This window comes from Rana temporaria, chromosome 5 (assembly GCF_905171775.1).
Source record: "Rana temporaria chromosome 5, aRanTem1.1, whole genome shotgun sequence".
Lineage (NCBI taxonomy): Eukaryota > Metazoa > Chordata > Amphibia > Anura > Ranidae > Rana > Rana temporaria.
The window spans coordinates 37,688,573-37,832,751 of record NC_053493.1 but is presented as its reverse complement, the minus strand read 5'-3'; positions in this window follow the sequence as shown (position 1 = coordinate 37,832,751).

The following is a 144,179-nucleotide window of genomic DNA, read 5'->3' as shown; positions in this document are numbered from 1 at the left end:
TTAGCTGTCCACTATTGCCTACCAACAAGCATATTACTGCGGCTGAGGGAGAGCTGATCAGGTTTTTATACTGCCAAAAGATTCAGAATCCAGATTAAAAAATTAAAAGGGCTTTTGGATCCCCAAAGAAGGGTGCTAAAAATATATCTAAATCCAACAGCAAAAATGTTATATATTAAAACTTCCCAGTCTTCAGGACCATGGCAGATGGGTGATTTTATAGCAGCGGTCAACTGGAGCTACAAATCACTAATGCCATCAAGTAACAGCAATTGGTAGCTATTGATGTAATCGCTATAGTCACTGGCAATTTCTCACTAAGAAGGGACTTTTAAGAGCTACAGGTCAAACTTGTGCTAGATCAATACGCCAGTGTTCCCTTCTACAAATCACTCTCCTTCAGCTATTTGTTACTAAGACACAGAGGTGAATGTGGAGCGAATGTTGTTCGGATTCTTGACATGAAAGTCAGTCATCAAAACCAGTCACTGCACACGTGAGTTACAAACTACTGCAAAATTTGTGAGAGCGATTCTATCATTAGTGAGAAAAAAATAATTACCTTTTGTACCCATTTTTTTTTCAGGTAACCCAAATATCTTTATTTTTTTGCAGGAAAACCCTAGTCTAGGGGTGCCCAAACTTTTGAAGAGCGAGGGCCACGTAAGCGAATTGGTAGCTGATCGCAGGCCACAATGAGCAGCGCATGGATGTAGCCCACTCTACTCTATGGACCCTCTGGTCCAATCCGATTCACCCAGATGGAAGGGGGCAGATCCCTTTCTATTTTTTTCTATTATATCCTGCAGATGTGGCGCACTTTCTGAAAGCGCAACATAACCGCAGATAATAACAGAAGTCTATGGCTCAGTGCAGGTAACCCGCAGCTGCACTGCACCTGTGGATCAGTTTGAAAGAAGCCCAGTAATCACAGATATACCCGAATATCTGATCAGAACAGATATACCCATATATATTGTGAATTTAGTAGTAAACTTCTCTTTCATAACCGTCTTCCATTCAGGTATCGGCGGCTGTTGCGAATTTGGAATTTTTCAATTTTCGGAAATACGAAAATTCGGAAATACGAAAATTCGAAAATTGAAAAATTCGAAAATTGAAAAATTCCAAATTTCTGAAAAATTCGAAATTGGAAAAGTGAAAAATTCTAAAATTTGAAAATTGAAAAATTCGAAATTTGAAAAATTTGAAAAATTCTAAAATTCTAATTTTTCAATTTTCGCATTTTTCAGTTTTCGAAATACGAAAATTCAGAAATACGAAAATTCGGATATACGAAAATTCGAAAATTCGGAAATTGAAAAATTCGAAATTTTCGATTTTTTCAATTTTCGAATTTGGAATTTTTCAATTTTCGGAAATTCGATTTTCGAATTTTTAAACTTTCAAATTTTGAACTTCGATTTCTTACATTTTCAAATTTCGAATTTTTCAAATTTCGAATTTTTCAAATTTCGAATTTTTCAAATTTCGAATTTTCGTATTTACGAATTTCGAAAATTCGAAATTTCGAAAATTGAAAAATTCGAAGTTCGAAAATTGAAAAATGTTTCAAATTTCAAATTCTTCAATTTTCGAATTTCGAATTTTTCAATTTTCGAATTTTCGAAATTCGTAAATACGAAAATTCGAAATTCGGAAATTGAAAAATTCGAAATTTGAAACATTTTTCAATTTTCGAAATTTCGAATTTTCGAAATTCGGAAATGCGAAAATTAAAAAATTCGGAAATCTAAATTTGCAGGAGGTCGAGAGCCACATCAGAGGGCTCTGCTGGCCACATGTGGCTCCCGGGCCACTGGTCTCTATACCCAAGGCGTTTTTTAATAACATAGGTAATGCCGTCTTGTCATTCATCTGAGCAGGTAAGGCCCCTAAATTTTTTTAAATTACACTGCAGCTGTCTCTGTCTAGAACACCCCTACTTTCAAAAATATTATTTAAAAATTCTTCTGGTCATCTTCCTCGGCGTGGCCTGGCTGAGATACCAACGCCTCCTTCTAAGGTAAGAATTTCATAATGAAAATCCAGCGGTGACCCTCAAAGGCAGCGATCCTGGGACTCTGAGCCCAGTAGTGCACTTTCTGAGGTCCACGATCCATCCTTAACATTACCACTTCTCTGGTTACGAAAGAAGTAAGGAAAAAGTATGCTGTCGCTAACACTCGCCACATCATCCCTCCTTTGGGGCAACCCTTGCCTCCCTCCTTTACAAACTCTTCCAGATCCCCAAGTGTCAGCCAGATTTGGTATGAAAGCAATAATTCCAGAGGACACATTATTGGAGTCAGTAGGCTCAAAATTACATTCCAACTGCCTGTTCTTTGCAGTTAAGGCATGCAATTCAGGCCCAATTTCCCCTGCCAAAAACATTGGCATCTGCTTGACTGCTTCCATTGAAAACTTCCTAATCAACAAACCACTTGTTTTTTTTTTTTTTTTATTTGAGCTTACCATGTAAGAACACTCCAAAGCTGACCCACCTCTTCCATAAATGGAAGGAGGATATTCCTAAACTAGAGGTAGGAGACTGGAATGAGGGCCTCCAAAAATACCACCCCCTCTCCACCCCCACCCCACCTTGTGATATCCACTAATGACAGGTTTATACAACTTGACCTCATACACGGGACTTATATTTTCTGCCATCTATCCAAATGTTGGCAATGTATAATAGCTGCAATATCGTATTAAGCTCCCTCATCCACAAAGTGTGGACCTGTCCTCAACTGCAGATCCTCTGGAGGTGAATTAATATTGTGGGAGACGTTACATTGTAAATAAACCCTTCAATCATATTGTTAGCTATCACCAATATCATTGACACTACTCGGTTTTCTTTTTTTTCACTGCAGTTTATGCTTGGCGAGAGATAATTCCTAGATAGTAACTTCCCACTCTTCTTATCGTAAAGGTGTCGCAAACTGCAAATAATAATGTTTTCCCCCCTTACAAGCTTAATTGAATGGATGGGAATAGCCCCCCAAAAAATTGACAAGATTGGATCCTTTGAAATAACTTTCTGGTCTCAGGGAACCCCTAAAATAAAAATGACTATATCTACAACTCAAGATACATTAGTGTGATGTCAGTGCGAAGAATGCTTCTGATGCCTCAGGCCCCATACACACCATAGAATCTATCCGCAGATAAATCCCATCAAATGGGTTTCTGCGGATAGATTCTATGGTGTGTACACTCCGTCGGATATTTATCCTCGGATAAATCTCCCCTGGGATGGATTTTCAGCAGATGAATATTTGCTGACATGCTCAACAAATCCATCTGCTGAAGTCCATCCCAAAGGATGGATCCGCTCGTCTGTACAGACTCACCGGATCCATCCGTCCAAAGGGATTCCCCGCACGCATCGTAATGATTTGACGCATGCGTGGAATTCCTTATATGACAGCGTCGCGCCCGTCGCCGCGTCATAATAGCGGCGACGGCGCGACACGTCATCGCCAGAGGATTTCAGCGCGGATTTCAATGCGATGGTGTGTACACGCCATCGCATAGAAATCTTCTGAAATCCTCGAGAGGATTTATCCGCAGATACGGTCCGCTGGACCGTATCTGCGGATAAATCCTCTCGTGTGTATGGGGCCTCATACACACGTACAGGGTTCTCCGGCTGACTTTTTACCGCAGGGAAACCTGAGGGGAAAGCCGAGAACCGACTCGGCAGCTTTTTCCCCCTACACACGGCCAGTTTTCCTGGCAGGAAAACTGCCATGAGAGCTTTGGCCGGGAAACCCAGCCGTGTGTATTTTCCACTGCAGTGTTTCCCCATAGGGAAACTGCCTGGAAAAGACCGCCGGGAATCGCGGCAGGAAAAAAGAGAACATGTCGGGAAAACTGCCATGGAGGATACATACACATGGCCAGTTTTCCTGGCCAAAAGCTGTCATGGCCCGATGGGAAAACTGGACGTGTGTACGAGACATTACACTTGCTGTTTGGAAGATATACCCCCTTACAGATAGCTAAAAAATCAATGGTGTTAGTGGGAACTTATCTGAAAGGCAGAAATTGCCCTATTGCTCAAGGAATCTCTAACATCCTCTGGGCAAACCCTAGGGTTTCACGGAACCCTGGTTAAGAAACTCTGGTATAGACCGATCTCTGTATAGCTCTGTAACCTACATTCCAATGGTTCCCAGGATGTGCATAAGGTCATACCAATTCCCCCAGCCCTCTCTATTCATTCTTTCTCCTCTTTTTCCTTCACCCTCAATCTTCCCCATCCTAAAGGACCTGATTAGACATTTGCCTATCATGCATTTTCCTAGGCTGTGGCCATGGGCATCCACTAGCCACTAGCGGGGGTTAAAAGCGCCTCCACACGTTAAAATGTAAAAACACCCCACTGTGCCCCCTGCATCTTTCAATATCTCTTTGTCACTACTGTGTACGCCCTTTTCACAACTACACCTCTGGACCCTTTTACATTAAACAGCACCTCACAGCTCTGGACCCCTTTACATTACACAGCACCCCACAGCTCTGGACCCATTTACATTACACAGCACCCCACAGCTCTGGACCCCTTTACATTACACACAACCCTGCATCACTGGCCCCCTTTACATTACACTGCATCCTGCACCACTGGACCCCTTTACATTACACAGCACCCTACACCACTGGACCCCTTTACATTACAAAGCACCCTGCATCACTGGACCCCTTTACATTACACAGCACCCCTTTCCCTTGACTGAAACATTACACTATATTGACAGTATATTTATTTCAGGTCTAAAAGAGGAACCCTTTGGAATGAGGGACAAATGGATTTGATTCCAGAAGAGGGACAGGCACTCTAAATAAGGGACAACTAGAAACTATGCCGTAAACTACAACTCTGTGTTTGCTCTGCGTTTCCAGACTTGCTAAAAACACATCAGAAAATAGTCTAGTGTTACCTGTGGCAACAGATGTTGGAATAAACAAAGCACAGGCCTTGTAAACAATATCAAACGGTGTTCCCCTCCCTCTGTCCTCTGGCGCTCGTATCGTATGTCACGGAGTTAGGTCTGTGTGCAAGGTCCCGCCCCCCTAGTTCGGCTCGTGTGATAGGCGGAACACTAGAAGACTATCAGACGAGCCGAACTAGGGGGGCGGGACCTTGCACACAGACCCAGCTCCATGACATACGATACGAGCGCCGGAGGACAGAAGGAGGGGAGCGCTGCAGTCAACACTTAAAGCGCCCCCAGGGCCAGTTCAGCCCTGCTCCTGGTTTATCCCTGGCGATTCCAGGGGGGGGGGCAAATGACCCCCCTTGCCCTATGGAGCGGACGCCCATGGCTGTGGCATAATTGTATGTTACTTATTTTATAGGCTGACTCACCAAATAATACCCATTTTGCAATTATGCTGTCTTCATCGAGTAAACAGCTGTATCCATTTAAATGTATGGTGTACCATTCTAGATTTTTATTTTCCTATATTATTAAATGTATAATTGTCGACTGTCATATTCTTTTTTTTTTTTAACAATTAAAATCAATAAATGTAATCCATAAACAACAGAAGTTTAAAAAAGGTCTGTAAAAAACAATGACTAATTAAGGCAAAAAGTGTCTATTAAAAAACATCTTGTTTTCCTGCATCGGAAGGTCAGCCAGGTTCAGCATTAATTTCACAGCTAAACATAACAAAAAAATGAAGATGTGTTCTCTTGCCACCTGACAAGTAAAATGTGCTCTTAATTTGTCTCACAATACAATTCAGTACAATGCCAACTTACCTAGGTTTTGTTACACATACCAGTTACACATTGTAATATATTTACTCAAGGGTTACTAATAAAGGGTCACTGCCAAAAATGAGAACATAGCATTACAATGGTCAGTTTAATGCTGTTATGCCTCGTTCACACAATCATAATTTCCGATGGAAAAAGTCAGACGGAAAAAGTCAGACGGACCGTGTGTATGCCCATCTGAGTTTTCCCATTGGATATTCCGATGAATTCCATCAGAGTTTAGATAGAGAACATGTTCTCTTTTACTCCGATGGAATTCCGATGTGAGTTTGGTCGGACAAATGTCCAATCGTGTGTACGAGGCATTATGAAGATTTTTTTTGGTTTGGTATCTCTGAACAGTTTGTCTCCACCTTCAAAATAGCCAAAATAGTCTGTATCGCTAAGTGTTTCTCCATTCCTCCAGTTTTTCAACCAGATTGAATAAACAGACCTCACTCTCAACCAGCATGGGGCAGTATTCCTGTAAAACCTTGAAGTTCATCCTGCAGTATGCCATACAGACCTGAGATATGACCAGTTCAGTTTAATCTAAAGAAACCCACCCTTGACACCCACTATTCGTGTATAAAAACATTTCATAGTGTCAGTTGAAAATGAAATACTCTGTGAAATCTTTCAGGAACCTGCATGGTGGGTTAGTTTGTCTGGGTGGTCAGCTGTGGTCTGCTACTTCATCTCTGAATGAATGAATGAATGAAAACTTATATAGCGCAGCACATGCAAACTTAATCTCTGGTGCAGTCAACCATTTTATTGGTGGTGTGGTCTGTTCACTGTCCTTAATTTGAGGATTATTTTACCTTCTGTAGTGCTTTTGGTCTTCCTTGGGTCCTGTTGTTCTATCTCTGTTTGCTCTCTTTCCTATGGTCCTTTCTCACTTGCCCTGTCCTCTAGGCCTCTTTCCTGTGTCTTGGTGCAAACTAATAGAAAATGTGCTAAACCTGCGCTAATGGTGAAAAATTGTCTAAACAGCAGCTGTACACCATGTCCTGATATCTGGCACTTAGCAATTAAACAAGTCCAACAGTGCAGTGCTCTAATAAATAATTTGTTACTATGATTAAAAAAATTATCAATATTATAGTGCATGAAAATAAGAAATGTGTGACTACAGTAAAGTAAAATAAGAGGCTGGAAGTCCAAAGAAGATGAATCAAGATTTGTTGCTCCAGAAGCCGTGATGAAGACAGGGATCCTCAGGATAGCCAAGGTGACACCATGGTGGATCTTCACGGCTTGTGGAACTACACGTCTTGGTTCATCTTTCTCTTTCTTTGAACTGTTTCAACGGGTAATGATTAAGCACAAGATGTTTGTATGAAACGCGTCTACGTGACCTCGTGTTGGTGTCTTTGGTGTTATCACTTTGAACAATAAAAGGCAATCGGAATTCCTGGATGTGCAGCCATTTCCTTTCTTACAAGTTTAATTTTCTTTAGTTACACATTTCTTGGTGCAAGCTACCTGTTATTTATCTGTTTAAGTGGGCCGTGAATATAAACAACATGGCCAAGTGCACATTTCCTGATGGGTCCATACTCCTTTAGAAGGACACCAAAGTCTTGGTTTTGCAGTTTATTGGAGCATTTATAATCTCCTTGCTACTGTGTGTCTGATTGTGGTTTTCTGTAATATTGTTATTTTTTTTTTTTCCTGTTACTCTTATTATCTTGTCTTTGTCTTATACCGGTTGGCGACTAACAGTTACTGTCTGTTGTTATGCCGCGTATACACGATCAAAATTTCCAATGGAAAAAGTCAGACAGAATTTTTTCATCGGATATTCCGACCATGTGTATGCCCCATCGGACTTTTTACTTTCGGAAATTAGGACGGACTTAGAAAGAGAACATCTCTTTTTTCCCAACAGAAATTTGTTAATTACCTTCGTCTGTATGGAATTCCGATGGAGAAAAAAACACACATGCCCGGAAACAATTCGACGCATTCTCGGGAGCATTGAACTTCATTATTCTAGACTTGTCATAGTGTTGTACGTCACCGCGTTTTCGACGGTCTGAATTTGGTGTGTCCTTGTGTATGCAAGTCAGTGGAATTCCATCGGAAAAACACATCAGAGTTTATTCCTACGGGAAATCCGATCGTGTGTACGGGGCATTAGTCTTTCTAAACCCTGTTGCCCCCCTAGCTTGATATCTTTTACCCTACTATATAATATCTCTGACCTGTTGGACTTTCTGGTTTTGACAGCTTGCTTGACTTGACCTCGCTAGCACTCAATCTGTTTTTTCTATGTTTTTGGCTGACTATGTCGCAGCTGGTTTTGATGCTTTGCTCTTATTACTCTTGACACCAACCTTTAAGTACTCAACTTGACAGCTCAATGGTTCCTAGGTCACCCTTGTGCGGGAACCACCTCCTGTTATGACCAGATGATCATCACCTAAGTTCCTGGGGACACCCAAGTACCAGTGCTGAAATATAAAGCTTCCCGAAAAGGTGGCTGCTAAATGGGAAACAGACCATAAAAAAGGGTCATTTGGTCCTACAAAACCTATAATATTTTATAGGCTATTCAATTTCATTAGTATGTTTCATGTCCTCCATCTCTTGAATATTGCCAGTTGAAAGTAGCATAAAGCACTTAATAAGAACAGAAGGGCATCTGGCCCAGCAGACCATGTCCATCCCACTCTAACAAAGACCTAAAAATAGATGACACCAACCTATTGACAAGAATTAATCTGTTTTACAGAATGGAGTCAGCGCTAATTTAAATAATGATTACGCATGTAAATTGCTTCCTAATTTAAAGGTAATACCTCAGAAAAGTAAGGATCTTTTCATTTTCAGCTCATCAATTTTAATGTATAAAGTCGCAAGTCATTAAAATTCGCTTGGCTTGATGCGGTTCTCTACAAGCGCTGAAGCCCATAATTGCTTGTTATATTTCTGTTACCTATCATTGTAAATCATATGTAAGACCTATGCTGAATAAATAAAGAGACACAAGGAAAATGTTAATGGTGAAAAAATCCGCAGCGCTGTATGTCCTATTGTCATAGCTTCTAAAATTTATCTTGAATTATACCTGCTTTCCCTTCCTGAGAAACTTTATAGACTTTCACAATAAGTAATGGAATGAGAATGGAGAGTTCATTATAATTCACATCACTCGTTGGGGCCAGCCGTGAAACTTTAGTGTATACTACAGAGGAAAGCTGGCATTTATTGTTCAGGACTTTAGAATGTTAGAGAACAACTCCAAAAAAATGTAAAAGCTTTGATTTTGTCTACATGAATTAACTAGAAAATGGCCTTGTGAATAAGGACACATTCACTACTAATTTTGGCCCAGGCAAAGCAAGCAAGTTTGCAATTATAGCCTTTCATATTTTCCTTTGCTCCTGCTGTTCTTTGAGAACTATACTCAAGAATCCTGACAGTTATTGTATATATGATGAAGTATAAAGTTTGCATTTATAGGGCGCTTTACATTCAGACTTATATGAAATAAGCTTGGTCGTTAGAACGCTGTAGTTCTCAGTCCTGGATCTGATGCATATAAGAGGCTATTTAACCACTTGCTTACTGGGCACTTAAATCCCCCTCCTGCCCAGACCAATTTTCAGCTTTCAGCATTGATGCACTTTGAATGACAATTGAGCGGTCATACAACACTGTACCCAAATTACATTTTTATAATTTTTTCACACAAATAGAGCTTTCTTTTGATAGTATTTAATTACCACTGGGGTTTTTATTTTTTGCTAAACAAACAAAGAAAGATGGAAAATGTTGTATAAAATTTTGCAAACAGGAAATTTTTTTCCTTCACTGATATGCGCTGATGAGGCAACACTGATGGGCACTAATAGACGGCACTGGTGAGCGCTGATAGGCTGCACTGATGGGCACTGATAGGCACAGATAAAGCAGCACTGATGGGGACAGATAAGGCAGTACTGATGGGCACAGATAAGGCGGCACTGATGGGCACTGGTTGGTGGCACTGATGGACACTGGTAGGTGACACTGATGGGCACTGGTAGGTGACAATGATGAGCACTAATAGGTGACAATGATGGGCACTGGTAGGTGACAATGATGAACACTGGTAGGTGACAATGATGAGCACTGGTAGGTGACAATGATGGGCAGCACTGTTGATGAGGCACTGATTAGTGACTTTGATAGTTGGCACTGTGGGCACTGATGGGTGGTACTGTGGGCACTGGTAGGAGGCGCTGGTGGGCACTGGTAGGCAGCACTGTTGTGCACTGGTAGGTGGCACTGATAGGTGGCACACATGGGCACAGATGAGCTGGGCAGCTCTCCCTGACCAATGTCCCTCTGTCACCTGCCAGTGATCTGCTTTTTTTTTTCTCCTCATGCTATCAGCGTGAGGAGAACAAATAGCCGATTACCGACTCTGTTTACGTCACATGATCAGCTGTCATTGGCTGACAGCTGATCACATGATAAAGTGTTGGGATCGACCCTTTACTCCGTGATCCAGTGAGTCTCATAGACTCGCTGATCACAAAGCAAGCCGCGCATGCCCTGCAGGGGGCGCGCAGGCCGCTCGAGCATGGGAGAATGTCTATTGATGGCTTCCTGGCAAAGTAGGTCCGTGATGTAGTCGTCATTCGGCTATAGCATGGACGCAAAGTGGTTAAAAGATATACACTAACTGGCCACTGTTCATTTGATTGGTAACACAAATTGCTAATCGGCCAATCACATGGCAGCAACTCAATGCATTAAGGGATCTAGACATGGCAAAGACGACTTTCTGAAGTTCAAACTGAGCATCAGAATGGGAAAGACAGGGGATTTTTTTTTTTTTTTTTTTTTTTCCATAAAGATTTTTATTAAGCGTAAAAAGGTATGGACAATGTTGCATATACAACCTTTACATCAACAAACATAACATGTCCTCACAAGAGGATTCACAGTAACATGTTCACATGAGGGGGGAACGGTACAAATTAAGCAAGTGGGACAAGTATCCTAAAACATTGACATATTCCATGTGAATTACCTCATTCACATATACTTCGTAGGGGAAGTGCATAGTAAATCGATCTAGAGGCAATATTTCTACTTGCAGCTATTCAGTAGGCCTCTATGTCCTCCTAAGGACAACAGCTAACCCATAACCCTTGTCTACTTGTCTTACGTCCCTCATTCACTACGTGGATCCTCTCGGTATAGGTGGGATGGGTGTGGGGATCGACTCGAGGTCACCTCGTTCGATCCCAACGTCCAACCCCAGCATACAGGCAAAAGAGCAGAGCGAAAAAATAAGAGAGAAGAGGGAGGGGAGAAGGGAGAAGGCGAGAAGAAAAGAAAGAAAGAAGATAGAAGAGAGGAATAGAGAGAGAGAGGGGGAAAAAAAAAAAGGGGGGGGGGTTGGGGGGAGGGATGGAAGTGGACTCATCACAGGGGAGGAGAGGGGGAGCATATCACCGGGCCAAAAATTCTTTAGGAGGTAAGTGGGGAGGCCCACCACCCCCGCCGTCTACCGTACAGCGGAAGCTCCACATGTTAGCTATGTCACACATCAGTCGTCAGTTGAACATGTCCTTCAGGATCTCAATTAAGGGCTCAATTAAGGGCTTGGTACTCTGTTGAGTCGCGGAAATCGAACCACACAGTCCAGATGGAAGTGAAGTCAGAAATTCTATCGTGTGCAGTGCTTATCAGCTCCTCCATCGATGCGATGCGGTCAATGCGTGCCATCCATTCCTTGATAGTGGGAGGTGTCGTGGCTCTCCAGTGTACAGGAACACATAGCCTGGCTGCGTTTACCATATGTATTGCTACTGAGTTGCGATATCGCTTTTGGGCAATTTTTGAGAGATGAAGAAGGTATTGTGCTGGTGAAAACTCCAGGGGAAGCGTAGAGACCGCTGTCGTCACTTCATGCACTTTTTGCCAATACGGCTGAATCAGGGAGCATTCCCACCAAATGTGGATGAAGGTACCTAAGGCCTGTCCACACCTCCAGCACCTATCTGTTACGGCTGGGGCAAACTTGTGTACAACATCCGGTGTCCTGTACCACCGCGTCCTAATCTTATATCCATTTTCCTGAATGCTCACACTTATTGAGCCTTTAAAGATAAACCAATTGATCTTCTCCCATTCCTTCGTCTCAATTGTTCTGCCCAGCCGGGTTTCCCAGGAGGCTTGTTCCACCTGCACAGACACAAAGGGCGCTTTGTACAAGGAGGCGTACAGCATCGAAATGATATGTCTCTGAGGTGACTTACTAGCGCACAATGACTCAAGTACCGTGGGCGGTGTTGTAAAACTGCCCCTGGTCTTTGGATCATCTAGAAAGTGTCTCAGTTGGAGATACGCAAACATAGGAAATTTCTTCGTTAGGGACATCTTTTCAAGGTCTTTCAGAGAAAGGAACCTATCTCCTGAAAAGAAATGTTTGGCCAGCATATCAGTATGTGGCCATTCGGCCACCAGGTAGCCATCATCTTGTCCCGGGACAAAATCTGGGTTACCCCTAAGAGGGGTCAGTCTACATTCTGTTTTTGATACTTCAAACTTATCACAAGCTTTCGTGAACGCCGATAAGGTTGCTCCAACCATTGGATGAGACAGGACGTCAGGCGTCCAATGCCTCTTGGAGATCCAAGGTGTTTTCTCGAGTTGGGCTCCCGTGATCTGAGTTTCCAAACGTACCCAATCCTTACAGCGTGTGTGTATTCGCCAATCCACTACACGTGTTAGGTGTGTAGCCCAATAGTATCGTTGCAAATCCGGGAGACCAATACCCCCCTCTACTTTGGGCAATACTAACTTCGCCCAGCTAATTCTGGGTGTTTTAGATCCCCACAGAAACTTCCTGCATATTCTTTTGTAAGTTGCGAAGAAGGAAGGCGGGAGTGCAATCGGGATCGTCTGTAGTTTATAGAGCATGCGGGGAAGTATCGTCATTTTCAAGATAGCAGCTCGCCCAAACCAGGAGATCACAGGTGACTCCCATTGTAACATATCCTGTTGTATAACCTTCAGTTCAGGCAAAAAGTTCTTTTCATACAGGTCAGAAAGTTTACCTGGGAGCCGAATGCCCAAATAAGTTATATCGTCAGATTTTCAGCGGAAAGGGAAATTCTCCTGGCAGCGGAGCACTAGCGATGGAGGCAGAGAGACATTTAGCGCAAACGATTTGGAATAATTAATTTTCAGGTGCGAGATGCATCGAAAGTGTTTAAACACTTCTAGTAGATTAGGTAAGGCTATCAGGGGGGAGGACAGGAAAAGCAAAATATCATCGGCAAAGGCCGCTAGTTTGTATTCCTTTTGGCGAATTTTAATTCCTGTTATATCGGGATGGGCCCGAATACAGCGAAGTAAGGGTTCCAGTGTGAGGATATACAGTATAGGAGAGAGGGGGCACCCCTGTCTGGTGCCGTTGTGGATGGAGAAGGCCTCCGACAGGTGGCCATTGACTCGGACCCTGGCTCGTGGGGTTGTGTAGAGCGCTCCAATAAGGGCCCTCAGTCTGGTCCCAAGACCAAGTGATTCCAGGGTCGAGTGCATATAGTCCCAGGCCACCCTGTCAAAGGCCTTCTCCGCATCCAGTGACAGAAAGAACCCCTCAGTTTTTGTGGAAGTAAGCCAGTGATGTAAATTAATGGCCTTGATGGTGTTGTCCCTGGCCTCCCTGCCAGGGACAAAACCCACCTGGTCAAGACCTACCCACACTGGAACATAAAAGGCCAACCGCGTCGCTAAGATTTTTGAGAAGATTTTTACGTCGACGTTTAGGAGCGAAATCGGCCTATAGTTCGCCACGTCCGAGGGATCCTTGCCCTCTTTCGGTATTACTGCAATATAGGCTTCCAACAAGGTGTTAGAATTAGGTGGGGAGCTCGCCAAAGAATTGAAGGCTTTGAGGAAGCCCGGCATTAAAAGTTCAGAAAAGCATTTATAATATTGTGCTGTTAGGCCATCTGGGCCTGGGCTCTTGCCCGGTTTGGTGGCCTTCAGGGCTTCTACCCATTTTTCAGAGGTCAACGGTGATTCTAAGGTTTGCTGATCTTCTATGGACAATGCCAGAGGACAATATTTGCTTAAAAAGTCTTTGATCAGGAATTCCCTAGTATCTGCTGGGCCCACCCCTTTCTCCTTTGTTCCAATATTATACAACGTGCTGTAGTACTCCCGAAATTGACGAGCAATGTCTTCTGTCTTAGTATGGATCTTACCTAACTTATCTCTCACGTGATGAATAGTGGAGGCAAGCACACGTTTCTGCGTGAACCTCGCTAATAGTCTACCCGGTTTGTTTCCATGCTCATAGAACAGTTTTTGTGATAGCATCATACGTTTGCGTGCCTTTTTGTACAGTTCTTCTTGTAAGCGTGATCTAGTCTCCGCTAGTTCCACCGCTACCTCCACGGCCTTGGAGCCCTTGTGTTGCACCTCTAGTCTAGTTATTTTATCAGTAAGCTCCTGGATAAGAGCCATGTATTCTCTTTTCCTCCTCGCTTCTATGGATAGTAGATGACCTCTCACAACACACTTATGTGCTTCCCATTGGGTCATGGGCGACACATCAGGTGTATCATTATGTAGGAAGTATTCTCCGATTGCCTGTTTAAGAGTGGCTACGTCTGCAATATCTGTAAGTAAGGAGGCGTCAAGCCGCCAGACCTTCGTGAAGGGCTCCCTCTGCGGGAATCGTAGGGTTAAGGTCACCGGATGATGATCTGATAATACTGAAGTTTCGATTGTCGCATCGTGTAGGTATGCAAGGTCTTTTTGGGAAAGAAAAATATAGTCTAACCTCGAATATCGTTGGTGAGGGGACGAGAAAAATGTGTAATCCCTTCCCTTGGGATTCAAGGTGCGCCACGTATCGTGAAGGGCCGAAGAGGCCAGTCCTATTTTCGCTTGCCTCAATGCTGAGAAGGGGAGGGATGAGTGGCCTGTAGATGTATCGAGAGTCGGATCTAGAGCCATGTTAAAATCCCCTCCGAGAATCAGAAGACCCGATCTGAAAGCGGTAAGTTTCGTAAGCGTATCCTTCAGAAAAGCCACCTGTTTGGAATTAGGGCAGTATATGTTAGCAAAGGTCATCAGTTTATCTTTCCAAAGCCCTTTAAGAAAGATGAATCTGCCCTCCGGGTCAGCCATCTGGTCAGTGAGACGGAATGCAAGAGATTTTGCGAACAGAATTGCTACCCCCTTCGTTTTAGACTCAGCACAGGTCGCGTGGAAGACCTCAGAGTAGCGCTTGTTGGTAAGACGCTGTATACTGTTTGATTTGAAATGCGTCTCTTGAAAAAAGACGATATGCGCCTTCTGTCTATGTGCTTCTGCGAGAAGGCTTGAACGCTTCTCGGGAATGTTCAGGCCCCTGGCATTTACCGAGAGAACCTTGAGCGATAGAGGAGCTGAAGACTGCGTTATGGAAGCCATGAGCTTTAGGTAGGGAATTTAATACCTACTTTTCAAAGTGGTAGACGGAGAGGGTAGTAGGTAAGTGGGGGAAGAGGAGAGAAAAGAAAAAAAAAGAAAAAAAAAAAGGGGGGGGAGATAGAGAGGGAGGGTGGATAGAGAAGAAAAATTAGAAGAGAAAAAAGAAATGGGCGGCACTCCCCAAAGATGGGGGGAGACAGAGATTATCTGTGTCTTATGTGAAATATGATAAGTACAGAGCACTAGGGTGTCCACTCAGAGGAAAGAAGCAGTTATAGAGAGACGGACAGAAGAGGAAAGAAAAAGAGACAGAAAGAGACCCCTATCGTGGGGCAGAGAGAGAACAAAAAAAGGGGGAACAAACCGGAGGTAGTCTAAGGCCTGCTGAGCTACCTATAAAAAGTAAAGGGTAATCCCAAAAAAGAAAGACCCTGATCCTATACCGGAAAGGAACAAGAGGGATCCAGCCCCACTTGAGGTGGAGAGGTGAACCTGTACCCGAACTGTCCGAACAGTCCCACCGTCCAGACCTCCCAGACCCCAGTAAAGTCGTGCCTGACCTAAGAAACCCTCCTGCTACTGCCAAGGTAGGGGGGTTGGATCATGAGAACACCCACCCCTAAGAGTGATGGGTTCCCCATAACTCCCCCCCCCCATTTACCTATGTGGCCCGCTAAACCCATCCTAGGAGGAACGGTTAAGTTTAAGTTTCCCTGTTTTCCAAAGCAATCTGGAAAAACCACCTGAAGTCAACATGTGTTGCCTGACACTGGATTGCGTGTCGACCCAACCCTTAAGAAAGTAGCTACTGTATGGAATTCTCGAATGCAAGTTCCATTTCCAAAATGCTTCCCACTGAGGAGGCCTAACCGGTTTCTCGGACTCGCATAAAGTGGACAGCACACATAACAGCAGTGCACTATAAATCAATTGTCTAACAAAACATTATAAACAACCTCATTTAGTACTAGCTTCTACATTCAGCCCCCATAGGGGCGTTGCCGCAGACATGGGTCCCCATTAGTACGTTCATGTCTAAGTGGCCCTGGAGGACCTTATATAACTGTACATTCTGCTAATACATAGTTACCTTTTAGGGACTCCCCCCCCCCCCCCCCGGGACCCCCCAACTCCACCCAGGCGGAGCCCGAGCGGTCACAGCAGGTGTACCTCTCAGTAACCATAAAAACACAAATATTCAAATACAATATCAACAGACTGATCCCTTCAGCCTCCCCCTTTATCCCCCATATACCATAAGCAAAAACATGAAGGCCCCATTAGCATAGGCAGGACACGGTCACTATATAAGGGGGGTGGGGAAAAAGGGGAAGGGTGAAATGGGAGGGGGAAAAGGAGGGGGGAAGGAATATAGGAAGGAGAAGGGTGGGAAGTATCAGGGAGACGTAGAGGGAGGGGGGATAAGGTAAGGGTGGGGGGGAGGGGAACCCAGAGAACTCCCCTATAAGCTATTCAGTACTGCAGTATGGCAGCTATGTACAATTATGTACCCAAGTTGGCCTATGCGCTAGTGATGAAGGCGTGCGGTGGTTATCTAGGTGTGAAGACGTTCTTCATGTTGACACAACGGCGGTGCTGGGGGAGAAAACAGTCACACAATATGCCTCCAGGAAGCTTTTGTTTCAAGCACCCAAATAGCACCACATTGCAGCAAGAGGGGGCTAAGAGTACGGAAGGTGTTAGCTTACCTCCCTGTTACTGGGCTATATTGTACATGAAGAAGGGGGAAAAGTCATTCCTGCAACCAGTCTGTGCCCCAGAGCTCGGGGTAAGTCCATCAGTCGTTCCCCAAAAGTTCCGCCCGCCCGCATAGGCGGCAACCCAGGCCATACCATCAAGGCAAGAAGATCAGGAGTATACTGGAGTTCAATGTGAAACAGAGCTGGGGTGACCATGTGTTCAGTCAGTGCAGTAAGGCCCCAGTGTGCACAGGGGGGGGGGCTAGTAAATGGCAGGTGGAAGAAGTCAGCTTACCATAGTCCGCAAGGCGTTCCTAGTTCTCCGTCCGTCGCCGTACGGAGGATGGCGACGCCCGGGGGCTCTCCTCAGTCTCCATGTCTCCTCGGACTCTAGGTGGAGAAGCATCAGAAGGTCTGCGTCGTCTTTGCCTGCTCCTCTGTGATCTCGGGGTGTCATCCATCCTGGTGGGAATCCATGGTTCAGGTTGGAAGAATGTACTGTACCAATCAGGAACGTTGGCTACCGGGATGCCTAGTGTATCACAGAACTGTTGTAAGTCTGCAGGTGTTCTCAGCGAGGCTGTTCTGTTTCCAGCTGTGGCTTGAAGGCAGAATGGAAACTTCCATTTATATAGAATGTGCCTGTCACGTAACAGTTGCAATAAGGGGCGCAGGTCTCTCCTATGTTGCAATGTAATAGCCGACAAATCTTGATACAGTTGTATGCGAGCCCCTTCGTATTCCAAGTTAGCCTGGTTGCGTGCTAGGCGTAGTATGTCCTCCTTTTGAACAAAGTTCACCAAACAACATACTACATCCCTGGGTGGGTCTGTGTCTCTGCCTTTGGGTCTAAGCGCCCTGTGACACCTCTCCATCTCTACAGGGGCATCAGGTGGCCTACCCAGTAAAGTGTTGAAAATGGCCCAAACCGCTTGTTGTACACGTTGGGGTCCCTCCACCGACTCCGGGAGCCCCCGGACACGTAGGTTCCGCCTGCGACCCCTATTGTCTAAGTCCTCAAGGTGTCTATGCATGTCCATGAGGTGTTGAGCATGGGAGTTGGAGGCCCTCTGTACTTGTTGTATGGCTGCTCCATGTGTCATGGCGGCTGACTCCACGTGCTCCACTCGTGTTGCGATTGATCTGATCTCCCCTTTCAGGTCAGCCATCGCTGCAAACATGGCATTTTTAATGTCCATGGCTACCTGCTGCAAGTCTGCCATACATAGCGGGCGTGGTGTATGTGGGGGAGCCATACCTTGTGTCAGGCCCGAGGCGGCGGTAGCGGAGGACGGGGTCAGCTCCAAACTCAAGTCCGCGGCTTGAGATGCGGCCTGCGCGTCCGGCGGCGCTGTGCGGAACATCGCCGGAATGGTCTTGCTGAGCTGCGTGGAGGGATCCATCTGCGAGCGGGTCGGTGCCTGGTTCTTGCCCGCCATTGTGGTAGTTGAGAGGGAATCAGCTAATTGTAAGCAAGTCTGAGGGTCTGGACAGCGGAGCTCTCACACTAGGCTGCCATCTCGCTCCGGTGCCAGGCCACGCCCCCCCTGAAAGGGGATTTAAGTGACTTTGAGGCCTCATACACACTGGACATTTAAATAGACATCCAGTCCTTCAGGAGATGTTTTTAAGGCTTGTGTAGACAGACAAATGCTTTCAGGTGCATTCAGCTTGCATTTGAACTACTTCTGTCTTCCTTCTGAGCCGCTGAGAATTGCTCTACATTCGTATCAACTTGGATGGGAAGAACAAATGCCCTTAGATTTTTAGCAATATCTGATAGTGGTATCTTAGGACAGGGGTCTCCAAACTTTCCAAAAAAAAAAGGCCAGTTTACTGTCCTTCTGACTTTAGGTGGGAGGGGACCAGACTGGCCAGTGTGAGTAGAAAATGCCTTGGGAATGAACAATGCTTCCTCATTGGTATCAGTGAGAGGAATAGTGTCCCATTGTTGGTATCAGGGTAAGGAATAACGCCCCATTATTGGAAAAAGGGGAAAGAATTGTGCCCCATTGTTGCTGTTGGTGGGACCAATAGTACCCCACTGTTGGGGTCAGTGGGGATAATGGTGACCAATTGTTGGTGTCAGTGGCAGATATAGTGCCCCAAGGGCCGTATAAAGGCAAGCAAAGGGCCACAATTTGGGGACCACTGTCTTAGGGGTTCAAATGTCCAGTCTGTAGCTGGGAAATTGTAGGTCAGGAAGAACAAAGCGGACATTTTTATATCACCTCATCTCTTATGGGTAGTGAAAAAAGTGGTCTTCTGCCATTACGCTTAAAAATGAAGCCCCTAAGCCTATGCAAACGTTTTTCAAATTGCAGGCCAGGCCGCATTTTACCTCCGACATGGAAAAAATAAAGAAAACAAAATAAATATCATTACCAAATGTTAGGAACATTAGCGAAACAAAGGAAATTAAGTGAAACAAAGAGCGATTCTCTAATCGCCAAGAGTGCTGACATTAGATGAAGTTTACTTCCTCTCTCTCTGTATTTACTGACGCCTCGGTTCGCCTGGAGACTGCAACTGGAAGATTTCTCATAAGCTCGGCAAAAAGTGATCTTCCAGCCATATGTTTGGGTCATTACAGCAATCCATCTTCCCTTCTTCTCTCTGGGATTTATAAGAGCCAGTGTGAGGCCATAACATACATCTGTGTCTCTGGAAGACATTACTGCACAAAATGAAGTAAACAACAGCATTAAATACAATAAATTAATAAAGAGATAAAAAAAAAGAAAAAGAAAATACATTTGGAGAAGTTCAAGGAAACACACAAGCTGTAACAGCTCAATAGCTAAAAAAAGCTTCATAAAAAAAATCACTTTTACTCTTGTTTTCTAATTATAAATATTTTTCTGAATGCAATAGCCAAGTCTGGCCAGGATTGTGCAAAGGTTATGGCAGGAGAATTCCAAATGTTCCTTTCCCTTTGTACAGAAACAGCTCCAGCCTCATGCAGAGATATTTTATTCAGAATTAAACAATAAACTTTGAAAAACATTTAGGAAATGCAACCTAGCTGCTCAGTTTTGGTCCAGTCCACCCCTCTCTTGTTAGTCGGTAATCTGTTCATCAAGGAACCCATTTTTTTTCTTGCCTGTCTGTCAGGCTGGGTTCACACTACTACACTACTTTCATCCTACTTTGCTCTGCTACAGTGGTCCTACATTTATCCTACATTGGTCCTACATCCATCCTACTTTCATGAACAGGATACTACTTTGGTCCGACTTCAATGATATTCAATGGGCCTCAAGTAGGATCAATGTAGGACCAAAAGTAGTACAGGGAGCATTTTCAAAGTCGGACCAACTTGTGTAGGACGCTACAAGACGCTCTCATAGGGAAACATTGAACACAGAGCAAAGTAGGATGAAAGTAGTGTAGTAGTGTGAACCCAGCCTAAGGCTGGGTTCACACTACAACACTACTTTCATCCTACTTTGCTCTGTGTTCAATGTTTCCCTATGAGGCTGGGTTCACACTACTACACTACTTTCATCCTACTTTGCTCTGTGTTCAATGTTTCCCTATGAGAGCGTCTTGTAGTGTCCTACACAAGTCGGTCCGACTTTGAAAATGCTCCCTGTACTACTTTTGGTCCTACATTGATCCTACTTCAGGCCCATTGAATATCATTGAAGTCGGACCAAAGTAGTATCCTGTTCATGAAAGTAGGATGGATGTAGGACCAATGTAGGATAAATGTAGGACCAATGTAGCAGAGCAAAGTAGGATGAAAGTAGTGTAGTAGTGTGAACCCAGCCTTACACTTACACTTGGTCCTACATTTATCCTACATTGGTCCTACATCCATCCGACTTTCATGAACAGGATACTACTTTGATCCGACTTTGCCCTGGACTTAAAGTCCGACTTTCAATGAGCAGGGATCCGACTTGGATCCCTGCCAATATCAGGCACTGTGTTTGATATGAATCTTGAGGGGGAACTCCACGCCAAATTTTAACAAATTTGTTAAAGGGGGCTCCCAGATTCCGATAAGCCCCCCGCCCACAGACCCTGAAACCAACGGTCAGGGTTGTCGGGAAGAGGCCCTGTCCTCATCAACATGGGGGCAGGGTAATGTGGGGTGGGGGGGCCGCAGGGCGCCCCCCTGCCCCAGAGCACCTACCTCCCCATGTTGAGGGCATGCGGCCTGGCACGGCAAAGGAGGGGGGGTGCTCGCCCTTCCCCACCCCCTTTCCTAACCGGCCAGGCTGCTGCTCAGATACGGGTCTGGTATGGATTTTGGGGGGACCCCCACACTGTTTTTTCAGCGTAGGGGGGTTCCCCTTTAAATCCGCACCAGACCCATGGGCCTGGTATGCTCTTGGAGGGGAACCCATGCTGTTTTTTTGCTTAAAATTTGGCGTGGAGTTCCCCCTCAAGATCAGTAGAATACAATTCGCATGCCAAAGTTGGAGCGTGCAAGACTGCGTTCCGACTTTGATCCTACTTCAATGATGTTCAATGGAGTGAAGTAGGATCAAAGTCGGACCAAAGTAGTACAGGGAGCGTTTGCAATTCGGACCGACATGTGTCGGACCAGTTAAGACGGCTCCCATAGGGAAACATTGCTTTTCACACGTCATGCGACATGAGCTCCCAATGTCAGAGCATATGTCGGACTAGTGTGAACCCGGCCTCATGCAGGAAAGGCACACCTTGCTGTGTTCTGCACATAGAAGCACTGATTTATCAAGCTGTCACTATTAAAGCAGAACTCTAATGTATTCATGCACCACACACTGAAAATGCTATTTAATATTCAAAGCAAACTCACCCATCCATCCGTGTCTCCATGTTTTTTTTTGTTGAGAACTCACTTTAACCCCCCCCCCCTCCAGCATTTCTAGCTGTGGGCTGTGGTCATCTTGAGAAAAAGTGGTTGATTCATGTAGCTTTTGCTTTCTGGAATCCATCTGCCCTTAGCTCAGGCAGAGGGTGGGCTTGGCTGAAGTAGCCCCTCCTCCCTTCCTCCAGATGAAGGAAAATAATGTCCCTGGGATGCATGACATCATTTTGGCCTAGGACAGCAACCAGGAAGTAACTTAAGAAATGTGAAAAAAAAATAAAAATAAAGTTTTAAACAAGTAAATTAAAAAATAAGTGAACCGTATGTGTTCCTTCGGATCTTTCTTGACTTACCATTCCCACCACAGGATACTGCTGGAAAACACAGCCAGATCCAATCTTCACCCATCACGGCAGGCCATGTCATGATGGAACTTCAAGGACCGGGTCCCCCTTGCATACTGGTGTCCACACCCTTGGACCCTTACAGCACCCTGCCAGGACAACCTTTCGTTTAGGTATGTGACCAAGGAGCCGGATCCCAGGGTCCAGCCCTCAACAGAGGAGCATTACAGGCAAGTGATCTTGCTTTTTCTCATTTTGGCCATTGCTTTGGTATCTTGAATGGATCCGACTGCATAGCCCCTTGATACTGCTTAAGGATTTCCGCAACAGGGCTTCTTCTTTAGCATAGCACTTCATCAACCGCGACCAACACCTTGAGACACTGGCGAAAAAAAACTGAGGTACTTCCAGTACTTCCAGTAGCTACGACGGCCAGCACTCAGAGATACGACGGCGTATCTCCTTTCTGTATCTAGCCCAACGTGTCTAAAAAATGTATGTATAGGCTCTCCTCACTTAATGACTAGGTTCCGTTCCAATGACCAAGTCTTTAAACAAATTGGTCGTTAAATGAGGAGCCACTAGTAACTTAACTTAACTACTGTGCTGTATTGTGAAAAAAAGGTCTAAACACAAAACTCCAGATCAATAACTCTATTTTAATTTGCATAAGTTCAGAACAAAAACAAAAATCCTGTACTGTACTGTAATATACCGTTTGGGTGGGGAGAGCTGGTCGTACTTGGGGGCCTTTAGAGGCAAATGTCCAAGTGGTTGTTAAACAGGTAAGTAGTTAACCACTTCACCCCCTTTCTGCCCAGGCCAATTTTTAGCTTTCAGCGCTGTCGCACTTTGAATGACAATTGCGCGGTCATGCAACACTGTACCCAGGTGGGAGAATGGATGGACAGCCGCACTCCAAAAAGTCTTGTTGAAAAAAGACGTGCTCTTTATTGTAAAAAGGAAAAAATGCACAGCACACAACAGCATACAGTGGGATAGACAGCTGACGCGTTTCGCATTAACAACTAATGCTTAGTCATAGCTGGTAACACTGTACCCAAATGAAATAATTTGCGATTTTTTTCCCCCACAAATAGAGCTTTTTTTTGTAGTATTTGATTACCTCTGCGGTTATTATTTGTTGCGCTATAAACAAAAGAAGAGTGATAAGTTTGAAAAAAACATAATATTTTTAACTTTTTGCTTAATAAATATCCCAAATAAACATTGTATGTTCGATCAGTTTTTAAAACTTTTTTTTCCATTGATACATGTCCCCTGGGGCAAGACCCGGGTCCCCAACCTCGTTTTCCAACAATAACTTGCATATTAGCCTTTAAAATGAGCACTTTTGATTTTTCCGGCCGCTAGACCGTCGGGAAGCCCAGGATGTCAAATGACCAGCGCTGTATCTTGGCCCAGGCCTAGGGCAGCACTTTACAGGGGGGCAGCATGGAAAGAGTCCCCGCCGACTTGCGCTACACTGTTAGTGTAGCGCCAGTCTTATGGGGTGGACTGGGCTGAGAGGCAAATTAGTCTAGCGCCCCATAAAGTGTCCGCACTGCTTTTGGTATGCGGGCAGCCAGCATTCCGCAACTGTGGGGGGGGGGTGCTGCTTCTAATTTTGACTGTCCTATCATCCTGGACCACAAACCTTCTTCACTGTAATATATGTATTCTGCTGCACCATTGACATGGCTATATCTTCTTAGTCCTCTCCATAAAATTATCAGAGATTTGTGCTTAAAGTAGAACTATAGGCAACACATTTTTTTTTTTTTCATTTTGGATAGAGTAAGGGAGGTTTATAGCCCCTGTCAGTTTATTTTTTACCATCCCTGTCCCATTGCAGAGATTTCCTTTCACTTCCTGCCTCATAGTCAAACAGGAAGTGAGAGGAAATCTACGCAAATTAAGGGAATCCATTGTCTCCCCCCCCCCCCCCCGGCCCTCAGAACTAGAGTCCCCACTCAAAAATGTCAGGGTGGGGTGTGGCCTTTACAGGAAGGGGTGGGTCATATTTAAATTAGGGGGTGCACAAGTTTAGTCAGGCCTAGGGCAGCACAAATCCTAAATACACTACTGCATATGACGCCCGCCCAGGATGGGAGATCCCTCCTGCGGATGTCATATGACTATGGCTGGGATGGGAAGTGGTTACACAGATAAGTCGTTAAACAGGTAAGTTGTTAAACGAGGAGTATCTGTGATGAATATGGAAAGGTTTTATTACACATGTCATTATCACGTTGATCTTGGGGGGGGGGGGAGAAGGAATCAGAGAAAACAAAAAATATGCAGATAAAATTTATATGAAATTTTCCGCACACCTAGACTAAATCTCCCTATGGGCTACAATGCAGTTACTCTTTAACTGCTTGCCGACCAGCCGCCGCAGTTATATGGCGGCAGGTCGACTCTGCTGGGTGAGATCACGTAGGTATACGTGATCTTGCAGTTCAGCCAATAGGGGGGCTCGCACCTGGTCCCGACGCGCGTGCCCGCCGGGCGGGATCACCGCCGGGCACACAGCTCCCGGTCCTGTCAGGGGGAGAAATTACTTATCGTTTGTTCATACAATCAGTCATTTCCCCTAGTCAGTCCCACCCCCCCTTCAGTTATAACACACCCAGGGAACATAATTAACCCCTTCCTCGCCCCCTAGTGTTAACCCCTTCCCTGCCAGTGGCATTTTTATAGTAATCAATGCATTTTTATAGCACTGATCGCTATAAAATGGTCCCAAAAATGTGTCAAAAGTGTCCGAAGTGTCCGCCATAATGTCGCAGTACCGATAAAAATCGCTGATCGCCGCCATTACTAGTAAAAAAAAAATATTAATGAAAATGCCATAAAACTATCCCCTATTTTGTAAACGCTATAACTTTTGCGCAAACCAATCAATAAACGCTTATTGCGATTTTTTTAACAAAAAATATGTAGAAGAATACGTATCGGCCTAAACTGAGGAAAAAAATCGTTTTTTTATATATTTTTGGGGGATATTTATTATAGCAAAAAGTTAAAAATATTTTTTTTTTTTCAAAATTGTCGCTCTATTTTTGTTTATAGTGCAAAAACTAAAAAACGCAGAGGTGATCAAATACCACCAAAGGAAAGCTCTATTTGTGGGAAAAAAAGGACGCCAATTTTGTTTGGGAGCCATTTTGCAATACCGCGCAATTGTCAGTTAAAGCGACACAGTGCCGAATCGCAAAAAGTGGCCCGGTCATTGACCAGCAATATGGTCCGGGGCTTAAGTGGTTAAATAAAAAATTATAAAATACACAGCATGTTCTGGATTAGAATATTGTTCTGTAAACAGCAAAAGAGCTGGTGTAATATCCCCGTTAGAGCTGCTAGAACTTGAAAGAAAGAACAGAGACAGGACTGGGTGACACACATCATTTTTACCATACTGTCACCTTAGATCTGCCAAACTGGATGGAATTTGTTATTCAAATTTGACCTAAATCTTTTAGCCGGTGGGTTGGCGTCGCTTCCTATATAACTCATTTTGGATTTGAAGCAGTGACAGCGGAATGATAAGCGTCTTGACATATTGCATCCTCAAATACTGCCAGCAACCATTTCTGTTGTCTCCAAATTATCACTGACAATATCAGTCACTAAGGTGTAAGAAAGAGATGGATTCAATCATCAAACCCGCTAATAGACAAAAATCACAAACATCTGCTCATGATCCTATTAATAGCTGTACTGCTTAATAAAGAGATGAAATATGAAATAACATTAGAGATAAATCCTTTGGTATCCCTTTTGCCATTAACCACTTCACTGCCGCAAAGTTTTACCCCCTTCATGAAGAGGCCATGTTTTGCTATTTAGCACTGCGCAACTTTAACTGGTAATTGCACGGTCATGCAACACTGTACCCAAATGAAATGTACATCATTTGTTTACACTAATAAAGCTTTGTTGTGGTGGTATTTGAATTTGATCACCACTGTATTTTTTTCCTGTATATTTTTATTGTACATTTTTTATAAACATTATGCATTTAAGTAAAAATTAGGACATATACAACAGTCTCATAGCATAACTATCAAAGTTAAATAGTAAAACGTTCTACACTTCCGTAAGTCAAGTGCAAAAAAAAAAAGAGGGGGGGGGCTACCTGTTTCACAGCAGAAGCAATATTCGAAATACTAACTACAACATACCAGGGGTGGCCCTTCCATCCATGCCACCCCCTATATGGTTAATGGATAGATTAATGCATAGGATGAATCTATCCCCCTTTTCATGCATCCGGGCTCCCTTTAATGACGCCGGGCGCCTGAATTACAGCGACGTGGGTGTTTTTTTTAAGCACCTGATTAAAGCCATTGCCTCTAAGGCAATCAGGAAGCACGGATCAGTTACCCGTTTCCTGATTGGCTGAAAGGTCAGGCGATTTTATTGGACACCTAGGAGGAGGGTAGGAGACCCACACGGAAGCCGCCATGATTTCAGAAGAGAAGAGGAGATGCTGCCAGATGCCTGCCGCAGCCTGATCCCCTAACTGATGTGTCCGCCGATCCCTGCAACTGTGTGCTCGCCGATCGCCGATGTGCCCACCGATCCCTGCCGCCGATGGGGTAAGTGCCGGTGGACCGGCAGACAGTGGGGGTTTTTTAAGGTGCCGTGAGGGGGGGTGGTTGTTTTCCGCCCCCCCGAACAAAAAAACACCAGCTGCCACTGCAACATGCAAAGCCATGCACAACTCAGCCCTAGCTACATCACCAATCTTGTCTTCAAATATCATCCAAACTGTCCTCTCGGCTCCTCTGAAAACCTCCTACTCTCAAGCCCCCTTGACTCCTCCCCCCCATACCAATCTCCAGGATTTCTCCAGAGCCTCTCCCATCCTCTGGATCTCTCTACCTCAATCTCTACCTCAATCTGACCGGCTATCTCCTATTCTAGCTGTCTTCAGGCGATCCCTGAAAACTCATCTCTTCAGGGAAGCCTATCACGTCTCCAACTATTTTTTTACCACTCCCATCAGCTCATTCCCCACAGTTACAACCTTTTTGTACCATTTGCCGCACCCTATTAAATTGTAAAAAAACACAATAATGAGCGCACTGTGGTGTAAAGCGAATGGGCAATCACAGTTTTTCACATGGAAATACATAAAATTAAAGTTCATAAAGATGAATATGAGCGTTCATAAAGGGCAATTGTCTCTGGGGGTGAAGTGCTGCTTTAAGACGACTGCAGGCTCTAGCAAGAGCTAGAAGGGACTCTGTAGAAATGCAAAAAAGGAGAGCAGCGCCATCTAAGTGCAGCAATGCTGTAACCCTTAATAGCAAGGATAAAAGTAACAACTCACAAGATAAAGATAAATAAAGTACATGTTGTGTTAACTCGATTCATCCACTCCTGGGGAGGATGGGCAGCTGGCAAGGGATGAGGTAGCCACTGGTTGTGGCTGCGCTGGTGGCTCCCATTGCTTCCAGGGACTCGGGTGCACTTATTCTCTGAGAAAAAAACCCTGACTGTAAATATAAAAGAGATTACCTTGATTTATGCAAATAGTTATGCAAATATCGAAATGCCTTGATGGATGATGTCAGTCTGGAGGAGTGGGTGTCATTTCTATATTGACCACCCTAGATAACACCCATATGTGATGTTAAGCCTCCATGTTTGAAAGAACTACATATAACCAATGAATGAAAGGGGTAGCCAAATGTGCAATTTGTTTAGTTCCGAATTTGTTTTTTAACCAATTTCAACAAATGTGTTAATTTGGAAATATCCGAACTAACAACGCGTTTAACAAATTTTCTGAATATTCGTAATTTCAAATATTCTAAAAAATTCGAAAATTCGAAAATTCGAAAATTCAAAGATTCTAAAATTTCTAAATCTGGAGCAATAACTAACTAATAATAACTTAACTATTACTAAGTATTAAATTATAGGTATTGTAATTTCCTTTCAAATTTGGCTGTTAGTGAAAGTAACGCATACAAATTTATCCGAAGTTACGAATTATCCGAAGACAAATGGAACTTAACGAATTAATAATAATAAATAATAATAATAAAAATGTTTTATTATTAATTTGTTTCGTTCCATTTGTTTAGATGCGACATTTGTTATTTCGGGTAATTCGTAACTTCAGATAAATTCGTATTCGTTACGTTCACTAACAGCCAAATTTGAAAAGAATTTCCAATACCTATGATTTAATAGTTGGTTATATTATGAGTTAGTTATTCTTTAGAATTTTTGGATTTTCAAATTTACAAATTTGTGAATTTTCGAATTTACAAATTTACAAAGTGCGATAATGAATGACCAACAAAACAAATGAAACAAAAACAAACACATTTTTCGGCAGTGCACATGTCTAGAAAGCGGCAGGCTAGGGAGTGGTGTGTGTGTGTGTGTGTGGGTGCTTCTAATTTTGACTGTTCTATCATCCTGGACCGCAAACCTTCCTCACTATGCTATATGTTTCCTGTTGCACCATTGGCATGGTTATATCTTCTTAGTCGTCTCCATAAAATTGTCAGAAATGTGTGCTTAAAGCAGAACTATAGGCAACACTTGTTTTCATTTTGGATATATTAAGGAAGGGTTATAGCCCCTGTCCGTTTATTTTTTACCATCCCTGTCCCATTGCAGAGATTTCCCTTCACTTCCTGCCCCATAGCCAAACAGGAAGTGAGAGGAAATCTATGCAAATTAAGGGATACACTCCCCCAGGCCCTCAGAACTAGTATCCCCACTCAAACATTTTAGGGTCTTGAACAAAAAGGGGTGTGGCCTTGACAGGAAGGGGTGGGTCATATTTAAATTAGGGCCTGCACCTGTTTAGTCAGGCCTATGTCAGCACAAAACCTAAATACTCTACTGGTGAAATCAGAGTTAGCTGTTTCAATACAGGAGAAGAGCCTATAAAACTGTACAAGTCTGAACAGAAAGGCTGCAGTTCAGCTTTAATTTAAAGTCCAACTTTCTTTGCTGTTCTCCTGCATTGAGAGGATTAACAGCCACCCATAGGTGTGTGCAGCCTGTTGCATTAGGGTGTGCACTCCGAAGTTAAAACACACATGCGTATATATATATATATATATATATATATATATATATATATATATATATATATATATATATATATATATATATATATATAGCAGAAGGGCAATAGAGCAGTGGACAGTGTCAGTAGGGCAGAGATTGATGTCAGTAGTTTATCTTTATTATTTTTTTTATTATTATTACAGTAATACCTTGGATTATGAGCATAATTAGTTACAGAAGAATGCTTGTAATTCAAGGCACTCCTATAGCAAAGCGAGTTTCCCCATAGGGAAACTTAGATAATCCGTTCCACAGCCACTGCTTGACTATGCAGTACCACATGTGGCCAGAGGTGGGGCACCAGAGACACTTGGAGACACTTCCAAGTGTTTCCGTGTGTCTCTGAGCATCACCGGAGACCCCGCACCTCTGGCCAAATGCTGAGGTTCCACTGTACTTACCATTGTTATTTTTCATTTTTTACCATATTTTTTTTACAATCATTTTTTATTTTATTTTTTAAGTTTTTTTTGGAGCCACATTGGGGGAAATATTTGGGGTCTAAACAGACCACTGATGTCTCACTTTTGAGAAAGAGAAATGGAACTGAGGACAGAGATTTCCCAATCCCTTTCTCTGCAGCTAAGCAGCAGGGGGAATCTGCTCAGAACAGGGTGATTATGGTGTGCGCATGCCTATGCAGCCACCATAATGCATGGCCCATATTGGTACGCACAGCAATGTAAGGCTGTCAGGAACTGAGAAGCAGATAAGCAGTTATAAATGTGTAATACTTATAGAAATGCAAAAATAATTACCTTAAAAAAAATGTCTTACACCTGGTGATTTCAACTGATCTGATCTTTAACTACCTTTCCTCTTTTGATCAGGCTTCAGTTATCCTTTACAGAACAAAGAAAACTCAGGTAGAAACAGAACTTTTTCTAAAGTCACTAATAGTAGACCCGCTTAGATCTCTAAATATAACTATTAGCTATTTTGTCTCCTGATCTAAAGCCGGGAAGAGCTGCCAAAAAGTGGATTATTATCATCACAACCAAATGTCAAAAATCATTTTGTTCTTACCCTGGTACATGAAACTCGTGATGGAAGAGTAGCTTTCTTTATATATAGTTATTTATATGGATCCTTACAGATGTTGAAGCAAAGTTTATTTGCAGGACATCTTGAGGATGATCACAATATCCATCTTAGTGGAGACCTGCAGACAAGATCAGCAATTATGGGGAAATCCTCAAGTCGTCGTCCATCCAGCCTGGAACACAGCTTCTTACCAGCAGGAACCATGGTGTGGCACCTGAAGTTAGAGTCATCCTATCTTTGCTGTGTCTTAAGGCCCATACACACGATCAGACTTTTCAACAACAACGGTCCGACGGCTGTGTTTTATCGGACAATCCGACCGTCTGTATGCTCCATCGGACAATTGTTGTCGGAATTTCCACGGACAAATGTTCACTGTGCATGCTCTCAAACTTTCCGAAAACAAATGTGTTACGTTGGATCATCTGATTGTGTGTACACAAGTCTATCTGATTAAAATCCAAAGTACAAACACGCATGCTCAGATCCAATGCTAAACATCAGACAACAATAGCAGAAGTTGCCAAAGGGGTGGCGGTAAAGAGCTGAAAAACCACGTGATTTGGTGGATTTTGGCTGAAAATTTTCTGCCGTGTGTATGCATACCAAGTTCACAGCCAACGCCCCTTTGGACAAAAATCCATGGAAAAGTCAGATGTAAGTCCAATCATATATATGAGGCTTTAGACCTTAGTAACTTCTAATCTGCCATGCAAACAGACCTCTACCTACCAAGTAGCTGTCAGATGCCTTACTTGGCCCTAGCTTATGCAAATTATTTAGCCCTGAGCTAAATGTAGTTACAGTACAATGGGCATGGAAATGAATCACCCCCTTTAAAATAATCAAATTTTGTTGCTTTGCAGCCTGAAATGAGACAGTCACAGTTTTTGTTTTTGTTTTTGTTTTTGTTTTATCCAGCTGTATTTATTCAGTGCAATTAATAACATTCAAGTAAAAGATAAAACATGTCAGAAAAATCAAATCAAAATCAAAAACAGAATCACTGCGTTGGAAAAAGGATCACCCCCCTTAATCAGGTGTAGCTAATCACCTTCTCAATGGCACACAAAGACAATCGACTTTCAGCTGGAATAAGCTGTGGTCATTTTGATTAGCTCAGCATGAAAAGAGCTCTCCTGGAGCATTCCATTCCATAGTAGTGCAACTGAAGAACACAATTACCTATGGGTGACAAGTAGGGATGAGTCCGATGTTCGACTCGAACATGAGTTTGACTCGAACATCGGCAAGGAACACCCTTTAAAAGTCTATAGGAGAAATCCAAAGTGCTAATGTTAAAGTTATTGTCACAAAAAGTGTTTGGGGAACTGCGTCCTGCCCCAGGGGACATGTATCAATGCAAAACAAGTTTTAATAGCTGATGTTTTTTCGGGAGCAGTGATTTTAATAATGCTTAATGCTTAAAATAATGCTTAAAATAAAAAAATGGTGTGGGCTTCCCCAGAAAATCCATACCAGACCCTTATCCGAGCACACAACCTGGCAGGCTGCAGGACAAGAGAGGGCGACGAGAGAGCGCCCCTCCCCTCCTGAACCGTACCAGGCCACATGCCCTCAACATGGGGAGGATGTCCCCATGTTGATGGGGACAAGGGCCTCATCTCCACAACCCTTGCCCGGTGGTTGTGGGGGTCTGCGGGCGGGGGGCTTATCAGGATCTGGAATTGGTAACCCCTACCATTTCACAAAAAAAGTGTAAAAAAAATAAAAAATTTAAAAACCACAGTAGACAGCTTGGGACAAGTCCTTTATTAAAAGTAAAAAAAAAATTAAAAAAAATTCCAGCGATATAATCCATTCTCGAGCGAGGATACGGAGAAAAAAAAAACGCTGACTCGATAGTGCCTCCATGGGAGGCACTCGCTGTATGATGCTCTTCCACCATGACAGCTCTTATAAAGCTGAGGGCAGAGCCACCCGTCACGTGCGCGAGTGACCCTGCCCCCTCTGACGCAATGGGGAAACATCGGGGTTACCCAGTGACATGTACGGGTGACCCCGCCCCCCTCTGGTGCAATGTGGGTTTCAAGCATAAAGTGGTTCGACAAAATACTGACACAAGGGGGTGATCCTTTTTCCAACTCAGTAATTATGTTTTTGATTTTTTTTTCTGACATGTTGGAGTTATATCTTTCACTTGGATGTTATTAGTTGTAAATATGTCTGGATAAAACAAAAAATTATCGGTCTTCTTTTCAAGCTGCAAGCCAACAAAATTTGATTATTTTAAAGGGGGTGATTTTTTTCCAAACAGACTGTATATACTGTAATCCCAGTGATAAGAAGAAGGGCATTCTGGATAACAGGACTAAGCAGAGATAAGAGTCTGCAGGGATGGTGGTGTGGATCAGGCGAACAGGTGACTTGGGTGACTCTTGAGCAACACTCCAAGGGGAAAGCAAATCTCTTACTGCTATATAAACCCTTATGTTTTTACTCATCATTGTTGGTATTAAGAAGGCGGCTATTGGACCTTTTTCATTGTTTCCGGATACCTTGTGGCTCCCCTCTACTGGTCGGCTGGTATCCATTTTAAATGGCTGCATACACCGGACCACTCTCAGGAGTGCCTATTGCTGGACTTTACACTTCCTTTACCACGATGGATATGATGAGCCTTCCCCTTTCTTACTTATAGTAAGTGTGTTTTTATCCTTGGGTAATAACATTGTCTTGTGTTGCTGCACTTAGTTTGTTTTGTTTTTTATACTGTAATCCCAGACCAGAAAGGACAGGGTTAACTAAAATAAAAGAAACTGCATATAAACTCTATTAAAATAAACAGGTTCACCCACTAACATACAGAAAGGTGACCACTTCACATGCACACTGTACCACAGACTTAGTTATCTGGTATAGTGCGTGTAAGATAACAACAAGGGCACAGATATACTTCTCCCACCAGTCTTATATATAAGTATATACATGCAGAAGCTATGGGTAACAACAGTAAACTAGTAAACTATTAAACATAGGAGCACTTACCTAATAACACAGGCTTCTGGTCTGCATTTTCCTACTTCTGGGGTTTCCAAACCAACCACACTGAGCCAGAAATTGATGTACCAAAATAACTCTCTGACATTAGGCAGCGTAGCCACTTACAAATACAGACAGTAGAGGGCAGCAAAACCCTACAGAAGCTTTATTGGTTTTTGGAGAACATCTTTTTACTCTCCAGTTTCAGATGTGATGAGCTGACAAGGAGGTGTGGTAACACCAATGAGTCACATGACATCTGGAAGGGAAAATGTCTAAATGGGCCCCAATTTGGACTTTTTCACTTAGGGGTGTACTCACTTTTGTTGCCAGCGGTTTAGACATTAATGGCTGTGTGTTGAGTTATTTTGAGGGGACAGCAAATTTACACTGTTATACAAGCTGTACACTCACTACTTTACATTGTAGCAAAGTGTCATTTCTTCAGTGTTGTCACATGAAAAGATAGAATAAAATATCTACAAAAATGTGAGGGGTGTACTCACTTTTGTGAGATACTATATATATATATATATATATATATATAGATACTTTTATAGATGATTTTTGTTGTCCCTCTTTCAATTATCTCCAAAAAGACAGAAAAGCGAAGAAAAAAAAAAAGAGAGGAAAAGCTAATTAAATATAACTAATAAAAAATAATGACAGAAACTACACGAAAGGTGAACTTTAAAGCCTAAAGCTGCCGTTGATCAGAACGGGCACCACCATTATTTTCTAATCTGAATTTACTGAGCCTGCTGAAGGAGATGGCAAGCTTTGCAGATGGGAATCCTATCAATTAATGATTAATTGGATGAAGTGGACATGAATTCCCCTCAAGGTTAGGATAAAATCTCAGCTTGGCTTTACGGCAATAAAAGATGATCAACTATGACAATTCAAGATCTATGCAATTAATATAGCCATCAATTATCCATAGTTAGTGTGCTAGTACTCATGTCTGTTATTGGCACAGAAGACTGAAGCCTAAAGTTGCATTGCCAGTTGTGGGCAAATTGTATTGTCTATTTTTGATAATTTTTATCCATTGTTTACCACTTTTCATTGGCCATGCTCCAGAAAATTCGACGCTGTCCCAACGTCCATACTTAACATTGCATACGCCTCATAGACCCAGGGGTAACATTATGCCGAAAAAAGCCTTACGTAAATGACGTAAAAAATGCGCCAGACGGACGTACGTTTGAGGATCGGCGTATCTAGCTACTTTGCATACTCTACACGGAAATCAATGGAAGCGCCACCTAGCGGCCATCGTAAATATGCACCTAAGATCCGACGGCGTACTAAGACGTACATCAGTCGGATCGAGCCCACATTCAGTCGTATCTTGTTTTGTGGATACAAAACAAAGATACGACGGGGCATCTTAGAACTTACGCGGCGTATCAATAGATATGCCGGCGTAAGTTCTTTGTGGATCTGGGCCATTGTCTGCAAGGCAGACAGACAGAATAGTGTAATGATTCTGTTAAAAAACGAGTAAATACCTATTAAATTCCTTCATCTATATCACCTCCGGCGTTCTAGTTTCTGTTCTCTCATTCACTTCTGGGTTTGCGGCACTCGTTCATGTAAGAACTACATTTCCCAGTATGAATTGCGGCATGCCCAGTAATTCACACCTCCTTGAAGTCTCTAACATGTAGAGAGCGTCCTGCCGCACAGATGTACTTCCCAGGAGGGGGTGAGCACATCACTGACCACCGCAGTAAAGCCTCCCTTCACGGTTGTGAGTAACAATCAGACAAGCAGGAAGTGAACAGAACAGAGAAGAAATAGAGAAACTTCTGAGCAAAAACGAACAATGAGGAAGTGAAAAGAGGAATGTCTGCAGGTAAAGGATGCTTATTATGAAAACATTTATTTTCCTTTACAACCCCTTTAAGGAAGGGTTATAGCCCCTGTCAGTTTATTTTTTACCATCCCTGTCCCATTGCAGAGATTTCCCTTCACTTCCTGCCCCATAGCCAAACAGGAAGTGAGAGGAAATCTATGCAAATTAAGGGATCCACTCCCCCCCAGGCCCTCAGAACTAGTGTCCACACTCCAAAATGTCAGGGCGGGTCTTGAACAAAAAGGGGTGTGACCTTGACAGGAAGGGGTGGGTCATATTTAAATCAGGGCGTGCACGAGTTTAGTCAGGCCTAGGGCAGCACAAAACATAAATACACTACTGGATAGACCCTTTTAGTAATGTAACAAGTAGGCCCGAATAAATCCCTGACATGCAATCCATGAGTTCAAGGCAAGAGACTTTGCTTTATGCTGTCACTAGTTTGTTGCAGGCAGGAAAACGCATTATATATATATATATATACTTTTTCCAATAAATTTAATATCCCATATACAGTACAGGTAGTGAGGTTTTGGAATTGGGAACAGAACAAGCTTTAAAAGTGTCAGTGTAATAGCGATAATAATCATAAAAACAGACTTACTGTATTTTAGTGTTTGTTAACCTCTTCCTGCCTTCCCTGGGCCTATGTGGGCCCAAGACGGTCACCCGATCGGTTGTCACAGTGGTCACATGATCGAGATCTGGCCCCGCTAGTTCCCAATCATCAGTACAGACTAAGAGCTGTTTTTGAAAGCTCAGCCCTCTGTGCTGGGAGTGCTCAGTGAGCGCACTCTCAGCACAGAAACCTATGCCGCCCATAGATACATATGTGCAGAATGTGGCTGTTAAAGCCCATCCCCTCTGCTGCTGCAATATGCATTATATGGGCAGCAAGAGGTTAAAGTATAGTTAACCACTTCAGCCCCGGAAGGATTTACCCACTTCCTGACCAGGTAATTTTTTGCGATACGGCAGTGCGTTACTTTAACTGACAATTGCATGTGCGTGCGACATTGTACTCAAATAAATATTATATCCCTTTTTCCCCATACATTGAGCTTTCTTGTGGTGGTATTTGATCACCTCTGTGGTTTTATTTATTTTCGCTAAAAACAAAAAAAACACAATTTTGAAAAAAAAATTAAAAAAATGTAATTGTGTTGCTTTCTGCTATAAAACACATCCAATAACATTTTTAAAAAAATCAAATTTCTTCATCAATTTAGGCCAATATGTATTCTGCTACATATTTTTGGTAAAAAAAACAAAAAAAAACAATAAGCGTATATTCATTGGTTTGCGCAAAAGTTATAGCACCTACAAACTATGGGATAGATTTATGGCATTTTTTTTTTTTTTTTTTGTACTAGTAATGGCAGTGATCAGCGATTTTTAGCTGGACTACGATAGTGCTGCGGACAGATGGAACACCTAACTTACATTTTTGACACTTTTTTTGGGAAAATAAAGCAATATTTTTTACTTTTTGCTATAACAAATATCCCCAAAAAATATATTAAAAAAAATTAAAAATGTTCCTCAGTTTAGGCCGATATGTATTCTTCTACATATTTTTGGTAAAAAATGTCAATAAACGTATATTGATTGGTTTGCGCAAAAGTTATAGCGTCTACAAAATAGGGGGTAGTTTTATGGCATTTTTATTATTTTTTTACTACTAATGGCGACGATCTGCGATTTTTATCGTGACTGCGATATTGCGGCGGACACATCGGACACTTTTGAAGCAATTTTGGGACCACTGTCATTTATACAGCGATCAGTGTTATAAAAATGCACCTGGTCTTCTGGGTTCCCTTGGCGGCTGTCTCGGCTCCTCCCCGCATCAACTAACCACCTTCATGCAAGCGAGCAGGCATGGTGGTTAGTTCTTGCGGGCGCGCTCCCGTGATACAGCCGGCGGCTATAGCCGCTCACTGTATCACTCGGCCCCGCCCCCCTGGCGCGCCGCGTCATTGGATGTGATTGACAGCAGCGCGAGCCAATGGCTGCGCTGCTTTCAATCAACCAATGAATGAGCAGAGAAGCCGGGCCGAGAAGCCAGCGCGTTCACGGCGCAGGATTTTCGAGGGGTCAGGGGGGCCGCTAATCCCCAGATGTTTTTTCACCTTAATGCATAGAATGCATTAAGGTGAAAAAACATGTATCTTTACAACCCCTTTAAGTGTGTCCTAGGGAGTGATTCTAACTGTGGGGGGATGGGCTACCAGTAACACGACACTGATCACTGCTCCCAATGACAGGGAGCAGACAATCAGTGTCCTGTCACTAGGCAGAACAAGGAAATGCCTTGTTTACAAAGGCATCTCCCCATTCTGCCGCTCTGTGACACGATCGTGGGATACCTGGGGACATCAAGTCCGCAGGTGCTGCGGGCATGGTAACGGAGCTCGTGGCACGCATGCTCCCGCACGGTGGGATTTTCAAAGCAACGTACAGGTACTTTGTTTTGCCCAGCCAAGCCATTCTGCCGACGTATATGTTCGTTAGGCAGTGGGCAAGTGGTTAAATGCCATTAAATTACAATATAAATGTCTCATGTTAGAGTGACATTGAGCCGCACTGCTATTTTTTACACACCTTTTTATTATTACCTTAGTTATTATACTTATGCAAATCTTCTATTGTTTGCTGCAAACTAAACATTTTGGGCCAGAGCCACAGACGAAGTACGCCGGCGTATCTACTGATACGCCGGCGTACTTTCAAATTTCCCACCTCAAACCAAGATACGACGGCTTCTGGGTTCGATCCGACAGGCGTACAGCTTCGTACGCCTTCGGATCGTAGGTGCAATACTTCGGCGCCCGCTGGGTGGAGTTTGCGTCGTTTTCCGCGTCGGGTATGCAAATTAGCGAATTATGACGATCCACGAACGTACGCGCGGCTGTCGCATTTTCTAACGTCGTCTGTAGTCGGCTTTTTCCGGCGTATAGTTAAAGCTGGTATTTTGTGGCGTATAGATAGAATTGACATGTTAAGTATGGCCGTCGTTCCCGCGTCAAAATTTTAATATTTTTTTTTTTTGCGTAAGTCGTCCGTGAATAGGGATGGACGTAACTCACGTCTAAGTTAAAAAAATTACGTCCTAGCGACGTCATTTAGCGCAATGCACGTCGGGAAATTTCGGGACGGCACATGCGCAGTTCATTCGGCGTGGGGGCGCGCTTAATTTAAATGAAACCCGCCCCCAACCCGCCCAATTTGAAATCCGCCGCCAGGAATACACTACGCCGCCATAACTTACGGCGCAAAATCTTTGTGGATTTGAATATACGCCAGGTAAGGTACGGCGGCGTAGTGTATCTCTGATACGCTGCGCCGATCTACATGTATGTGGATCTGGCCCTTTTTTGTTTGTGATTGTCCGTGCCACAGACGTGTTTAACACCCCCACCAACGTGGATTGGAAGTCATACAGGGACTTTTTTGTCTGCATCAGAAGATCAACCTTTTTTTTTTGTGTGTGTGATTTACATAAAAAGTTTTGGCAGAAACAATGACAAAATATACAGCGTGCGGTGAATAATGCCTGTAGGAGTGCTTTAGTCACAAAGAGACAATGCCACGGAATAAAGGCAAGCAAACTTTATTCACTTCGTAATAATAAAAAATAATAATATGCATAAAAATACAGTTTATTCCAATAGTGCGTATAAAAAAATCCTGTTCTTTAGTGTCAGAACAATGCGCGTCTGCCATAGAGCTTTCAGAAACTGATGTGAATTGCGGTTCTCCTTTAGAGATTTTAAAATTGCTATCTGGGATCTCGCTGTTCTTTGTGGTGACTGTGGGTAAGGGGGCCCTTCAGTCCTTCCAGCACTTCATTTTTTTGTCAATTTCAAGTCGTTCAACTTTATCAACTAAATTGCAGGGAGTCACCTTGTTGTGAAAGTGGAACTACACCGCATCTGAGCTCTACAAACTGAGAATTATATTTATTAATTTGTAACCCCTTAGCGCCTAATTGTAAAACAAATCTTAAAGAGGAAGTAAACCCTGATGGGTTTTACTTCCTCTTTGTTTTCCTGCAAAGGTAAAGCATAATGGGCTACTATACATCGCATAGTAGCCCATTATGTATCACTTACCTGAAACCGAAGCCTGTGATGTCCCCGATTTCCTCGTCTCCACGAAGCGTCCATCTTTCACCTTCTTTCTTCTGGGTATCGCGGCTCCGACACTGTGATTGGTCGGAGCCGCGATGACGTCACTCCCGCGCATTTGCATGGAAGCCGCCAGTCACGGCACGATCTCCTTTAGAAATGGCATGATCGCCGCTTCTTGGGTCTCGTACACACGACCGGGTTTCTCTTAAAAAAACAGCAAGAAAACTGATTCTTGCCAAGATCCCCGTTCGTGTGTACGAGGCATTCAGATTTCTCGTCAGGAAATCTGGCCAGAATGTCGACGAGAAAAAAAAGAGAACCTGCTCTCTTTTTTCTCGTCGAGATTCTTGCCGGCCTGTTTCCCGGCGAGAAACCCGAGCGCGTGTATACTTACCTGTCGCCGTGGAAACCCGCGCATTCTCGAAATGACTTTGACGCATGCGCGGAAGCTTCCACAGGATAGGTAGGGTGAAGCCAGATGGTGGCTATGGCATCGAATGTGTATTTTTTTTTATATATATTTTTTGGGGATATTTATTATAGCAAAAAGTAAAAAATATTGCATTTTTTTTAAATTGTCGCTCTATTTTTGTATAAAAAAGGTGAGGTGATCAAATACCCCAAAAAGAAAGCTCTATTTGTGGGAAAAAAAGGACGTCAATTTTGTTTGGGAGCCACGTCGCACGACCGCGCAAAAAGTGGTCCGGTCATTGACCACCAATATTGTAAATTTAAAAAAACATTGTTATGTATATGAATGAAAAAAATGAAAAGTAATTTACTGTATAGAGAAACGATCTCATCCTTGGGTCAACAGCGCTGGAGGTCTATTAATCCTTTGAGGAGACTAGTTACATTTTGCTGCTCTGTAGTACACCTATACTATGATTGGTAAGTATCACACATGCCACTTCCTTGTACCTCCAGGCCTTTGATGCACACACGTACATGGCTCTCCCTTCACATCTACTGTATAGAAAAACTCTTTGCAAGCTTCAAATAGCTGAACTAAAATATTCTTTTGATCTATCCACAATCAATGGTTGAGTCTTTGACTAGATGTGTGATCTTTCAGCTGGTGATAAAGACACAATCGGTTGCCTTCTCTCACCTACCACATCTATAACATTGAATGAGATCTTAGGAAAAAATTATTGATTTGGTCATCAAAATACAATTATGGATATTGTGTGTCCCTGATTTACAGGGATATTATTTTATTGTTTTTTCAAGTGAAAGTAAAGTTTTTTTTTTTTTTTAACTTAAAGTGATTGTAAAGGAAAAAATGTATTTAAAAAATAATAATAAACATGTCGTCATACTTACCTGCTCTGTGTAGTGGTTTTGCACAGAGCAGCCCCGATCTTCCTCTTTTCAGGTCCCCTGCTGGCGCTCTGGACCCCTCTGCCTTGCCAGGTGCCCCCATAGCAAGTCACTTGCTTGCTCCCGAGCTGACTCTCGGCATCCAAAAAACACAGAGAGCACGGCTTAGCCCTCCACCCCATCCCCCTTCATCACTGTGATTAACAGCAGTGGAAGCCAATGCTACTGCATCTCAGCCAATCAGGAGGAAGAGATCTGGGAGAGTCTCAGGTCTCGTGCATTTCACTATATCGGGATTGGGCAAAAGTATTAGGGGGGCTGCATACATTCTCTGCATTTGGGTAAAAAAAACTTGTGTATGCATTTACCCCAGCCCCCTCCCCCATACTTACTTGAGCCTGATCTTGATCCAGGGGTGTGCATGAAAGCAGCGGCTCTCTCAGCTCAATCCCTCCTCATTGGCTCAGACACAGCAGTGGGAGGGAGCATGAGACACAGAGCGGGGCCCAGAAGTGAGCATGAATGGGGGCGAGGGGGGCGGGGGGGAAGGATTGCCGACATAGGACCCAAGAAGAAGAGGATTGGGCTGCTCTGTTCAAAACCATTGTACAGAGCAGGTAAGTAGAAGGGCTAGAATCAGGTAGGGGCGCGCATTGTTACGGCGGCGCAGCGTATCGTATTTACGCTACGCCGCCGTAAGTTAGAGAGGCAAGTGCTGTATTCACAAAGCACTTGCCTCCTAAGTTACGGCGGCGTAGCGTAAATGGGGCTGGCGTAAGCGCGCGTAATTCAAATGAGGATGAGGGGGCGTGTTTTATGTTAATTCTTGGTGACCCGACGTAATGGACAGTTTTTACGAACGGCGCATGCGCCGTCCGTGTACATATCCCAGTGTGCATTGCTCCAAAGTACGCCACAAGGGCATATTGGTTTTGATGTGAACGTAAATTACGTCCAGCCCTGTTCGCGAATGACTTACACAAACGACGTAAAAAATTCAAAATTCGGCGCGGGAACGACGTCCATACTTAACATTGCGTACGCCTCATAGAAGCAGGAGCAACGTTACGCCGGAAAAGCCTTACGCAAACGGCGTAAAAAAATTCCGCCGGGCGCACGTACGTTTGTGAATCGGCGTATCTAGGTCATTTGCATATTCTACGCTGAAATCTACGGAAGCGCCCCTAGCGGCCAGCGTAAAATTGCACACAATTATACACCGGCGTATTCAAGTTACGTCGGCGAAGGAAGCCTATTTTTTCAACGTATCTGCCTTTGAGAATCGGCGTAAAGATACGACGGCGCAGATTTGAAATTACGGCGGCGTATCTGGAGATACGCCGCCCTATGTTGTTGCTGAATCTAACCCAAGATATATTAATGTTTATTACCGGTATGTTGTTTTTAAGAAAAAAATGAGCATTTACAAGTAGTGTAGAGTGAGCAGATGTCCCCAATTTCTGAGGGACAGTCACTGATTTTAGGGGGCTGTCCCCGGGGAAAAATTAATTCTCAGATTTTGTTTCTGGTTAAGAGAAAGTATCTTTGGTTTATTTCCAAATTTAAAATTGACATCCCTGGCTCAGGCAGTTGCAGAGTGATCCTGGAGCAGGAGGAGGGAAGGGAAGGGTTTGTCTGCTCCGGACTGTGTCTGGGGTTACTGTTGATGTCATATTATGCCGATATTACATGGCGTTCCCAGTCCCACCCCTCTCGGCTTGTGCAGACTTCACTGCAGTGAGGTAAGAATGAGGATTATCCACTGCCTTGCCCTTGCTTGTGATGGTAAGGTGTCCCTGGATTTAATTTTGAAAAGTGGCCGATAAAAGCACGGCAAGGAATTTGTTGGAGCCTGGCCATCAAGTCGAGGAAGTCAAGCTCCAGTAACAAAGTGAAACGAATTCAGAAAGGAGCACAGAAGGACCTTTTTGACTAATAAAATAATATATTGTGTGGCCTTCTCTTAGGCAGGACATTTACTTTTAAAAGTTTAAACTTGAATAAGGTTCAGCTGAAGTTTTGTCCATGAGTTTTTTGTTTTAAGATATGTTTTGACCAAGTGCACTGTTGTTTAAAAAAAATGTAATGCAGATAGATTCTCTTGTAACTTTGTTATATTCAACCTTCCCACATCTGCAAGTGGCGTCCTTAAAGGGGTGGTTCACCCTAAAAACTACTTTTTCTTATTACACTGCCCCCCCACATTACAATACGATTAAGGCTCTTATTATTTTTTTGATGCTGTACATACCTTTGTACAGCATATTCACCCGTGCATCCGGGTTGCGAGTCCCGCGGGAGTGGGCGTTCTTAACATGTGTGTGATTGACGTTTTGCCCAAAAACGAGCTCCCCCCGTCGCGTAAGCCGCGTCACGGTTGGCGAAAGGAGCCGAACGGCGAGTTGGCGCTATACTGCGCATGCGCATCGCCGTTCGGCTCCTTTCGCCAATCGTGACGCGGCTTACGCGACGGGGGGAGCTCGTTTTTGGGCAAAACGTCAATCACACACATGTTAGGAACGCCCACTCCCGCGGGACTCGCAACCCGGATGCCACGGGTGAATATGCTGTACAAAGGTATGTACAGCATCAAAAAATGCCTATGCTAGTAGGCACGGCGGAGCAGGGGTGTGTAATTCATTTTTTTTTTTATTTTAATTCTGCACTGATTGTCTTTGAAATTGCCCCTGCCCCCTATTAAATCCAATCTGGGTACAAAAGCAGGGACAGACTTGGTCCAGGGACAGTGGCCTAGATTCAAGAAGCAATTGCGCCTGTGTAATCATAGGTTACACAGCGCAATTACTTACTTGCCCCGGCGTAACGAATGCTCCTGATTCAGGAACCTCGTTACGCCGACTGCAGCCTAAGATATGCGCGACATAAGGCTCTTATGCCCGCATATCTTAGGCTGCATTCTTGCGATGGCCGCTAGGTGGCGTTCCCGTTGTGCTCAGCGTATAGTATGCAAATTGCATACTAACGCAGATTCACAACGCTGCGCGAGCCCTGCGTACGCAATTTACGTCGTTTCCATACAGCGGTTTTTGCGTAAGGCTGCCCCTGCTATTAGCAGGGACAGCCAATGTTACGTATACCCGTCGTTCCCACGTCGCAAAATTAGAAATTTACGTAGTTTGCGTAAGTGAATCGTGAATGGCGCTGGACGCCATTCACGTTCACTTTGAAGCAAATGACGTCCTTGCGACGTCATTTGCCGCAATGCACGTCGGGAAAGTTTCCCGACGGAGCATGCGCTCTACGATCGGCGCGGGAACGTGCCTAATTTAAATGATTCCCGTCCCCTACGGGATCATTTAAATTGCGCGCGCTTGCGCCGGGCATTTTGCCGGCGCGCCCACGCAATTTACGGAGCTTCTGCTCCGTGAATCGAGGGCAGCGCAAAAAAATTGCGGGGGCGCAGGGCAAAAACGTTTCCCTGCGCCTCCGTAAAAATAGCGCAATTCTACCTGAATCCGGGCCAGTGTCCTCAATCAGGGGACTGTCCCCTGAAACTGGGGATGTCTGGTCACCCTAACTTAAGGGGGACCAATGGACAGAAGGGAGAGGAGGCACTCCTCTGATTCATTCAGCTGTGTGTGTAATTTATACATATACTTAATTATCTCTGTAGAGAACTTTTTTTTTTTTTTCGACAAAACAGTTAAGCTTAGCCTGGTAAACGTGAATAAATGGTTCAGAAATTACAAATATTAAATATTGATATTTGCAACCAATAGACTAACAGGACAGGCAGGTTGAAGAGTGTGACAGCAGTAGGGTTTTCTCTGGTGCATTAAATGCTGGGACTTGTGAGTAAAGGATTATATTTCCTGTCTGTACTCAGTTGTCCATAGAAGCCTAGATGGTCATGTAAGCGGCCACTATTTTGGGTGGTTCAGTTCATGTTACTAAATCCTTATGCTGCGTACACACGACCGTTTTTCATGCCGAGAAAAATGCAATTTTTTAAATTGGTCATTAACTACTTGCCGTCGCCGCACCGTCATTTTACGTCCACAAGGTGGCTCTCCTAGGCGAGACCACGTAAATGGACGTCCTACCCTTTAGCCGCCACTAGGGGCGCACGCGCGCCGCCGGAGGCGCGCGCGCGCGCCCCCCGCTCGCCCCCGACTCCCGTGCGTGTGCCCGGCGGGCGCGATCGCCGCCGGGCACACGCGATCGCTCGGTACAGAGCGGGGAACGGGAGCTGTGTGTGTAAACACACAGCTCTCGTTCCTGTCAGCAGGGGAAATGCTGATTTTCTGTTCATACAATGTATGAACAGAAAATCAGTGTTTCCCCTAGTGAGGCCACCCCCCCCCCCCCACAGTAAGAACACACCCAGGCATACTTAACCCCTTCCCCGCCCCCTAGTGTTAACCCCTTCACTGCCAGTGGCATTTTTATAGTAATCTAATGCATTTTTATAGCACTGATAGCTATAAAAATGCCAATGGTCCCAAAAATGTGTCAAAAATGTCCGAAGTGTCCGCCATAATGTCGCAATACCGAAAAAAAAATCGCCGATCGCCGCCATTACTAGTAAAAAAAATATTAATAAAAATGCCATAAAAATACCCCCTATTTTGTAAACGCTATAACTTTTGCGCAAACCAATCAATAAACGCTTATTGCGATTTTTTTTACGAAAAATATGTAGAAGAATACGTATCGGCCTAAACTGAGGAAAAAAAATGTTTTTTTATATATTTTTGGGGGATATTTATTACAGCAAAAAGTAAAAAATATTCATTTTTTTCAAAATTGTCGTTCTATTTTTGTTTATAGCGCAAAAAAAAAAAAAACGCAGAGGTGATCAAATACCACCAAAAGAAAGCTCTATTTGTGGGAAAAAAAGGACGCCAATTTTGTTTGGGAGCCACGTCGCACGACCGCGCAATTGTCTGTTAAAGCGACGCAGTCCCGAATCGCAAAAAGTACTCTAGTCTTTGGGCAGCAATATGGTCCGGGGGGTAAGTGGTTAAAAACGATCGTGTGTAGCCTCCAGAGCATTTTTTTCTACGTGAAAAATGGGCATTTAAAATTTAGAACATGTTCTATTTTTCCTTGTCGTTTTTCACGTCGTGAAAAACAGTCGTGTGTAGGCTTTAAAAACGTGCATGCTCAGAAGCAGGTTATGAGAAGGGAAATTTGCATAATCAGCCCAAAGGGTGTCGCCAATCGAATGGAACTTCCCTTTTATAGTGTCGTTGTACGTGTTGTACGTCACTGCACTTTGCGCGAGCATTTTTTTTTTACGATCGTGTGTATGCAAGGCAGGCTTGACAACAATCACGTCGAGAAAAACGTCTTATTTTTTCCATGACATGAAAAATGGTTGTGTGTACGTGGCTTTACACATTACTATACTATTAGAGGTGTATTTAGGTTTTTAGGTTTTGTGCTGCCCTAGGCCTGACTAAACTCATGCACCCCTAACTTAAATATGACCCACCCCTTCCTGTATCATCTGTAAACCACACCCCTTCCACTTTAGGCCCCACCTTTTCCTGTTAGAGCTCCGCCTCTTCCTCTCTGTACATTAGCACACTCACGCACCATTCACTCCATACTTACATCAATCCAGTTTCAGTTGGCTCCTGTCTAAATTGTTGCCCTTACCATGTGTATGTATACAGGCGAGTTAGGGACTTTAAATGGTAAGCTCCTTGAGGGCAGGGACTGATGTGACCTATGTACCCTCCCCGCACCTCTGTACCCTCCTCATACCTCTGTACCCTCCCCACGCCTCTGTACCCTCCCCACACCTCTGTACCCTCCTCATACCTCTGTACCCTCCCCGAACCTCTGTACCCTCCCCGCACCTCTGTACCCTCCTCACACCTCTGTACCCTCCCCACACCTCTGTACCCTCCTCATACCTCTGTACCCTCCCCGAACCTCTGTACCCTCCCCGCACCTCTGTACCCTCCTCACACCTTTGTACACTCCCCGCACCTCTGTACCCTGCCCATACCTCTGTACCCTCCTCATACCTCTGTACCCTCCCCGTACCTCTGTACCCTCCCCGCACCTCTGTACCCTCCTCATCACTCTGTACCCTCCCCGCACCTCTGTACCCTCCCCATACCTCTGTACCCTCCCCGCACCTCTGTACCCTCCCCACACCTCTGTACTCTCCCCACACCTCTGTTTATGTCTGTACCCTCCCAGTACCGCTGTACCCTCCCCGTACCTCTGTTTATCTCTGTACCCCCCCGCCTCTGGTATGACATGCACCCGGTCTGGCCAATCACCGGCCATTTAATGCGGGCGTCAGTCGCTTCCTTCCCTTTTTTTTGTGCGTGGGGGTGGCTTTGGTGCCTGTGCCGCCCCCCGCAAAGTGCCGCCCTAGGCCTAGGCCTTGTTGGCCTAGGCCAAGATACATTCCTGTATACTATGAGGCCGCGTACACACGGTCGGACAAAACCGATGAGAATGGACCGAGGTTCAGTTTCATCGGTCCAAACCGACCGTGTGTATAGCCCATCGGTCTGTTGTCCTTCGGTCCAAAATTTTAAAACATGCGCCAAAAACAAACCGATGGCCCGCTGCCTGATCGGTCCAAACCGATGGTTAGTACAGAAAGCATTGGTTCAAAACCCACGCATGCTCGGAATTAAGTCGACGCATGCTTGGAAGCATTGAACTTTGTTTTATTCAGCACATCGTGTGTTTGACGTCACCGCGTTCTGACCTGATCGGTTTTTGGAACGATGGTGTGTACGCACATCAGACCATCAGGCCACTTCAGCGGTGATCCGATGGAAATGGCCCGTCAGACCAATCTCATCGGTTTTGTCCGTCCGTGTGTACGCGGCCTGACTGTTTTATCACTCACACTGATGATAGGGTCCTGCGTGGCTTGGAAACATTGCTATTTTAACCATAATGAGATTTCTGACTGTTTTGGAGATCCTGGTATGCTGGTGACACACTTCTCACTTTGAATGTTCCAGCTGGTGGTCACTACAGCAACTGCTTACAACAGATTTTAGTGGTTGGATTTACATTTGCTTTAACTCATCCATTATTAAAACCACCTCACACCCCCAACCCCCACCCATTACTAATAAAAATAAACTCTTGGCCCTTAATGTACCCCCTACCACTAAATTAAAACCTAAAGCCCATACTTGCCATATAATTTTCGTTAACAATATATACACTGATAGCACACCATACTATGCTGAGATATAAGGTGCTGAGATGGAGATAATAACATTTAATGCTCACTTTTTGTATGCTCACCATGGTGTTCATGTACTACAACGTACCGTAGCATCAAATGGACAGCGCGCTTTCCTCCTCCTTCAAGTACCTTCCTAAGACGCATGGCCATTTAACCTGCCTAAGAGCTAAAGAGCCTCTTGCTACATTGGTTTTTGTTAGCGTTGCTATTCTTTTGTGGGAAAATGGCTGTAGTGCAGGCAACAGCATTAATATTTAATAGGAAAAACTCCCTGCTTGACTACAAATTGGGTCAAATGATTTCACTCAGTCAGCTTGGTGTTATTTTTATTGCCGTCTATGCCTCATTTCAGAAGAATGTTCCCTGCTGGAAGCCTCAGTAATTTTTTAAAAATCAACAATAACACATTTTCCATTTTTTAAAGTGCTTATTTTTTCAAATTTAGAATAAATTGTTATTTTGTATTAGTAGCAGATTAGGCTTTAAAACAGCCGACTTTAAAACAGTCGACTCAAATGTTCTTAAAGGGAGCTTCCAGTGGCAATGCTCTATGTCTGTGACTCAGTTTGGTTCATAATTTGGGGAAGAAAGTACCAAAAGTAGAGTTTCTTCTTCTCAGGACCTGGTTTCTCCACTAGGGAAGCTGTAGGTGTTACATGAAATTGCATCCCCTGATTCAAGCAAAAGTATAGGGAATAGCCCTGGGCCAGTCATCCAAAAAGAAATTTGAAAAACAAAGTTCAGTATTTTATAGTCAGAATTCTGTGATTTATAGTCTGAATTTTCCCAAGATTCAAAGCCAGAAATCTAAGAATAAAAGTCAGAATTCTGGGATTAAAAATAATAATTCTGAGTTTTAAACTCATAATTCTGACTTTGAATCTCCGAATTCTGCTTTTAAATCTCATAATTCTGTTTTTTAATCTCAGAATTCTGGCTTTGAATCTTGGAATAATTCTGAATTTTAATCACCGAATTTTGACTTTTTAAGCACAGAATTCCAATTTTTAATCTCAAAATTCCAACTTTAAAATTCAGAATCTTGTTAAAGGGGAGTTCCAGGCATTTTTTATGTTTATTAAAAGTCAGCAGCTACAAAAAGTGTAGCTGCTGGCTTTTAATAAACATACACTTACCTGTTTCACGGTCCAGCGCCGTGCCGCCCGGAGCTTCGCACCTCTCCCCCCGTTCTCCACCGGCGCCTCCATTGTAACTGTGGGCAGCTGGCCGTGACAGCTTTCGGCTTCACGGTTGGGCACTCACTGCGCATGCGCGAACGGCTGAATTATTGTAACGTGTATTTTGCAGGCAACATTATTGTACGTAGGAGCCCCAGATGTGTGTGTTTCCGTACATATGTACATATTCCTGGGGCAAGACAGGCTATAAAAAATTTGATAGTTTTTTTATGTGCTTGGGTGTAAATTTATTTTGGACACCTTTTTTTCACTAAAACTTTATATCACATGTGACATACACTATTTGTGACAGGTTCTCTTAAACTAGACATCAGGGGTGTTTTAGACAAGTGACAGAAACCAGAAGTGATGTTTTACATGCAGTAAAGTACGCTGTATTTTGGCCTAGGCTGACAAGGCCCAGGCCTAGGGCAGCACTTTGCAGGGGGGGGCAGCACGGAAAAAGTCTCCGCCGGCTTGCGATACACTGTTAGTGTAGTGCCAGTCTTATGGGGAGGACTGGGCTGAGAGGAAAATTAGTCTAGCGCCCCCATAAAGTGGCCGCACTGCTTCCGGTATGAGGGTGGCCGGCATGAGGGTGGCCGGCATTCCGCAACTCCGAAAGGGGGGGGAGGCGCCGCTTCTAATTTTTCACTGTCCTGTCATCCCTGACCACAACCCTTCCTCAATGTGCTATGTTTCTGCTGCACCATTGGCATGGTTATATCTTCTTAGTTCCTCTCCATAAAATTATCAGAAATGTGTTCCCCCTCCCAGGGCCTCAGAACTAGTGTCCCCATTTGAACATTTCAGGGCAGGTCTTAAACAGCAAGAGGTGTGGCCTTGACAGGAAGGGGTGGGTTATATTGAAATTAGTCAGGCATGGGCAGCACAAAACCTAAATACACTACTGTTTACTCGTTACACTACTCGTTGTTGATCCCACAGCGCCCCTTCAATTATGTCATCCACCTACTATTGATATATTTCCCTAGGTCCGACCTCTTTACACTGCACTTTCACATTGCAGTTAGTCCATCCATGGCACGTCCCCCCCAGGTCTGCTGCGGGGGACCTCCCTTTGTGGTGCTCCAGTGTCCCGGGTCTATTGGGGGCTTTAGACATTCTCCCGACGAAGCGGTTCACACCGCAAAACTAGTAGAGATGCCCTTCGCGACCCATGTCCCATTGGGATTTTTCCCCCACTTGATCAATAGAATTGATCGTACCATCATCCAGAAAATTTAGTGTATAAAGATTGGAGGATTGATCCCCAAATCAAAACTCCAAAATATAAGGGGGTTGCGGGCAGTTGGACTATCACGGTACAGATAAACAGATAAAGTAAGGTATAAATGCACATATGTAGAAAAATAACTAAATGTTATTAATAAAAAATTAATAAAAGACAATAACATTCATATATAATTAAAAAAAATTGGTGGCAGACCACACATATAATAGAAGAACTATTGGTTATATGTGTGGTCTGCCACCAAAAGGCTATTCTTTCACACTACTGTTTACATGTCACTTCTGGGTTCTTTAGAGCTAGGGTAAATAAAAAAACAGAATTTTGTTGTTTTTCCTCCACTTGACCCAGCGACACTTACCATGTGGGTCGGGATGCATGGTAGTGAGGATGAGAAAGGCTGACAGTTGGCTTGTAGAGGGTGTGTAAAACTCCCTGCTACCACCAATGTATAACATACAGTGAAAGTAAAATGGTTAAAAAGCCCCATCTCTGGTAAGCAGTTGGGGGTGTGCAGTTGCACATGGCAGATGTTTGAATTTGACATCCATATGCATGAGGCCTTAATTAAAATATTGTGAAAAGCCACAGTGCATGCAGCTTTAGCTGTTTCAGCTAACATTTTAACAAAGAGGAGCATGGAATGTTGCAAAATTATTCTGGATAACAGCAATACAGATTTTTTGCCAAGTAATTACCTTGGGCCTCATTGTCTGCTTGTTTACCAAGTTTAAGTTCTGCTTCCGCAGTTGCCAAAGAATAGACTTCTAAATAATCCTAATGCCTCCCAAGAGTTTGTGTTCTAGATTGAGAAGCGAAATGTGTTAATACTGTATTTTCCGCTCTGCAAATTTAATATATTTTGTAAGCCATCCTTTAACAGACAATGCTATACATCTGGGGTTATTTAAAGAAGAACTCTGGTCTAATTAAACCACAGGATATTCATTTAAAAGGAAGAACTGATGAAATTACTAGGAAAAGCAATAAAGTTTGATAGGCGATTAGATGTATTGTTGAATTTGGCTTAACGTAGAATTCCAGGTTTTATATAAGCTTAAGTAGTTTGTCTGGAGCAAGCTGGCCCAAATTAAATATTTCCATTATAGAATGATACGACTGTTGAGTGTGTGCTGTAATATAGTGTAGTAGCATTAGCTACGTTCCAGGGCCAGATCTTGCCTTTCTGACTGGTTGGTGTAGTAAAAAAGTGTGACAGAGATACAAGGGAACCAGTATTCACCTCTGTCCCATGAGATACAACCTGGAAATTACATTAGATATCCATATCAGAGTGTCCTCTCGTATCCTAGTGTACCGCCATACATCAGATGTTGGTATCAGAGTTCCCCTTTACATCAACTGTCTCCATCAGAGTCCCCCTTACATAAACTGTCCTCATCAGCGTGCCCCTGACATTAATTGTTCCTATCATAGGAATCCCTAGGAGTCCTCCCTCCATCAAATGTCCTAATCAAAGTTCCCCTTACATCAACTGTCCCCATCAGAGTGCCTCTTACATCAACTTCCCCCCTTACATAACCTGTTCTCATCAGCGTGCCCCTGACTTCAATTGTCCCTATCATAGTCCTCCTTACATTTTGTGTCACCATCAGAGTTGCCCTTCACATCACCTTTTCCCATCAGAGTGCTCCTTCCATCAAATGACCCCATCAAAGTCCCCCTTACATCAAATGTCCCCATCAGAGTCCCCCTTCCACCAACTTTCCCCATCAGAGTACCCCCTTACATCAACTGTCCTCATCAGAGTCCCCCTTCCACCAACTGTACTCATCAGAGTACTTTTTACATCAACTTTCCCCATCAGAGTACCCCCTTACATCAACTATCCCCATCAGAGTGATCCTTACCTCAACTTTCCCCATCAGAGTACCCCCTTACATCAACTGTCGCCATCAGAGTGCTCCTTACATCAACTGTCCTTATCAGAGTACTCACCTTACATCAACTATGCCCATCAGAGTGCCCCCTTACATCAACTGTCCCTATCAGAGTATCCATCAACTGTCCTCATAAGAGTGCTCCTTACATCAATTACCCCCATCACGTTGCTCCTTACATCAATTGTCCCCATTGTACTTACCTCAACTGTCCCCATCAGAGTACACCTTATATCAACTGTCCCCATCAAAGCCCCACTTATATTTTTTGGCCCCCTCAGAGTCCCCCTTATGTCAACTCTCCCTATCAGAGTACTCCTTACATAAACTTTCCCCATCAGAGTGCCCCCTTACATCAACTGTCACTATATAGCCCCGTACACACGACCAGTTTCCTCGGCAGAATTCAGCTTCCGACCGAGTTTCTGTCTGAATTCTGCCGAGAAACCCAGCCGTGTGTACAATTTCGCCGAGGAAGCCAACGAGGAGCTCGACGAGGAAATAGAGAACATGTTCTCTATTTCCTCGTTGTTCTATGGGAGCTCTCGGCCCGCCGAGCTCCTCGGCGGCTTCAGGGCTGAACTGGCCGAGGAACTCGATGTGTTTGGCACGTCGAGTTCCTCGGCCGTGTGTACGGGGCCTGAGAGTGTCCATCAACTGTGCTCCTTACATCAATGTCCCCATTACAGTTGCCCCTTACATCAACTGTCCCCATCAGACTGCACCTGACATCAATTATCCCATTCAGAGTACCTTGTGGATCAGTGGATGTACTCTTAAAGACTTGGGGGGCATAACTAAAATCTTGGGGGGCACAGCACCCTCCAGCACCTCTCTAGATCCATGCCTGCTACATACAGTATGCTGCCGGAAGTAAATAGAAAGAGGCTAAGTGCTTCTCGCCATTCAGGAGAAGCCCAGTACTTTTATTGGTGGATGGAAGGCTCCCTCTGATTGGCCTAGGTGGAAATCATGATGTCAACCACCCCACTCTCCTGAGAAGCACCCAGACCGACTCTATTTAGTTCAAACAGCAGACGGATAGTCGTCCTCTACTTTAAAGGTGACATTTAATTTTCTTATATTTTGACTTCCCTAGGATTGGGCGTTCCTAGCCAGGCTAGAATTGTATGCAGGCCATCGTAGGTAATGACCACATATAATGCTGAGGCTTGATGATTGAAAGAACTGTAATCCAATGAATGAAAGACAGTCAGGCTTAGGCCTCGTACACACGGACGGACTGTCCGATGAAAACGGTCCGCCGGACCAATTTCATAGGACATGTCCGCTGCCGGATTTTGGTCTAATGGTTGTACACACCATCAAACCAAAATCCCGCGGACAGGAGCAGCGACGATGACGCGGCGACGTGCGCGACCCTGGAAGGTCAATGCTTCCACATATGCGTTGAATCAAAGCGAGGGCTTTCGGCCGAGCGGACATGTCCGGTAAGTCGTACAGACGACTGAACATGTCCGACGGACAGGCTTCCAGTGGACATGTTTCTTAGCATGCTAAGAAACATTTGTCCGCTGGAAACCTGTCCGATCCGCCGGAAAATTGTCCGGTCGGACGTACAGACGACCGAACATGTCCGCTAAAACTGGTCTGCGGACCAGTTTCAGCAGACATGTTCGGTCGTGTGTACGAGGCCTAAGGGAATAAAGAGCTAGACGATGCTCCAGCCTGGAAATGATGTGGACTTTATTTGACTTGCTGCAGGTTCCATTGTACTCTGCAGTGCAATCAGGGCCAGATTAAGAACATCATGGGCCTGGAGCTTGGTGGTCCTCAAAGGCTGTGCATCTGCGTGTTCCCTGAGGTCAAAGAACACAGTCACAATGCTCCTGAAGTCAGTCAAAACCAAATGCCAGGGTTCCATAAGGGCCGTGCATTGGCGTGCTCCCTGAGGTGAAAGTAGGGTTGCCACCTCATCCCTTTAAAACCAAACACATATTAATTATACAGTCTCTGTGGCTGATTAGGGTGGTAATTAAACTCGCTTAGTGCCGTCTCTGCATTAAATTAGCCTCATTAGGGATGATGTGGCAACCCTAGGTGAAAGGGTGCAGCAAGCCTAACATTATGGAAGCTCCAGGCTTCCATATGAACCCTGCATTGGTGTGTGTGGTGAACCCTGAGGTGAGGTGGAAGGGCGCAGGTCTAACACAACACTACCAAAACCGAATACCAGGCTTCCATTAGGACTGGCCACCTGGCACCCATTATTAATCCCATTACCCTACCCATGCGGTACGTGTGGAATGCAGGGTCGGGGAGGACTGCTGTTAGAAATCACTGGGTCACATACAGCCTACCAGAAGCCCCCCCCCCCCCCCGAAAATATGAAAACTATATTTTTTACTAAAAATACACTAAAATCATTATTAGTGGTCACAAACATATCATAACTTACAAAATTCCTGCTAGATCTAAAAGATAAAATTATATTGAGTTAATAAATAAAATTCTGTGTGTAAATGAGGTTTTGGGGCTCATTCATATAGGTGCTGTGGCCTGTAAAGTGTGAATCCTTTTTTTTTGTATTTATTTTTACTGCAATTGTGGCTATTGCTATGTGAATGTAGCCTATTTTTTTTAATTTTTTTTAAATGTTTTAAATTACAATTTTTTTTTAAACTTTTTTTTTCAATGTTGTTGGGGGGGATGGGTTGGGTGAAATATTAGGCATCTATAAACGCCCATGAAAGCAATCCAATTCCTTGGTCTTTTAATCACCTGAGTTCATGTCTGTGAGTTGCATGGAAGCAGGACAACCAGTGGGTGATATCCAGACAGGCAAATATACTCCTACAGCGAGTTTGATCTCTGTAATAGGGGTCCACCATATCTGGTAAGAGGCCAACTTTTACCTTATGAGACATCATATCTTTAAACATATGTGATTGTTTTCAAGCGGAACATATCAGACATCTTGCAATGCTCAGTGATTGAAAGCAAAGGAGACATATGCAGGAGATTGCCTGAATGACATTCCACATATGCTGCATCTATTCACTATATGAACTTTGTGTGTTACAAATAAGAGTCACAAAAGGCACTTATTATTTATAATACGTTTATTTAATGTTTATTAATTTTGCACTTTTCTGAGCACTGTTTTTATATTGTGGTTTATGCATTAGTCACTTTATTCATTTTCATTATATTAAAAAAAATATTGTAAATATATTGCGCTAATCTGAAAACAGCAAAATTTAGGCAGACAACACAACAAAGGATAATTGTAAAAGAAGTGAAGAAACAAGTGCAGCGCCAATTTGAAGACCACCTGGGTGGCGGAATTCACGTATAAATCAAAAATAAACCAAATGCATAAATACTATAGAGGTATCCAATGGTACAAGTGGTCAGGAGAAAAATACTCCTCCAAACATATATCAACAAAATTCATAGTCAGTGAAAATGTTTACATAAAATTAAAAAAAAAACATATGGAATTTAAGGTGAAAACCACAAAGACAGTGTTTACATACAATTAATAAACGTTCATGTGAGGTTCAAAGTGAAACCCCCAAGTGCAATCCAATTCAAATGGAAAAATGTCCATACACCGTGAAGAGTGACAAAAAAGCAATCCCCATAAGGTAGGCGTCAGGCCCGGATTGGCTAATCGGGAGAACCGGGATAATTCCCGGTGGGCTGGTCGGGTTATGGGCCGGTTCGATCCGTCCTTTTATTTATATTAGCTTCCGCGGCCGCCTTCTGGCTCCCTTATAAATTTAGCCCCCGGCGCGGCGGCCTACTATAGCGTGGGACTTGCGCTACATACGGGGCGTACTTGGCCAGGGGGAGGGAGCGACCGACGCCCGCATTAAACAGCCGGTGATTGGCTCCCTGCTGAGCCAGTCACAGCTCACAGACATGATGATGTCACTGTCCCCGCGCGGGCGGCGCGGCTGCACGCTCCCCTCGTCTCCCCTCCAGCTGCCGACTGGCGCCCGGAACGGATGTGAGTGCTGGAACAGGTAGGGGGAGGGAAGGGAAGGGTGACAGATTGCGAGGGGGTGTCTATCGCCAGCCTGAGCCGAGCCGAGCCGAGGTGTGGTGTAATAGGTGGGGGCCTCCCCTCCTTGGCTTTTTACACAGAGGTAATACACTGCTGTGTATGCCGAGCTATGGTCTTTAATGTACTCTTTCCTAGATGGAGGAGGGGCACAAAGTGTGGACTGAGTGAAGGAGGGGTGTCTGTACTGTACTTAGTGTAGGGTTTCTGGGCTGGCCGGGGAGACTATACTTAGTGTAAGGGGGAGGGGGGTCTATACTGAAGGGGGTGACTGTACTTAGTGTAAGGGGGGTATAGACTGGGGGAGGGGGGTCTATACTGAAGGGGGTGACTGTACTTAGTGTAAGGGGGGGTATAGACTGGGGGAGGGGGGTCTATACTGAAGGGGGTGACTGTACTTAGTGTAAGGGGGGGTATAGACTGGGGGAGGGGGGTCTATACTGAAGGGGGTGACTGTACTTAGTGTAAGGGGGGGTATAGACTGGGGGAGGGGGGGTCTATACTGAAGGGGGTGACTGTACTTAGTGTAAGGGGGGTATAGACTGGGGGAGTGGGGGTCTATACTGAAGGGGGTGACTGTACTTAGTGTAAGGGGGGTATAGACTGGGGGAGGGGGGGTCTATACTGAAGGGGGTGACTGTACTTAGTGTAAGGGGGGTATAGACTGGGGGAGGGGGGGTCTATACTGAAGGGGGTGACTGTACTTAGTGTAAGGGGGGGTATGGACTGGGGGAGGGGGGGGGTCTATACTGAAGGGGGTGACTGTACTTAGTGTAAGGGGGGGTATGGACTGGGGGAGGGGGGGTCTATACTGAAGGGGGTGACTGTACTTAGTGTAAGGGGGGTATAGACTGGGGGAGGGGGGGGTCTATACTGAAGGGGGTGACTGTACTTAGTGTAGGGGGGTATGGACTGGGGGAGGGGGGTCTATACTGAAGGGGGTGACTGTACTTAGTGTAAGGGGGGGTATAGACTGGGGGAGGGGTGGTCTATACTGAAGGGGGTGACTGTACTTAGTGTAGGGGGAGTATGGACTGGGGGAGGGGGGGTCTATACTGAAGGGGGTGACTGTACTTAGTGGAGAGGGGGGTCTATAGTGAGGGAGTGTGGTCTGTACTGAGGGAATGGGGGTCTGTACTGAGGGAATGGGGTCTGTACTGAGGGAATGGGGGTCTGTACTGAGGGAATGGCGGTCTGTACTGAGGGAATGGGGGTCTGTACTGAGGGAATGGGGTCTGTACTGTACTTTACTGAGGGAAGGGGGTGTCTGTACTGAGGGATGGGGGCTCTGTACTGAGGGAAGGGGTGTCTGTACTGAGGGAAGGGGGCTCTGTACTGAGGGAATGGGGTCTGTACTGTACTGAGGGATGGGGGCTCTGTACTGAGGGAAGGGGGCTCTGTACTGAGGGAAGGGGCTCTGTACTGAGGGAATGGGGTGTCTGTACTGAGGGAAGGGGGCTCTGTACTGAGGGATGGGGGCTCTGTATTGAGGAAAGGGGGCTCTGTACTGAGGGAATGGGGGCTCTGTACTGAGGAAAGGGGGCTCTGTACTGAGGAAAGGGGGCTCTGTACTGAGGGAATGGGGTCTGTACTGTACTGTACTGAGGGAAGGGGGCTCTGTACTGAGGGATGGGGGCTCTGTACTGAGGAAAGGGGGCTCTGTACTGAGGGAATGGGGGCTCTGTACTGAGGAAAGGGGGCTCTGTACTGAGGGAATGGGGGCTCTGTACTGAGGGAATGGGGGCTCTGTACTGAGGAATGGGGGCGTCTGTACTGAGGGAATGGGGGCGTCTTTACTGAGGGAATGGGGTGTCTGTACTGAGGGAATGGGGTGTCTGTACTGAGGGAATGGGGTGTCTGTACTGAGGGAATGGGGTGTCTGTACTGAGGGAAGGGGGCTCTGTACTGAGGGATGGGGGCTCTGTACTGAGGGATGGGGGCTCTGTACTGAGGGAAGGGGGCTCTGTACTGAGGGAAGGGGGCTCTGTACTGAGGGAAGGGGGCTCTGTACTGAGGGAAGGGGGCTCTGTACTGAGGGAAGGGGTGTCTGTACTGAGGGAAGGGGGCTCTGTACTGAGGGAATGGGGTGTCTGTACTGAGGGAATGGGGGCTCTGTACTGAGGGAATGGGGTCTGTACTGTACTGTACTGAGGGAAGGGGGCTCTGTACTGAGGGATGGGGGCTCTGTACTGAGGAAAGGGGGCTCTGTACTGAGGGAATGGGGGCTCTGTACTGAGGGAATGGGGGCTCTGTACTGAGGAAAGGGGGCTCTGTACTGAGGAAAGGGGGCTCTGTACTGAGGGAAGGGGTGTCTGTACTGAGGAAAGGGGGCTCTGTACTGAGGAAAGGGGGCTCTGTACTGAGGGAAGAGGGCTCTGTACTGAGGGATGGGGGCTCTGTACTGAGGGAAGGGGGCTCTGTACTGAGGAAAGGGGGCTCTGTACTGAGGGAAGGGGGCTCTGTACTGAGGGATGGTGGCTCTGTACTGAGAAAAGGGGGCTCTGTACTGAGGGAATGGGGGCTCTGTACTGAGGAAAGGGGGCTCTGTACTGAGGGAATGGGGGCTCTGTACTGAGGGATGGGGGCTCTGTACTGAGGGATGGGGGCTCTGTACTGAGGGAATGGGGTGTCTGTACTGAGGGAAGGGGGGTCTGTACTGAGGAAAGGGGGGTCTGTACTGAGGAAAGGGGGCTCTGTACTGAGGGAATGGGGTGTCTGTACTGAGGGAGTGGGGGTCTGTACTCAGTCTCTACAGGCTGTAGAGAACAGTGCGCCATTGCAAACTTATGTTTTGAGGTTTTAATTACACTATTTTAATAGTCGTGAACTAAAGTGGGCTGGTCTGAGGCATGAAACTCCAGGGCTGAAAATGAGTCCCACTCCGGCCCTGGTAGGCGTAGAAAGGTTTTTCCCTCAAAGATACATGGGTTGGGGGATGGGTTGGGTGAAATATTAGGCATCTATAAACGCCCATGAAAGCAATCCAATTCCTTGGTCTTTTAATCACCTGTGTTCAAGTCTGTAGCCTCGTACACACGGCCGAGGAACTCGACGTGCCAAACACATCGAGTTCCTCGGCCAGTTCAGCCCTGAAGCCGCCGAGGAGCTCGGCGGGACGAGAGCTCCCATAGAACAACGAGGAAATAGAGAACATGTTCTCTATTTCCTCGCCGAGCTCCTCGTCGGCTTCCTCGGCCGAAAGTGTACACACGGCCGGGTTTCTCGGCAGAATTCAGCCAGAAACTCGGTCGGAAGCTGAATTCTGCCGAGGAAACTGGTCGTGTGTACGGGGCCTGTGAGTTGCATGGAAGCAGGACAACCAGTGGGTGATATCCAGACAGGCAAATATACTCCTACAGCGAGTTTGATCTCTGTAATAGGGGTCCACCATATCTGGTAAGAGGCCAACTTTTACCTTATGAGACATCATATCTTCAAACATATGTGATTGTTTTCAAGCGGAACATATCAGACATCTTGCAATGCTCAGTGATTGAAAGCAAAGGAGACATATGCAGGAGATTGCCTGAATGACATTCCACATATGCTGCATCTATTCACTATATGAACTTTGTGTGTTACAATCAAGAGTCACAAAAGGCACTTATTATTTATAATACGTTTATTTAATGTTTATTAATTTTGCACTTTTCTGAGCACTGTTTTTATATTGTGGTTTATGCATTAGTCACTTTATTCATTTTCATTATATTAAAAAAAATATTGTAAATATATTGCGCTAATCTGAAAACAGCAAAATTTAGGCAGCCAACACAACAAAGGATAATTGTGAAAGAAGTGAAGAAATAAGCGCAGCGCCAATTTGAAGACCACCTGGGTGGCGGAATTCACGTATAAATCAAAAATAAACCAAATGCATAAATACTATAGAGGTATTCAATGGTGAAAGTGGTCAGGAGAAAAATACTCCTCCAAACATATATCACCAAAATTCATAGTCAGTGAAAATGTTTACATAAAAATGAAAAAAAATTCATATGGAATTTAGGTGAAAACCACAAAGACAGTGTTTACATACAATTAATAAACGTTCATGTGAGGTTCAAAATGAAACCCCCAAGTGCAATCCAATTCAAATGGAAAAATGTCCATATACCGTGAAGAGTGACAAAGAAGCAATCCCTATAAGGTAGGCGTAGAAAGGTTTTTCCCTCAAAGATACAGTCCCCGGAACTTAGAAAAGATGAAATACCCTTACCGAATGGAGTGGACCCACAACACACCGTACGGCGGGGGGTCACAAAGGCTATATGGGCCGATTGCCCTCACTGGTCACCGTCTCGGTCCACTTCCCTGTTTGCACCAGACGTGGTTCACACACGATTCTGTCAGGATGGGTTTGCGGGCATGCCCCCGTAGAAGTCTTTTTGAGACGAAACCGGTCGGGTACACTGGTCCTTACCATTTCCTCACTGCGTAATTTGTATGACATCTTTATTCATGCAACTTTATGGGTGGTTGTTTGCCCTTTTTTTTTGCTGATGTGGATTTGGATGTGAATTTTGTGGGATTTCAGTGTCAATTTTTGGAATTTTATGATTAAATGTTATACATTTTTACACTATGAGGAGATTTTTTCCTTTTTTCCCCTGATTGGAACATATTGGTGAATTACCGTTCTTCACGGAATCCGGATTGGAGCTTGATATCTGGCCGCAAACCCATCCTGACGGAATCGGGTGTGAACCATGTCTGGTGCAAACAGGGATATGGACCGGTGACCAGTGAGGGCAATCGGCCCATATAGCCTTTGTGACCCCCCCGCCGTACGGTGTGTTGTGGGTCCACTCCATCCGGTAAGGGCATTTCATCTTTTCTAATTTCCGGGGACTGTATCTTTGAGGGAAAAACCTTTCTACGCCTACCTTTAGGGGATTGCTTATGTGTCACCCTTCACGGTGTATGGACATTTTACCATTTGAAGTAGCTGCTCTATTGCCCTCTGAAAAGCAATCCACTGTGAATCACTTTTCAGTGAGCAGTAAGCATTACCCCAGAGCTGAAAGAGCCCTAAAAAAACTAAAACTCTCAATCATATTCCTTACCAAAGAAAACAAAAATGTGGCTCTAGAAAATCAACCGTGAAAACCATAAATCATAAAGCTGAAAAACATACATGGCGTTTCAATCACATAAACACTTGTTCTGATATACATCCCCCTTTTTTATTTTCACCTTCCTCCATCCCTCAGTCTCATCTTTTTCTTCACTTCACTACAGAGATGCCCGTGTTTTCATGCAGACTCTAGGTGCTGCCTGTATGGGTCTTCTCTGTCGAGATGTCTGCCTCGGCTCCCAGTTGGAGGTGTTCCCGGAAGCTCGAGACACCCCATTATAACATTACATGTCAATTGTAACCCCCAACTAGTAAGTGTCAATCTTGTTGTTAGGGGTTCTTTACCCTAGCCTGTCCATGCCTTTATACATATTCCTTATTTATTTTCATTTTAAACATACCATGTGCATGCTCCTGATGAGTGGCGTTCAGCCACAAAACGTGTAGAGCTTTCTTGATGTTGTGTCTTTACCTATACAGATCATGACTTTCGAGTTACTATGCTACATCCATCCACTCAGGCTCAGTGAAGCAGTACTTTTAATTACTTTTTTATGCAATTGCCTTTGGTGAACCACAGAACTTTATTTTTAGTCTCCAATGAGACATGATTGTTATCATTATGCTTATGTTTATTACCTTTCTTATCAAATCAACCAATATTACCAGTGGTTCTACCATGAGACATTTTTTTTTACCTTCATGTGTATTGCCAGCATTATGTATATCCCTGTATTTGATTTTTGCAACTGTATGTTTATACCTACAACATCCATTAACCACTTGCTTACTGGGCACATATACCCCGTTCCTGCCCAGGCAACATTTCAGCTTTTGGCACTGTTTGAATGAAAATTGCGCGGTCGTGCGACATTGCTCCAAAACACAATTGACGTCCTTTCCCCACAAATAGAGCTTTCTTTTGGTGGTATTTGATCACCTCTGCGTATAGTGATTGGTTTGCGCAAAAGTTATAGCGCCTACAAAATAGGGGATAGAATTATTTTATTTTTATTTTTTTTACGTGTAATGGCAGCTATCTGCGATATTATGGTGGACACGTCGAACACTTTTGACAAATTTTTGGGACTATTCACATTTATACAGCGAACAGTGCTATAAATATGCACTGATTACTGTAAAAAATGTGACTGGCAGGGAAGGGGGTTAACACTAGGGGGCGAGGAAGGGGTTAAATGTTTTCCCTATGAGTGATTTTTACTGTGGGGGGAGGGGACTGACTGGTGGAGGTGACCGATCTGTGTCCCTATGTACAAGGGACAAAGCTTCGGTCTCCTCTCCCTGACAGGAGTCGGATCTCTGTGTTTACACACAGAGATCCACGTCCTTGGCTGTGTAACGGCCGATCGCGGGTACCTAGCAGACATCGCTGCCACCAGGCACGCGCATCGGCACCTCAGTGACGCGGTGGGCAAGCACGCACGCTGCCAGCAGCGCTTGCGCCCCCCCCCAGTGGCCGGAAGAGCCGAGGACATCAATAGACGTCCTCCCGGACCTGAAGAGCCACCTTATGGCCGTCAATTGACAATGGCCTGGGTCTCAAGAAGTTAAATCTCTGCTGTTCACCTACTATTCGTTTGCTGCCATATACAGTATTTCATTTAAAGTCCCACCCCCTTTGCTCCCTTTTCCTGATATGCATAAATATATTTCTTAGCAAAAAAATATACAGCACTGTGCCAACATGCATAAAACAGATTAAGTGCAAACAAATCAAGCAAAATTCATTACTGCAATTCAAAAAAAAAGTCCATAAATGAGTTACCTGATCAGTGTTGCCCAAATGTGTCCCCCTTTTCTGGTGAGAGTCTCAGTCCTGTGCCCACCTGGCCTTCTAGAGAAGGGGGCGCAGCTCCCCTACTTAAATCTCCCGCCTCTCCAATTTCACCAGCTGCACAAAGGGTGACGTTTGCCTGGAAGTCCTGCCCATCATCTTCTTCACCATTCCCGGATTCTTAGCGACTGCCCGCCCTGCCTATGCTGTTGGAAGAAGAGAAGAAAACCCTTACAAAGCCGTGCTCTTCCCTGGACGCACATGGGGCTCACGCATTCTTTGATGCCATTCTGTTGAACGTCATTGCTCTACTTGGGAAGACATCAGTGTGGAGCGGAGTAGTGTGAAGACACAAGTAGTTACCTAGGGTTAGAGAGGTTTAACCACTTCAGCCCCGGAAGATTTTACCCCCTTCCTGACCAGAGCACTTTTTACAATTTGGCACTGCGTCACTTTAACTCAGTGTTTCCCAAATCCAGTCCTCAAGGCACACCAACAGGTCATGTTTTCAGGATTTCCCTCAGATGAAACGGCTGTGGTAATTACTAAGGCAGTGAAACTGATCAAATCACCTGTGCAAAATAATAGAAAGACTGAAAACATGAACTGTTGGTGTGCCTTGAGGACTGGAGTTGGGAAACACTGCTTTAACTGACAATTGCGCGGACGTGCGACGCTGTTCCCAAACAAAATGTGCGTATTTTTTTCCCACAAATTGAGCTTTCTTTTGGTGGTATTTGATCACCTCTGAGGTTTTTATTTTTTGCGCTATAAACAAAAGAACAGTGACAATTTAGAAAAAAAAAATATCTTTTACTTTTTGCTATAATAAATATCCCAATTTTTATTTTTTAATAAATATCCCAATTTTTTATTAAATAAACACATTTTTTCCCCAGTTTAGGCTGATACGTATTCTTCTACATATTTTTGGTAAAAAAAATGCAATAAGCGTATATTGATTTGTTTGCGCAAAAGTTATAGCATCTACAAAATAGGGGATAGCATTATGGAATTTGTTTTACTACTTTTTTACTAGTAATGGCGGCGATCTGCGATTTTTATCGGGACTGCGACATTATGGCAGACAGATCGGACACTTTTGACAAATTTTTGGAACTATTGACAATTTTATAGCCATAGGTGCAATAAAAATGCACTGATTACTATAAAAATGTCACTGGCAGGGAAGGGGTTATCACTAGGGGGCGATTAAGGGGTTAACTGTGTTCTCTCTCTGTGTTCTAACTGAAGGGGGAATGGGACTTACTAGGGGAAATAACAGATCGCTGTTCATACATTGTATTAACACACGATCAGTCAGTTTTCTGAAAGAACCGGGATCTTTACACACACAGATCCCGGTTCTCACTGTGTCACGAGCGATCGTGGGTGACCGGCGGTAATCGCGCACGCAGAGCAGCAGGCGCGTGCGCCTCCAGCGGCGTGCGCACCCCTAGTGGCCACAGAGACGTAACATAATGTCGTTTCGCCATGCGGCGGCTGGTCGGCAAGTTGTTAACAAGCAGCCTATACCTGCTGTAGGTGGAATGGCCTCTACTCTAGTAGTGTGGGAGATGCTGTCGGCAAGGGGTTCCCATCCTGTACAGAGGTTCAAGAGTTAAAGTGATATTAAAGTATTTAAAAATAACAATTGTGCCATACTTACGTGCTCTTTGAAGTGGTTTTGCATAAAGCAGCCCAGATCCTTTTTTTTTCTTGGGTACCTCGCCGGCCCTCCTGGCCCCTTCCTCCTGTCAAAAGCCCCCACAGCAAGCAGCTTGCTATGGGGGCACTCAAGCTGAGCCACAGCTCTGTGTGTTCATTCAGACATGGAACCGTGGCCCGTCCTGCCCCTCTCTCTCCTGATTGACTAACTGACTTTGATTGACAGCAGCGGGAGCCAATGGCGCCGCTTCTGTGTCTCAGCTAATCAAGAGGGAGAGTCCCGGACAGCCGAGGGACTCATAGACATCGCTGGATAGAGATGGGCTCAGGTAAGTATACAGGGGGCTGAGGGGGGCTGCTGCACACAGAAGGTTTTTAATCTTCATGCAAAAAATGAAGATAAAAAACCTTCTGTCTTTACAACCACTTTAGGTGCACTCGTGGAGTCCACGCAGAGTGCATAGCGGAGCCCACTCTGCTACTGGTGTATAGTAGTGGAAAACGCTGGGCAGGTGGATGTGGACATGGTTCAGCGTGTCCTGCCTAAATGCAGATTAGAGAGAAGGTTAACTAGAGGACAGTTATAATACAAGTGTGCAATGTGTACATTCATCTCTAATTGCAGAGCCCACCATAAGTTTGAGTATTCGCCCATGGCAGCCTCGGATTTGTCCCAGGGCATTGATGAAGATGGCACAAAGCAAAGGAAGGAGGGCGCACCGACCTTGTGCATTACCACTTAAAATTTGTAATTAAAAACAGAATAAAAAGCAATGGTCCTACTCACAAACGATTTATAAATAAGCGCTTTTCAGACAGCTAGACTGGACCTCACGGCACCTGCCAGTAGAACAGACATCTAAACGGCTGACGCGTTTCTGGGGCGTACCCACTTCTTCAAAGCCTAGATGGTCCGTGATACCTCTCTCCTGCTGCATGTCCTCCTTAATATAGGTATATGTGTGTATACATGTGCAAGGGCGGCCCCCAACGCTAATGGCCACTGATTGGCAGGCCCCACCCCTTTCCTCAGAACCCCACCCATCCAGACTGCCATCCCAAAAAGGTGTGCACAAGTGCGGCACAGAGAGGCACATTGTGTCAAGGTGATCCCTGCACCGCTGCAGACCCAAAAAGCCTCCCTGCTCCATGTTTGACAACGGGGGTCACCAGAAAAAAATAAAAAGGAGTGAGCATGATCTAAAAAATGGGGCAGTGCCCAGATGGACAGATAGGAGTCCTTACCTGCTCCCCCTTGTGTTGCAGGACAGGGGCCATGATCGGTCACCTCCCCCAGTCTGTCCCCTCCCCCCACAGTAAAAATCACTCATAGGGAACACATTTAACCCCTTCCTTGCCCCCTAATGTTAACCCCCTTCCCTGCCAGGAACCAGAAGTGTGGGGTGGAACGCAAGGGGTCCCCGGACTTCCTGGTTGTATGATTGTATGAGTTCCAGTGCACACACGCACTGACCGGGAACACTCAGGCTATTGAGAAGATGGCAGCAAACGGCCCCATCATGGCCCCTGTCCTGCAACACAAGGTGGAGCAGGTAAGGACTCCTTCTATTTGACCATCTGGGCACTGCCCCGTTTTTTAGATCATGCTCACTCCTTTTTTTTCCTGGTGACCCCTGTTGTCAAACATGGAGGGTGGGGTTCCGAGGAAAGGGGTGGGGCCTGACACTCAGTGGCCATTAGCATTGGGGGCCGCCATTGCACATGTGCATGCATACACACATATACCTATATTAAGGAGGACATGCAGCAGGAGAGAGGTATCACGGACCATCTAGGCTTTGAAGAAGGGGGTACGCCCCAGAAACGCGTCAGCCGTTTAGATGTCTGAAGTTCTACTGGCAGGTGCCGTGAGGTCCAGTCCAGCTGTCTGAAAATCGCTTATTTATAAATCTTTTGTGAGTAGGACCCTTTTTATTCTGTTTTTAATTAAAAATTTTAAGTGGTAATGCACAAGGTCGGTCCGCCCTCCTTTCTTTTCTTTTTGTTTTAGCCTTATGAACATCCTTTGTTCTGTGGAGGGCTGCAAGACTTCAGACTTTGCCATTAGACTATACTGCTGTACCCGGTTTGGCGAAACACCAGAGCGCAGGAGGTTTTGTTGTGACAAAGCAAAGGAACCCCATGTGCAACAAAGTGACCCAGTACAAGGTACCTAGTGTAGCCCAGAAGAACCCACCCCAGGGTAGGCCTCTCATGTGACCCTTAGCACCCAATGAGAAGGGAAACATGAAGAACGTGACGACCACCCTGTCATCCTGACCTGCCCCCAACCTTTCATACATGTAGAAGGGGGGACACCTATATATGTAGTAATAACTACTTTGAGAAAGTGTGTATTTGCATAGCAGCTTTGATGGACAGACAGATAATAAAACAAACAATATGGGCTGTCAGCTGTCTGTTATCTAGTTTCTAGACTCTAGTTTGATTAATTAATTTTGCCTGTAGGTTCACCTTAAAGGGCTGTTTTACCCAGATTTAATTATTTCCATAATCTGGTGGATGTAAAAGAGGTTTTACCAGCTGCCATGGATAAACATGTAAACATTTCAGGAGATAATCAGAACAGAATATATTTTAAACCAAGTGGGAATAGCAGGGAGGGTTATCGTACACAGCTGACTGCCAGTCCAGTAATCCAACAGCCGAAAACTTCCATCTGTCTCCAGCAGCAGCTTATAGAGAACTTAGAGAAATGCCATAGATCTCAGATCCAGCTGTCAAAATAGTTACGTACATTGCTAGAAATTAAAGTATTGGCCCTGCCACATGTGGGGTTGGTTTACTAAAGGCAAAAAGACTTCACTTTGTAAGGGGAAGATGCACTTTGCAAGAGAAATTTCCCTCAGAGCTTAGTGATTAGGGTGGAATTTCACTTTGCAAAAAAAAAAGAACTATCATGTGCAAGGAAAATTGAAAGAAAATCATTTTTGATTGCACAGGATTGGATTATGGAGGTCAGCAGAACTTCATCTCATTCATTAAGCTCTGGGGGAAAACTCCTATGCACAGTACAACTTCCTTCGCAAATTGAGCTGTGTATTTGCCTGTAAACCAACAAAAATTTGTATAATGTAACACTCTGGATTTAAGGTATAATGTTCCTTTAATGAAATGGTAGCTTGGACTTACCAACAGAGCTAGATCATCCACACGGCAACCCTTGTGGCCCCATGGATGTCTCGGAGGTCAAGCATACAACCTTCATGCTCTTGCAGTCAGGGCCGGTGCTACCACTAGGCCAGTGATGGGGAACCTTGGCACTCCAGATGTTTTGGAACTACATTTCCCATGATGCTCAACTACACTGCAGAGTGCATCAGCATCATGGGAAATGTAGTTCCAAAACATCTGGGGTGCCAAGGTTCGCCATCACTGCGCATTGCTGCCTAGGGCGCCCGGTCACTGGTGTTCCTACTCTCTTCTCTCTGCAGCAAGCAACAGACTTCTCCCCGTGATGAACACCAAAGGCAATGGGTAACCTTACCAGTTGGGATGGACCTTCACCAGTGGCAAGGTCAACAGCGACTGCCGATACAACCCTCTGTGGGGTCTTGGGTCCGTCCTAGAACGTCACAGTATCAGGGCTTGGTCTCTCTCCTTGCTGTGCCGAACACTTTTTGTTCTATTGCCATATTATTTATTTATACAACTACGACACATTTGTGTATATGTATATTTGTGTGAATTTTTGGATTTTCAGGGTCTAGTTTATTTTATTTTTTTACATATACATAGCTTTCACTATTGGTATATATATGTGATTTCAATGCACTGCTTACTTACTTTTTTTCACAGGTATTTTGCTTTACACTGTTTATCTTGTGGCATAATTGATTTTTAGTCACTTATACATTGAGTATTCGAATACCATCTAATTCACAGTTCATATAGCGCGACTTTTTTCTATTTACAATTCTTGTTGTATGGTTTCACGTGTTTATTGTGTCGCAGCTCAGCTCTCACTAGCACTTTGTTCACTTTTTCATTATCGCAGTATTTACCTTACCACTTACAACTTCGTTTTAGCCTCAGCAGGCAGCCCCTGCTCCGTTCGCACATAGTTTATTTTTTAAATATTTTCTTTTTATTCAAGTTTTCCAAAAATATAACATAATACATAAACAATGTAAAAACAGTATCAAGGAGAGATATAATCCCAGATTACAATGCCATTGGCACACTTCAGATCCTCTGATCCAGTTAAACAACATAAATGCATTCCTTAATTCTAACCAATTATCCATCTGGTTACCTCATAATCAGTTAGGGACTTTATTGCCCTTTACCTGTTAGGATAGAAGAAACAAAGAAACAATACAAAAAGGAGAAAAGGCGCTGGTAGGCTGAATTAATGGGTGTTGGTAGGCTGCATTCATGGGCACTAGTGAGGCTGCAATTGATGGGCGCTGGTGGGCTGCATTTGACGGGCGATTCATTAGAGAGGTTGGGTATACATGGGCAGGGCAAAGGGGTTGGAGCCAAGGGGAGCGGCAAAATGAGGTTTCGCCTAGGGTGCCAAAAATCCTTGCACCAGCCCTGCTTGCAGTCAACCAGAGAGTTAAATCTGTGCACCTGCCTGCCACTTAATAAGGGAGGGTGCACTTGTAGGCAGTTGGGGGTTGATTTACAAAAAGCAAATAGGCTGTTCACTTTGCAAGGTAAGTTGCACTTTACGATTTTTCCTAGATTTTACAGAATGTGGCAAAAATTCACTTTGCAAAGAATACCCAATCACATGCAAGAGGAAAAAATTTAATTTTTGCTTGCGCATGATTGGATGATGGAAGTTAGCAGAGTTTCACCTCATTCACTAAGCTAAAAGAAAATTTGCTTGAAAAGTGCAAATTCACTTGAAATGTTAATAGCCGGTTTGCCTTTAGTAAATAAACCTCATAATGTTCTGTTAATGAAGCGGGTGGTTGGATGTACCACCATAGCTAGATCCTCCACAAGGCAACCTAGACAGGAGCTTAGGGGCACAATGGATGTCCCAGAGATTGAGCTACAACCTTTATGCTCTTGCAAGTCATCCAGGGAGGATAAAGCCGTGCACCTGTCTGTCACTTATAAGGGAGGGTGTACTTGTAGGCAGTTTGGTATTCGCTTTACTAAAGGTAGAGAGACAGCAAGGGAAAAAAATATCCAATTATGTGCAAGAAAAAAAACAAAACAAAAGAAAAACTGTACTTTTGCTTGGACATATTTGGATGATAGAAGTCACCTGACTCACTAAACCATGAGGAAAGTTCCCTTGCAATCTAAATAGCATTCTGCCTTTAGTAAATCAACCCCTTGACATACCTCCCAACCGTCCCGGATTTTGCGGGAATGTCCCGAGATTCGCGGTAAATCCCGCGGTCCCGCGAGCAGTGATATTGTCCCGCAATTTTGCGCCCCCCCCTCCGCGATTACTGCGATTCGCGGTAAATCCCGCGGCCCCGCGATTCGCGATAAATCCCGCAGACCTGCGGGAGGTATGCCTTGATGTCTGATGGGGACATGTCAAAATAGACAATGCAAATGGCATTTGCTTATTGCAAATCTTATCAGTGTCAATCAATTGGATCATCAAAGCTGCTACAATGCCTAGGGCCCCATTCTACATTAACCCCACTCTGCCTATTAATGCTGGAATTGAAACCCTAACAGAATGAGGCTAAAATAAAACATCTTCACTCAATACATTAAGGCCGCGTACACACGATCGGTCAAAACCGATGAAAACGGACTGAAGGACCTTTTCATCGGTCCAAACCGATTGTGTGTGGGCCCCATCATTCAGTTAACCTTCGGTCAAAAAATGTAGAACTTGCTTTAAAATTGAACCGATGGATGCCTAACCGATAGGTCAAAACCGATGGTTAGTATGCAAAAGCATCAGTTAAAAATCCACGCATGCTCAGAATCAAGTCGACACATGCTTGGAAGCATTGAACTTCGTTTTTTTCAGCACGTCGTTGTGTTTTACGTCACCGTGTTCTGACACGATCGTTTTTTTACCTATGGTGTGTAGGCATATCAGACCATCAATCAGCTTCATCGGTTAACCGATGACAACAGTCCTTCGGATCGTTCTCATCGTATGGACTGCGGCCTGAGGGATCCTTCCCTTCAATTAACCAATCACATAGAATGCAAATTACTGTTGATTTATTTATTTTGCACATGACTGTGTATACAAGGTGAAGAGGAATTTGCTTTTCACATGATTGATAACTAAAGTGAACTCCATGTATTGTGTAAAAATTCTTCATGCTGAACTCCAGGAATTAGATGAAATCTACCCTTGTAATGGAACCCCTCCCACACAGAAAGTTTTTTTTGCTTGTTTAGTCTAGGGGCACAGGTATAAGGAGTAATACCACTGGTCTACAAATTTTGGGGAAATGATTGCCTCTGAGATAAAATGTGCTAATTCTTACATATTTTGATTAGATGAATTAGAAAATAGGTGATACAGGTGCTGGCTGGCTAAAGGTTTCAAGATATTTCACAATAAAGATTAATACACAGGCAAGTATATTTTCCTACAAGGAAGGAAGGTGTTTGATAATCATGATGCCTCGTAACGTTTTCGACAAAGGATGATAGAACAATGAAAATGGTTCCCCATGGAAGTGTAAACATTTATCTTCACTTTGGGACTAAAGATTATTACTTGAAGCCCTGTACACAGGGCCGGGAATCCCATCAGGAAAACAACTTTGGTTTTCCTGACAGGATTCCTGGCAAGCTTGCCTTGCAAAGCCGTGCATACAGACGGCCATTCAAAAGAACCGCCGTTCTTTTGAATGGCAAGAACGCAGTGACGTCATCGACTACGACGAGACGGCGCTCGTCACATTCGATGCCGTCGCCGCCATCTTGCTACACCCCACACTCACTAATCTTGTATGCTACCGCGCATGTGTCAAAGTCTTATCGAGCATGCGCGGGTTTACCTCGGACAGGTAAGCATACAGACGACCGGTTTTCTCTGCAGGAAACACTCTGCTGGGAATCCCGATGGGAAAATAGAGAGCAGGTTTTCTAATTTTCCCTGTCAGGAAAACTGCTAGGGAGCATAAACACGGCTGGGTTTCCCGGCCAAATGCTCTCCCGGTCGTGTGTACAAGGCTTGAGTGTAATTTATGGTGCATTTGCATCTTGGTCAGATCTACGCATCATACATTTACATCTGTTGGCTTGTGAAAGTGACATTTCCAAGGAACAGTTGCGTAATATTTTCCTTCAGAAGCCAAGATGCCTCCAAACTGTGTAAACAACACAGATCAATTCTTCTACATTTGCAGTATGACGGCAGTGGTAAAAAAGGCATGCCACCTATATTTTGGATGCATAATACAGGGTCAGGACAAGAGTTGGGCCACTCATTGTTGTTGCATTACATGTGTAACTTATCTGCGTCATTGGCCATACCTCCCAACCATCCCTGATTCACCGCAACCGTCCCGGAAGTTGGTCTCTGTCCTGTAGTCCCGGCGAATCAAGGCTAAATCCCAGAATGCCCGCGGCGTATGGGGGGTGTAATGGTCCCCGCACACCACGAGAAACACATTATATGGCACCCGGCATCTCTGCCCGACACACAGTGCAGATCAGAGTGCGCTGAACCCGCCCCTCCTCTTGAGTTTTTCTGTACACAGAGGAGGAGACACACTGCTCTGCCACAATGTGGCTGATCTGAGGTAGGGTTGCTTATTATATTGTGTTTGTCTGCACTAAAAAATATGCATTTGATAAACAGTTGTGCAAATATCCCCTAATATAAACAATTGCAGCTGCTAACTTTTTATTCTAGGTCTTTGCTTTCAGAATTATATATACTGTTCAATGGGTTTTAAGTAACTTAAAAATGCAGATTTTTACATATATGGCCAAAAAAATTTAAAAAAAGTGCTGAAGTGATTCAAGTATAATTAAAGCGGAGCTCCACCCTCCACTCCCGCTCGTCGGAACCCTCCCCCCTTCTGTGTCACATTTGACAACTTTTAGGGGGGAGGGGGGTGCAGATACCTGTCTAAAGACAGGTATTTGCACCCACTTCCGGCTGCGGGTAGACTGCAGGCAGGACGTCAGAGACCCCCCCCCCCCCCCCCGTTGTGTTCTGGGAAACACTCGGCTCCCAGAACACAGTAGGAGCCAGTCAGCATGGCGCAGTTCGAATCGCGCATTCGCCGTAGGGAACCGGGCAGTGAAGCCGGAGCGCTTCACTTCCTGGTTCCCTCACCGAGGATGGCGGTGGGGGCAGCACATTGATGAGTGATCGCTCATCCTCTGCTGCGGATGGCGCTGGACTCCAGGACAGTAGAGAGGGATTAGACACCTAGGTACTCTACAATAAAGATAAGTGCTTTGGGTGTCTGTCAAATTTTTTTAATACCCATTATAATAAAATGTATCAAAATATATAAAAAAATCTTATGCCCTGTACACACGGTCGGATTTTCCGACAAGAAAAGTCCGATGTGAGCTTTTCGTTGGAATTTACGATCGTATGTAGGTTCCATCTGACTTTTCCTGTCGAAATTTCCGCCAACAAAAATTTGAGAGCTGGTTCTCAAGTTTTCAGGCAGAAAAAAATTAAATCGGAAATTCCGATCGTCTGTAGCAATTCCGACGCGCAAAATTCCGACGCATGCCCGAGCAAACAATTTGACGCATGCTCGGAAGCATTGAACTTCATTTGCTTGTCGTAGTGTTGTACGTCACCTCGTTCTTGATGGTCGAAAGTTCAGAGAACTTTTGTGTGACCGTGTGTATGCAAGCCAAGCTTGAGCGAAATTCCGTCGGAAAAACCATCCAAGGTTTTTCCGACGGAAAATCCAATCGTGTGTACGCGGCATTAGTCGTCTTTATTGGCGCAATAGAGGATTTGGGAGGCAGGGACCTTTCATGTAAGCCTCTCCACCAGGATTCATTGGTACCACATCCCTTTAAATACAATATTGAAAAACAAAGAACCCTAACACAAGAAAACTATATGGGGTTTTAGAGGTACCACATAAATTTTTTTTTAAGAGTAATTAGCTTTGATTAATACACGTCTAAAAAATAGTCATACAAACATTAGTTTTAGTTAAGTGGCCCTTTGGTGAATAGGGAAGCGCTTCCTCGTCTACTTTTAGTAAATAACTACAAAAATATTATTTTTATAGTCTTGCAAACTTCCCCAAAAATTTGACATAATTTAGGGCCAGATTCACAAAAGAGATATGACGGCGTATCTCCTGATACGCCGTCGTATCTCTGTTTTAGGGCCGTTCTAACTATGCGACTGATTCATAGAACCAGTTACGCATAGCTAGCCCTAAGATCCGACAGGTGTAATTGAATTACACCGTCGGATCCTAGGATGCAATACTTCGGCCACCGCTGGGGGGAGTTCGTGTCGTAAACCAGCGTCGGGTATGCAAATTAGCAGTTACGGCGATCCACGAAGGTTTTTCTCGTCGTTACGTCGTCGCAAGTTTTAGATTCCCGTCGCAAAGATAGGGCTGCTATTAACATGGTGTAAAATTACTCCACCATGTTAAAGTATGCCCGTCTTTCCCGCGTCGCTTTTGAATTTTTTTGTTTTCCCGGCATAAGTACGTTACGCACGTCACGATTCTCAACACGTCGGCACGTCGTAATTTCGCGCAAAGCACGTCAGGAAACTTGCGACCGGAGCATGCGCAGTACGTCTGGTGCGGGAGCGTGCCTAATTTAAATGGTACCCGCCCCATTTGAATTGGGCCGCCTTGCGCCGGACATGTTTACGATACACCGCCGCAAGTTTCCAGGTAAGTGCTTTGTGGATCGGGCACTTAGACTGAAAACTTGCGGCGGTGTAACGTAAATGGGTTACGCTGCGCCGCAGGTACGAGAATCTGGCCCTGTGTTCTTAAACAATATATAGAAATAAGAAAGAAAATTAATGTGTTCAATTATTTTATTAATATGAGTTGCCAAGCACAGACCACATACCAAATTTTCTAAGCTCCTATTTTGTGATGTCGAATAGCAGCGCCATCAAAATGATAATAATGGCATTTAATGCTCTCGCAGCACAAGCAGGTGGTGTGTAAGTGGGCCAAGGAGAGAAATTACAAGCCTTGATGTATACATTTCACAAGACGTATCGTGGGCTTGCCTCTCCCCTGGTCTTTCAAGCATTGCCGACTAAAACAGAAATTTACCATTATGAATAGATTATGTTGTGTAATTATGGCTTTCTGAACAACTCAACAGACGTTTACCTTCATCTATTATTCCACAGAAGCATCATAAGATGAAGCGTGACTTTTTGTTAATGCTCCTTATTTTACTGACTCCACTAGTCATTTTTTTCTGCACTTGACTAAATATGGATGTTGTGAAGTAGTTCTTGAAGTGAGATTGTCATATCCTTGTAAATTTTATAAGTAACCCAATAGCCCAAAGCTGGATGTAGAGTGCAGATGAGTGTGGGATGTGCAGTGTCAAGCTGACTGTTGGAAAAAGTCTTTTTGATCAAGTCCAGGTATAAATGCCTAGCTCTGGTCAGCCAAGCCGTCCTACAATCAAGCCAACATAATTACACCAGAGCGCTCAGTTACTCGAGGAGGTGGTCAGGTATATTAAAAGTAATCTATTAGAAGTAGAAAATGAAAATACTTCACAGATGCTGCCCTCTTGAAATTGGGGAATCTTGAAAACATAAACAGACAAACAACGGGCGTAAAAGCCCTTAAAGTGATTGTAAAGTCTCATTTGTTTCCCTATAAAATAAAAAACATGTTATACTTGCTTGCCCTGTGCACAAAGTATCACAAACTACGGTGAACGAGAGTTAACCACAACTGCGGGTTAGGAAAGATTTCAATGCACCTCACTATACCATATACAAGTAACAACAAATGTCAAGTAGGCATGTGCAATTTTTTAAGTTACGAATACGTTTTCCGTCAATTTTCGTTATTTTAGTTGATTCGTTAACATACGAATGAACGAATGGTTTAGCGCAATTGATAACGAATAACGATATTTTCAAAATAACGAATATGAAAAACAACGAAGATACGAAAGATGAAAGAAACGAAAACATAGAAACAACGAAAATACCGAACCCAAAAAAAAAAAAAATTACGAAAAACAAAATGAACTAAAATGCAAACTTACTAATATTCGAAGACCGAAAAGAAAACGAAATGCCGAACAAAGACTAAAAAACGAAAATCAAAACTAACGAAAAATAAATTACGAATCTTCGGAAAACTGAAATGAAAACAACGAAAATACAAAATAATGTAAATTAGCTTTCGTTAGTACTGAAATATTTCTGGACATTGACCAATAGCCACTGAGCGCTGTCCCTTTCCTCTGAAGAGGTTTGTTCCTTCCCCCAATGAGCTTCTTTCTCATTACCTCCTGGCTCATTGTGTCTTTTTCTGTGTTAGACTGCAGTGCATCTAATTTCTAGATTTGTATTTGTAATATCTGACATATTTTAGTTTTCTTCTACGTCAGACTTCATTCTAGACAGGGTGTGTGTGCTAACTAAGACAGTCAAGTCAATCACAGTAAAGTACGAATTACAAAATTACGACGAGTAGTGTGTCGAATAAACGTAAAATGTATTCTAACAGAATTACGAATGCAATAAAATCTACAAAAGTACGTTTTTACAATCAAAGGAAATTAGACATGAAAATACGAATGATCATAAAGCAACGAAAATATATTTCTTTACGAAAATACGAATGCGGCATGATGGAAAATATAATGTAAATACGAATAACAAAACAACGAAAATTAAACTAACGTAAAAACGAAGGAACGAATAAAATCATTTTAAAAATACGAACGCGGCAGAATACAAAATATAACGAAAATACGAATCTCGATTCAACGAAAAATAAACTAGCAGAAAAAAACGGAAACGGAAAAAAGAGTGTTACGAAAATACTAAAGAGTACGAATACGATAACTAACGTCTTACGAAATTACGACTCGTTACGAATCACGATAAACAAACAGAAACGAAACAGAAATAAACGAAAATTTTTGCTGTGCACATGTCTAATGTCAAGCACGTAGCATATGAAAATACTGTATGCAAGTAGCATTAACTTGAGAGAGGCAATTGAAGCTTGAATGCTTTAAGAGTATATGTCCCTTTAAGATTTTCCACAAGTGTTACAAGAAGGCACATTAAGTAATCCCAAGCTGCAAGGTAGTAAAAGCAAAGGCAGATTCAAATACAGTACTTAGTAAAGGCTATATGTGATCCGGGTAATTATAGAGTAATAAATGTAACATAGTAATGGTACTTATCCGTTTGCAGAGGATGAGTGTTCTCCAGTAAGCAGAGTATTGCAGCAGCAATGGGATTCTTTCATGGAGGGTCTCCTGGTGGGGGATATCTTAGGGTGTCCGCAGCAACTGTAGTAAGGTTGGCAGCGTAGATCCAGGCGTGGGATGGTTTCCAGTTTAGGGATACATAGTACCAGTAGTTCATTTGTAGCCAGGCCAGCTACGGCCAACAATAATAGAACGCTGTTTGAATGTAAACTGGATGCATTTATAGGCAGCAGACAGGTGCATGGGGAAACAGCAGTGATCATATGGCGCACTTCCGCGTTCCAGGCTGGAACGCACGCCGCGCGTCATCGCGCGGCCGCCAATGAGAGGAATAGTGACCCATCATCAGTGTTTGAGGGAGGACTAGTGACCCATCATTGGGGTCAGTGGGAGGGGAAAAGTGCCAATTTGGTATCAGTGGGAGGAATAGTGACCTGTCATTGGTGTCAGTGGGAGGAATCGTGCCCATTTGGTATTAGTGGGAGGAATAGTGACCCATCTCTGGTATCAGTGGAAGGAATAGTGACCCATTTATTATCAGTGAGAGGAAAAGGGTTTATTTGGTATCAGTAGGAGGAAAAGTTCCCCATTGTTGTTAGTGGAAGGAATCATGCCCATTGTTTACAGCTTCCATGGGCATTGGCCTGGTATAGTATACACATAGTTATATTGGTCCAAACTGTTCCAATGTAACTATGTATAAAATATCCATACCTGGAACTCATCTTTAAACTTAGTTCTAGATTGTTTTCAAACTATTCCACTCATGCTTATTGCTCCATTCCGGAATCAGGAAATGTTTGTGTGGTATGACTAATGCCTTACGATTGCTCCATTTTTATATGCTTATGTATGAAATATAAACTGTATTACTATTTTGTAGTGTTTAGATTCTAGCTCTTTCTGTACCAGGTAAAATATTACAATCTCTCCAACAATAATTTATCACCTCACAAAGTTTTGAAATAGTCGACCCCCCTATTACCCCAGTGCATAATGCTGCAAAAGTTGAGCTTTCTACTTTCTCGAAAATAATATTTTGTTGTCAAAAATAGAAAATGGTTTGCCTTGTTCAATAAAGTATTAATCAGTAAAAAAGAAGGCAAGTTATTTTATGAGCAAGCATAATAAAACGCTGGCGTTAGACTGGGAAATGCAGTTTTTCATACTAACATCAATAATACTGTCAATGTGCATTCATGACAAAAAAAAAGTGAAAATACACTAAATTATAGCAGGAGCTAAAATTTAAATTTTAATAGAGGCATAAAGAGTCTATCTGCCACATGATCATACTTCGCTGAATATTCTCAATGGTCTCAAGTAAAAACTTGATGAAACAAGAGGTGGATAGATTTTGTTAAAAATGTATGTATGAACAAAATGTAAAAAAAAAAAAAAGCGAATAAAAGGAAAACAAACATATTGAATATATTGTATTCAATACATGTCCGTCATGTTTTGTCCTCTTAAAAGTATGCAGGCTGAGCTAAAAATAATGCAAAGGTGGGCATAGCTTTTTAAAAACTTACATAGATTACTCAAATTTTCCATGGTGGTGGAGTAGCTCTTTTAATATAGTAACTCTTCTTTTTCTTTTTTATTGATTTCAACATGCCGCCATTAAGTTCTTGACAAAGGAGGGGTGCAGGCTGTCCTATGCTGATGATCTCCCACTACGTTGTTTGTCTTCAATACTGGTTTATCCTTCTTTAAAACCCATCTATCTGTACACATTGCTCTTGCCAATGTGTCATCTCAGTAAACATTCTGTAGCCTCCTGAGGACAGCCTGCACCCCTCCTTCATCAATAACTCAATGACAGCATGTTGCTTCTGCTTGGAATCCATTATGTTCCTGCATTCTGGGAGAATTACCATAGAGCAGGGGTGCCCAACCTCGGGCCCGCTACCTCCTGCTCTTTTCCTGCTCTGTGATGGTGGGTCGACAAGCCCAGATCACGGGCTACCAAATGTACTCCGCCTGTGACAAGAGCAATACAGGAAGCATCCGCTCTACTCTCTAATGCAGCCATATGCTTCCTCCAGCGCCGGCTCCGTTCTTCACACTGATGCTCGGGGATGGGGGGTCAGGAGTCAGGAACCAGCCAGTAGTACCCACCAACAGTACCCGCCAGCAGTACCAACCAGCAGTACCCACCAGCAGTACCCACCAGCAGTACCAGTCCTGTAGGACAGCCAGCAGCAGCCACCAGCCATACACACCTTGGGGACAGCATCAGCCAGGGATAGCTGCAGGAATCCTGAGCCAGCAGTACCCAACAGCAGTACCTGCCAGCAGTACCAGCCAGCAGCACCAGGCAGCAGTAACAGCCAGCGGTACCCACCAGCAGTACCAGCCAGCAGTAGCCACCAGCAGTACCAGTACCCGCCAATAGTACCCACCAGCAGTACTAGCCAGCAGTACCAGCCAGCAGGACCCACCATCAGTACCAGCCAGCAATACCCACCAGCAGTACCAGGCAGTGGTACCCGCCAGCAGTATAGCACCCACCATCAGTACCCACCAGCAGTACCCGCCCACAATACCAAACAGCAGTACCAGCCAGCAGTACCAGCCAGCAGGACCCACCAGCAATACCAATACAGCAGTAGCCACCAGCCATACTTGCCTGGGGGACAGCAGCAGCCAGCGATGCCTGCAGGGATCCTGAGGAAGGAGTGAAGATTTAGGTCAGTTGCAGTGCAGGTAAACCACAGTGCATCAGCGTGAAAGCAGCCTTAGGCCCCTTTCACACAATCGTCCCGATCAGGTCCGGCTGTCTGTTTTTCAGGTGGACCCAATCAGACCCTTCATTCACCTCTATAGAGCGGCAGATATATTATTATTATTATTATACAGGATTTATATAGCGGCAGTTTGCCCAGCGCATTACAACATGGGGCAGACAGTACACTTACAATACAAATCAATACAGGAGGGATCAGAGGATTCTGCTAGCTAGAGCTTACAATCTAAAAGGGAGGGTCAAGTGGAACAAAAGGTAATAACTGTGGGGGATGGGCTGATGGAGAAAATGAAAATACAGTTGTTAGGTGTGGGTAGGATAGACTTCTCTGAAGAGGAGTTTTTTTTTAGGGATTGTATAAAAGATAATAGAGTAGGAGATAATTGGACAGATAGGGGTAAGACATACCATAGGATTGGAGAAGCTCTGGAAAAGTCCTGGAGGTGAGCATGGGAGGGGGTGACATGGGAGCTAGAGAGCAGAAGGTCTTGAGAGGAATGAAGAAAACGAGTAGGTTGGTATTTAGAGACTAGGTCAGTGATGTAGCTGGGGGCTAAGTTGTGGGTGGCTTTGTAAGTTATTGTTAGCATTTTGAATTTAATTTGTTTGACAGAGAGGAGTAGCAGACACAGAGCGATAGGTAAGGTGGATGAGTCTGGCAGTAGCATTCATGATGAATTGAAGGGGTGATAGACTATGTAAAGGTAAACCAGTTAGAAGGGGATTGCAGTAGTCTTAGTAGTATTGCAGGGCTTAAAGGAAAGTCCAGAGTCCAGGACTACACCTAGAACCTTGGCATGCAGGGATGGGCTTATAGTTGTGCCATCGATTTTGACAGAGAGATCAGGGGAAGGGGCACATGGGAGAGGAAGAATTATAAGTTTGGTTTAGGATAGATTGAGTTTGAAGTGGTGTGACATCCAGACTGATGACTTGGGTGTCATCAGCGTAGGGGTGGTAATAGTATTAGCTGACCCAGGGAGGATGTGTAGATTGGAAATAGGAGAGGTCCAAGAACAGAACCTTTGTAGATCCCAACAGAGAAAGAAAGAGGAGAGGAGGAAGTAGAGTTGTAAGAAACACTAAAGGTGCGGTTAGATAAGTAGGAAGAGAACCAGTGAAGAGTACAGTCACAACCAAAGGCGTGGAGTTTTTTTTTGAGGAGGGGGTGGTCAACCGTATCAAAGGCAGCAGGGAGGTCCAGGAGTAGGAGTACAGAATAGTGTCCATTGGTTTTGGCCGTTAGTAGGTCGTTTGTTAGTTTTGGGAGAGCAGTTTCTGTGGAGTGTTGAGGACGTAATCCAGACTGAAGGGGATCAAGAAGGCCATTATCAGCAAGGTGGATGCTCAGTCGGTTGTAGACCAGACGTTCAAGGAGTTTGGATAAAAGGGGGAGCAAGGAGATGGGGTGTAGGTTGTTAAGATTGGATGGGTCCAGTGAGGTTTGTTTTTTTAAGTATGGGCCTAACTAGTGCATGTTTAGAGAATTGGGGAAGATGCCAGAAGAGGGGGAGAGATTGAAGATGTGGGTTAGAAAGTGTAGAATATAGCCAGAAGGTGAATGTAGCATTTGCGAGGGAACAGGATCCAGAGGGCACGTGGTAAGATGGATGTTAGCAAGTAGTTTAACAACAGTGGAGATCTCCAAACTGACTCGTGTCCTTTTACACCCAAACACTGGAGCTATGTCAGAGTGACCATCAGGTTCTAGGTTATCTCCCTAACTAAGGCCCTTCTTCCCCGACCGCTCAGTTTGGTCAGGCGGTCTGTTCCCAGAAGAGTCCAGGTGGTTCCAAACCTTTCATTTACAGATGATAGAGGCCACTGTGTTCATTAAGACCTTCAATGCTGCAGGACATTTTTTGTACCCTTCCCCAGATCTGTGCCTCCATACAATGTCCTGTCTCGGAAGGGCACAGACAATTCCTTGGACTTCATGGCTTGGTTTGTGCTCTGACATGTACTGTTAACTGTGGGCCCTTATATAGACAGGTGGGTGTCTTTCCAAATCCTGTCCAATCAACTGAATTTACCAAAGGTGGACTCCAATCAAGTTGTAGAAACCTCAAGGATGATCAGGATGGTGGAAACAGGATGTACCTAAGCTCAATTTTGAGTGTCATGACAAAGGCTGTGAATATTTATGTACATGGGATTATTTTGTTTTTTATTTTTTAATTTTGCAAAGATTTCAAACAAACTTCTTTTACATTGTCATTATTGGGTATTGTTTGTAGAATTTTGAGGAAAATAATGAATTTAAACCATTTTGGAATAATGCTGTAACATAACAAAATATGGAAAAAATGAAGCTATGTGAATACTTTCCGGGTGCACTGTATCTATGAACAATCTAGAAAATTGTTTATAATGGCAAGGTTACATCTGAAATTATTACATTCCATGTGTGACTTTCTCCTTCTTACTTGGTGTCACATCCTTTATAAGAACTTGATTACTGATTACTTGCAATACTTTAATTCTCTAGAAGGGATTCTTGATTACAAATATGCAAATGTTTTGCAGATAAACTGATAAATGTTTGTACAGTGGAAATTTTAAGTTCCGATAAAATGTCTAATTTCCTGACAGGTGTTAAAGGGCATCTGCTCCCCACTTTAAAATGAACTAATTATGAAAATTCACTCTTCACATGAATCAGTTGAGCATGTCAGGATTACAAACTCATATTACTATTTTCAGTCTAATGAACCTTTTTTTGCAAGGGGGAAAAAAATCAAATATCTTCATGGCAGCTAAAATCTAGGCAGACATTACATCATTAGAGTTACATACAGTAGTGTGTCTGTCTAGTAAAGTGTTTCTCATCCAGGGTGTCGTTTGGGTTTGCCCAGGGTGTACCCAGTGTGCCTTTGATCAGGGCATGTGACAAATGGGACTGGGTGATTGTGGGGCTCTGTGATGGGAAGGCCCTAATGTCAGCCACCCTCCCATGTGTCAGCCCCCATCCTCTGTTTCAGCCCCCTCCTCCTCTTTCAGCACCCCTCTGTTACCCACCCTCCTCTGTTAGCCCCTCCTCTGTCAGCTCCCTCCTCTGTCAGCTCCCCCTCTGTGTCAGCCCCCCCCTCTGTCAGCGCCTCCCTCCTCTGTCAGTGCCACACCTAAACATTTTTACCTTAATGCAAGGAATGCAAGGAAAGTTTAAGCTTTACGACCACTTTAGCTAAAGCAGAAAATAACATGTCTCCAGTAGGGATGAGCTTCGTATACGAGTCGAACTCATGTTCGACTCGAACGTCGTATGTTCGATCGTTCGTCGAATTACGAACGTTTTGGGCCGTTCGCGCCAAATTCGAGTGGTGTGTCACGGCTAATAATTCACTGCGGCATCGCAGTGCATTGCTGGCTGATGATTTGCCAAGCATGCACTATGACCCGCATTCTTGGCCAATCACAGCGCGCAAAAAACGGAGAGCCATAATTGGCCAAAGCCAGGGTGGCTTAGGCCAATTATGGCTCAGGGGGTTTAGTACACGCCCCACACTATATAAGGCTGCCTGGAAGTCGGCCTTGTGTAGTGTGTTGATGGTTTACAGAGAGAGACAGAGAGGGAGTGTCATTTTTTGGAGTTAGATAGAGCAGGCAGGCAGGCAGGCTAGTCAGTTAAAGTTACAGTGTGTAGAGGATATATATGCATCCCAGGTGTTGTATATATATTTATACACTGTATAGTTTAGCTAGATACACTCTTATTAATTTACTGACAGGCAGGCAGGTGATTGTGCTAGCTGCAGTATTCTCACATGGTGTACTGCCTGTGTCCTCTGCAGTGTGCACCTAATGATACGTGGTATGTACTGCCTGTGTCATCTGCAGTGTGCACCTAAAGCTACGTGGTGTTTGTACTGCCATCGTCTTCTGCAGTGTGCGCCTAAAGCTACGTGGTGTGTGTACTGTCTGTGCCTGTGCTATTTTTCTCAATTATTTTAATCCATATTGCAGGGACCAGACATTACATTAAAGCCGCAAGCAATTTTAAATGACTTTTTTCTTATAGTAATCTCATTTTGTGCAGGGACAGTTCTAAACACGTGCCACTACTATAGACACCCAGCAGGTATGATATTTAAAGGCATTTTTCATTATTTTATTTTTTTACTTTAAGCATCATTAAAATCACTGCTCCAGAAAAAAACGACCGTTTTAAGAACTTTTTTTTCCATTGATACATGTTCCCTGGGGCAAGATCCAGGTTCTCAAACCCGTTTTACAACAATAACTTGCATATTAGGCTTTAAAATTAGCACTTTTGAATTCGAACGTTCGAGTCCCATAGATGTCAATGGGGTTCTAAATGTTCGCTTTAACGGTCAGTCCTTTCGAAGGTTCTGGTGCGAACCGAACGGGGGGTGTTCGGCTCATCCCTAGTCTCCAGCCCTGTCAGACTGCTGTCTAAATCTGAGAACTGGATGGACATACATAAAAAGCTTTTGGCCAGTACAACAGCCTCTGTGTATATATGTCTCTGTGTATTTAGCTGTTTGCCTCGAGTTCAGCATTGAAATATGTTCTAACAGACAATACACTATAGTTTCTCTTTAAATGTATTTTCTTTCTACAAGGCTATGACAGAGACATGACAGAAGGAAAGAAAGCACACAATACCTAAACACTTCAAATTAGATTTATTTAACCGTCGGCTGTAAAGTTCGAATGTGAAATATGTTTCCCATGAAAAAGTGGCCATTTAAAAGCCATCATAACAGCTACATTATTGCAAGCAATAAATTTGCACTCACCCTAATCCACCGACAGAGATTAATATCTAATGCAATATTCTCTGATTAATTCTTCCATCCTCAGATTGCTTTATAATGCATCTGAAATATTAATGCACATTTAGTCATTTTACAACACGCGTTAGAGATATTTATTATCTCGAGACTGCTTAAAAAGTATGCGGACTTGGAGAGGACGGTATTATGTTCTGATGTAAAACGTTTTTGTGTATATCACATTAGAACATATATCACTCTATTTTCTGTAATGCCACATGAAAAGACGATTCTAGAGAATTCCTGCCAAGTTCCTATGATATGCTGCAAGTAAGATAATGAACAAGAGCAAGGAGCCCGGAGATGATATTGTAGCTGGTTATTCTAATTAAACCTAAAAAATACGATTCATATAGGCAAACAAATAAGTCGAAGAAAACCTCAAGTAGTAAAATAGCCACAAACATTTTTATTAAGTGTTCTTGCATAGCAAGAGCACTTATTGTTATCTCACATATATATTATTATTATTATTATTATTATTATAGCCAAATTTACCACCCTAACTCCTCCCACAGTTTTTACACTACATAGACTTAAACTTTTTTTCTACTATTTATAACTTTTAAAATATTAAGCTTTTTAACACTTTTTTGACATTGAAGTCAATGAGAGCATGCTTTAAATCCTTAAATCTTCTTCTGCTCCCAAAAGTTTCAGCTCCTTCACACTTTCACCTACAGATGCCAAACAAACTTTAAAATGTTCACAACATTTTCAGCTATCCGGCTATATCTTTTCAGTTTGATATCTTTTACAGTTTATAAAAAATAACATTTTTAAAAAAAAATCATTAAAAAAACAATAATAATAATAATTTTTGAAAAACTAAAAAAAAAACATTTATTTTTGAAAAGAAAATAATATTTTTTTTTTAAATAAATAAAAATAAAATAATTTTGGGAAAAAAAATGATGGTAGCAGTGGGATTTGAACCCATAGCTCTACCTAGAGCCTGAAGAAGAAGCACACATGCTTCAAACGCGTGCAGCCTCCAGCGACCCGTACCTGGAAGTGACCTGATCCCATCACTGTGCTCCACGCATAACTGTCCCTCTCCTCCCGTCGGAGGTTTATGGTTCCATCAACACCGCCAACAGAGGTAGTGACTAGGGTTGTCCCGATACCACTTTTTTAGGACCGAGTACAAGTACCGATACTTTTTTTCAAGTAGTCGCCGATACCGAATACCGATACTTTTTTTAAATGTGTCCCCAAATGCAGCCATGTCCCCCACATATGCAGCCATGTCCCCCCAGCCATGTCCCCCACATATGCAGCCATGTCCCTCTAGCCATGTCCCTCACATATGCAGCCATGTCCCTCTAGCCATGTCCCTCACATATGCAGCCATGTCCCTCTAGCCATGTCCCTCACATATGCAGCCATGTCCCTCCAGCCATTTCCCCCATACCTTTGCCGCCGAAAGCCGCCGCATGGAGAAAATCACAGCATTCATTTGAATAGCTGTTTTGCCCGCGCGTATAGACACTCCCCCTTGCTCGGCATTGGACAGATCACGATCACCCATCCAATCCCGAGCAAGGGGGAGTGTCTATACGCGCGGGAACACTACAGCTATTCAAATGAAAGTTGTGATGTTCCCGCACGCCGTTTAACCAATGCGGCGGCTTTCGATGCGGCGGTGCGATGATGCGGCGGCGCGATGCGGTGGGGGGGAAAGTATTCTATTTAGGTATCGGGGGTATTTGCGCGAGTACGAGTATCGGTCCCGATACCGATACTCGGTATCGGTCCCGATACCGATACTGGTATCGGTATCTGGACAACCCTAGTAGTGACCCACAGCAATCCCTGCGTACATGTGTACCGCCTGTACACCACCTCAAGGTCTACAGAGCACCAGCACTTCCAGATGCAGAGCGGATGAAAGAAACTTATACTCCTACAGATAAGCCATATGTTTTTAGCTCCTTTGTGAGTGATGATTTTATACGAATACTTTTAATACAATAAAATAACCTGACTACTACGCTTAGAAGACACTGCTTTTCTCTTCTTTCTACTATTCCAGATTTTGCTGAGGTGAATTATAACTCCCACACAAAGCTGTGAGGGGTATTATAGCTCCTCCCACACAGCTGTGAGGTGAATTATAGCTCCTCCCACACAACGCTGAGGGGATTTGGCTCGGTTTTTTTGTCTCTGCGTAACTTCTGCATACTAGCATACTCTGCATATAGCAACCATCCATAGCAACCAGTCCATAGAAACCGTCATTAGCAACCAGTCCATAGCAACTAATCAATAGCAACCAGTCCATAGCAACCAGTCCATAGCAACCAGTCCATAGAAACCATCCATACAGTGGGTGACTGTGATATTGTGTTTTTAGCACGACAGCATCGCACTGATTCTCGGCGACATGGTGCCGATATCTCGCCGACATCTCGCACTCGCTGGAATAGACAAAGCACATTCCAACGTGCGCGTCATAGAAGCGACGGGGATCCGACTTGGATTCCCGACAATTCTAGCGTCGGCATTTGGTATGCATTCCTGAGAGGGAGAACTCCACGCCAAATTTTAAATAAAAACCCGGCATGGGTCCCCCCCCCCAGGAGCATACCAGGCCCTTGGGTCTGGTATGGGTTGTAGGGAGACACCCCCCTACGCCGAAAAACCGACGTAGGGGGTCCCCCTACAATCCATACCAGACCCGTATCCAAAGCACGCTACCCGGCCGGCCAGGAAGGGAGTGGGGACGAGCGAGCACCCCCCCTCCTGAGCCGTGCCAGGCTGCATGCCCTCAACATGGGGGGGTCGGGTGCTCTGGGGCAGGGGGGCGCACTGCCGGGCCCCCCCACCCCAGAGCATCCTGTCCCCATGTTGATGAGGACAGGGCCTCTTCCCGACAACCCTGGCCATTGGTTGTCGGGGTATGCGGGCGGGAGGCTTATCGGAATCTGGGAGCCCCCTTTAATAAGGGGGGCCCCAGATACTGGTCCCCCACCCTAAGTGAATGAGTATGGGGTACATCGTACCCCTACCCATTCACCTGCAAGCAAAGTGGTATAAACACAAATAAACAACACAGGGTATTAAAATATTTTATTAGTCTGTTCCGGAGGCCCCCCCTGTCTTCTTTATCTCTTTCAGCAGGGGAGGCTTCTTCTTCCGCTCTCTGGGGGGGGGGGGTCTTCTGCTCTCCGGGGGTCTTCTCTGCTTTCCGGGGGTCTTCTCCTGCTTTCCGGGGGTCTTCTCCGCTCTGGGGGTCTTCTTCTATGTTCGCCGCTCTCCGCTCTTGACTCGGTGCACCCCGGTTCTTCCTCCCGCTGTCCGGTGCCTTCTCCTTCAGGGCTGGCCGCCGTTATCATAGCGGCGGCCAGTCCGCTCTTCTGTGACGTCTTCTTCTTCTTCTCTTCTCTTCTTCAGCCTTCTCCCAATGTTGACACGCCGGCTCTTCTCGCTGCAATGACGGGTGCGTGGCTTGCATCGGACTTATATAGGCCTCACAGTCCCAGGATCGACACACTGTTGGATCACATTTACATCTCCAGGGGCACTGTCTCCAGTCAGGAATATTGGTGGAGGCAAGAACACGTCCCCAGAAATTGTAGCTTTTCTAGTTCTAGTTGTAAATGTAGCGAGGTGCTGGGTACAACAGTATGAAGCCAAGACACTGCAATTTATGCATTTCCCTCCCTTTTTTACTGAGTGTTACTGTTGTTGCACCCTTCTTCAGCCACTAGAAGGAGCAGAAAACTACAAAACCACCCATAGACTTCCTTACTGGACCTCAGAGATCATGAGAGGTATAGTCAGGGCCGTCTTTAATATTGATTGGACCCTCGGCAAACATTTTTGTTGCCCTCCCTAGCGCAAATTCACTCTCCACCTGCTCTGAGACATACAATAAATAGCAGCCAGACGTAAAATCAGTTTACTGTATCAGATCAGGCAGTGATTGCGAGAGGTTACAGTATATTATTATCACTTACTGACCGGTTGCTAGAGGTTACTACACTCATTACAGCTCACTGATTGGTTGCTAGAATTTACAGCACATGATTTCTTTTCGTTGATTGGTGGCTAGAGATTACTGTACAGTAATACTGCTCACTGATTGGTTGCTAGAGGTTACAGCACATCATCTCCTCACTGCAGGAGGCATGATATACATACGAATGCCGCCTGTATTTACATACCTATGCTGCCGGGTGGAGATATTAAATGTGGATGCTGCTGCTATTTACATATGAATGCTGCCATTTTTGCCCTGCCTTAAAGAAAGCCCTGGGTATAGTTTTGTGTTACATTTATAGATTAGAGCAACTGGTTTCCTCAACTACACATCCCAACTAATTATATGCTGTGAATGGTTCCTGAAGTGAGATATATTCTGATGCCTAGGAAGAGTCATGCTCTTGGCGCAGTGGGAACCCAAGCAGTTAGGGAGGATGGCAGGAACCTAGCTACTTAAGAGGAGCCAGTGGACAAACCAGGGCTCCCCGTATCGAAGATACCCACGAGGCTGACTTTTTCCTGGTGTTACCTAAAAACCTTAGGAGATCATTGGAGGTGAAGTTCTGAGATCCATATATTCACTGACGTAACTGGCTTCCTGAACTACATTTCCCAACTGACTCCCAACTTCAGGAGGAACCTGAAGGGAGATATACTCTGATGCAAACAAGTAGCCACTGCCCCCACCTATAACTAGTCTTTACAGCAAGGAGCACTGGAAAGGCAAAGTATTCCAAACAAATACAAATAAGAGATTTCCAAGCTCAAACTTACCAACCAGTCAATGATCAACCAAATTGACCTGTCTAACTAAATGCGTTAAGAACAGGGATTTAGTCTGCACACATTTTGCAAATACATCGGTAAGCTTCAGGTCCCGTCAAGTTCTTAACTTACTTCTGACAGTCTCCACAATGGAAGCACATTCATTTTACTTGATAGGCAGAGTGCAGGTGAACCTGGAAAAAGCGCACCCCTCCTTAAATGTACATGAGCACCTAGCAACTATGGCAGCAAAGATGTCAGTGCGTTGCCTGAACAATATAATCAAAACACAAACAAGGGGCCACTGCCCCACCTATAAATGGTCTATTCAGCAAGGAGCCCTGGATTGGGCAATGTATGTCAACCAATACAAAGAGATTTCTAAGCTTAAATTGATGCCTGGGAAAAGCTGCACTCTTGGTGCCGTGGGAATCCAAGCAGTCAAACCTATTAGAGAGAGAGTGGCAGGAGCCCAGCTACCTGCCCGTATTGAAGACACCCATGAGGCTTACTTTACCCTGGTGCTAACTAAAGACCTTGGACATCATGGCAGTATAGTTTTGAGAGTTACATCTCTACACTGGAGCAACTGGCTTTCTGAACTACATATCTCAGCTGACTCGGTGTGGTAGGAGGAGCCTGGAGGAAGATATATTTTGATTTCCAGCTTTCTTAGCTCTGCGGGAACCCAAGCAATCAGACCTGTTAGAGAGAGGGTCTTAAGGCTGGGCTCATCCCTTCCTTCTCTGAGCTGGCTGCTCAGCTGTCGGTTAATTGCCAGCTCCCATCTCTCCACAGTGACTCACGTGTTGAAGATCATGAGTCCTGCTTACTTAAGCCAACCAGCCCAGATCTTCTCTGCCTTCGCCTGGTCAACATCACAGAGACTCTCTCCTGCATGCCTTTAAAAGACTTGCTTGGCTGACATCCTTTTTTGGTTCCAGTTCCTGCTTGTGTTCCACTACGCTGAATCTCTGGTTTCCTGATATCCTGGCCTGTTCTGAAGTACGCTGATCCCTGGCTTCCTGACTTGCTGGCTTGTCTAACTATCCGTTACGGTTACCGAACTTTGGCTATGTTTTGACTATGTTTGTTTTATTTACTTTTATTATTATTAAACAAGTGTGATTTAACTGTCCTTCTGTCTCAGTCTGATTCACAGTTTCTGACAGAGGTGGACAGAAGCTCAGCTACAAACCGGAGGCTGCCCGTATCGAAGATGCCCACAAGGCTCACTTAACTCTATCTAGAGGCTGGAATGCTATCCAGGACACTTGTTCTCTTCAATAGGACAGCTGTATCTATATCATCCGAGGGGCCCCTTGCACTGGTAGTTTTTGCTGATTACTGCTGGGAGTTAGTGAGAGGGCTGCCTGCCCAGATTGTACTGTTATTCAAATAAAAGCCACTGAAGAGCAGGATACTCCTAGTCCTCACTATTTATCTAACTGTAGTTACTTGCTGTTTCTTTTTGAATTGCACACCATTCTTTACCTATCTGGGGGGACATCATATGACATCCCTCAGATTGCTCTCCACGTGGGGCCACACAGTGGCACCATCTGTCACCGGGTGCGTCCACCGGACACAGCTGATGACTGATCAGAGAACCAGCTCCCTGACGGTACCATGTGACCGCTGTGAGCAGGTCAAATGGCAGTTGCACACAACCAATGGCTTACTTTCATGCCATCCATTGTGTACAATTGTGTTGCTGGCTGTGATTGGTCAGTGTGATCACATGGTACAGACAGGGCCAGTCACAGCCCACCTGTACCATGTGATTAGCTCTGGCCAATAACAGCTAATCAAAACAAAACAAATAGAATGAATCAGTTTAAATCAGTAAAATGTTTCTTATAGCAATGTAATACACAGATATAAGCAATCATAATGTGTTAAAAAAATCCTGATCACTTCCCCAGAGTAGTACAATGATACTATGCTAACATTATATTGGTTTGCTCACAGTGTGTTTTAAAAAAAATCTTTTTATTTTTAAGTCAGTGTCCTAGATCACCGCGACACCATTTATGGGGTAATTTGAGGGATATTTGTACTGTTTTGGCATTTTCGGGCCTCAATAGATGAAAAAAACTGTTTAAAAAAAAAAAAAGATTCAGGCTTTTTTCATTTATTTAGCAAAAAGTTAAAAAACCAGTGGTGATTAAATACCACCAAAAGAAAGCTCAAGTTGTGAGAACAAAATTATAAAAGTTGACTTTGTTGTATGAAGGCGTAATTGTCATTCAAAGTGCGACAGTGCTGAAAGCTAAAATTGGCCTGGGCAGGAAGGGGGTAAAAGTGCCTGGTATTGAAGTGGTTAACACTGTTGGATAAGAAAACCCCTTCAGAGGCAGGGAATAATGTGAACGGTTCAATGCTTCTTCGAAAGAACAAGCAAGCACTTTCAGCACTATATATATGAGAAAAAGAAATACATGTGTCATTAAGAATTTCTGTTTTAACTTCAGCCATTCTGCTCATATGGAACTAAACTCTATTGATTTGTCCAGTATGATTCAAGCCTGCATTAAGGGATTAATCTTACAGTAATTCATTTCAGTATGTTGTACATTAGCTAAAACCAATTTGGTCAATATATATTGAATTGCACGTCTCCACGCATGACCCCTCTACTGAGAAGTAGCTTTTATATATTATATATTTACATTAGAACTTCACAAACTCCTCCATTACAGAGGGATTTACCATCCATACTTCCTGCCCAATATTGTTTTTCATTTCATTACTCTTGGATTAGAGCAAGGATATGTCTGGAAAGTAAAGGATATCTATATTTCTTAACTAGTGATAGATCAACTGTAAAGCTTAGAGCTGATGCTTAAAGTCTTCCCTTTAGTTGTGCCCTGTTGTATAGTATCTGAGTAGCAGTGGCGGCTGCAGCCTCACTGTGCCATCAATTGTCGCCACTGTGCCATCAATTGTCACCACTGTGCCTTCAAACACAGCCACTGTGCCATCAATTGTCGCCATTGTGCCATCAAACGCAACCACTGTGCCTCCAAACACAGCCACTGTTTTCCATCAATTGTCGCCACTGTGCCATCAATTGTCGCCACCGTGCCATCAAATGCAGCCACTGTGCCCATTAATTGTCGCCACTGTGCCATCAATTGTTTGCCACTGTGCCATCAAACGCAGCCACTGTGCCCATTAATTGTCGCCACTGTGCCCATCAATTGTCGCAACTGTGCCCATCAAACGCAGCCACTGTGCCATCAATTGTCGCCACTGTGCCCATCAATTGCCACCAATTTGCCCTCTCAAATACCGCCAGTTTGCCCCGTAAAATACCGCCCGTTTGCCCCGTAAAATGCCACCAGTTTTCTCCGTAAAATGCCGTCAGATTGTCCCATGAAATACCGCCAGTTCCCCCACCTGGCACTTACCTTTCTCGGGTCAGCCATCCTCCTCCACGCTCCCTTGATGTCTTCTCCCGCCCTCAATGTCGCTTCAGCTAATCAGGTGACCAGTAACCAGACCCGGTGAACCTGATTGGCTGAGCTGCTGGTTCTGATAGGCACTTCCAAAACACACCCACCGCTGTTATTCAGATGGCCGGCGCTCAACAGGGGGCCGGCCACCTGAATAGTGGACAGCAGCGGCGACAATACATAGATTCAAGCAATGCATGAACCTATGTATTGTTGAGTGATGGGTGCAGGAGAGAAGGGGCGGCACTTCTGCGCCCACTATGGACACACCACCACTGCTAAGTAGCATGTAAGGCTGGCCATACATTAAACAATTTTCTTTACATTTATTTTTAACTATGCAGTGCAAGGACCTGCCTGATTGCATACAAATTTAAAGTGTTTAGGATTGACCTGATTTTATATGGTTTTGGTAAATCTAAGGAAAAATTGTGCAAGAGGCATCAGAGGGTGCCAAGCACAGGTTGGGATGGGGTTCTCCAGCAGGTTTGTCAAGCACTTGTTATTACACTATTTACAGCGCCTTGAAAAAGTATTCATACCCCTTGAAATTTTCCAAATTTTGTCATGTTACAACCAAAAACGTAAATGTATTTTATTGGGCTTTTATGTGATAGACCAACACAAAGTGTCACATAATTGTCAAGTGGAATGAAAGTGATACATGGTTTTCAAAATCTTTTACAAATAAATATCTGAAAAGTGTGACATGTATTTGTATTCAGCCCCCTTTACTTTCATATATCTAAAATCTAGTGGAACTGAATGTTTTCAGAAGTCACCTAATTAGGAAATAGGTTCCACCTGCATGTAATTAAATCTTAGTATAAATCCAGCTTTTCTATGAAGCCCTCAGAGGTTGATTAGAGAACTTTACTGAACAAACAGCATTATGAAGGCCAAGGAATGCGCCAGACAGGTCAGGAATAAAGTTGTGGGGAAGTTTAACCACTTAAGACCCGGACCAAAATGCAGCTAAAGGACCTTGCCCCTTTTTGCGATTCGGCACTGCGTCGCTTTAACTGACAATTGTGCGGTCGTGCGACGTGGCTCCCAAACAAAATTGGCGTCCTTTTTTTCCCACAAATAGAGCTTTCTTTTGGTGGTATTTGATCACCTCTGCAGTTTTTATTTTTTGCGCTATAAACAAAAATAGAGCGACAATTTTGAAAAAAATTCAATATTTTTTACATTTTGCTATAATAAATATCCCCCAAATATATGTAAAAAACATATTTTTTTCCTCAGTTTAGGCCGATACGTATTCTTCTATCTATTTTTGGTAAAAAAATCACAATAAGCGTTTATCGATTGGTTTGTGCAAATGTAAGCGTTTACAAAATAGGGAATAGTTTATTGCATTTTTATTATTTTATTTTTTTTTACTACTAATGGCGGCGTTCAACGATTTTTTTCGTGACTGCGACATTATGGCAGACACTTCGGACAATTTTGACACATTTTTGGGACCATTGTCATTTTCACAGCAAAAAATGCATTTAAAATGCATTGTTTATTGCGAAAATCAATTGCAGTTTGGGAGTTAACCACAGGGGGCACTGATAGGGTTATGTGTGACCTGAAGTGTGTTTACAACTGTAGGGGGGTGTGGCTGTAGGTGTGACTTCATCGATTGTGTTCCCCCTATAAAAGGGATGACATGATCGATGCTGCCGCCACAGTGAAGAACGGGGAAGCCGTGTTTACATACGGCTCTCCCAGTTCTTCAGCTCCGGGGACCGATCGCAGGACTCCAGTGGCAATCGGGTCCGTGGGTCCCGTGGTCCCGGTCACAGAGCTTCAGACCGGGTCGCGGGAGCGCGCCGCGGGCGCTCGCCCGCGACCCGCGGCTGGGTACTAGTACAGGACGTACCTGTACGTACATGTGCCCAGCCATGCCATTCTGCCGACGTATATGTGCAGGAGGCGCTCCTTAAGTGGTTAAAGCAGTGATAGGTTATAAAAAAATATCCCAAGCTTTGAACATCTCACAGAGCACTGTTCAATCCATCATCCGAAAGTGGAAAGAGTATGGCACAACTGCAAACCTACCAAGACATGGCCGTCCACTTAAACTGACAGGCTGGGCAAGGAGAGCATTAATCAGAGAAGCAGCCAAGAGACCCATGGTAACTCTGGATGAGCTGCACAGATCCACAGATCAAGTGGATGAATCTGTCCATAGGACAACTATTAGTCGTGCTCTCCACAAATCTGGCCCTTATGGAAGAGTAGCAAGAAGAAAGCCATTGTTGAAAGAAAGTCATAAGAAGTCCTGTTTACAATTTGCAAGAATATGGGGGACACAGCAAACATGTGGAAGAGGATTCTCTGGTCAGATGAGACCGAAATTGAACTTTTTGGCCTAAAACCAAAACATTATGTGTGGCGGAAAACTAACACTGCACATCACCCTGAACATTCCACCCCAACTCTGAAACATGGTGGTGGCAGCATCATGTTGTGGGGATGCTTTTCTTCAGCAGGGACAGGGAAGCTGGTCAGAGTTGATGGGGAGATGGATGGAGCCAAATACAGGGCAATCTTAGAAGAAAACCCGTCTGCAAAAGACTTGAGACTGGGATGGAGGTTCACCTTTCAGCAGGACAATGACCCTAAACATACCAGAGCTACAACAAAATGATTTAGATCAAACCATATTCATGTGTTAGAATGGCAAAGTCCAGACCTAAATCCAATTGAGAATCTGTGGCAAGACTTGAGCTTGAGCTATTTTGCAAAGAAGAATGGGGGGAAATGTCACTCTCTAGATGTGCAAAGCTGGTAGAGACATCCCCAAAAAGACTTGCAGATGTAATTGTAGTGAAAGGGGGTTCTACAAAGTATTGACTCAGGGGGGCTGAATACAATATGTGCACGCTACACTTTTCACATATTTATTTATAAAAAAAAACATTTTTTAAAACCATTCATCATTTTCCTTCCATTTTCCAATGTTGTGCCATTTTGTGTTGGTCTATCATGTAAACTTCCAATAAAAAATACAATTACGTTTTTGGTTATAACATGACAAAATGTGGAACATTTCAAGTAGAATTTATTATTTTTCAAGACACTATATAAGGAACACATCAGTAAAATCTTCAATTCTGCCTTAAAATGCATACATTGCACATAGACTTTTCACTACCGCATAGTTGCAACACATCAGACAACACAGCTGCCTGCTTATAACTTCTTTATTGTTAGCAACGTGGTGTTCTCTGAACACCAATCACTGAAGAGTATTGTGAATATGCAGGCCAGATGTTCCTGATTTCCCCCACTGAAGGCACATTGAGTGTTGTGCTGTGTTAGCACATGGTAGAAGCAGGACTATTTTATTTACTGACATCACTTATTGGGCAACCTACTTGATTACAACTGCAAGCTTTCAGGGTGTCTTCATCAGGATGGTATGGTCAGAGTTTTTACTGGTTAGTTCAGTGGTCTCCAAACTGCAGCCCCCAGACCAGATGTGGCCCTTTACTAGCCTTTATCCAACCCTTGGGGCATTATTCTTCCTACTGATGCGAAGCACTACTTTTCCCACTGACTCTTGGGCCTCGTACACACGGACAGTTATCTGATGAAAATGGTCCGCCGGACCGTTTCCATCGGACATGTCCGCTGCCGGACACACAATCGGACACACAATCAGACCAAATTCCCTGCGGAAAACAAACGCGGTGACGTGTCGCGACGTGGCCGCGCCGTCGCCGTGACGATGACGTGGCGACGTGCGCGGCCCTGGAAGTTCAATGCTTCCACGCATGCGTTGAATCAGTACAACGCATGCGAGGAATGGCGGTCGGTCGGACGTGTCCGGTGAGTCTGTACAGACGACCGAACACGTCCGACAGACAGGTTTCCAGCGGACAGATTTCTTAGCAGGCTAAGAAATTTTTATCTGCTGGAAACTGTCCGATCCCCCAGACAATTGTCCGGTCGGGCCTACACACGACCGGATCTGTCTGCTGAAACTGGTCCGTCGGACCAGTTTCAGCGGATAGATCCGGTCGTGTGTACGGGGCCTAACAGTGGGGCATATTTCCTGCTACTTATTTATTGATGGGGCACTATTCTTCCCACGAACACCAATAATGGGGCACTATTTTTCCTGCTGATACCAGTGATGGGACACTAGCAGTGGGGCATAATTCCTGCCACTGACACCAACAATGAGGCACTATATCTCCCACATATTCTTAAAATCGCATAACACACATTCCCTCACTGACCTCTGTAACTGCAGGCATTGTGCAGAAATGAATCTTTAAAGTTCACAACATAGGCACTGAACTCTCAGCTGCTCTCCTCTTTTTCTCTGGCAGCAGAGACAATCCTGCTAACCTTATAATGCAGACAAACAGCACATGCTGTATGATCCTAGAAACCAACTAAAACCTGTCTCTGTTGTGATCTTTCAGAATTAATTACTTCATAGTACATGCAGCTACAGAGGTCAGGTTTGGCTTGTTTCAAACCTATTTTATTGCTTGTAAAATGATATGTAGGAACTTCAGTGTCCATACTCTAAAGGCATAGGTACACTTTAATTTTCCCACAGAATAAAATGAGAAAGTGAATCACAACTCAGCCAGTGACTTTGCTTTTCTTCAGTTGTTATAAAGAAACTAGCATATTACTAAAAATCCATCTTTCCTCATAACGTGAACTGTCCAAGTTCCTCTCAGCATCTGCGTCTTGGACTTTGTTTGCACTAGACTGCCGTAATCATTACAATGATGGCCCTCCAGTGGAACATTGATTATTTTTATTTTATTTTTAGAGAGCTGTTTGTTGATATTAATTAGAGAGCAGTGATGTGCCCCGACGCGTAAAACCCAGTGATTTTCCAGGAAAATTCCTCCACTGGGAATAGATATTAATTTTAATAGTGGTACTAAGGGAATGGTGAAGGGAGAAAATAAATGAGCTTATACGATCTGGTAAAAAAGCTCAAAGGGAATATCACAATGTGTGAAGGATGGAAGGGAACACTTCAGTCTACAACTATGGCAGAGGTTTTTTTGAACTGCAGCCAAATAACCTCAATTGCAAAAGGGATAATGAGGCTGAAGGAGGTAATGCTGGTGAATGTATAAAGCTTTTTAAGTGTCTGATAAAAAACAAAACAAATAAAAACACTGTCCAAAAACACATCAAAAAGTTATCTCCAGGACTAGTGGAAGGAGACATGACATCTAGCTTGCTCTAGCAAATAACTGGGCTCAAGAGGCCAAGCCATGTTTTATGTTATTCTAAATGCCACTGTAACAAAATATTTATTTGTTTAGCAGTCCTGAAATGTGATGACCGCATTAGGCCACTTTCACATGATCGGACCGATCAGGCGGACTCGATCGGGCCAGCCATTGTCCTCTGTGGCGAGGTGGATGTCAGCAACATGTGTCCGCTGACACCAGCCTGGCATCCGATCCATCAAAATCCGCTGAAAACAGACGGATGCGTCTGCAAATGCGTGCTAACTAAACCCCTGTTTTTAATGCATGCTGTTGAACAGGTTAATTTGGTCGGTTGGCAGACTGGTTGTCCAATGGGGATGCTTATTGTACTGTATCCACTTCTCCATAGCATAGGGAGTAGCTGTTCTGTAGTTCCTAGATAACCTGGGATATACTTTCTCTCTCATATATATATATATATATATATATATATATATATAAATATATACAGTAATACCTTGGTTTGCGAATAACGTGGAATGCAAGCGTTTTGCAACACGAGCAACCTTTTTTTTTTTTAATTGTAACTTGATATGCGAGTGCTGTCTTGCATGACGAGCAGTAGAAGGATCACAGTTTTAATGTAAAAAAAAAAGTGCAATTACACTCACAGAAGATCAAAAGATCAATCAATTACACTAAAAAAAGATCAATGCGTTTTAATGAAAGTTACAGATTTAAAAATATTATTATTAGACCTGGCCACGAGGGGGCATGGCACCAGGTTGAAGGTCAATTGCGCAATCATACAACGTGTGTGGAGGGAAACTACCGGCTTGACCTCTGTCAAAGACATTGCTAAATTTGAGGCACTCTTTTGGCAAGGAGGAGACTGAAGAGGTGCACAAGACCTTAACCACTTTCTGAAAACATGTTTTACTGCATTGTGGTGACCAGGAAAAAAACTCAACATGCCAATCAAAAGAGGGGATGTGCTTCGTTTTCATCTGAATGCATTTTCGTTTGAATTTCTGGGATTTTTTGCATTTGTTTTAACAAACTATAACGAATGCACAGAATTCGAAAACAGTGGTCCTGCTCATTCAATCTGGAAAAAATATTACCACTCGGTGGATTGCCGGTATCTTCTGAATTCATGGTCTTTGCCTACTGGCAGGAATCATGAATCAGACTGAGACAGAAAATAAGTAAAAAATCACACCTTTTAATGTAATGGTAAACATGGTACAGATCAGTAAACATAGTCAAAACATAAGCCAGAGATTGGAAGCCAAGGCGGATAGTCTGACAGGCCAGTGATCAGGAAACAAGAGATCAGTGTTGTCAGAGGCAGAAGAACAGGATCGGGAACCAGAAGAAATGTCAGCCAGGCAAAGTCTTTCACAGGAACACAGCAGAGAAACTCCAGATATGTTTGACCAGGCAAAGGCAGGAAAGGAATGAACAAGGCCATTTAAAAACCCAGAAGGGGCTGGCTGTAGGCAGAACTGATGAGCAGATAATGATAACCAGGTGAGTCACTGGGGAATCATTAAGTGCTGACAATTATCCGACAGCTGAGCAGCCTGAGCACAGAGAAGAGAGCTGCTAAGAGCCCAGCCCTGGCACTAATACCCCATTGATAGTATCTGTGTGAAGAATATTGCCCTGTCGCTGGTGTCAATGGGAAGAATAGTGCCCCATCACTGGAGTCAGTGGGAAAAATAGTACTCTATTGGTGGTAACAGTGGGAAGAATAATGCCCCATTATTGGTGTCAGTGGGAGTAATGGCGCCTTATTGTTTGTGTTGATGGGAGGACTAATACCCCATTGATAGTATCAGTGAGAAGATTAGTGACCTGTCGCTGGCGTCAGCGGGAAGAATAATAGTGGCCCACCAATGGTGTCTGTGGGAAGAATAGTGCCCTATAGTTGGTGTCAGAGGAAGGAATAGTGTCCCTATAATTGGTATTAGTGATAGAAATAGTATGCCATCATTAATTTCAGTGGGAAGTATAATGCCTCCTAATTGGTGATGATGGGAGGACTAATACCCCATCAATAGTATTAGTGTCGCTGGTATCCATGTACTTCCATTGTGCAGGCGCTTATAACTTCAGTAGCTTTAGGACTGAAATCAATACACAGGGTGCCGTGAAGAGGCCTTGCAGCTTATGTGTGCTAACTAAACCCCTGTTTTTTTTTTTTTATAAATTCTTTATTTTTGTTAACAGAAATAACATTGTGAATAAATACATATCTCAGTTCTTCCATTATAACTAAATCTTTACCAATTTAACCAATTATTACTACTTCTTTATATTAACTAACCGGTACCGGTATACTTCATGACCAAAGATTATTCCTTGAATGCAACTTCACTAAATTCGCTTTACACAATGTTAACACCATACCTTTTCCTAACCTCAGGCATTAGCCCCTAGTTATCCTTTACATCAATAGCACCAGGTGCTGCTCAAGAAAAGAAGAAAAAAAAAAAAAAAAAAAGCACACACCTTACAACCAAACCAAATATAGAAAAACAAAAACGAGACAAAAAGAGAGAGAGAAAAAAAAAAAAAAAAAAAACGAGAACTGGACCCACCCCAGCCCCCCCCATGGATTTTGTCTCTTATATTCCTCATATGGTAGCCATATTTCTTGGTACTTTCCTTCCTGCTCTCTCAATATCATGGTCAGATTTTCCATTTGTTGAATCTCCGCTATTCTCCCCATCCATTGTATTTTTGTTGGTGCTACAGTATTTTTCCAGAGAGACGGAATACACGCTTTTGCTGCAGTAAGTAAATGCCTAACAAGAGAGTTTTTGTATTTTTCATTAGATAGCGGTATATCATGTAATAGAAAAGCTGACGGTTTTTCTCCAAGAGACACGTCTGTAATTTTTTTTACAGTTTCAGACACCATTTTCCAAAAATCTCTCAAACCCGAGCATTCCCAAAAAATGTGTAGAATAGTACCTTCCGCCTGTTGACATCTCCAACATTGATTAGATACTTGTGGAAACATCCTATTTAGTACAGCAGGGGTTCTATACCACCTAGTTAGAATCTTGTATCCTCCTTCCTGATATTTAGTTGCCATTGACGCCTTATGTGTAAATAGCAGTATTTTCTTTTTCTGTGACTCCGAGAAAATAATTCCCAGATCCCGTTCCCATGCTTGTAAGAATGCCAGTTCTTGTGGGGCTTCTAGATCTATCACCATGGTATATAAAGCAGAAAGTAAATGCCTCATAGGTTCGCCCTTTAAACATAACTGTTCAAAGCTGGATAATGACCGGACTTCTGATATATGTTGTGTAGCTACTCGTATATACGCTTTTAGTTGAATTAACCTAAAAGGGTCTAGATTTTCAGAGAATTCATTTTCGATCTCCCCCCTTGACATTATACACTTGTTCCTTGAGAAATGGACTACCCTACTAATTCCTTGCTGCCTTAGCTCCTTAAAACGTTGATCCACCAATCCAGGTTTAAAGCTTGGTGTCCCCAAAATTGGGGTCATCGGACTTGGATAATTTGATATCTTTGTTTTCTTAAATATTTTTTTACAAATCTTAATTGTAGCTCCTACCATAGGATGTCCCTTCACATTTAATGGTATCTCCTCCTCCGCAATCCATACTATTCCTTCCAGGGGTATTTCCGTTATACTTTGCTCCATCTGTATCCAAGGTTTTTCTTTTTCTGCTATGCACCACTCCACTACTCTTGTTAAATGTGCCGCTACATAATAGTTCTCCGGGTCTGGGAGTCCTACCCCCCCCTTTTTCTTTAGGTAAGGTCAAGACTGTTCTACGGACTCTTGGGGTTTTTCCTGCCCATATAAAATTCACGAACCTGGATTTGATATCTCTCAGAAATCCGGCCGGTAGTTTAATAGGCAAAGTTTGAAATAGATATAACAGTCTCGGCATCACATTCATTTTGATGATATTTATTCTCCCAAACCAGGTAAATACCTCCTTATCCCATCTCACAAAATCCAGTTTTATTCGCCGAATCATTGGGGCAAAATTAAGTTCAAATATATGATTCAACTTATTTGGTATTTTAGTCCCTAAATAGCTTATATGTGAATCTGCCCATCTAAATCCAAAGTTCCCCACCAATTGTTGTTTTAATTTCTCACTCAATTCCACCCCCATTGCTTCGGACTTGCTGTAATTTACCTTAAAGTTGGATATCTCTCCGTACTTTCGTAACTCCTGTATCAACACAGGTAGAGACAGTCTTGGGGAAGTCATAAAAAACAGCAAGTCGTCCGCATATGCTGCTATTTTGTGTTCTCTCCCTTTTGTCAGAAGGCCCCTAATATCTGAATTAGCCCGGATTGTCCTCAACAAGGGTTCTACGGTAAGGATAAAAATAATAGGGGAGAGTGGGCATCCCTGCCGAGTTCCGTTACCAATTGAAAAAGGTTTAGACATCAAATCATTTACTTTAACTCTTGCTTTTGGGCATGAGTATAAACTCATAATCCAATTTAGCATTCCCTCTTTCAACCCAATATGCTGTAATACCACTCTCAGGAACGTCCAATCTACCCTATCAAATGCTTTTTCAGCATCGGCGGATATCATCACGAGCGGCTTTTTTTGGGAGTGGGATATATGAATAGCTCCCAGCACCCTTTGAGTATTTTCCCTCCCCTCTCTGCCCGGAGTAAACCCCACCTGATCTGGGTGTATGATCGCCGGAATATATCCTATTAATCTGTTAGCCAGAATTTTCGTGAGAATCTTAAGGTCTACGTTTAATAAAGATATTGGCCGATAACTGGCACAATTGGTTGGGTCTTTGCCCTCTTTGGGAAGTAATGTAATATGGGCCATCAATGTCTCTTCACGCATCTCCTGACCTTCCCGTATTGAGTTAAATGCTTCAAGGAGTCTGGGTGCCAATTTCTCAGAAAAAGTTTTGTAATATGACAGTGTATACCCGTCCGGGCCTGGCGCTCTACCTTGCTTCATTACTTTCAAAACTTCTATAAATTCCTCAGTTCTGATTGGACCATCAATACATCCTGCTTCATCTTCAGATAACCCAGGAAGACCTGATGCCACTACATACTCTTTTGCCCGTTGCTCTCTGATAGACCTCTTTATATTATCCTGATGCCTTTCTATATTATAGAGCTTGGTATAATACTCTTTAAAAGCTTTAGCTATCTCCTGGGTAGATTTCACTAAGATATCTCCCTGCGTTTTTATCTGTTCAATATGATTCCTGGCCCTGGTTTCTCTTAAAGCATTAGCCAACATTCTACTGGGTTTATTTCCATACTCATAGTACGCCCGTCTGCATCGTATTAATTTCGCTTTGGCACTATCCATCAATAAAATATTTAGTTCATCCCGCAAACCCATCAGTTTTTCTTCTACCTGTTGGGCCTGTGATTTCTTATGCGCCAGCTCTAATAGCCTAATCTCTCCCAGTAATGTATCTATTTTGGCCCCTCTAACTCGTTTTCTGTGTGCCCCTAGAGAAATTAGAATCCCCCTAATATAACATTTATGTGCTTCCCACCCACATAATGGGGAGACTTCTTCTGATTCATTAATTGTAAAAAAGGTCTCTAATTCTTGCGCTATTCTATGTTCATATTCAGGTTCCTTCAGGAGCGTCTCATTTACCCTCCAGTTCCATTCCTTCGGGCTTACCTCCCCTAGTTCTAAAGTGCAACTCATTGGTGCATGATCGGATAATGTAAGTGAGCCTATAGAGGCCTCTACTAAACACATTAGTGCATTCTGGGATACAAAAATATAGTCAATTCTGGTATACGTCTTGTGATTCGCTGAAAAAAAAGTATAATCTCTATCGTGGACATTTAACACTCTCCAGGTATCCATCATTTGTAAATCTTGCAATACTCTTTTCGCCCTCCTAAGTTTGGAATAGGACAAATGTGACACTCCTTTTGAAACATCTAACGTGGGATCCAAGGCCATATTCAAATCCCCCCCCATTATTACAATTCCTTCTTTATTTTGATGCACCAGATCCAAATATGTCTCCAATGCAGACACTTGGTCCTCACTTGGTAAGTACAGATTCACTAACGTGACCTTTTGCTCACATAAAAATCCATTTATAATAAGAAGACGCCCTGACTCATCTTTCACGGTCTTAGACTCCTTCCATGAAACTTGATTGGACACCATAATTGTTACCCCATTAGCTTTCGAGGTTTGAGATGCACTATGGTACACATTTGGAAATCTACGGTTCCCTATTCTTGGAATCTTATCGTTTCTGAAGTGTGTCTCTTGTAAGAAAATAATTTGGGACTTCAATCTATTTAATTCCGCTAACAATCTCACACGTTTTTCAGGGCTGTTTAGCCCCTTCACGTTATATGAAGTAAAGTTACACCTCGTCATCTTTACAAACAACCCCACTTATTCCCTGAACGGGTCACTAATGGGGGGGGGGGGGATGGGACCAGAACTCAACCACACAAATAGGAGAAAAGAAAAAAAAAAAAAAAAAAAAACAACAAAAAAAAAAAAAAAACAAAAAAAAACACACAAAAAGAAAATTTCCCTTAGGGTCTGGATAGTTTTCCAGTTCCCTTCGTATTGTACTTTCTAGCTTGTTGCAGGCACTATGCCCTAGCAAGTCTGCCTACACCTTGCCTAAAAAAAAAAAAAAAAAAAAAAAAAAAAAAAAAAAAAAAAAAAAAAAAAATAAAAAATAAAATTCTAAACGTCTCCGACTTCCCTCCACTTGGAGGAGAGACGTTATAATAGGTAGTAGTGGATAAACACAGCAGCGATCTTGAGCCAACTTATCTACCCCCTTGCACCCAATTTTTAGCCCACACCTCATATTATACCCTCACCTTCAATTTCCCCCTTAGTTCCATTAAGCTTCTATTAGGCCTTTTGGACTCCTATTCTTCTATCCCATATAGACTAACTTAGATCCCCAATTCTTTAAGTACGGAACACAAAAAAAAAAAAGGAAGAGAAAAAAAAAAAAAAAAAAACCCACCCCCCCCACTGGAGTAAGGGAGCTAATTCTCTCCCCTTTGTCCTCCCACCCTCCCCCCTAGAGTCTCCCCTTTCCCCCTTTCCCCATGTGACCTAAGTGAGTGTGTAACAAACTCCCTTTTCCCTTTCCCTCCCTCCCACCCCCTCTAATATTCTTAACCACTCCTAACCATTTACCCCTCTATCCCCCCCAAAAAAAATAAATAAAAAAAAAACACCCCTCCGGGTATCCTTCGATACCAAATCTATTCTAACCACAACAATAATAAATACATTTTTTATATAATTCATATATTTATACAGTGAGATATTGTGCCCCTCTCCTGTTCATAGAGTGCCAAACTCCCTATAATCCAAAACACCACAACAACAAAAAAAAAAAAAAAAAAAGAAAGGGGGGCGGGCATTCCCCCACATAGGTTATCTAATTATTTCTACATATATGAGCTATGTCGGCTCTATTTACACATTTCATAAATCATTAAAGACTCCACTCCTATTCTCTTAAACCCCTATTGGGAGACACCCCCCCCATCACCCTAACAAAAACATATAAAATATCAATCATTTCCAGGTCTGGCCCAGCAAATATATTAGTGCATTAAGTGCATTATTTCATGTGAGTCATATAACAAACTGTGAGATATTGTGACCTCCCCCCCTTACCCCTATTACAGGGTGCCTACCCTCCCCATCTCCTCCAAAAAAAAAAAAAAAAAATGTGGGGACACTCCCACCAGTAGCTTATTGATTCCCTTTTCCTGTACTTATCCCTCATTTTAATTATATTATTTAAATATATTAAATATATTATATTTTCGCTACCTCCAGATACTAAAGGAAAAAGGCGAGAGAGAGAAAAAAAAAAAAAAAAAAATACCTCTGTTCTCCTTAACCCAATGGTGGGAGACATACACCCTCATACAAAAAAAAAAAAAAAACACCAAAAAACAAACACATCTTTTTTACATGTGCCTCACTACTCCTTAGAGCATTAAACTAATTCCCCCCCTACCCCCCCCTTTTCCCCTTTCTCTCCCCTTCCCCCCCCCCTCCACACACCTTACCTATTACACCTCCCTCCCCCCTCCACGCACATTACCTATTTCACCCCCCTCCCGCAAAAAACAAAACAAAAAAAAAAAAGGAAGGGTTTCTTTTTTTTTTTTCCCCTTCCCCCTTCCCCAGTTCCGTCCTATCCAATCATTCTCTTCTCATTTTTTCTTCTTCCCAGATTTCTTTCTTCTTCCCAGATTATTAATCTTTTATTCAAAAAGTCCTTCTATACGGGATACTCCAATCCTGATGGCAAATCTGTCCAGTTAGGAATCTCAATAGGCTCGATCTCCAACGACCTGAAGAGGCTTGGGAGCTGGCCCGGATCTCTTAAATTAAAACTTTGACCGTTCCTTTTAATAATTACCGCCAAAGGGTACCCCCATCTATATGTAGCTCCCTTACTCAGTAAATATTCCAATAATGGCTTTAATATGCGCCTCCTCATTTTAGTATATTTACACAAGTCCGGATATATCTGAATTTCTTTCTCCATATATATCACAGTACCTTCTTGCCACGCCGCCCTCAGTATGTCCTCTTTCACTCTGAAAAAATGGACCCTACACAACACATCTCTAGGTTTAGTGTGTGCTGGATTACGGGTTGTGGGTATTTTATGTACTCTATCCAGCTCAATAGGTGTATTTGGAGGACATTTTAATAATTGATTCAAGACGGCCATAACAGTCTCCCTTAACGCCACACCTTCTATTTCCTCAGGGATACCCTTTATCCGAATATTATTTCTTCTACTTCTATTCTCGGATTCTTCCGACTGTAATTGCATTATTATCATTTGTTGGTGTAGAGTATAAACTTTTTCCTCTAATATTCCTATGCGGTCATCCGAAGCATTTTGTTTCTGCTCCAGGTTGGACACTTTCAAATCCACCACCTCAACTTTATTTTGCACTTCCACAATCTCCTCTCTAAGCGACCCAGTTATGCTAGACATTAACTGCTGGATATCGTCTTTGGTGGGGAGAGCCTGAATTAACTGCTTCAGATGGATAATATCCTGCTCTATCCCCTTTTCCTGAGCAATAGGTATAACATGAGAACATACCTGTATATCTTCTTTATTAGTACTGATCGCTGGGGGATCCTTCCCCAACTCAACCCACCTTGTGTCTGTGCTCTGAGTTATTAATGCAGCTGATGCCTGTCCTGTTACCAAGCGCGCAGCTTCAGGGTATGGTTCCTGTGTCAGCGCCATTCCCACGCTTCCCCCGCTGCTATCAGTAAGCTGCTTCAGATCTTTCTTCACTGTCAGATACCTAGTGATGTAAGTATGGGTCGGCGTGGACTGGACTCCTGGATTTCTCCCTCGCCTCGACATGAACCACCTCCGATTCGCCGCTTGGACACTCGTGTAGATAGTGGTTTCACACTCCCGCCCCTCAGCGTTCTGTCCACCTCTCCCGTGTTAGCCGGGAAACGTCGCGGGACTCAAGCCGCTCACTGCTTACAATGCCCACATTCAGATGACCCCCCTTCTCTCTTCAGTCGTCCGCAGTCACGGGGGTAGTTTAGGCTCTGATCTCCACGAGACTCACGCTGCCATGATCAAACCACTCCCCCTAGGAAACGGAAGCCTCGGAAAAACGTTCCTTAACTCCGTCCTAAACCCCTGTTTTTAACACAAACTGTTGGACAGGTTAATTTGGTCGGTTGGCAGACTGGTTGGTGAGTTAAAGGGTCACTAAAGGAAAACATTTTTTTTGCTGAAATGACTGTTTACAGGGTATAGAGACATAAAAGTTAACTGATTCCTTTTAAATATGATTGAAAATAGATAAAAATCAATCATATAATGTGCCTCTAGTTTCACTTTCGTTTTTAAACTGGTTTCATGTTTCTGTGAAGTAGAGAGAGACACAGAACAAAAACAAACAAATCCAGGGCAGTGTTTTGTTTTTAAAATGAATCTGATTGGTTCTGAGGAGTTTTAGACACACAGCTTGGACCACAGTGAAAAGCTGCCATGAGATTTTTCATAAGGAGCCAGACAAGCAGGAAGTGTGGAGATCACAGCAGAATTACAGCAACTTCAAAGCAAAAACGAGCAATGAGGACATGAAACCAGTACTGCAGTAAGGTAAAGGAAGCTATTTAGCTAAAAAAATATTTTCCTTTAGTGATCCTTTAAGCTATGGAATGTTATGTTTTTGTCTTTCATGCATTTGCATGTGCTCCTTGCTCTAAAGGCCAGTTATAGGTGGGGGAAGAGGTCATTTGTTTGTTATTAGTGTCGCTGGTGTCAGTAGGAAGAAAAGTGCCCCGTCGCTGGTGTCAGTGGGAAAAATTATTGGTGTCAGTTGGAGGAATGGTGCCTCATTGTTGGTGTCAGTGGGAGGAAAAATATTCTATTGATGGTATCAGTGGGAAGAATAGTGCCCCATCAATGGTATCAGTGGAAAGAATGGTGCCCCATCATTGGTGTCAGTGGGAGGCATACTGTCCCAAGGGCCAGATAAAGGCAAATCGAGGGCAGCAGTTTGGAGACCACTTCTTTAGCCCCTAACCAGCTATGAGGATAGCCAACTGTTCCTGTTCCAAAAGCTGTCAGATCCCGGAACCCCTCACTAAAATCAAATTCTTTCTGTAGGACAATTCACATATACTCTTATGTATTTCACCTTTTACCAGTTTTCCTGGAGTTCAGCGGTAAGATTATTTAATTTAGTTATATTACTTACTAAAATACAAGACTATATCCTATATAAGGCTGCAAAGCTCGCCTTACAATTTGTGAGGAAAACATTATATGATAAACTTCAATACGAAAAAAACAATAAAAAACAAAAATAAACCTTGTAAACAGTATTTTAGAAAGATCCGGCAGCTGGGATTCCACACAGAGCAATAAACAAATCAAAGCATTGATCAGTGAAATGTAATACTTGAAGCACCTGTGGCAGCTGTTGCCTCTGACTTTCCTGAAAGTCACCTACACGCGTTTCGCAAAAAGCTGTTACTAACTTCTTTAAAAGTTTTGTCTCTTCAGATCGCGAATAGGCGGCCTGCGGCTCACCAGCTGTTGTTCAACTGGAACTCCCAGCAGGCTCCTTCAGGCTCGCAGGAAAGCAGAGGTTACCGAGACGTTTTATGGACTGAACATTAGCGTCTTGCCAGATCTATTAGATTCCCATCATAATCATTTTAGGGAAATATTACATGTAAAATATTGTTGTCTTCATTGATTTCTCATTATTTAACTACATGGATAATAATGTTATCTGTTATCAAAGGTAGAGACACACAGCAGTTCACAAGGCAGAGTAAAATAGTTATAATTATGATTAATGACACATTTTTCCTATTTAAAGCGAACCCTGGGTAACTTGAAATTCCCTAGTTGCATTGGGTCTGCACTAGTACTACAAGAGTTACTTGCTCATTTAGATCTAGGGGATATACAAAAGATGTACAGTGGAACCTCAGATTATGAGCATAATCCGTTCCAGGAGAATGCTCGTAATCCAAAGCACTCGCATATCATAGCCAGTTTCCCCATTGAAGTCAATGGAAACGAAAAAAAAATATTCCACATTGACTTCAATGGCATGCAATACCGCATGCGACCAGAGGTGGGGGGAAGCCAGCGAGCCTTGAAAACAGCCGGAAAGACCCGAGGACAGATCAGCTGACCTCGGCAAACCTTGGGACGGCTCTATAACGGAGTATTTCCGTGTCTTTCTGAGCATTTCCGAATGGCTCTGAACAGCGCTGATCGGCTGGGATTGGCGCCGTTCGGCCCTGCTCAGGCCAAATTTGGTACTGCACACCGCTTTGGCTTGAATCCTGCTCGTTTTGCAAGACAACACTCACAAACCGAGTTAGGATTTTTAAAAATACAGTGCTCGTATTGCGAGACGCTCGTTAACCGCATTACTCGCAATCCGAGGTTCCACTGTACTTACCTGATACTTTGCTACTCCATGCTGCTAAACCAGTCCCTGCAACGTGTAGGGTGGGAGCTTGGTGCTGCAGCAATAACACACTAAACACTGCATCTGACAAAGGTGACATCTACCCCGTTTGGCCCTGATTCAGCAAGAGATCTGTTTAGGGATTAGGGCCAGCAAATAAGGAGAACTCCGAGAATTGCAGCAGTTTTGAAAATCTGTTGGCTTGTAAGGTGTTAAGTCCAATGGTGTATGTCACTTTGTGGACTTATCTTTTTTATATACTCTTTACATTTTTAATGAGCGCCAGAAGTACAGCTATCACATATTCCTGATGCTCTGACAGAAGATGTAGCTGCTGTGTGACTGTCTGCCCCCTCCCCTCTGCTGTCTATTCACTGAAGGCTTTTTATTTGGTGAATGGGCTCACATAATTCAAAGCCTCCCTTGATTGGGTATGAGGAGAGGAGAGACAGGCAGAGTGGCTGCACATAACTCTGCAACATGTGCAGCTGTGACCATAAGGTCCATCGTTGGAATGCTGGAAGTATAGCAATAGCTGTACTCCTGGCATTCAGTAAAAATGTAATGTCCATAAGGTGGCATACATCTTGTTGGACTTAACTCCTTATAAGTCATCAGATTTTTTTAAACTGCTCCAATTGCTGGAGCTTTTGTTTAAATCTTTTTAGAACAAGAGATTTGAATCCGAGATTTGGCTTTAGCCTCATTTTAAAGCTTGTAGGAGGAATTTTCATTCTGCTCTGACTGTCCAATGAGGCTGCAGGGCCCCTGACCCTCTGTCTGGACAGTGCTGATTGGCCCTGTGCTGATCACCTGTACTCTCTCAAGAAAAACTCTCTAGCAATACACACCAAACTGAGCATGTGCAGCTTGTCCCCAAGGCTCTGTTCTTTCAGCAGACTGATTTGGGACTGTGGAAGAAGGGGAGGGACAGAGAATACAGGATCAGACAGACTTTTTTTACAAAATGCAGAGGATTAACCCCTTGGGTTCCACAGTGAGTACAGGGACACCCGCGGATTCATTTGCTAACTGGGCTGCAGGATCTTGTCTTGGCAGTCCCATACAATATCCTCTGTTTTATTAACTGAGGATTTACAGACTGCCCTGTTAGACTTACCTATTTATCCACCTGCGCTTAGCCCAGTATACTCAGCCTTGAACTACCGCGTGTGTATACCCCCGGATTTGAACCCTCTTTGCTTACCAGCAATTGACGCTCCGATTACCATTATTTTTATAATCCCGTGTTTTTGATAATACCCCCACGTGAGGCTGGATCAATACTTTTTGTATACCCAGCCACTGTGGGGTTAACACACGATCGTCGCTTGCTTATTCCCAATGCGGCCTACTTTATGCAATATCTTATGCTCCTGAGGAAGCGCTAAGCACGTAACATGTAGAGCAAGCCCTCCATTAACCTCCGGAATACTACATGGGATATACAACTCAACATTGTACCTATAACTGTGCTTTTCAAACGAAGTTTGTGTATAATAAGATTGTATATTTGTTGTTATTACCCTTGTAGTACCAGTTACTGGCCTAATTTCTAAATTTTGATTTTACGTCTGTCTGATTTTATGATATTTCATATTAATAAATTTCTAGTTTTCTATACAAATTTGTACTGTGTGCCCTCAAAGCCCAATTCAATAGTTTCCCACTTAAATCCACAGTGAGTATAACAAGCATGTTTTACTGCATATACAGACTGATTTTACTGTTGTGGGTTTAGTAAAATTTTAATCCAGCTGGTAAAAGTCCTGACTGGAGCTTCTTCATGGTGCTGAAGAGCTTTAATAACTGCAGGGCTCTGTATCTTCCACTAGGATTAAGAATATGTTCCATACATAGCCAGTTCACCCCATTCATGGTATTAACCAAAAGCAAAAGTCTAGCCATATTAAGTAATGAGGAAGACCCCAGCCCAAGGATGATTGAGGCCTAGATACCCAGGCCAAATTTAGCATGCTTTATTCAGTTTGGCAAGAAGTCTGTAACTATTCTGCATAGCTATATCATTTGTATATTATTTTTAAATATGTATGATGTTTTTATTTGGTACACGGTTTAAATAAAAATCCCACTCTCTTTTCTATTGTCTATTATATCAGTGACCATTTTTTTCTAAATTGCATTTTCTTATTTTTTATTAAATTTTTAAATATTGTTAAATGATGTAATTGTATCTGACAATTACACGATTAAAACAAAGATTCTTAATTTTGAAGCACCTTCCAGCACCAGACCTCTTCTAAGGTCATAGACTACCTTGAACATCAAGTCCAACCAATGGGCTAATACCAGGGTCTGAATGGAGTGTACATTCCCCACAAGCTCCACTTTAAGTTGAAAAATACCCCAAGGGTTTTAGCCACATTATCAGATGTAGGTAATACAAAACATCTTGCTGTCTCATATTATCACCATAAAGTCATTGAATTACTACACCATGAGGGCTCTCCCATCTTTCTCTATTGCTTTTTTTTCTCTATTTTATTCTGATAATCCATAAAAAAACATTTCCTAATATTCAGAGAACCAACAGTTCTGCCATTAGAAGCTAAATAAAATACTGTGTCAATAAACTAGTACTAGAGCATAGCCAATCTCTGAGGATCTCCATAAATTGCCTCTACTTTTTTACAGTATATTGTTATTCACAGAAACAAGTAACAATGCATAAATAGAACATAATATCTATGTATGTATGTATATATATACTATATTACCAAAAGTATTGGGGCACCTGCCTTTACATGCACACAAACTTTAAAGCGGATGTGCCACTAAAAAAATATATTAAAAGCCAGCAGCTACAAATACTGCAGCTGCTGACTTTTAATATAAGGACACTTACCTGTCCTGGAGTCCAGCGCCGTCCGCAGCAGATGACGAGCGATCGCTCGTCACCCTGCTGCTCCCCCCTCCATCCACGGTGAGGGAACCAGGAAGTGAAGCGCTCCGGCTTCACTGCCCGGTTCCCTACAGCGCATGCACGAGTCGCGCTGCGCCCGCCGATTGGCTCCCGCTGTGTGCTGGGAGCCGAGTGTTCCCAGCATACAACGGGGGACGGACGGGATGCCAGTATCGTGTGGCCGGAAGTGGGTGCAAATACCTGTCTGTAGACAGGTATCTGCACCCCCCTCCCCCCTGAAAGGTGTCAAATGTGACACCGGAGGGGGGAGGGTGCCGATCAGCGCGACTTCACTTTAGGGTGGAGATCCGCTTCAAGTCTTAGTCTGTAGGGTTAAATACTGAGTTTGCCCTCCCTTTGCAGATAGAACAGCTTCAACTCTTCTGGGAAGACTGTCCACAAGGTTTAGGAGTGTGTCTATAGGAATGTTTGACCATTCTTCCAGAAGTGCATTTGTGAGGTCAGGCACTGACGAGAAGGCCTGGCTCGCAGCCTCCACTCTAATTCATCCCAAAGGTGTTCTATCGGGTTGAGGTCAAGTTCCTCCACCCCAAACTCCTTCATCCATGTATTTATGGACCTTGCTTTGGGCACTGGTCCAAATCATTTGTTGGAGGGGGGATTATGGTGTGGGGTTGTTTTTCAGGGGTTGGGTTTGGCCCCTTAGTTCCAGTGAAGGGAACTCTTGAGCTGTCAGCATACCAAGATATTTTGGACAATTTCATGCTGCCAACTTTGTGGGAATAGTTTGGGGATGGTCCCTCCTGTTCAAACATGACTGGGCACCGGTGCACGAAGCAAGGTCCATAAAGACATGTATGAGCAAGTTTGTGGTTATGGAACTTGACTGACCTGTACAGAGTCCTGACCTCAACAGGGTCAATTAGAGCGGAGACTGGGAGCCAGGCCTCATCTTCCAACATGAGTGCCTGACCTCACAAATGCATTTCTGTAAGAATGGTTAAACATTCTCACAGACTAAGAAACTGGGATGCCATTAAAGTTCATGTGTGATTAAAGGCAGGTGATCCAATACTTTTGGTAATATGCTGTGTATATATATATATATTTGTCACTTGTCAACAAGGAAAATACAAAGCAACCAAGAGCTTAATCATAGGGTCAGGGAGACAAATGAAAAATAGCTCAAAGAGTTTATGAGATTAAGTCCGTTAAAGATATTATAGGAAAACATTGCCGGCAATTAGGGGGAAGAATGCCAATAAAATGACTGACAACGTGTATTTATGGCTATATGAATCCATCATTTTAGTCTAATGAAATATATGTGTACACTGCTGTAGCAAATAATTATATCACAGGCTCTGACATGAATGGAAATGTCACATGCATTTAAGATAACAGCGTTAGAAATTGTTCATATCCTACAAATGGATTTTACAGAACTAGCAGGGAAAATGTCAGTGTAATTAAATACACAATTCCTTATAACCTTCTTTATACAAAAAGCCTAATGGTGTTGATATGAGACTTCTGGGGGATAACGGTCACAAAATATTAGTAAATCATATAAAACAGGGTAAATTGTTCACGGCTGATCATGTAGGAACCCCAATGTCAAATAAAACCCTGCTATGCCCTTCCCCGCAGTTCTATTGAGGCAAATGTTTATGTAGAGTTAAACCAAAGAACGGTAATTTGTTATATTGGAGGTTTAACCAAAATACCCTGTTTTATGTTGGTATGGCAGAGGTGCTTGTGGTGGAGTGTAATGATGTTGATGAAGGTCGTTAGAGTTGTCATAATTTATTTAAATGCATCCAGAAAACACATTTTGTAGCTAATTCCACACTAATGCCGCGTACGCACGATCGGAATTTCCGACAACAAATGTTCGATGTGAGCTTTTGGCCAGATATTCCAATCGTCTGTAGCCAATTCCGAAGCACAAAAATCCTATGCATGCTTGGAATCAATTCGACGCATGCTCGAAATCATTGAACTTCATTTTTCTCGGCTGGTCGTAGAGTTGTACGTTACCGCGTTCTTGACATTCGGAATTTGCAACAACATTTGTGTGACCGTGTGTATGCAACACAAGTTTGAGCCAACATTCTGTCAGAAAAAGATCCAAGGTTTTGTTGTCGAAATGTCCAATCGTGTGTACGCGGCATTAGGCTGGGTTCACATATGAGCCGCATGCGGTTTACAGCAGGGGTACGGTGTGTCCTAGTTCACCGTTTTCAGGTGCGATTTCAACCTGAATTTTGGGCTGAATTCGGACCTGAAATGGACCAACCAGACCCGCTGAGGATATATGTGAACCGGCTCCATAGAAAGCAGATCAAAATTTTGTGCTATTGCAAATTGGATGCGGAGAAACAGCATCCAATTCGCAATGGTGTGAACCCAGCCTTAATGTTTGAGAATCCTACTTGGTTATTCAGAAATCACTGGCATGTCTGTGTCAGACATAAATGTAATTGCTCATCACTTACATTTTTAAAACTCTGACTATCTTCATCAACATAAAATTAACGGGAAATAACCGGGATGGCCCACCACATCCAAAATAATATACCAATATTTAGATCTTGATATTAAAAGTGAGTGGATATTAGAGGTGGCTGGTCTTTAAGAAAAACATCACAAACAATTTAGGAATACAACATTTTTATTGCATAGAAATCTTAAAACATATGGGAGAATTACCCCCTTGACTTAAAAACGAAGTACACATTGACATGGTTCCAGAACCCATAGAACCCCACAGTATATGACAGTATTTAGACTTAAACAAGACTACTTCTTTCTTACACTAAAAGTATGGCACCACATCTATAGTGGTCTCAGCTTAGCCCATAAAGTGTTTATCACATGATTTCCAATGAGTTTCGCCCAAAGAAGGGCTTCTTCAGGAAAACAGGGGCATTTTTAAGCTCTGTTCAATCCAGTCCAATATTTTTTTTTTTAATTGTTTGTGATGTTTTCCTGAGAGACCATCCACCTTTAAAATCCACTCTCTTTGAATATCATGGATTTCCCAAGGTCTAAATACCTCCATCAATGTCATAACACACCATCCTGGATGTTTTTGCCATACCAACATTTGATTTTTTTTCATTGTACCTACTGTAAACATTATCTAGATGTCCCTAAGGAGGACTTAGGATCAGATTTCCCAAGGCATCAAGAGTGACATAACCCTACATGGAGACAGGAGTATTTTCCCCACGCCTGCTCGGAATGTTGAATCTATTATTATACTTGGTCATTCACAACATCACCTTATGTACATGACATCTCTTTTCAAATTTTGAACACCCATCATTACATATTAGACGCTGAAATCTCACAAAATTTCAGGTGGCCATCTTGACCTGATAAAAGGTGTGCTCCACATCAATTGGGGGCACCTACAGTGTGTGTAAGACAATTAAAGAAGCCTGCTAGCTAGGGTCAGAATAGGTGTAGCGAAGGGAGACGTTCCTGATGAGAAGGGACAGAATCCCAGATAGCAAGGATAACTTGCCACAAATTTGTGGCAGTTTTGAATTGTTATGCCTATTACACACGGTCGGTATTCCCTCCGGTCAAAAGACGCCGGGAAAACCGAGGGGAAAACCGAGAACTGGCTCGGTCCCTTTTCCCCTGTACACACAGCCGGTTTTCTCGACAGGAAAACTGCCAGGAGAACTTTGGTCAGGAAAATCGGGTGTGTGTATGCTCCCTCGCAGTGTTTCCCATAGGAAAACTGCTGGGAAAAAAACGATGCGATTCGCGGCGAAAAAAAAAGAGAACATGTTCTAATTTTTTAAACTGCAGTTTTCCTGAGGAGCATTACACACGGACGGTTTTCCCGGCCAAAGGAAAACACGGCAGTTGTATTGCCATGGCTATAGTGACTTTTTGCAATAATATGGAGTTGGATATATTATTTGAGACCATATGTTTTGAAGCCAGGCTTCCTACCACCCCCCCCCCCCTCCATTGATATGTAAATAAACCAGATGGATAGGTTTTGGAGCTAAGCAGAGGAAGTTGGTGTATTCAGGAAATGGGTGGGAGGGGCTTGCTGAGATTTTGAAAGAAAAATGTGTTCGGACAGGAGAGGTGATTGAAAGGACGATGCTGTAAAACATGGCTGCCGGAAGCTGGATAACTTTGGAGACATTTTAAGTTGGACTGAACAAGGAACCATGAAGGACATTACATCTTAAACCCTAAGTTGAGTAACTGTTTTGATTACTTAATGCGTACATATTGTACATGTTTATATTCGTAGGCATATTTTTGTAAGCTATGAGTTGTGTTGTATTGTCCATCCTACAGTTGTATGTGCAGCTTTTCTGTTTAGTAAAGCATTAATACACTACAAAAGTCTAAGCTTTCTTGGTTTTACCGCAAGAACCTTAATAGATAGACGCAAAGCATTACGCAAGTTCTAGTTGACACTTTTCCAATTTGTAGGAAATTTGCGTGGCAAGTCTCTAACAAAAGCAAAGTTGCAGTGGTGAGTCTACAGCAAGAGCTCTGCAAGGCTACAGCATGCAAATTCAGCCACAGTGAGCCCTGTGGTGGGAGGACTATTGCACAACATAACTCAACCAGAACTTACAGCAGACTTGGAGAATGTTTGCAAAGAAAGTTGATCTGGAGTCATATAATGCGGACTTGTGAAACCTGGCAAGTCTAGCATGGCTTAGGAAGTCATTTTTAAACTTGCAGCTCAATTGCTTGCTATCTGGGATGTTAAACGTACTAGCAGATTTAGATGCACTAAACAAATTAAAGGAGAACTCTTAGGCCGCGTACACACGGTCGTTCCAAACCGATGAGAAAGGTCTGACGGCCATTTCCATCGGTTCACCGCTGAAGTGGCCTGATGGTCTGATGTGCGTACACACCATCGTTCCAAAAACTGATCGGGTCAGAACGCGGTGACGTCAAACACACGACGTGCTGAATAAAACAAAGTTCAATGCTTCCAAGCATGCGTCGACTTGATTCTGAGCATGCACAGGTTTTGAACCGATGCTTTCTGTACTAACCATCGGTTTGGACCGATCGGGCAGCGGTCCATTGGTTTGATTTTAAAGCATGTTTTAAAATTTTGGACCGAAGGACAACAGACCGATGGGCTTTACACACGGTCGGTTTGGACCGATGAAACTGAACCTCGGTCCATTCTCATCGGTTTTGTCCGACCGTGTGTACGTGGCCTAACACTTTAAAAACAGTTACAGCAAACAGTTTTTTTTTCCTTTTGGGATAAAGGCTTTACATAAATAAATAATAGTGGATCATAATAAGCTCCCTTGTCAGTTGTAAATGGTTTGTCTCAACCCTGTAACTGCTACATCTGCAGGACAGCTTGTTCTTTTGAAAAACAACAGATTATCAAGTGAAAATAAGGAAAATAAAGGAAAGAAAGCCTGAAAAAGAATATTAATGCAGCTACCTAATATATGAACTGGTAAAGTACATTACAGTATAATAAATATTTTCTGTTCGGTTTAATACTGCTTATATAGGCATAAAGGCCATTGTCAGGGTTTACAATCATTTTAAGAGTTGAAGAATTAAAGATAAAAGTAGTGGGCCGATGTATGTACTGGGAGATGTTCTCCCAGAAGCTTATCCCCTCCTCACAGTCCTCTGTGTGCAAGTCCAGACAAAGCCAGAGTAAGACTGGATGCATCATCAGCAGACACAGGAGTGAGTTCTGGATTAACCACATAGACTGAGCTCCAATCCCCTATAGCAAATATCCCCACCTCTAACCAGCCTAACCAGTACTGGACACACATCTTAAAGAGATGCTGCTATCTCTGCACCGCTCTCTACATGTGTAATTTACCACTCTCACCCAGAAATTCACAGCTGAGCTTTCTATGATGGGTAATAGAGTTGACCAAGTAGAAAATGTGATCGCTGACATTACCACAACAGTCAATGACTTAATAGACGCAAACGAGGATAATGAGGAAGAGAGACTCTGGTTACGTACCAAAATTGCAGATTTAGAAGATCGCTTGAGACGTAACAACTTAAAACTGAGGGGAATACCTGAAAATGTACACTCACAAGATCTTATGCAATACACCAAAGACCTCTTCCACACAATATCGTCTGAACTCTCCCCCCTGGACCTCACCATTGATCGCATTCACCACATGCCTAAACCCTCTTTCCTGCCCAAAGAAGTCCCCAGAGACGTCCTCATGAGGATTCACTTTTTCTCCACAAAAGAACAAATCCTATGGAAATCAAGCCCTCACGCCAATATCAAAATCTATGCGGATCTCTCCAAACACACCTTGGAAACTCGCAGACAGCTAAATACAATCACCAAGACACTACGCAACAACAATATACCATACAAATGGAAACACCCCACCAGATTAATAGTAGAATACAATGGAAAGTCGTTCAACATTACCTCCCTGGAAAAAGGTCTCATTGCTGGGAGGGGCATCATATCCATCCAATTCCCCCATTATGATACCTGTAACCCTCCAGGCAAGCTTCCATCCCCTGGCTCAGTGCCCAATCAGGGTTTTGCAACATAAACCGCTAACACCCAGATAAATCTGTGAAATCTCACACAACCACATAAAGTCTCTTCTTATGGCTCCCCAGCCATGGCGCTAAACTCACTTGAACTGTTTCCCCACCAAACCAAATTGCGACAGCCTATCCCTGTTGAGGCTGTACAGTTATGTCTTCTTTGTTTTGTTCAAATATTTGTTTTTCCCTTCATGCATGTCAAATTGGATATCCACCTACCTGACTGTTACAAAGTGGCACCTACCAACACACCCAGGACCTACCTCGAGATCTGATGCCCATGGACCCAAGATGGTAGAACATCTACACCTCATCCCAATTGATCGTGAGTACAATACCCATATCAATACATCAATCCTTTGATGACACATACAATTCTCTCCCTGAACGTGAAAGGCCTAAACCACCCCACAAAAGGGGCATCTATTTGACAGATGCCACACCAATCGCATTGCAATATTATCTGTGTTTAGGAGACCCACTTCAAAGACTCAAATACTCCCCTCCTTCGTCATAAAAACTTTCCATGTATCTTTTTGGCATCTAAGCAAACTAAGAAGACAAGAGGAGTACTAGTCACCATTAGGTGTATTAGTCACCAAGATAACAGACTTTGTATTACACAAGTCCATACCAGATCCTGGTGGTAGATATTTGTGACAGAACCCACTGTCACTGTGTGTTTTGGAAGGGACTGTAGGCAGGCCTCTGACACACAGATTTTGGCCCAGAAGAGACTGGAGACCTGGGGACAAGCTGGCATTGAGATAATGTAATGTAATGCTACATCCCTTCTCCCCATCCCCCCCTCTTGTTGCTGTGTCTAATTGTGTTGGTAACTGGACACATCTCTCCGCAGGGGATGTGTATTGAGAGGCTGCCTGCTTTCCATATTCCCTTTATGTTTAACTGTAGTCTGTTTCAATGTACAAGTGTTCCGTTCCCATTGGTTCTTTCTTGTCCCCTACCGCCTCCCCTCTATGAGAAAGCTAAGGGGAGTGTCCCTAGCTGTGTGTAAAAGTGTATGTCTTGTATTTAATAAACAGTTTATACTCTGCATGTTTAACCCTCAACACCTGTGTGGCTTGTCTCGTGATTGAGGGGTTAAGGGCTGGTTATGGCGAATGTGCAGGCTGCGGGTACGTTTGGAGGACAGGAGACACAGGTCTGGCGGATGTGCCCACCTGGGGTATGCGATATCCGTCACAATATTTAATCCTGATATGCACCATAGCAGGTTCCAAATACACATTAGCATGCCTCTATGCAAAACTCGCACCAAATACACTTTCTTAACAAAGTGCTGAAGAAAATCAATAAGTGCAGACAAGGCTCTTTGTTGATATGCAGAGATTTTAACACAGTTCCCAACCATTCACTGGATACCTCCAACTCCTCCCTTAGACACTCTTCACCCATGCAGAACCTTCTTAGATCCAACGACCTTTATAATGTGTGGAGATGTCACCACACAACGGAGAAAGACTTCACCTTCTCTGTTCAGGCTCCGACATTGGACCCATCACCTTGTCGGATTACGCGCCAGTGAGCATTACCATTGACGTTGAGCATTACCATTCACACACCAGTGAGCATTACCATTGAGCATTACCATTGAGCTGTTCCAAAGACTGACGTTCCATACTCCTAAGATTTGATCTGAACTGAGAATGGGAAGAATCCTGTTTGCACATTTGAATTAACTCTGTGTAAACTACTTGATAAAAAGACTGTAAATAGGGGCCTTTGCAATAGATGGGATTAAAAATGGACTTCGGCCGTAGGGAGGTATGTATAATGGGGGGGGGGGGATGTAGGAGCATGTTGAGTTAGCCACTCCAATGCCGCGTAGTTTTTAAAAAATGTAATTTAAAACGATCATGTGTGGGCTTCAGAGCATTTTTCGGGTTCTGAAAAACGTAAAAAAAAAAAAAAATTCGAACATGCTCTATTTTTTCACGTTTTAAACTATGACGTTTTTCGGGTTGTAAAAAATGATCGTGTGTGGGCTTTAACGACGTGAAAAACCTGCGCATGCTCAGAAGCAAGTTATGAGATGGGAGCGCTCGTTCTGGTAAAACTACCGTTCGTAATGGAGTAAGCACATTCATCACGCTGTAACAGACAGAAAAGCGCGAATCGTCTTTTACTAACACAAAATTAGCTAAAGCAGCCCCAAGGGTGGCATCATTCGCATGGAACTTCCCCTTTATAGTGCCGTTGTACGTGTTGTACGTCACCGTGCTTTGCTAGAGCATTTTATTTTCACTATAGTGTGTAGGCAACGTCGATTTAATGATGAAGTTGAAAAAAACTTAATTTTTTCGAGAGGCTGAAAAACGTTGTTTTTTACAACCCGAAAATTGATCATGTGTACGACGAGGCATAAGTCTTCCTCGTGAAAATTTTCATCAAAAAGTTCCTGTAGAACAACAAGATCTGTATCATCAGGGGAAATATTGGTGGACACTGGGCTGACGGGTTCTCGTATATCTGAAGGTTTAGAGTTTTTGGTAGCTTGTATGCTGTAAAACATTTGGACAGTCAAATATCTAATACATTTGTTCAAATCTTTTAACAAAGTAAAAGGATTTGGATGGGTAGTGGGTGCAAATGTAAGTCCCTTGCTAAGTAGGGAAAAATCAAAGGGTTATAGTTCCATGCCAGACAAATTGTACATTTTTACAGTTTTCTCATTTTCATTTTCTCTCTTCTTTCTACCTCGACCCCCTCTCCTTCCTCTTCTACGTGTTTTCTTTTTGAGAGGCACAGAGAGGGGCCGGTCCCTAAAAAAACAAGGGTATTATCATGTACTGTTGTGCTCTCGGACACACTTAGGGGCCTTGGGGATGGATGAAATGATGTGTGGTCAGGAAGACTGATCACATCTAGGAAGGCAGGGGATACTGAGGGTATGCTCGATTGGGCTATGATCGGCCTAGAGGTGTCCAAAGTGGATGGGGGTACTGATGTGCCAGTTTCAGCAGAACCACCTGAAACTACCTGGCTGAACAACCTATTGAGAGCGGGGATCCGTTTAGGGGATTTTCTATAATGTTGTGGCGCCCTGCATACCAAAAAATTCCTTGATAAAGGATACCCAGCACCTTTAATAGATAAAGCATGTAAACATTATCGACAGAGTAATACTGTCTCTAGCATTAAGACTATATCTGAGAATAGACCTCCCACACGATTCATTACCCAGTTCCATGCCAAACATAAAAGAATGGAAAAAATTCTAGCTAACCATTGGCCCATACTTCTTGAGGATCCTCACCTTAAGTCCAATATAGCAACATACCCTAAGGTAGCATATCGGAAGGCCTGTAACATCAAGAGCAAAATTGCCCCAAGCAAGATCCCATCCACTAAGGTAACTACCTCGTTGACTATGATTCCTCTCCATGGTATGTTTCAGTGCAGGAAATCTTCTTGCTTGACATGTCAATTTGTTCAACATGGCCAAAAGTCATTTGTAACTAAAGGTAAAACGTACACTTTTAAGGACTTTTACAACTGTTCCACTGATTACGTTGTATATTGCCTTACCTGCCCTTGTGGGCTTTTCTATGTAGGTAGGACCATCAGGGCCTTGAGGGCACGCTTTGGTGAGCACAGAAGATTCATCGAGAAAGGACGGGACCATCATAGTGTCCCGAGACACTTTCTCTGTCACCATAAGAAATCCACTTCAGTTTTGAAAGTGTGGGTACTGGAATCTATTCCAGATACTTTACCTGGAGCCGAACGTTATAAACGACTTTGCCAGCAGGAATCCTTCTGGATATATTCCCTAGGGACTTTAGTACCCGGTGGGTTAAATGAGGAAATTGAAATTCACACTCTTTTGTGAATCACATACTGTGCCATACCCACTTATATTGCTCACACCCATTTGTATACAGGATACAGTGTTACATTCACTTATACTGCCTATATACAATACATGAATATATTAGTGTGCATATGTCACAATGCACATAGTAAATACACAATATCCACTGTATCATTTTATTATTTATGTATAGGGAGTCTCAGTTTATGTGGAATATCAGTGCAAAATTGTGGATATGTGATCCATTTTAACCACTTGACCACTGGGCACTTAAACCCCCTTAATAACCAGACCAATTTTCAGCTTTCGGTGCTCTCACATTTTGAATGACAATTACTCAGTTATACAACACTGTACCCAAATGAAAATTGTGTCCTTTTTCCCCACAAATTGAGCTTTCTTTTGGTGGTATTTAATCACCGTTGGGTTTTTTATTTTTTGCGCTATAAAAGAAAAAAGACTGAAAATTCTGTAAAAAAAATAATTTTTCTTGGTTTCTGTTATAAAATTGAGCAAATTTGTAATTTTTCTTCATAAATTTTAGCCAAAATTTATACTGCTACATATCTTTGGTAAGAATTGGTGGATATTATTTGGTCTTTGTGAAAGTTATAGCGTCCACAAGCTATGGTGCCAATATCTGAAAATTGATCACACCTGAAGTACTGACGGCCTATCTCATTTCTTGAGACCCTAACATGCCAGAAAAGTACAAATACCACCCACATGACCCCTTTTTGGAAATAAGACATTCCAATGTATTTAGAAAAAGGCATGGTGAGTTTTTTGAAGTTGTAATTTTTCCCACAATTCTTTGCAAAATCAAGATTTTTTATATTTTAATTTTTTTTCACAAAATGTTCATATTAGCAGGTTATTTCTCACACACAGCATATGCATACCACAAAAAACACCCCAAAACACATTCTGCTATTCCTCCCGAGTATGGCGATACCACATGTGTGAGACTTTTACACAGCGTGGCCACATACAGAGGCCCAACGTGCAGGGAGCACCATCAGGCGTTCTGGAGCACCCAAGCCAATTCCTCTCCTACATGTAAAAATCATCATTTATTTGCTAGAACATTACATAGAACCCCAAAACATTATATATGCTTTTTTAGCAAAGACCCTAGAGAATACAGTGGCGGTCAATGCAACTTTTTATCGTGCACGGTATTTGCACAGCAATTTTTCGAAAGCATTTTTTTTGGAAATAAAATTGTTTTATGCTTTTAAAAAAAAAAACATTAAAGTGAGCCCAATGTTTTTGCATAATATGAAAGATGAAGTTACGCCGAGTAAATAGATACCCAACATGTCACCCCTCAAAATTGCACACGCTTGTGGAATGGCGCCAAACTTCACTACTTAAAAATTTCCAAAGGTGACGTTTTAAATATTTTTACTGGTTACATATTTTTAGTTGGAGAAGAGGTCTAGGACCAAAATTATTTCTCTCGCTCTAACGTTCGCAGCGATACCTCACATGTGTGGTTTAAACACAGTTTTCATATGTGGGCGGACTTACGTGTGCATTTGCTTCTGTATACGAGCACACAGGGGCGCTTTAAATTTATTTAAATTTTTTTATTGTTCATTTTACTTTATTTATTTTAGTTTGACACGTTTTTCCCCAAAAATAAATGTTTTGATCACTTTTATTCCTATTACAAGGAATGTAAACATCCCTTGTAATAGGAATATGGCATGACAGGTCCTCTTTACAGTGGGATATGGGGTCAATAAGACCCCACATCTCACCTCTAGGCTGGGAAGCCTGAAATAATAAAAAAATTATAAAAATACTAAAAAAATAAAACAATCCTGGCTTCGATCGTAGCGGTGAGTCGGAAGAAGAAGCACCGGAGGGCGACGGGAGGGGGGGACATCCCATTTTGCCTCCCGTAAAAACGATCAAGAGGCGGAACAGCCGCCATGATCATTCCTATGGTGTAGAGAATCGCCGGCTGAAAAAGATGATATCTGAATAATGCCTGTAGCTGCAGGCATCATTCAGATATCCCTGCACACAGTCAAGGATGTCATATGACGCCGGCGGGCAGGAAGTGGTTAAAACACATTTTTTTCCAGATTTTTTTTTTTGCAGAGTATTGTGTGGGGGTATTGCATTGTATTGCAGAGTATTGATCGGGTATTGCAGAGTATTGGCCGGAGTATTGCAGAGTATTGTGTGGGGGTATTGCAGAGTATTGTGCGGGGGTATTGCAGAGTATTGTGTGGGGGTACACTACTACACACCTTATGGGATTGTCCACAAATAGCACAATACTGGCATACAGTCTTATCACTTATTTCACAAGTTACCAAGATGAACATATCGCCTACACCCGATCTGGCCATATTAAACTTTACTATAGAATCCCTACCGTATACCCTCAGAAGAGTAATTACCCATATCCTACTTGCGGCCAGACGCAACATAACCAAACTCTGGAAAAACGCCAAACCCCCTGATGTGCTTGAGGTCATCAAAATTACCCAAACCCATCATACATATGAAATCTTATTGGCAAAAGACAACATCTCCTACACCAAAATACTGGAAATGTGGAATCCGTGGTCCAACTGGTACAAAACCTACATGATTAAAGGGGCTGTAAAGACAACAATATTTCCCTCTTAAATTAAAGTCTGACAGTAGCTGATAAAGTAAAAAGTAATGTTTTGCATAATAACTAGTTTGATACCTGTTGAAATCGAGCTGTTTTATTCACCTCCGTCACTCCTGAATTGTTATTCTCACTGACTTCCTGGTTTGCGGTGCGCATTCATTCTTGCTACATCACAGCCTAATGGGAACTACAGTTCCCATTAGGCTTAGCCTCCATGCCTGTGAGGGATAAGAGAGCATCTTCACGCAGGGCTGTAGTCATAGGGAGGGGGTGAGCACTTTCTGCTTTCCACCATGCAAAACGGCTCAGATGCTGGTGGAAAGCAAGAAGAGGAGAGACAGGAAATGGCATTTTCAAACCTGGATTACTGTATTTTGGAGGTCAAGAGGAAAAACGAGGTAAGTGATATTTAAATGCTCTAGCTTACAGCAATCAATTGATCTAATAAAAAACGAACCTTTAGTGTTCCTTTAAGTCAATAAATTACTATTCCAAGTATGCACTCCCTCGACCGTCTCCCTCCCCATTTACCCCTCCTACCCCCCATATAACATACCTTCTTTCCCCTCTCTTCCAACCTTCCCCCTTTTCACTTGTTTCATAACTTGTGCGCTTAGGTTAAAGCACACCTATTTGTAAGAGAATTACTGTTAATGAACCAATCCTGTTGAGGTGAATATCGCTTATATGCTTACTCGTATTAACGTCTGTACTAAGCATTGTGCTTCTCATAAAACTGTTTGTACATTATTATTACTGCACAATAAAAAAATTGAAATGAAAGAAAAAAAAAAGAAGAGACTGATTTCCAGAAACTATTTACATTTTTACAGCTCCAGTATTTGACACAAGGACCCAACTTGTTCTTTACACCGCCAACAAAAAGGTGATGTGGTTTAAAACATTTTGAAAGCTTACACAGTGTCAGGTACCACCTATTTAACATGTTCTGTGAATTATCCCTGTGTTCCACACATGATGATACTTTACCATTCAATAGGATAGCATTGTGCCACTGTTCCCAAGAAAAGGTTTGGGATAGGTCATTTTCCCATTTGATCATATTGGGAGTCTTACTATTATGCAAATCCATTGTTTTAGAATTCGACTTATTGGATGGTCATCTGACAAACAGCACCCTTGCACTTCTTTGAGGTGGTCCATCTTTATAATATGATTGTGTCCTGTTTTTGTGCAATGGCTGAAATTGATTGCACTGTATAACTTTAGCTTGGATGAATTGTTTACTGGATAGCATTAGTAGGTTCACCAGTTCCCTAGAATTACTTTTTAACAGTCAATAGTTTATATCTCTGTCTGATCCACAGGAAGAAGGGAAGTAGACAATGTCCCAAATACACCATCAGTAACAACAATGGAAAAGACTGCAGTCAGTCTTAGGCAGCCCTCTGGGTATTCATCACATTGCCAAAACAAGGACTTTTCTGGATAATATTTCTACAAGACGTCTGTTTTTCCCTCTGTCAGCCTGATTGTAATTCCAGATGTAATAAAGTCTCATCTGCTTTTTTAATTACAGAAAGAGATGAAATGTTATATTTATTGGTTGTAATATAGAGATTTCCTGCTCGCTTTAGTTTTATAAGAATCCCTTAAGTCTTGAAGCATTTTATTTCCCATTCTATTTTTTTAATCATGATTGTTTCTACAGTTTAATATACAGTACCCAGACTTATGGTATGATAATGTTCCTCTACCCTACAACTGTATTTTATCAACAGTTGCCTCCAGGGGTCAAGTCCTGGGGGAAAAAGTGTGGGAACCCCCACCCAAGATCCACTACCCCACCAAAAAAAAAATGATACGCTCATATGCATAATTACTAAACCACAACTTTAAGCAAGTTCTTTCTAAATCCCGCGATAACTCGCGGCAGACCTCCGCAATGTCTCCTGGGAACAATGACAAAAGCTCCCAGGAGACATTGCGGCATAGAGGAAGTGACGAAATACCCGCACACTACCAGATGAATTCATATACAAGAAGCGGCCAGTAACAAAGGATTACTAAGGTTCGCCTGCCGCTGACAGTGACTCGAGCTGGGCATCGCCGCTTAGTGAAGGATTGGCTCGGGTGGCTCGGGCGGCTTGGCTGCTCTCGGCTGCTCTAGTCCTGCAAAGGGAACTGCGTTCCTGCTGTGAAAAAAGTGCAGGAACTCTGTTCCCATGCGTTCCCGCAGGACTTGAGCCCTGGTTGCCTCTGGTGCAAGACGTATCCATGGCCTAACAGGGGATACTAGAACTTGTGCTTGCTCTCAAAACCACTCTTTGAGTTGCATACTGTATGTCAAATTCATACATCAATACAATTTTTGGGACATTCATGAGAATTGCATGGAACAAATTTCTTAGCAAGCTGTCAGCAAATGAAAAATGGTTCTAATTTTAAACTAATTTAATACATAAATGTAAAAAAATTCACTTAAAGCTTTAATGTACACTAGCAACTTGAGTTTAGGAGTTTTTGGTGTTTTTTGCCAAAGCTTCTAAACTCAACTCCATAAAATCCTATGGCCCGGATTCACAGACAGAGGCGCACATTTATGCCGCCGTAGCTTATCTCCTGTACGCTACGCCGATGCAGCGCAGAGAGGCAAGCATTGAATTCACAAAGCCAATGCTGCCTAAACTGCGCTGGGTTAGGAAGGTGTAAGTCGGTGTAGGTGGAAGTGGGCGTGAGCCATGCAAACCCATGCAAATGAGGCGTGACCCCATGCAAATGATGGTTTGAGAGCCAGACAAGTACGTTGAACGAACTGCACATGCGTCGTGTCGTGGACGCATCCCCGTGCGCATGCTCATAACCACGTCGGAACATCTACCTATGATACGCCGGATCACTGCCTACGCCATGAACGTAATCTACGCCCATCCAGACACACGTCCAACGTAAACTACGTAAAAACCGCCGGCTTCTGTTCCCTGATGCAGACCTTTACATGTCTGCTGCTGAGTTACACCTCCTTTATGGGGCTTAACTTTACGCCGGACGTACAACTTACGCGCACCTCTCGTAGCCTGCGTCGGGTGGGCGCAGGTTCATGAATCGCCGCATTTTCCTCATTCGCATATTTGAATGGCTAATCAATGGCAGCGACACCATGCGGCCAGCGTAAATGTGCGCCCACCCTACGCCGGCGTAGGCAATTTACGTTGGTGGGATTAAGCCTGTTTTTAGGCGTATCTTAGTTTGTGGCTACGGCGCACAGATACGACGGCGCATATTTGCACTTACGCGGCGTATCTGGAGATACGTCGGCGCAAGTGCTTTGTGAATCCGGGCCTATATGTCCATGTTCAGATTAGCTTATAGCAGAGTTTAGGAGTTGCTGTGGCTAGGCAAGCTTTAACCTCTCTTAACCTCCCTCTCCTGAACGCTGAAGAATGGCGCTCAGCATTGGAATGTTTTGACCGCCGGCTGCAAGAAAATGCAAAATGCATTTTTGTGTTTTCTCGTGGCTGTGGTAAATGTAGGCAGGATGTACATGGAACCTTATAGTGACTGCTACCATCTCATGACAAGCATACATCTTCTGCCCTTTAAAGCATTATAAACATTTCTACCTGCACCTTGTGTTTTTAACCTGCATAAGACGTACATTGATCATGTAGTTTCATGATGTAATTTCTTGCCTTGTAAGGTCAGCCTATAGTAGAGTTCAAAAGTTTCTGTCAAAGCGTCAAAGCTGGCACCACCAGATGCATTTTGTCATACCTGATGTCATCTGGGTGGCCTAGATGTGTATTGTGTATTCTACCAAATGTGAGTGTACTATTTTAGCAAAAAAAATCCATATGAGAGATTCTTTGTTTATTCCTGGCACATTGGTGTATGGAGCATCGTGGTAGAGGCATTCTACAGCTGCTGGGGAGGATTTGCGTCACCACAGGGGATCTGCGGTTATACCATTTATGTTGTTGTTGACCTATCTGTAATGGGTGGCCATTTACATCTGATAAGCCTTGCATGCTACTAATAGGTGGTGTAATTGCACTGCACAGCACCCATTTTGCTGTGGTATTGTTCTAAACACGGGGAAAATGCACCAATTTACAATCATACTATAGATACCCAAAGGGCACGATATTTAAAGGAATATTTATGTTTATTGTTTCACTTTAAGCATTATTAAAATCACGGCTCTCGAAAAAACTGACATTTTTAAAACTTTTTTTTGAATTGATACATGTTCCCTGGGGCAGGACCCAGGTCCCCAAACACTTTTTATGGCAATAACTTGCATATAAGCCTTCAAAATTAGCACGTTTGGTTTTTCACGTTAGTGTCCCATAGACTTTAACAGTGTTCTGCTGCTTTCGAATTTTCCACGAACACCACATAATATTCGCTGTTCGGCAAACACCCGATGTTCGAGTCGAACTCAAGTTCGACTTGAATATCGGGCTCATCCCTACTTCCAACCTTGTGACAATAGTCTGAGAAATGACCTTGTCTGTTCCAGCATGACTAAGCCAATACACCAGGATACAGAACATTTTTATAAAAAGTGACAGCCCTGTAAATTGAACCTATTCTATTAATGAAAACATACCTACGTTAATTAATGATTTTTTTAAAATATACATTTAAAAACAGTGTATAGATTGCACATATATCAAATGAAGGGGGTGCTGTTATCCCAACCAGTCCGTATAAGATAAGACTAAGGAGTGGCCTCAGCCTATACTCTGCAAACCATGCCCTCTGTTGGGTTTTGCCGCATTCATCGGGGCTTAATCATAGCGGCCGATCAGGAGAGTTGCGTCCCCTTCATTTCATATTGCCATTTCTTGGATGAGTGCATTTGGACGCATCCCCATTCCTAAGGACCAAGGGAAAAAAATCCCCTTTTCTGACTTTCAGCAGCACTCTAAGCTCGTTTTTTTCAGGTTGCAATCTTTATACCCATGACTAAGTCACGTGCCGAGTGACGCAACATGTGAGGGAGGAGCCTAGTGACGCGATCTACGGACATTTGTTCGTATGAGGAGATCGCTACACTGAGCGGCAATCAAGGCTACATTTGAAGCTGTCTTTGATCGGGGGTTGCGTGAGTGTACTTGCAAACACTGCACATATATTTCCTCTTGACCCACAATATTTGCACCATATTTTGTCTCCCCTTTTTTTCATGAGCATAAAAGCACCAGCTGGAATTAACAAGCACTGTGCATACTCCCAGTTTCTACATAGGATTGTTCCTTCTCAGCTCCGGTCTATACGCTGATCACTATCTGGAAGGAGGGAGGTGTTTGTCTTGGTTTACAAGAACATTATTTATGCGCTCTTGTTTATTTATATGCACATATCTTACATATTTTATTTCACATTGCACTGGATTGATACCGTTATCCTATTTGGTATCATTTTGGCACATGATATTTACTGTATTTAACAGCAACAAATGTTGGTATTAGCGCAGTACCTTTATTTCTCAATCTATATACTGCAGATAATCAATTCTAAGATACAGTGGCTTAATTCTTTTTTCCCCCTTTATTTTCACCTGGTGATTCTGCCAGTAACCTACTAGTTGGTTCCTAAGTTGACAACAAGCAATCGCTAAAACTGTATCTGTGAAGAACCAACATTTCATTCTAGGCTGCTCTCCTGATTTGGATTACAGACACCTCCCCTTCTCCTTATCTCCATCTCATAGATGGGTTTTTCATTGTAGTTCAAAGAAGATAGCTGATAAGATTGTTTGAGAATTTGATTCAGTGCGCAGGGTGTGACAAGGACACTGAATTTCTGCTAAGATTAATAGATATAATAATCTACTTGCAGAAAATGTTCTTAACCTTTAAAAAGTACAGCTACCATTTCTAAGGACTAGTAAGATACAATACTTTATTTTATTATTTTCTCGGGTCTTAAATATCCTTTAATGGGTTACAAATCAGTTACTAGAGTTTTGGTCAATTTGAGATCTTAAAAACTCTTTAAGTTGGAGTATGCATTCACTTAGAAAATGGTTTCATCAGACTTTTTCAGCAAAGTCTATAAGTCCTGCTCCGTTGTGACCTCAACTGAGTCTTCACTGTCCCCAATCTGCTTTGCATCGTTCTTATAGCTTCTCACATTCAGGAGAGTCTCTTTCAAGTGTTCCTCGCCTCCGTGAGCTTTAACATCTTAACGTTTTTCCTAGACGTTCCAATTAATTTTCATTTATATTCATGTTGACACTGACTTCCTATTGAATATCAACCTTCTCTACGCGCTCTTACATTTCCAGTCTATTCTTAAAGTTTCATAAAGCTAAAATAAAAAATATTTGATGGGGCGCAGTAGAGGTTATTCCTTCTGTTCATTTCAATGTTCTTTTTTTCCATTCCCATTCTTCATTTCACCTTTACCATTCTCTGCCTATATTAACAAATTTGTAGTTACGAAAAGTATTCAAGCATTCATTTTCTGATGCAAAGGTAATTTCTTTCCCCCTAAAATTGTTGCTGACCTTGTTTTAATGTTTTACATTTATGTTGTGTTAAATATTTTTCGTATATAGTATGCAATTAATACAAATTATACTTCTGTTCTTATATACCTATGAAAGATGATAATATGATTTGTTACCTACTAAAAATAATTGTGTAAAAAAAGTAGCTTCTGGCCATTAATAAAGAGTGCTGTTTGCAGACAGGAGATTAGATCTGCAGTGAGCTGTAACTTGTTCCCCAAGAGCAGCTGTGGGCAGGAGAATGGCTTAGCAGGTAATGCTTCTGCCTTGCCTTAATGGGGTTCTTGGATTGAATCTTAATGCAGTGGCGGCTGGTGAAGTTTTATGATGGGGGGGCGCAATACCCCGCCCTTCCACATTTGGTCCCTCCCACTTCTCATAAGCCACACCCCTTATAGAATCCACCACTCCGTCCCCTGTATTCCACTCAATGTCAGGAGTATACAGCTCAGCGTCACAACACAGAGTATATAGCCCCAGCATCACAAATCATGGTATATAGCGCAGCCTTACAGATCGGTGCAAACAAACTAAAATATGACACTGTTAGTAATGAAGGACTCGAAATGGGCAGGAGATTACCAGAGACTGCGGACATACTGCACAAGATTACCAGAGACTGCGGACATACTGCACAGGATTACCAGAGACTGCGGACATACTGCACAAGATTACCAGAGACTGCGGACATACTGCACAGGATTACCAGAGACTGCAGGCATACTGCACAGGATTACCAGAGACTGCGGACATACTGCACAGGATTACCAGAGACTGCGGACATACTGCACAAGATTACCAGAGACTGCGCACATACTGCACAGGATTACCAGAGACTGCGGACATACTGCACATGATTACCAGAGACTGCGGACATACTGCACAAGATTACCAGAGACTGCGGACATACTGGACAAGAGTACCAGAGACTGCGGACATACTGCAGAAGATTACCAGAGACTGCGGACATACTGCGGACATACTGCAGGAGATTACCAGAGACTGCGGACATACTACACAAGATTACCAGAGACTGCGGACATACTACACAAGATTACCAGAGACTGCGGACATACTGCACAAGATTACCAGAGACTGCGGACATACTGCAGGAGATTACCAGAGACTGCGGACATACTACACAAGATTACCAGAGACTGCGGACATACTACACAAGATTACCAGAGACTGCGGACATACTGCACAGGATTACCAGAGACTGCGGACATACTGCACATGATTACCAGAGACTGCGGACATACTGCACAAGATTACCAGAGACTGCGGACATACTGGACAAGAGTACCAGAGACTGCGGACATACTGCAGAAGATTACCAGAGACTGCGGACATACTGCGGACATACTGCAGGAGATTACCAGAGACTGCGGACATACTACACAAGATTACCAGAGACTGCGGACATACTACACAAGATTACCAGAGACTGCGGACATACTGCACAAGATTAACAGAGACTGCGGACATACTGCAGGAGATTACCAGAGACTGCGGACATACTACACAAGATTACCAGAGACTGCGGACATACTACACAAGATTACCAGAGACTGCGGACATACTGCACAAGATTACCAGAGACTGCGGACATACTGCAGGAGATTACCAGAGACTGCGGACATACTACACAAGATTACCAGAGACTGCGGACATACTGCACAGGATTACCAGAGACTGCAGGAATTACTTGTCCTGCGACTTGGGACTTAAATGTTGCATGACAAGTCATACCCCATGATTTCCAATGAGAACCGTTCATATCTGTGCGACTTCAAAGTAGTCCCTGCATTACTTTGGTCCCACTTTGATGCAACTTGAGGTCCATAGACCTCCAGAATACACAGGTATTTGCTTTAAGTCACATCAAAATTGCAGTAGAATTGTGCAACTTTCAGACTGCATTAGCCTGAAAGTCGCAAGATTCTGCCACAATTTTTTGGTGCGATTTTGCAGCGACTTGAAGCAATGCCTGTGTATTCTGGAGGTCTATGGACCTCAAGTCACATCAAGGTGGGACAAAAGTAATGCAGGGACTACTTCAAAGTTGCACAGATATGAACAGTTCTCATTGGAAATCATCGGGTCCAACTTATCCTGCAACTTTCCAGTCCCAAGTCGCAGGACAATTTGCAAGCGGGGGGTGGGGTGGTGTTGACGGCCGATATTTTCCCTGCACATTAAGTATAAAAAAAGTTTTTTTTTTATAATAACTGGGGGGGGGGGGTGGTCTGGTGGGGTAGTGTTACCGCCCGCTATTTGTGCTGTAATGAATTTTTACATAGAAAAGAAATGTTGTTAATAAATGGGTAAATGAATTATAAAAAAAAAAAAATTTTAATAACCGTTATTGGAAAAATCTTTTTTTTATAATTCATTTACCCATTTATTAACAACATTTATTTTCTATGAAAAAATTCATTACAGCACAAGTAACACTACAGCGGGCGGTAACACTACCCCACCAGACCACCCCCCCCCCCAGTTATTAAAAAATAACTTTTTTTATACTTAATGCTAAATTCAATCAAATATAAAAAATAAACTGTTAATAAGCTTAATATATTTAACTAATATTAAATAAAAAAAAACATTGATGGGGGGGGGGGGGTTGTTGCCTGGCATTATTTTCACTGAATATTAAATATTAAAAAATATTTTAAAAAAATATTAAAAAATATATAAAAAAGAAATTGGATTAAGCAGGGGGGGTGGAGGGTGGATGCCAGCCGCCGAATACTAGATAAAAAAAAAGACTTTGAATAAGCGGGGGGGGGCCGCCGAATATTACATAAAAAAAGAGTTTGAATAAGCGGGGGGGGGGCCGCCGAATATTACATAAAAAAAGAGTTTGAATAAGCGGGAGGGGGGGGGGGGCACGAATATTAAATGCAAAAAAAAGCCTTTGAATATGCGGGGGGGGGGGGGGTGCCGCCGAACAATCAATTGATTGAAAAAAACACTTTGAATAAGCGGGGGGGGGGGGGGGCAGGCCGGCCGCCGAATACTAACATACTCATACTTTGTGGAAATCGCGGGAGGGGTTGGATGCAGCTGTGAAGCGGCCGCCGATGTAGAGACAGGCAGGCTTACCTCGTCCACGGTCGGGCGCACTGTGTTTGAGCTGACCCGACGTCACTTCCTGTTTTTCCAGTGACGTCGGAACGAGCTCAGAGACGGGCGGGTGCACACAGACAGTGTTATGCACCCGCCCGGCCATAACTATACACTCCATCGCGCCGGAAGCAAATGGCGCGATGGAGAGCGCCACAAAGGCATATTTTTTGTGCCAATGTAGCGCCGCGTCTGCAATCCCGTGATTGCACAGACGTGGCGCTACTCCTACAGGACTGTTCCCGGCGTCCGGCGCGCGGACATAGAGCCCATAAGGCACTTTTTTGGGAAAAAAAAAATTCTTAAAGGGACAGATTTAACAAAATTTTTTTTTTTTTTTTTTTTCTGATTGTGGGATGGGGGGCGGCGCCCGGGCGCCCCTATGGACGGGCCGCCACTGGCTAGGATACTACCTGCATGGAGTTTTAATGATCTCCCCATACTTGCTTGGGTTTCTTCTGGTTACTCTGATTTATGCCTATGCTCTAAAGACATGCTGGTAGGTCAAATGGCTTCCATCTAAGTTGGCCCTAGTATAAACTACATTGTTAAAAGTATTGGGACACATGAACTTTAATGGCATTGCAGTCTTAGTCCGTAGGGTTCAATATTGAGTTGGCCCACCCTCTGCAGCTAAAACAGCTTCAACTCTTTTGGGAAGGCTGTCCACAAGGTTTAGGAGTGTGTCTATGGGAATGTTTGACCATTCTTCCAGAAGCGCATTTCTAAGGTCAGGCACTCAATATAATGTTTCTAGGGTCTGACATAAGAGATTATATTTGAGATTTTGGATCGTAACATACACGATATTGTCAAAAGTATTGGGACACCTGCCTTTACACACACATGAACTTTAATGGAATCCCAGTCTTGGTTCGTAGGGTAGCTCTAAAGACATGCTGGTAGGTCAATTGGCTTACATCTAAGTTGGCCCTAGTATAAACTACATTGTCAAACATATTGGGACACATGAACTTTAATGACATCGCAGTCTTAGCCGTAGGGTTCAATATTGAGTTGGCCTACCCTCTGCAGCTAAAACAGCTTCAACTCTTTTGGGAAGGCTGTCCACAATGTTTAGGAGTGTGTCTATGGGAATGTTTGTTTATTCTTCCAGAAGCACATTTGTGAGGTCAGGCACTATTGTTGGATGAGAAGGCCTGGCTCGCAGTATCTGCTCTAATTTGGACATTTTCACTTAGGGGTGTACTCACTTTTGGTGCCAGTGGTTTAGAGGTTAATGGCTGTGTGTTGAGTTATTTTGAGGGAACAGAAAGTTTACACTGTTATACAAGCTGTACACTCACTACTTTTCATTGTAGCAAAGTGTAGTTTCTTCAGTGTTGTCACATGAAAAGATAGAATACAATATTTACAAAAATGTGAGGGGTGTAATTACTTTTGTGAGATACTGTATATGCATGAATTTTTTGAATTTTTTCCCCCTTACTTTTACTCAGCGATTTTGCCAGCAACACACTTCGGGGGAGATTTACTCAAGTCTGGTGCAGCTGTGCATTATAGCCAATCAGCGTCTAGCTTCAGCTTGTTCAACTAAGCTTTGACAGTAATAGCTGGAAGCCTGCATGAGATTTTGCCCTTTCCAGTAAATCCCCCCCATTCTGTCCTAGACTGGCAGCACTTGATTCGAATTTCGGGCGGTTCTTCAGAAACCAGCCGAGATTTGAACTTTTAATGGGCAGGCTGAATGTACCAAGAAGATCAACCAGCCAGCAGGATTCCCTTGCGATCATCACTAGCATCTGCTATAGTTGCTAGCAATAATCATGGTCTTCTCCCGTCAGGGATGGCTTCCCCCGCTCAACCCCCCCCCCTACTGGGAGCAGACAATTGCTCAGTAGGTGGAATTCCCCTGTCTGCACTGTGTTTATGGGGGAATTGTGCGTTTGTGTATGGGGAAATTTGCATTGTGTATTGCCTGCCTTACCCACCTTACTCTCCTCTTTTGCTTGACATAGAAAAATGGGGTTTGATCATTCTCAGAGATAACTGGAAACAATGTAACTGATAAGAGCACAGGCAGTTACCAGATAGCAAGATTCCTGGCAAGATCAACAGGTGTTTTGGCATTTACCAAATTGAAGAACTTGTATTCAATGGTACTGTATATCAAACTGGTCAAAAGCAGCCAAATAATAGAAGTTTATTGTACATACACTTTACCTACTCTATCCAAAACATAAAAGTTGGGTCAATATATTACCCGCTTTCTTTTTGTAGACTCTTCTTTGCTCTTTTCCTTTTTTCGAGATGTACCCAACCTTTGCTCCTCTAGTTTAGGCTTACTGGTTCTTTTTTTATCCACTTTTGTAAACTTTGGATAATGTAGCACTATTGATGCATTTACTTGTGCAAACAGAATTCCATATATGTTTTATTGTTAAATACCAAAAAATACTATTGAAAAAAAATAAGTTAGGTCAATACATACACCCAGGAAGGCGGAGCCTGCCCTCCTGTACCGGGCCTGGGCCCCATCAGTTTATCAGGGGGCCCCATTGGAAGAGCCGGGACTCTTTAATACCTTTGGGTGCATACCCAGTAATCCCACAGGATGTGGCTCCCAACGATTAAATAACCAGGCCCCATCAGTGAGGGGACTATTTACACATTTTTGAGAGCAGGCAAAGCAACCCTCCATGCCAGAGTTCCTGGCAATTAAATTAAATGATCAGCCTTTTCTTCAATTTTTATCTGCTAACAAATGCTGGAACTTTAATTTAATTGTCCGCAACCCCGGCATGGAGGATTACTCTGTCTGATTACAAAAATAAGGCCCTTCTCTAACCTCGGCCCTTGCTCCTGAATTGATGGGTCTGGGGAGCATTTATTTAAAGAGGAAGTAAACCCTTGTTGTTTTTTTTTTTTTTTTAAACCCTGCAAGATAAAGTCATAGGGCTAGATTCAGATAGCCCTGCGTAATGTTGTGCGGGCGTAACTAAATTAGGGCGCAAGTTCCGTATTCAGAAAGAAATTGCGCACTAAGTTACGGCGGCGTAACGTATGTGCTCCGGCGTAAGCCCGCCTAATTCAAATTTGGATGATGTGGGCGTGTTTTATCCAAATTTAGTGTGACCCCACGTATTTGACGTTTTTTACGAACGGCGCATGCGCCGTTCGTAAAAGAATCCCAGTGCGCATGCTCAAAATTCCGCCGCAAATCGTCAATGTTTTAGACGTGAACGTAACTTATGTACAGCCCTATTCGCGAACGACTTACGCAAACGACGTAAAAATTTCAAAATTCGATGCGGGAATGACGTCCATAATTAACATTGCGTACGCCTCATAGACCCAGGAGCAACCTTACGCCGGAAAAAGCCTAACGTAAACGACGCAAAAAAATGCGCCGGGCGTACGTACGTTTGTGAATCGGTGTATCTACCTAATTAGCATATTCCTCGCGTAAATCGACGGAAGCGCCACCTAGCAGCCAGCGTAAAATCGCAACTAAGATACAACAGCGTAAGAGACTTACGCCGGTCGGATCTTAGTCAAATCTATGCGTAACTGATTCTAAGAATCAGGCGCACAGATACGACGCCGCAACTCAGAGATACGACGGCGTATCTGGAGATACACCGTCGTATCTCTTTGAGAATCTAGCCCAGAATGAGCTAGTATGCACAGCATATTAGCTCATTATGATCGACTTACCTGAGAACGAAGCCCCCGAAGTTCTCCACCGTGCCCTCTGCCGCCGCCATGTCTCCGGCGATCTTCTTCCTGTAATCGCCGTTCTGGCGCTGTGATTGGCCGGAGCGGCGATGACGTCATTCCCGCACATGCACGCGGGAGCTGTCAAACACGGCATTGCCGTGGTTAGGATGGCTATTGTTAGTGCGCCTGCACGCCGTTGTGTACGGCGCATGCACCATAGACAGTGGTGCCTGTCATTGGCGAATATCTCCTAAACCGTGCAGGTTTAGGAGATATTGCAAACACCTACAGGTAAGCCTTAATGTAGGCTTACCTGTAGGTGTAAATGACAAAAATGGGTTTACTATGCATGCACAATAGGGTATTTAATGTCCCTTCCTTCTGTAGGGCAAAGGGGTACAGAGCTGGGGCACTGTTAGGCAGGCTGAAATGAGGCCTCACAATTTCTTGCATACGCTTTAAGACCATTGCATAATATAGAAAATAGCATACACTAGGTGTAAGATATATAGATAATTTATAATACTGTGGAATTCATGCCTTCTTAGAAAGCACTTAGACTGTGACCTTGTCTCTTTTATGTTATGATGTTCATACATTAAACCAGCTTTATGTTCTCACTAAAAAATACATAAACTATGTAAAGTTCTAGGTAAATGGTGGTCGGAAGAATATCATTACCGTTTCACACATACATTCATAGTGAACTATGCTCTCTTACATTACTGTATATTATATCATAGAACATCTTCATCTGGTCATACCCAGTTTATAAATAAATATGTTATGTTATCGCAGTCAACAACTAAACGTTGGCTTTTAAAACAGATTATTTTTTTAACATACCAGTTAACAATGTTGGTATATTATAGTGTTCTGTGCCAGTCTAAAAGAAAGAAAAAAAAATCTTGACGTACTAGTTCAGGCCAGAGATAATATATAGAACAGCCATTCTCAACCAGGGATCCTTGAAATGTTGCTAGCGGTTCCTTGGTAGGGTTGCCACCTTTTCTTCAAGTCAAACCCGAACACTTTAGCAGCGCATAGCATTTTATTTTTTATAGTATAAACTATAAATATATTTTGCTATTAAATAACATTTTTAATCATATGAAGGTAATAACAAGAGTTCCCCTTTTACATCTGAACTCGCAGAGTTCCCTTTCACTATAAGGGGGGACTCTGCAGACTCTGATGTAAGGAAGAACTCTGGGGACTCTAACATAAGGGATGCTCTGGAAACCCTGATTAAAGGAGGAACACTGAGAACTCTGATGTACGGAGAGAAATCTGATGTAAGTAGGAACACTGTGGCCTCTGGTGTAAAGGGGAACTCTGATGTAAGGGATGCTCTGAGAACCCAAGTTTACCTTACTGTACTCACTCAGAGGCAGAAGAAAGAAGGTGGAGACTTCAGTCACAGACAGGGGTGGATGGTAAGGTCACTCACCCCTTGGCAGTCAGCACCTCTCATCCAGATGTATCTGAGGCTGCTGGACTTCAAATTTTCAGCCCCAACTTTCCTTTTCTGTTGCATAGCACCAGGGATTGGTGTGTGGGCAGACACAGAGGGGTAGGGGCGGAGGAAGAGGAGCAGATCAAGCCCTCCCTTTTCTGCTGTCTGTGTGTGTGTTTGGGGTGGGGGGATTGTTAGTGTTGGCTTTGGGCACTGTGAAAGAGAGTGTAACAAACACTCTGAGCTTAGACAACTGCAGCCAGAAACCCTGGTGGGAAGCCATAGTCTGGTCTGGGCCCAACCTCAGTTAGCAGGGCAAGCTGATTGATATAACAGATCTTTTTAGCTGTCTGTAAGTGGGCCATTCTTACTACCACTGTAAAGGGGCATTCTTCCCAGTGACCACCACTGTAAGAAGGCATTCTTCTCACTGACCACCAATGTAAGGGGAATTCTTCCCAGTGACCACCAAATGTAAGGGGCATCCTTCCCACTGACTACCAATGTAAGGGGCATTTTTCCCACTGACCACCAATGTAAGGGACATTCTTCCAAATTAATTGATTTCAGCAGGTGTTTCCTGAGACCGGACAATTATTGTAAAAGTTCTGCTGAGGTAAAAAGGTCGAAGCAGACAAATCATATAAAAGCTTTAAGGTGAATCTAAACCCAAAAACAGTACAGTAAATCCATTGCATAAAACAAATAAAATATCTGCTTGTCCAAGCAAAGTTCTAAAAGTAGGTCAGTTTCTGATTAACATCCTAATAGGTTGCCAAATAAAACAGACAGCTGCATTTTAGTGTACAGGAGCTGCCTATAGGAGTAGTGTAAATCAAACCAAACAGCGATTTTTTTTTTTTTTTTTTTAGACAAGCTTTAACTTAATTGTCCCCTTTTTCCTTTGTTTAATCCTGTGTATTTCGTGTGTTCTCTTTATAAAGCACTTTGAGAAGCTACCTTTATAGGCACTATAAAAAATAAAGTTTATTATTATTAGTGTTCTGTCAGCACTCAGCATTTTCACCTAGCAGTAGTGTTAGGGTACCAAGTGCTGGCAGCTGGAGTGACCAGATCAGTGTGACACATTTAAGGAAGCTGGGACCAGACTGTGTATAATTAAAGAAGGAAATATTGCCCTTGGCTGGATACCCCAGGTCTAGCACCATTGCGGTTGATGTAAAGTAGAATTCCTGGGGACAGAGATGTAGCGGCTATCGGGAGGGAGTAGAATGAACAGATGAGCTATATTCTTGTCTCGGGTGAGATAGTGGGAGGAGAAGGGGAGGGAAAGAGAAGGAAAAAAGAAAAGAAAAGAAAAGAGGGGAACAGGAAAGAAACTATTAGGTAGATTCAGGTAGAAAGGAATAAACTTACGGTGGCGTAGCTTAGCGTGTTTAGGCTACGCCGCCGTAAGTTAGCTAGGCAAGTACATGATTCTCAATGTACTTGCCTGCTAATATACGGCGGCGTAGCCTAAAGCGGGCGGGCGTAAGGGCGCCAAATTCAAATGTGTGGAAGGGGGGCGTGTTTAATGTTAATAAGGCTTGACCTTAAGTTTTTGAAGTTTTTTCTTTACTGAGCATTTCCCCCGGGCGCCTACATTTCCCAGTGTGCATTGTGGCTAAGTACGCCGCACGGGCCTATTGATTTCGACGTGGACGTAAACGACGTAAATCGCTGTTCGCGGACGACGTACGCAAACGACGTAAAAATTTTGAATCTCGCGGCGGGAACCGCGGCCATACTTTAACATTGCTATTCCACCTAAGAGATGGAATAACTTTAGGCCTGATAATGCCTTACGGAAACGGCGTAAATCTACTGCGGCGGCCGGGCGTACGTTCGTGAATCGGCGTATCAACTAATTTAAATATTCTACGCCGACCGCAATGGAAGCGCCACCTAGCAGCCATCCGAAATATTGCAATCTAAGATAGGACGGCGCAAGCCATCGTATCTTAGATATGTTTAAGCGTATCTCTGTTTGAGCATACGCTTAAACATAAGTCGGCGTAGATTCTGAGTTAGGTCGGATTATCTACTGATAAGCCGGCCTAACTCTTTCTGTATATATATATATGAAAGGTATACTTAAGGTCTTATGATATAATACACCCAAGATAGTGCTGAAGAACATAGAGGTGCTATGTCTATACGTATGTTCTGGAAGATGTGTGAAATCTCCTGTGGTGAAATACCCTGTAATATTTTGTAATGTATTTAAAAAAAAAAGAGAAAGTATGTGTTCTGTATGTTGGAAACTCAATAAAAAAATATCTGATTTAAAAAAAAAGAAGGAAATATTAATAATAAAACAAAAACCTATCCAAAACCGGCATACAGTATACACCGCAAAAGTGAAAATATATGTCAACAGTGAACCAAATGACAGAATATCTAACTAGCATCCTAACTAAAATTCAATATATACAAACAAAAGGGAAGCACAGATAAACAGGGTAAGGAAGTGGATGCAAGAGACAATAAGGAACCACAACTGGGATGAGGATCAAGGGGAGCAGATATAAGGTAGCTGGGTACAGGATGCTGGTATTGGACAAGAACAGGAACAGAATCATAGTAGGAATCAGGATCAGGAACCATCAACAACCAGGTTAATGGCACAGAGACAAAACTGTGAGGTTCTGAATGAAGCCAGGGAAGGGGTTTCATATCTTCCCAGCAGCCAGCATCGTGTTGACTAATTACCCTGATCTGCAGGCTACTGGGAGATACCTGCTGGTGGACACCAAAAATACTTACATCAGCTCTGGGAACCACAGTACCACCAGCAGGTGATTCATGTCCTGACGAATAGGCTCTCAGAGAGTGAGAGAGAGAGCCCTGAGCATCAGTCAGCTCACATACACTAGATTACCAAAAGTATTGGGACGCCTGCGCTTCTGGAAGGATGATCAAACATTCACATAGACACACCCCTAAACCTTGCAGACAGCCTTCCCAGAAGAGTTGAAGCTGGGCATCAGTCAGCTCACATATTTAGAGAAAGGAGAAACTATGTTTCCTTAAAGCGGAGTTCCAACCACAATTAGCATTTTTTAAATGTATGTCTTTTCATCCTGCGTTTTTATAATATAAATCTGGTCACTTACTATTTTACAATCCGCCGCCGATCCGCATAGATATTTAAAAAAGATAGTTTATAAAACTATATCTACATTGTTGTCATTTTGCTTGTGGGCATTGTGAAGCCTACAGGCACTTACTTCCTGGAAGTCTTGGATGGGGAGTGATAATTGGACAGCGCACTGCATCCTGGGAAATGATGACACACATTTACCAGGAGTATTAGAGGGCGATGATGTCAGAATCCTAGGTGGTTTCAAAGGCAGATTTCGTGGGACCGCATAGCAACAGGCATTTCCAGATGAGTAAAAAAAAAAAAAACGTTTTTTTTCTTTTTTAGTCGTAAGCTACAGTTTAAAGCAAAATCGTTTTTTTTTTATGGAACCTCCACTTTAAAGTGGAATTTAATGGAGGAAGGTATACTTTTTGACAGCCCCCTCCAATACATGTGTCTTCAAAAGCCATTTGTAAACAAACTGCACAA